Genomic DNA, 124,160 nt, shown 5'->3' with positions numbered 1-124,160 from the left:
AATAACCAATCCTAAATAAGTGAAATGATCACAAACAATTTTAAAAGGGAGGGACTCAAAAAAATTTGTTGAAAAATTATTTCCAAGGGGAACAAATATACTTTTATTCCAGTTGATAGAATACCCGGAAAAAGAACCGAAATTTTTTATTAAATCCATTATTGGAGGTAAAGAGTCAACAGCATCTTTTAAAAATATGAGTAAATCGTCTGCATATAGAGAGAGCCTGGTCTCTAATGGCCCAATTTTAATGCCACTAATAGAAGAATGGTGCCGAATACTTATAGCCAAAGGCTCCAAAGCCAAATCAAACAGTAAAGGACTAAGGCAACATCCCTGCCTAGTCCCACGGTAAAGTGGAACATAGTCAGATTTGTCTAAATTAGTGACTACTACAGATTTTGGGTTTGCGTAAAGCATCTCAATGTATGTACGAAAATTATTACCAAACCCAAACTTATCTAACACTGAATATAGATATTGCCACTCGATCTGATCGAAGGCCTTCTCGGCATCTAAAGAAATAATAGCTGCCTTAGTCCACTGAGAATCTACATTATACATAACATTTAACAAGCGACGAACATTTGAAAAAGAAAATCTACCTGAAATAAAACCAGTCTGATCATGGTGAATTAATGAAGCCATGTGTTTACTCAAACGAAAGGCCAACACTTTTGCAACAATCTTCTGGTCACAATTAAGCAAGCTTAATGGTCAATAACTAGAAGGATCAGTGTCATCCCTATCTTTTTTTAATAACAAGCAAATGTTTGCTTCATAGAGAGTACGAGGAAGTTGTTTATTTTCAAAAGAATGATTTATCATTCTCAGCAATAGCGGAGCAATGATATCTGAATGAGCCTTATATAGTTCAATACAGTACCCATCGGGCCCTGAAGCCTTACCATTCGGAAAGGACTTAATAGCCTTCAAAATTTCCTCTAATGTGAACTTTTTGTCTAGATCCCTTTTGGCATCTTCACTAAGCTTTGGAGTGTCTATTGTATCAAGAAAGTCAGTAATATCTGAAATGGGCACATTACATTTTGAAGTAAAAAGATGTTTATAAAATTCCAAAAAACGAGAATTAATTTCTTTTGGATTTGTTAATAATACACCAGAGTCTGATTTAATTTGAAAAATAGCTCTATTAGCCTGTATTCCTCTTAACTGCCGAGAGAGTAATCTTTCCGGTTTGTCACACAACTCAAATTGCTTACGTTTTATCTTAAGCATCATATTACGGACTTGTTCACTCAAAATATTATTATACTCGTACTTCAGTTTTAGCATTGCATTAAGATCTGACTGAGATTTAGATAGTCTATAGGCATGTTCCATAGTAGGAAGCAAGGTTTCAATTTCAGCAAGCCGTTTACGTTTCGCCTTCTTCCTGCTCGATTCATAAGCTATTATATTACCCCGCAACACTACCTTAAAAGTCTCCCAAAGAGTGGAATCAGACACATCGCCTTTATCATTAAAATCAAGAAACTGCTTGATGTGAGAAGAGATGTATGCATGAAAATTCTCCTGCAATAATAAACAAGGGTTTAAACGCCAATTGTACTTTGATTGAGACATAGAAAGGTTAAACACCATAGTAAGCGGACTATGATCAGAAATTATAATATTGTTATATTTGGTCTGTATTACGTTCGAAATAAGTTTAGAATCAATAAGAAAGTAATCTATTCTAGAATATGATTTGTGCACAGGAGAAAAGAAGGAATAGTCTCTGTCGGATGGGTGTTGAAGTCTCTAAATATCAACTATATTAAAAGACTTACATAAATGATTTAAAGTACTAACTGAACGTAAAATGTGAGGAACCTGAGTGGAGGAGCGGTCCAGATAAGCGTCAAGATAGCAGTTAAAATCACCACCAATTATTACATTAGTAGTACTGGGGTCAGGTAGCAAATCAAAAATCTTTTTAAAGAAATTAGGATCGTCAAAATTTGGACCGTAGATATTTACACATGAAATTGGGAATGAATTTATATGACCAGACACTAAAATATATCTTCCCGAAGGATCAGAGATGACAGTAGACAAACGAAATGGGACAGATTTTCTAAATAGGATAGCAACACCCCTGGCCTTTGAAGAAAATGAGGACTGATAAACTTGCGAGATCCAGTTAGATCTAAGGCGTCTCTGCTCTGTTGGTCTGATATGAGTCTCTTGCAAAAAGATAATATCGGCAGAGAGGGACTTAAGATGTGCAAATACTTTGCCTCTTTTAATCTGGTGTCCCATACCTCTAACATTCCATGATATAAAAGTGCATTGGTCCCCCCAAAAGCACTATATGCATCAACCTTCGTCATCGAACTTGAATATCACAAATAAAAGAACAAAGAAGGCAGTAAATACTGTACTATAATTAGCCCAGAACAGCCCATTGTAACTTACCCCCCACCTATAACTGTTTCCCCAACTGAAACAGTGAAACTCACCCATTACCAGGAAGGTAGCAGAGCAAAGGGAGAAAAACAACAACAAAAAAAACTTACTCGGTAAGCTGTAGAAAAAGTATCACTCGTTCTCCCCTACCGCTGACAAAATACCCAACATAGACAAAAGTGCCGTCAAAAAAAGAAAGAATCGAGGAAGAGCTTAAATGAACAATTTAACAATCCGCCCTAATCAAGCCAATGCACCAGCACAATAAATCAAAATCAGTAAAGAGAAGTCATTTGTTAGATAGAGAGTCCGCATATTTTCGTGCTTCTTCTGGTGAATCGAAAATCGATATGGAGTCTTTGTACTTAACTCGCAACTTTGCAGGAAAGCGAAGAGAACAGGACACCCCAGCTTCCTTCAAAGCTTTCAGCACCGATCCGAATGCGCGACGTTTGGAGGCCACCTCCGCCGTATAGTCCGGAAAGATATGCACCTGTTTCCCCATGTAATGCAGCGGCGCGTTGTCACGGCTCAGCCGGAGGATCAAGTCCTTGTCGCGGTCATGATGCAGCTTCGCAATAATCGGTCGCGGCCTCTCGTCTTCTGTAGGCTTAGGTTGCAGCGATCTATGGGCGCGATCCACTTTGACAGGTTTCGGGAACTTGTCTTGGCCGAACAGAGTAGAGATTAACCCAGAAACAAACTCCGTAGGATGACCTTGCTCCGCTCCTTCTTTTACTCCCACAAATTTCAAGTTTAGCCGACGAGAGCGGCCCTCCAGATCATTTACTTTAGTACGAAGAAATCTGTTGTCCGAACGCAGTTCGTCACAGATTTTCTCCACTTCGTCCAGACGTGAATCACAGCCGGTCATGGCTAATTCCAAATCTTCAACTTTTTTCTTAACACCCGACTGTTCGGACTGTAGATTGGCCAGCACGGTATCCAACGCGTCAAGACGAGTATTGATAGACAACTTTGTGTCCTCAATGAGCCGTTTTAAATCGTTGCCTTGCGTCTCAATGGCTGCAAGTATAGTGTTGGCGGTGGCTGAGGAGAGGGAATCGCACATGGCGTCGCCATCCTTACTCTGTTGCGAGGCCTTCGAAAGCTTCTTGGAAGTCATTACTAACTGTAGCAAGAAATTTAACTTTGGACACACTGCTGCAATCGGCAACAATTAAATAAAAGCTGTAACATAAAACTTAGGGCGAACAGGTATAATGACGGATATATTAAACAAAAACAGGAGTCAACTTGAGGAGACTTAAAAAGAACGTCTACTCCATTCGCCGCGTGCTAGCGCCCTTACCATTGAGTTTTTAAAACACTATTCATTGTTTCTAGTCTATAAGATTGAACCCCCCTTCTTCGTAATTGTGAACTAAATAATTTTTGTTAATATAGTGATGCTTATCTCGAGCAGAGGGAGAGAGCGCGGGAAGAGGGGCGAGTAGCCAGAGAGCGTCATCATGTTTTGCAGGCGTGCGTGTACTGTGTAACAGGCTCGTTTACTGCAGTATTGATATTTCCAGTAGCCTGAACTAGGAGGGGACTGAGAAATATGTGTGAATGGATGTGAAACACTCTTTTCTCCTTTCGCCGGGAGACGGGCGCGGGGGGCGGGGTAGCTTTCTTGTAACGTAAAGAAAAACTAGCCCCGTGACCGTACGCTTCTGCAATCCCTTGTGAGCGGCGCAGTTTGCGCGACTCGAACAGAGGGAGAGAGCGAGCCCCGTAATCGTCCGCATCTCTGACATCCCTTGTGAACGGCGCAGTTTGCGCGGCTCGAACAGAGGGAGAGAGAGAGAGAGCGGGGAGTGGTGGGAGGCATTTGAAACAACGCCTCGTAGGAAATTTCTCTTTTAGAAGCGAGAGTATGTGTCGCAGCGGCGAACATCAGAGGGTATCAGCCTCCGAGCCTTCCTTTTATACGCTAAGCCACTCCCATTCTGGCGGGCTGTGACGCGTGAGGGCGCGTGCGCCCTCATTGGGCGTGACGTCACGCCAGGCTCACTGGTAGGCTGCTGCAGTTGCCGCGGAGCAGCCAATGAGCGCGCTAGATAGCCTGCTCTAGGTCTGCTAGCTGCTGCACTGCGTTGACAATGAATAAAAATTAAGGATAATTTTTTGGCTTCATATCTCGAGAAAAGATGACTTTACCCGTAGCGTAAGCTAACTTACGCAATACTAGAGAACCTCTCGTAAGAGAACTAGCCTGGGGTGCGTTTCCCGAAAGCATCGTTAGCCAACTATGGTCGCAAGTTCCCTCGTTGCCAATAGAGTTCAATGGACATTGCGATGAACTTGCGACCATAGTTGGCCAACGATGCTTTCGGGAAACGCACCCCTGGTCCGGGGCAGGCTAACTGTCAGGCTAAGCCACAGCTGTTACACAGATCCTCTAACACTGACCGACAAGAACACAATGATATTTCCACTGACACTCTCTCATACCATTATTGGACTTTATTAACCACTATTAGTCCAAAAATAAATACACAGTATACAGAAAATCAACTTATATAAGGCTACAATGATAAATTGGACAATATAGACCTCTCTCTCTTCTCTCTCTCTCTCTCTCTCTCTCTCTCTCTCTCTCTCTCTCTCTCTCTCTCTCTATATATATATATATATATATATATATATAGATATAGATAGATATAGATAGATAGATATAGATATAGATATAGATAGATATATAGATATAGATAAATACAATATATATATACTACAGGTTTTCTTTTTTTTACTGGCTGAATGTTTTGTGCCCAAGATTTAATTAGATTGTTTTAAAGATTTATGAATACATTTCTCGCTGGTTTTGTTTGGCAGCTGTAGTACATGTTTATGATTATTAGAAGAACATTAGAACACAATCTGAAAAAAAAAGCTTTTTAAAGCAGAAGTTAAAATCACAAAATTAAAAATAAATAATTACAAAAGCACAGTATAAATTTTAACTGGTAATATTAATCTGAGCTTAGTAATTGACAGTATATTAGCCTACATTTGATTTACCCCATTACAATAGTCCCTTTACAGTTATTGCTATCATAAAAATACACTTGTAGGTTTAAAATTCTAAATAAGGCACATCTAATGTCCAAATAACAAATATTTTAGCATATATATATATATATATATATACACTGCTCAAAAAAATAAAGGGAACACTTTTTAATCAGAGAATATCATCAAGTCAGTTAAACTCCTGGGATATTGATCTGGTCAGTTAAGTAACAGAGGGGGTTGGTAATCAGTTTCAGCTGCTTTAGTGTTAATGACATTAACAGCAGGTCCACTAGATGGGCAACAGTGAGACAACCCCCAAAACAGGAATGGTTTTACAGGTGGAGGCCACTGAAATTTTTTTCCCTACTCATCTTTTCGGACTGTTTTTCACCAGTTTTGCATTTGGCTAGGGTCAGTGTCACTACTGGTAGCATGAGGCGATACCTGGACCCTACAGAGGTTGCGCAGGCAGTCCAGCTCCTTCAGGATGGCTCATCAATACGTGCCATTGCCAGAAGGTTTGCTGTGTCTCCCAGCACAGTCTCAAGAGCATGGAGGAGATTCCAGGAAGACAGACAGCTACTCTAGGAGAGCTGGACAGGGCCGTAGAAGGTCCTTAACCCATCATCAGGACTGGTATCTGCTCCTTTGTGCGAGGAGGAACATGATGAGCACTGCCAGAGCCCTACAAAATGACCTCCAGCAGGCCACTGGTGTGAATGTCTCTGACCAAACAATCAGAAACAGACTTCATGAGGGTGGCCTGAGGGCCCGACGTCCTCTAGTGGGCCCCGTGCTCACTGCCCAGCACCAGGGAGCTCGATTGGCATTTCCCATTGAACACCAGAATTGGCAGGTCCGCCACTGGTGCCCTGTGGTTTTCACAAATGAGAGCAGGTTCACCCTGAGCACGTGACAGACAGGAAAGGGTCTGGAGAAGCCGTGGAGAATGTTATGCTGCCTGTAACATCGTTCAGCATGACCGGTTTGGTGGTGGGTCAGTGATGGTCTAGGGAGGCATATCCATGGAGGGATGCATAGACCTCTGCAGGCTAGACAATGGCACCCTGACTGCCATTAGGTATCGGGATGAAATCCTTGGATCCATTGTCAGACCCTATGCTGGTGCAGTGGGTCCTGGGTTCCTCCTGGTGCACAACAATGCCCGGCCTCATGTGGCGAGAGCATGCAGGCAGTTCCTGGAAGATGAAGGAATGATACCATTGAAGGGCCACCACGCTCACCTGACCTACATCCAATAGAACACCTCTGGGACATTGTGTTTCGGTCCATCTGACATCACCTGGTTGCACCTCAGACTGTCCAGGAGCTCAGTGATGCGCTGGTCCAGATCTGGGAGGAAATACCCCAGGACACCATCCGTCGTCTCATTAGGAGTATGCCCCGACGTTGTCAGGCATGCATACAAGCACGTGGGGGCCATACAAACTACTGAGTACCATTTTGAGTTGCTGCAATGAAATTTCAGCAAAATTGACAAGCCTGCTACATCATTTTTTCACTTAGATTTCCGGGTGTCTTTGAATTCAATCCTCTGTAGGTTGATCATTTTCATTTCCATCAAACGATGTGGCATCCTTTCGTTCATAACACATTACCCAGTCCATATTAGTATAGATATCCAGCATGACATTTTTCCCCATTGAGATCTGATGTGTTTTCAAAGTGTTCCTTTAATTTTTTTGAGCAGTGTATATATATTATGTACTTTATTATGTCTTTCAATTCAAACACAATTATACAAATGGGCAGTTCCTTTAAAGACATCATTATTTCCCCCCAATAAATATTCCTTATTTTTCCTTCTACTTTTTTTCTTTTGTGATAATACCCACCAACACATAGCCTAAAAAAACACATAATTAGAACAATAAAAATAGAACAAAGTACATAGTTAGACACTTTTACATATGATTTAAGGGGAAAAAGACAAAAAAACTATAAATAAATATTAATAGAAATGTAACATTCACATATTTATATCAAACTCTTATAATGACACATAATTCCTAATAGTTATTCAAGTAATATTATTTAAATATCAAATATTCAATATTAAATAAGTAATTAATTTAAATAACAAATAACTAGAAATAAAAGGGAGGGAGGGTTATATAAAAATGTAGTTAATGTAGGCTATACATTCCTTTATTTTATGGAATATTCTTTGATTTTAGAGTTGCACATACCTTTTCAAAATGTATACATTTGCTCTTAATTTCATGTTATCCTCTCCATAGTGTACTTTAGAAACTAAATCTAACCACTCATTTAAAACTGGGGATTCTTGCTTTCTCCAAAAAATTATTGCATTAAAAGCTGTAATTCTCAGCATTCTAGTATACGTATACGTCATCTTTATTAAGTAGCATACCCAAAACTATATTATGTATCTTTATATATTTAGTTTCTTAAAAAAAATCTTCCCTGAATTAGGCAACTTCTGTTCAATTTTTTTTATTAGAAGTATAAAATATATGAGTGTAATGAGCTAGAAGTTCACTGCAACTTATCCAACATCCTAAAGATAAATTATTATAATTAGAAGATATTTCTGGTGCTATAAAATATCGCATATTAATTTTCCAAGCAAAATGTAGGCTATATTTTAGTCAGAATTATTGCGCTCCTATTTGGCGCGCATGCGCGCAGCAGCGCTCGTTCAATATGAAGATTAGCAGCAAAATGGATACATTTGCACGACTTTCTAACATTTGCAGATGGAGAAAATAACTGTAAAATGTAAGTTTTGCACTGAGGGGAAAAAAACATGTCACAAACGCATAAAACAGCACAAAATATACGCTGTTTGATGGTGTACGATTTGATCCACGATCGACCTCTAGGGCTGCTTCAGAAACGCGTGCACACGCAATTATCTAGACTATAAACCTGGATCAAATTAGTGAGACTGCGTGAACTTCAATTACCTTTTATGGAACCACTTTAGCCCCAATTTATTAGTTAGGCTCATTCAAGTCCGGTTTTGGAGTTTAATCCCCGCTTTTCTAAGCGTCATTTATGGAACAACCCTCAGGCCTGGGTTTCACAAACAGGATTAAGCCAGGAGTAGGCCTTAGATACATTTGGATATTTAAGAAGCTTTTATAAACGCGCCTTAGAAAAAATAACATTACTGGTGTGCATTTTGTGACAAAACATGGCACTGACATATTTTAAGAAATGTCACTGCAAGTTACTTTCAGATAAAACAGCTCAAACATGCATTTTAGTCCGGGACTAGGCTTAAAGGTGCAGTGTGTGATTTTTAGCGGCATCTTCAATTACCTTTTATGGAACCACTTTAGCCCCAATTTATTAGTTAGGCTCATTCAAGTCCGGTTTTGGAGTTTAATCCCCGCTTTTCTAAGCGTCATTTATGGAACAACCCTCAGGCCTGGGTTTCACAAACAGGATTAAGCCAGGAGTAGGCCTTAGATACATTTGGATATTTAAGAAGCTTTTATAAACGCGCCTTAGAAAAAATAACATTACTGGTGTGCATTTTGTGACAAAACATGGCACTGACATATTTTAAGAAATGTCACTGCAAGTTACTTTCAGATAAAACAGCTCAAACATGCATTTTAGTCCGGGACTAGGCTTAAAGGTGCAGTGTGTGATTTTTAGCGGCATCTAGTGGTGAGATTTGCGAATTGCAACCGATCAATAACTCGCGGCCTTTCCTTCAAATTGCAAACTCGAATGAGAAGCTACAGTGGCCGGGATCGGAAGATGTCGTCGTCTGAGTCAGCAGAAAGTAGTCTTTTTCTGCTGCTTCTCATTCAATTAGTGACGAAACGCGCTCTGTAGCGCTCTGTTCGCTGTCGGCTACGGTAGAAACATGACGTCACAGTATGTCGACCTTCATAGAAGGGGGTGGCCACGGTTATGTAGATACAAATGACTCATTCTAAGGTAATAAAAACATAACGGTTAATTAAGTGAGGTCTTTATACACCACTGAAAACATAGTTATGGATCTTATATTGCATTTCTGTCAATAGATCCTCAGAAATATCACACATTGCACCTTTAAGTTTTGTCTGTGAAACCGGGCACAAGTAACTTTGTTTTTGGCCCTCTAGCGGTTAAAAACAAAACTGCATGCATTTTGCAAAAGAACACTGGCTGAATCCGAAAGCGTCCACTATACCCTCAAATAGGGCGTTATTTGAGGGGACCGCCATTTGTAGTGGTGTCCGAAACCATAGTGGACGTTATTGAGTGCACTTATTCAATCCCACATTGCACTGCAATCGAGTGCCGATTTACACTCAACAGCTGTCCGAATTCACTCACTCGTTTTCATTAGATCCTTCAAGTGAACAGTATTAGTGGACTAACGTAGGGAATAGTGAATGAGGGTTTAGGGGGCGATTTCGGATTCAGCCACTGTTTTGGTTGTGCGTCGGCTTTGCATGACCGCGGATGAATGAACACATGAAAATCCAATGATGTCACCTACGCATTTAAATACAATATGTTATGCTGTTATTTTGACTAATTTGAAAAACGTATACTTTTATACGATTGCCAGTCTGATATGGTTAAAAAAAAACTAAAAAAAAAAAACTAACTGAAGACTGTAGCTAAATCCAGACACAGTACTTCCTTGAAAATAAATAAATTCCAGCACAGCACTACAACAACTCATAATGAAATGAACCTTCACAATAGATAATGCTTTAATTACAATGATTTGTTAGAGCTACCTATAGCAGTTTATCTGTTCAATAAAATAACTCACCTGTTGAGTAATAAAACGCCATCGGCGCATCGTTTTTACAACATTTGAAATCCATCAGCTGTCGCCATTACAGCCAAGTCAATGTTGATTCTCATTTTATTGTGAGCTCTGTCACATTCTCTTTTTGCCAGCAGACTCTCCTCTGTTCGTTTTTAAAACGGGTATGAGATTTAGTTGCATCGTGTCAACCTTCTTGCTCGTTGTGACATCTAAACTATGCCACTCCCACACCATTCACGCGTCAAAGTGGCCGCCTGGCCGGAGCAACTTTTCTCTATTTACGGATATGACGACACACACACGGGCGAGTGACGTATGTACGCAATTTTCTGCGAAACCATCCCGATCTTCTTTTAATGTCTATGATCCCGACGGGTCTATGATATTGCACTTATAATAGGCTTACCATAGTGAATCAGGGTAAGAAAAAAACACGTTTGGAAGAAGGATTGATGATGTATTGACTAAATGTTGTTGCTTTTGAACAAAACAAAGTTTCATAGTCTACCTTACAAAAAGTTGGGTTAACTCAAGTGCATTTTTCTCAACGGATTGTGGAAGAGTAAACGAAAATTGAATTTAATCTTGAAACCTTAATCTTAAATACAAGGATTTTGTAAAAACGGTTTGTGATGACCTGGCAAAAGCCCAGAAATGTATCCAACAGTACCAGAATGGAATCTTCACGTGTTGTTTGCTTTTAACACGTTTTATCATTCTAGTATCTGGAGGTAGAGCTTATCTCTCTGTGAAGAAGAAGAAATGCACCCAAACAAGTGGAGACAAAGAAGAGCAAAGAAAACATTTCCTCAGATGGGTCACCGGAGCATCAAGCCACAGCCACAGCCCCCTATTCAGGAAGAGGACTGGGAAAAGGAGTTAGAGGAGATTTCACAACGCATAGAAAATGAGAATCAGCCTCCTTATGGTAATTTCATGTACAAATAATGTTTTATAGAATCTCTGTTTCATAAATTTTGTAATAAGCTATGTATGTCTGTATGCCTACCACAGATCCTGGAGATGACTTGATTACAGAAGAAAAGGAGATGTTTCATTGTAACATCCAGAATGGCCCAAGCTCAAACCAGGGACACTACAGCCCAGCAGTTCACCACATTAAACCTGTCAAATGGGTCCGCATTGTTTATACCGTAGTGGCCGACCAGTTTGCTGATGCCGAAGTATAAGGATGTTAGCTCTTTGTTAAAAAAATATGTGAAAGTAGTTGGTTTATAAACTACTGAGCTCAGGCCAGTGTTGTTTTAAGTAATTTTGTTGTTTTGAATGACCTCTCAGTATTTAATGTTAATTTATATAGATACGTTGAACAAATCATTGCTGAGCATTACTTTTTGCCAATTTATTTCATTCATTCACTTCTGCCAGTTGAAGCATATTTATGTTTTAATCTTAGTCTAAGCACAATTTTGAATTTCATTACAGTACATCTATAAAATAATGCATTACAATGTTAAGGTTAAAACAAAGTAACCAGAAGGGATTGTGTTCTTGTTTAGTGTTAAAAACATTAAAGAATGATTTGAATTGAACTGAAAATTTGCTTTTTGTACAATTTGTGCAATAACATTTCACAGGAGTGTCCACTAGGTGGCAATATAGACTCAATCTTCAGGATAGATTTGTCCTTGAATTAAGCATCGGTACTTATGTATTCATAGTCTTAGTAGTTACAGCTCTTCTGATAAAATTATGAACTAAGATGTTGGCTATAGTAAGATTATTCATGGCTAAGATGCCAAAGGCTGTCTGTCTCGAAGCATTTGCATTGTGATGATGGGTTTGACTTTCTCAACTGTTCTCTGTAGGCTATAGGCTTTTTGTGTGTCCTCAAGCCCAGTCACCACATTGCTTTTCTAGTATGTGTTGTTCTTTGCAGATTTCAAATGTCTATATCAAAAAAAAAAAAAATGTTTTGCCTCAAAGTGTGATTTTCAAACATGATTTATGAATTCACTTGAATAATTGGTTGCCAGACATCTCAACACACATTTATTTGAGTTCAGAATCTAAGATAAGCTCCTTTGTACAAGTCAGATTTCTTTACTTCCATTGAATCGCATAATGCTCTTTGGAACATTCTCTAATCATTCTGGGATATAATTTTACAAAAGACATGCTGTGCATATTTTGTCTGAACTTTCTATTCATCGTTTCCACAAAATGATTTAGCAGCACAACTGATTCACAACTGAATTGATGATGAAAATTATGATTAATGAAAATCAGCATATTACTAGGATTTCTGAAGGATCATGTGACACTGAAGACTGGAGTAATGATGCTGAAAGTTCAGCTTTACCATCACATGAATTAATTACATTTTAAAATGGATTACAATATAAAATATTATTTTCAAAAGTAATTTCTTTTTTTAAATAAAAATGTCACAATATTACTGCTTTTACAATATGTTTGATTAAATAAATATTGCTTTGTTAAGCATTAAAGACTTCCGGCACCGATTAAAATCTAACAGGCACCAAACTTTTAATGGTATACACTCAAAAAAATGACTCTGGTTGTACATGATTTAATCATGGACAGTGGTTCTACGTGATTGATTTAAGTTATTTGGACACGACTGAATCAAGTTATTTGGACACGATTTAATCAAGTTATTTGGACATGATTGAATCAAGTTATTTGGACACGATTAAATCAGGTTATTTGGACGAGTTTAAAATTAATTCTCCAAATTAGAAATCATGGAGTAAGTTCAAACTTATTTTAAATATTTTGTGTAAGCTACTAGATAAAATTAATTTCTGAGTTACTTGATTGAAAAATGTTCTATCAAAATTAAAACAAAGTTAAGCCAAAGAGTTACGGTCAGTTTAACATGATGCAATTTGAACATGAAACCTGATACAATGGTGTTAAATCAAAATGAATGGTTTAAACAAAGTGAACAATATCAAAAAAATATTTTTTTTGAGTGTTCATGTAAAATAAACTTGACCAAATTAGGCAAATGCAATATATATATAACCTTGATTTTTAAAATATACTTGTAAAAAAAACCTGTATATATATATATACCTTTCTGGGATTTAACTTTCATCTGAAAACAGCCTCCTCATTATCTCAATTTTGATCCGTTATGGCAGTGAAGAAACTTCAAACTTCATAATCTTGACCAGTTTGATGTGCTTAAAATATGTTGCACACAGTCAGTTACACAAATGTTTAGATTGTATTTAATGTTTTGAACCCTCATATCTACTGGGGTTTAGTGCAGCTGGCTTTTTGGGCAAAAGTGCAACAGAGACTGTGATGTTTAGAAATACCTGGCAAGTGCAAAGGCATGTTTATTGGTACAATAGTTTATTTCCTAACAGAAATTAACTATAAAATGATGCAATGCTGTTCTTTTGTGAACAGTGCAGGCCTTCCAACTAGGCCAGACTTTTTGCACAGTCACGATGGTGCATGTTTCAGTTTAAATGCAATTTGAATCAATTATAAATGGGTTGTTTGAAGTACTTAAGGGCTTTTTTTCAGGAGTCATGTGTGACTTAGATGCATGCTTAAATGAACATGTCTCAAAGATCAAAGTGTCCATTTTTAAATCTAAGTTAAAACCCTATCTGTTCGATATGGCTTTTAATGGTTGAAGCACTCTTATTCTTGTCTTATGTTTACCGCATGTTTATTATGTTATGTTATGCTTTACTGCTTTGTATTTTTATCCTTGTGCTATTGGTGTTTTTGAGTGTTTTTTTTTTTTTTTTGTAAAGCACATTGGTCAACTCTGGTTGTAGTAAATAGTGCTATATAAATAAAATTGCCATTGCCATCAGTAGACTATCATAGCTGTTGGCAGGTTGACTGCAGTTCGCAGGCAGACCCGTCAGAGGGTGGTGTTCTACATGCCTGTGTCCCTGAGATGTTGAGATGCAGAGTTTGTGCGCATGGAGCCGTGACGCTTGTCTCCATCACTGTCTAGACCAGCACCAGGCAGCTGTCTGGGTCAAGCTATAGACTCCTGCTACCCCCACCGACTGCATAGAGTGTGAAAAGGATGCTGAAGGGGGGATATAAGAGAAGAGAATTTAGAATACACAATCCGATTCTTTGTGCTAGTTTCATTTATATCACTTTCATTAGAGTCAGGTTGTGTTTTGGGAGGCACATACTGTTTTTGATTTAGGGATGTCATATCGGTTACCAAAAGTATGAAAAAAAAGTTATCATCTTATCATATCTGTTAGAATTTTAAAGTGGGTATGAAATCAAAATTGACCGTTCTAATTTTTTAATAGAAGTCTTATTAATTATTTATATGTGCACACCATTATTATTATTATTATTATTATTATTTGAAATTTCACATGCCCTTAAAGGGATACTTCACCTCTGGAAAGATGAATGTGTATTTAAAATTGTGAAATTATTTTTGAATTTGGAGCTTTCTAGACTGAGAAAAGCCAGAAAATTTATTTTTTGGCTTATGTGGACAACAACTCCCAGAATGCACTTGTTTCGCTGCCCTAGAAGGCCACTCCCAAGCCACGCCTACCGGTAAGAGAGCGCAGTTTAAAACAACAAGGCTAGGTTACTAGTGAGACTCCGTGACAAGTCTGATTTCGAGATCGCCCAAAATGTCCGAGATTCGGCATTTGCGTTCTACAGTCGCCATTCATTATGTTTACTGTGGCGAGCAGGACGAGACTGAGGGGCGCGGGAGAACAGTGCGAGGCCGGTGGCGTGATTACTGAGACGCACCGGTCTCGTATCTCTCATGGAGGAGCGGGAATTTTCTTAGCAATGTTAAAACGCACATCAACCGATCACTTGTTTAGCGTTCATGTAAACACTACATTCAGATTCACCAATCGGAATGAATTCAGTAAGATTGAAACAAAAGGTGTGCATGTAATAATACAATGAATGGTCACTGCAGAAAGCAAAAGCCGAATCCCGGACATTTTGGATAATCTCAACGGCCGGACATGTCCGGGAAAAAGAGTATGGTAACCCCTACTACCAGCTTTCTCCTACTAGCTTTCTCCACAGAACAAGAGCCTGCTAGCTTAGCTTCCAAAAAAAGATGGCTGATACTATGTGTACATTCTGTGAGTGAGATCCCACCCTCTATGGGCGGGTTGAAAACATGCGGGACAGCCCCTCCTACTGGCTGTAGTCTTTAGCCTCTGGCCCAAAAATCCTCAGATGACGCAAAATGACGATTTTTGCGTCATCGGAGGATTTTTTCCAGACAAAAAATACATAAATCTCTCGTCTCAGGGAGATATGAGGGAGGGAAGCACTGTAATTCGAAAATACTACAGGTTTTCTACTAATACAAAGCTTAATGCTAAATCCTGAAGTATCCCTTTAATCTTTAATCAAAAACATTACCTTCCCCTCCCCCATAACAATATCTCTTCTCTGGTGCACCAGCGCGAAGCTGGGATGATAGTCCTTCACCAAACGACAATGATACAATAATTTCTTAATGGAGAAAATCAAGTCCTGTCCTGATAAAAAGAATTCTCATTTGAGAAGCCATTTCACTCTGATATACATCACAGTAAGGGAAGAAAGGACAATTTCCATTTCAACTGTGTTGTGCTGTCCAGAGCTCTTACTCTAGATGTTACAGGCCAACTTTAATCGGCAGGCATGAACCAACATCCTCATTTTCAGGATTACTTAGACTTTAGATAAAGGGCCTTTCTTGTACTTAGTTTTTTTTTTTTTTTGAAGACTGAGTATGTAAGAATGCCCTCTTGTTTTAAGAATATACTTCAGTCATAAATCTTCTAACTTGATGTGTCAGTCCTGAGGCTAACCATTTTTTCTTTTTTAATGACTATGTCATTAAATTCTTCTGGGAATATTATCTCGGTGATAGAGTGGAATAAATTTTTTGCTTGCAGGTAGTTCTAGTTCCCTTTGACCCTTTTTCTGACATCATCAGATCCTGTCTTTTTATGATTCCAAGCAGGGTTCCGTTCCATTGCTTCATGACATCATCTACTCTCTGGATTCGACAATAAATGTCCATAGTCTGTCTCTGGCACACTTTTTGGCCTGCTTTGCACAGCAGACATAGCAACAGGATTTGACCCAGAATCCAGGACAACTCATTGCAAGGTCACTCCTCTCGATGCAGTGCTGAAAGGTGTGGGCAACCTTCTAAATTCACAAAAGGCAAAAGATCTTTGGGTGTGTGTATGTATTAGAATGAAAAAAAAAAAAAAAATGAAAAAAAATAGGGAGGTGATAGAAACCAACATCAGATTGCTCCTTTCAGTTTATACCAATGTTAAAAAAAAAGAAATATAAATCGGTTCCTCTCTAATTTATCTCTGTCATTTTAGTTTTTAATAGAATTCAGTCTTATAGAGAATATTTCAAGATATAATTTATATAAAGGCATTTGCAGGTGATAGGAGGACGATGTCTGTCATGATATTGGAAAAAATTTGTTCAGGCAAGTTAAATATGCTATAAATAAACTATAGTGTGCTCATGTGTAAATGTGTTTCTTTAGATTAAGTGATATACTTTGGTGTTTTTCGAAGACAAAGCAATCATAGGTGAAAAGCATCAATGAGTTAACATCAAAGTAAACATTTCAATATTTGAAAGGAAAAAAAAAAAGGAAAAAAAAGTGGTCCAACCAACATGCAGGGATATATAACCCATAAAACAGGAAATTATATCTGAGGACCCTCATGACTGGTTGTCAAGTCAATAACTAAACTAATAATCATGTGGTGTGACAACCCAGATCCTATTTTTGAATTAATACTTTGTGATATTTGTAAAATAATAATAATAATATATACTTTAGGTAACACTATAATAAGGTTCATTAGTTAACATTAGTAAACTACCTTAGTTAACACGAGAATGAACAATACTTCTACAGCATTTATTAATCTTAGTTAATATTATTTTTTAACATTTACTAATACATTGTTAAAATCAAAGGTTGTATATGTTAAGATTAGTTAATACACTGTGAACTAACATGAACAAACAATGAACATATCTATTTTTATTAACATGAATAAAGATGAACTAATACAGTAACAAATGTATTGCTCATTGTTAGTTCATGTTAATTAACTAATGATAACTAATGAACCTTATTGTTAAGTGTTACCATACTTTATATAATTCTTAATCATGTTTGATAATAATTAATAAGGTGTAAGGACAATATCAAAATGTAAATTTCGATAGTGTTATAAAGGTAACCATAATGACCAAAACCATATGAAAAACCATATGAAAACAACATAAATACAAAGGACGCTCTCAGTTCATATCTCTGTGTATCCAAATGAGCAAACATTGCAACTTGAGGATGTTACCCAAATGGTAGAGATGACCTAACCCACTTACTGTACCCACTTGATGACAGGTGTTTTTTGCCCTAGAGAAATTATTCAGGGGTCCATTATATGGTTGCTACCGTCTTAATATCGATAAAAGTTCTTTCCAGAGTATACAAATTCCCTGAGAAACACAGTTTGGTTTAACTTAACTTTAAAGTGGGTGTAAGTGATCCTTGTGTCCAGGTCATGAGTCTGGCTTTCCATGGAAATGCCTCGGGACCCGGAGCAGCAGAGTGGTCCAGGCTTGAGTTTCTGTATCATTTATACAGGTGGAGAAAATAGAACCTGTGCCTCCTCTAAATCTGTCACCTCTGGCTCAGAGCCATGAGAGAGGGGAGCACAGGACAGAGAGAGAGAGAGAGAGAGAGAGAGAGAGAGAGAGAGAGAGAGAGAGAGAGAGAGAGAGAGAGAGAGAGAGAGAGAGGGGGAGAGAGAGAGAGGGGGAGAGAGAGAGAGAGAGAGAGAGAGAGAGAGAGAGAGAGAGAGAGAGAGAGAGAGAGAGAGAGAGAGAGAGAGAGAGGGGAGAGAGAGAGAGAGAGAGAGAGAGAGAGAGAGAGAGAGAGAGAGAGAGAGAGAGAGAGAGAGAGAGAATGGCAGCAACAAACAAGGGAAAAAAGAGATGGACTTAAAGACCTCAGTTGTAAACAAACTGATATTCTGTAAAAATGCCACAAAACTGTAGATCCAGGACATGTGATGTGTATTGAGAGATGCCGAACTGTATAGTCACTTGTGGTTGGTAACTTCTAATTTTACCCTGCCCTTCTTGACGGTTGAGTGGCAAACATATTCCTAAAGAAGGGATCGTGTGTTCACGTGAAACATTGTTAAAAGTCCAATCATACCAAGCTTTTGCTTAGGAAGGATTATAGGTAAACAGATGTCTCTTACCTTCTCCTGACCCCTAAAATTTCACCAGTTTGTCTGCTGGTTTCACTAAAAGTGTCTTGGGCAAGAACGTTTTGACAGTACTTTAAAGTATAGTGGCCACTTGAGAGTTGAGTGGGGAATGACAGATATGCGCTTCCTCTTTCACCTACATTTCTTAGACATCATTCACAAGACAGTCTGTTCCATTGTGCTGAAAATGACACTGTCGAATGAACCTTTGCCTGGATGAATCTATAAAATAGCTGACCAAACTGATGCACTACCCTATTTTGGGGGATTTTAGGATATTACAATAGGAAGTTAAAATGACCTTGACATGAATTCTACCCTCATAATCATATAAACACACTAATCAAGCGATAATGTACGGTCAGCAAAACATTATCAAAAAATAAACCCCATTAGGATGATCAGGACTCCAACTTGAAGAGAAATAAGTTATATTAGGGTTGTGTTGGGGATATATGAGTCACTACACAGCGTTCAATGCTCTTTAAATCAGGAGCTCCCTAAAGTTTACAATGACCAATTTTGGACATCTTTAACAGAGATATACAGTATATGGTACGGAAATAAAAGATAACAATGATGATCTCTGTTGGGATTCAATATGGGCCAATCTTAAATAAAAAAATTAAAATAAAAAATAGCAACCAATTAATTCACTACAAAATGATTAATATGATGTATTCACCCCTAGAAGGTGTTCTAACTTTAGTTAGTGTGTAATGTTGCTGTTTGAGCATAAACAACATCTGCAAAGTTACAACGCTCAAAGTTCGAAGCAAAGGAAGATATTTGCTTTTAAGAAATCATTTTTAAGGACTACAAAAAACGGCTGGTAGGAACTACATGACATTCCTCCCGGGTTAGTGACATCACTAACCCTAAAATTTACATAAACCCTGCCCCCGGGAACACTCAGTCCATGTTGAGAAGAGGAAGAGTTGTTGTAGTAGAGCACATTTGTGAGTCTGCTCCAGCTGTCGCATCCGCCTTTTCACATGCAATACAGTACATAACACAAATGCAATAGCATGTCACTCTGTAGGCATCTTACAACAATTCCCACATAAGCGATTTTATAAATTATCATTATCATTCATCAACTAACCATTCAGAAATGTCCTGTTGCATTCTACATGTTGTCACTTCTTCTTGAGTCTCTCCATCATTGTCCGACTCCAGTTTAAACATAAAAGGCAGAACAGTTTCTGACATTTTTGTGCTTGTCTGCTTAAGGTAATCGGACACACACACACACACACGCACGCACGCACGCACGCACGCACGCACGCACGCACGCACGCACACACACACACACACACACACACACACACACATACACACACACACACACACACACACACACACACACACACACACACACACACACACACACACACACACACACACACACACACACACACACACACACACACACACACACACACACACAAGCTCTTGTAGCTCCACTCTCTGTGCCGGGAGCAGCAACTCACTTTCATTTAAATGCTCACCCCCAAAAAGTGACAATTTTAACATGCTGTAAAAATAATCTGTGGGGTATTTTGAGCTAAAACTTCACATACACACTCTGGGGACATCAGAGACTTATTTTACATCTTGTGAAAAGGGGCATTATACCACCCATTTAAGGAAGCCTTCATCACCGTCCAATTGTAATTTCTGCTCAGGAGATTTGGAATACAAGCATATATTTTGGGATTGTCCTGAAGTTAATCATTTTTGGAGACAGGTATACTACTCTGAAGGACATTCTGGAAACTGACATATCATGGTGTCCTAAAATGTTGCTTTTAAATGATGACTTGAAAAAGTTGTTATTTTCTGGATTAACTGCAGCTAAGAAAATGCTTGCCTTACATTGGAAACCTCCACACTCTTTTGCTTGATCACACTGGATGTATTCTTTCCTAGACATTGCGAACATGGAGCTATCAGTGGCAAAGATGCACAGGGTCACTCAAAAAACTATATCAGCTCAAATTAAGAACTTGTTGTAAAAAAATAAGTTTTAAATGTCTTTACACTGTACTAGTATTGTGGAATTTTATTTATATATTTATTTTATGTTATAGATTGTCTATGATTGTGCCTAATGTGTTAGGGAGTGGGGAGGGAGAGAGTTTTTGTTTATATGGTCGCTGTGGGTGGGTGGGATGGCATTTTTAAAATCAAAAAGAGTTCAGTGTATTGCACTTTATTTCTATTGATGTATGTCTTAGAATACATGTAAATGCAATTCTTAATAAAACTTTTACTGAACATTCTGAACAAGTTCTGAACATTGATTCGGTTCCCAATGCGCATGTGGAGGTACAACTGATACGACAACTGCCCAATGTGTTTTGTTATGCAGCAAGCAGTTCAAATCTACTCAATGCGTGTCTGTGTTTTCTTTAATAATTTGCTAGAACATTACAATTTCCTTCTCTACTTCCTGAGAAGTTCTTTATCAATGTACACTTGTTCCTGTGCTGTTTGGAGTGGCTTTCAGACTAAATATATTTACATTTACATCAGAAAACATTTTTATCAAAACTAACTTTCAAATGAGGAACATTACAAACAATTTGTGAAAAACTTATCAAATAAATAAATGGACAGAGTAGTTTGAGTTAACAATTGTATAATTATGTGAGAAACAGTTTGATACTGGAGGGATGAAACTACAGCTATGCAATCAGTTGTCTGTGAAAATTGTTAATTTATACAGTTTAGTGGTTATTCTACAAAAATATTTGAATGCAGAATGCTGTGATCGACCAATCAGAATGAAGCATTCCAGTGTTATGAGTATGATTTGGCAAAACATAGCAGTAGTATGTTTTCAGCAGAAACCAATAGTGTGAGTTCGAATGTTATTATCTTGCAGATGTTGCAGATAAATACAAAAAAAAAGATAACAAAGGTGACCCTGGATCACAAAACCAGTCACAAGTCGCATAGTCACATTTGTGGCAATAGCCAAAAATACATTGTATGGGTCAAAATTATCGATTTTTCTTTTATGCCAAAAATCATTAGGATATTAAGTAAAGATCATGTTCCATGAAGATATTTTGTAAAAGTAAATATTTTTGTGAGTGAATGCAGCACAATCGTGAACATAAATGGACAACTTTAAAGGTGATTTTCTCAATGTTTCGATTTTTTTGCACCCGTTCCAGATGTTCAAATAGTTGTATTTCGGCCAAATATTGTCCTATCCTAACAAACCATGCATCAATGGAAAGCTTATTTATTCAGCTTTCAGGTGATGTATAAATCTCAATTTCAAATAATTGACCCTTGTGACTGGTTTTGCGGTCCAGGGTCACAAATGATAAAATCCTCTGATTTGGTATTTCATGTTCTGTGTTGTACTGCTGATGGCAGTGTTGTATCAAGTCACAAAATAGATGAATATATACCCTTTAACCAATACAAAAATAGTTTTACATATTAATGAAGAAGTTTTACGTTTTTAAGTCTCAACTAAAATCTGCATTAAACAGCCATGGTTTAATAGTTTAATGGTTGAGGATCTGTAACACAAAGATAGCATTTCAAATCTTTGTAGAAGTTAATTCCCCCTATCAAAAGTGTGTATATTTAAAAAAATGTATTAAACGTTTCTGATAAATAATTAAATAATAAACACAGGTCAAAATGTGTTTAACTGTTTGGAAAGGGGTAGCTTAAGCACTGGAAAACAAGTAGATAGCAGGGAAACTACAAATACCCTTGCCAACCATTGGCACACTTTTTTCCAATAATTTTGCCAAATTTTGAGTAAAGTTTTGGCCACCGCTTTATAATGAATAAATAATGTATTTGTCCATTTTAGGCAGTTTTTCAACCTCAATTTAATCTTTAAGTTTGGTCAGATCTTAAAATTTAGACTAGTAAATTAAGTTTTTTTTTTAAAAGCTACCAACAGATTTGCCAAGTTTATGTAGGTGTTTTGAGGTAGATCCCATTCTTGCCTGTAGGATCCCGCCACTGTGACAAGTTTGAACTGCCGCCCGTGTTTGATGTTGGCGACTTGTTGTAAGATGATGAGTCATCAAAGCTTGTCTTTGCTCATATCTTGCATGCAGACTCCTTGTCTCAGGTTCATACACTGCGCAAATCCGAGTGTGCTTTATAGTGTTGTTTTATCCGTTGTGGAATGCTACACCTACTGTAGATCAACTTATTTTCAATTCACAATCGCACAATTTTTAGGCAATGTTTTTCCTTTGTCAAGCATAGAGCAAGTCCACTATAGCTGCAGTGGTATATATAATATGCACATACTTTTGCAGAGAAAGCGTCTCTGGGTGCCATGGGATAACTTTAACTCAAAATTGTGTGCATCATGGATGAACACATACCTGTTCACAAAGTCCTTTCTGGGTCTTGATGTGATGTCATGTAAATATCTGCATCCCAAACTAAAATAATATCCCTCCAAAAAACTGACAATTATATTGAGGAATATACAATATATATAAGCCTTAAAATTGAACTGCTCAATGACAACTTCACAGAATTTATGACATATTGCTATAATGGCAAAATTCTTTGTGATTGACTCAAGTTGTAGGCCTATGTGTACTTAAAGGGATAGTTCACTTTGAAATTAATTTTTGGTATGTTTTAGCTTACCTCAAGGGCATCCAAGATGTAGGTGTCTTTTTTTCCGCAGTAGTTTCAATTTTTATATTTTTAGGTCAAACCGTTCTTGTCTGTCAGTCATATAATGCAGGTCTATGGTCACGGTCTCAAAACACAACACACACGTCAGATCAGATCACTCGGACATGTCTGCGTATAAGAGGTAAAAACGATATAAATACTGTTAGTTTTCTCACACAAACCGCTCGTTTCGTGTCTTAGGCCATCAATGTGTACTTACGATGGGGAATTGTTTAATTTGGACGACGGGGAATTGTTTTAATTTGGACTCTGTGCTTGTGTTTTGAGACCGTGACCATAGACCTGCATTATATGACTGACAGACAAGAACGGTTTGACCTAAAAATATCAAAATTGAAACTACTGTGGAAAAAAAGACACCTACATCTTGGATGCCCTTGAGGTAAGCTAAAACATACCAAAAATGAATTTCAAAGTGAACTATCCCTTTAAGTGAAAAGTTATGTGGATTTTTGTTGTTGTTGTTGTGTTATAGTCTGGAATGATTATACCTATGATCAATCAACAAACTAAAACTTAATTTCTCCATATATAATATACATAGATTTACTAAGAAATGAATTAATCAGATATGAGACCGTTGGGATTTGTTTTGCAGATGAGAATCTTGACAAACCACTAACTTACCACTAAATTACCTTGAGCAAAAAAAGAAAACAGCATAGATCCCACAATGAATAATTATTTTATATGATTGTAACAGTCAAGCACATGATTTGGACTCTGGGCTGCAGGGAGATGTTTGTATGGTGTGTTTGTTGTTATAGGTGGACAGTTGGCTTACTGTAACTCCACTGGGAGTACTAGACGTGGGAGGCCTGCGTAGGGAAGAAAATCCAATTGACCAACTCTTGATCTGTAATAGTTTTGGTATGTGTTCCTGACAAGCCTGTGATTCGGTGACCCACTGACGGCTCTGTGATGTGGTGGAGATCTGGTCTTAATAGGCAGTCTTCTGGTTTTTTGTGGTTTTCCAACCCCAGACAGGATGGCAAGAGACCCCAGCATTGACTCAGTTTTGGTTCGATGCTGGAAAGCGTGATTAGTTTCCCGCAATTGATCTGCTTTGTGTTGTTGTGGAGGGAACTGATCCTAAGTCATTTATTTATTTGAATAAGAGCTTTTGTTCTTGGATGACTCATGGAGGAGATGATGTGGTTAAATCATTAGGAATCTGCACACTGTTAAACCTGGCTCAGTTATTTTGGTTAGGTTACCCAAGTATGCATTCAACATGGAGGAAATATTCTTCGACTTAGTCATTAATCAGCAGACTATATTAAGTCTGTAACTTCTCTTATCCATATGATACTCCTCATCAGCGCTTGTTATATTATTAGATCTTAAGAGCCCTTTGTTTCATCTTAAAGTATAGGGCACAGGTGTTTTCCGATGTTTGAATAGTCAAGCACTTCTCTCTCAAGCACTCTTTCCCTTTCACTAATAATACATGACCACGCACACAACCCCATATATATATATATATATATATATATATATATATATATATATATATATATATATATGTGTGTGTATGTATATATATATATATATGTATATGTATATGTATATGTATATGTATATATATATATATATATATATATATATATTCTTCTTTGGCTGTCTTGTTCTCCCTCTCTCTCTCTCTCTCTCTCTCTCTCTCTCTCTCGTCTTCCTTGACCTTCTCTCCTGAATGTTGATTGTCAGATGAGTGTTAATGTGTTGGCCCACAGGCATTTGTCATTTCAAAACCATCTGACTGTTGTACACTATCTAGCTATTAGAGACTGGCAAAAACGGCTGCTCAATGCTCCCAGTCAGCGGAAAAACGAACTAGTAGAGAGGAGCTGAATGATCCTCAAGACCCATAGAGTCTTCAGGGAGGAACACTGCTAAACAGCACAGCAATAGTGGCAATTTCATGCTCTTATGAAACAGATTTTTGTAAGATGTTTTGCAAAGTAGTTCACGACATGCTCTTTGTGTGCGCTTCCAAGAGTCTGGTCATTTGATGAAAGGGAATCTCATATGGGATTCTTGGTACTAATGCTTAGTTGGCCCATGGAATTGCTGCTTCAAACACCCATAGCCTTGGTTTTGTGCTTGTGCAAACTTGTTTCATAAAAAAAACGTATTTAAGCCAGAACATAATTTTGACGTATTGTGTGTCCATGTTAGAAATGGGAAACTTGATCATATAGTTCAATGACATGATGCACACTTGCTTTTGGATCATTTTAATTTATTTAAAAATACATTCAAAATGCTAATCATACATAAAGTGACTGAAATATACCCCTTGATGGATGTAATTCATTTCTAAATTAAAATTAATTTTAAAAGAATTTTGTTGCAAAAATGACAGGGTGATACAACTGAGGAGAAAGAAAAGAAAGAAAGAATATATATATATATATATATATATATATATATATATATATATATATATATATATATACTTAAAAACAAAATAATTTGACCAACAAAGTCATGTAGTGATAAAAAAAATAAAATAAAAAAGTCGTTTGATTGGAATGTTTGTTTTGTTTGACTGTTTGATAGGAATGTCGTTCCAGGATCAACAAAGATGTTGATCCAGGAACATATTGGTGAAATCACGCTCACCAGATAATTTGATGTCAAAAGCAAGAATAGTTAATTTCATAGTCTAAATTCTGAAGTTTAAATTCAATATTAAACCATTATGAATAAGAATTTGTACGTGTCATAATTAACCCCTTTGCTCATAATAATTAACTAGCACATTTTCCTTATTAGAAAGTATATTCCTTAAAAAAGTATTTTTTTATCTTGTAATGTGCCCTGTTTGGAAAAATTAGACTGCATTATGTCTTTGTGTTTTAAATTTGGTTGCATGTTTAAGCTATATGAGAAATTTGAATAAGCTTCATTCATTTTCTTTATTAAGAACACAGCAGGAAATCCCTCCTCGACACAGAAGTGCTGAGAATGCACCTCTGATAATGCAGTATCTAAACGGAGGAATCCACAGACTTTAACCTGAAGAGAATCATGAGTGTGCTGACTGGGGAACGCAGCTTGCTGTAGCTGTTTGAGTTAACAGTCATTCTTTTTATTACATTTACATTTACATTTATTCATTTAGCTGACGCTTTTTATCCAAAGCGACTTACAATTGCTATATATGTCAGAGGTCGCACGCCTCTGGAGCAACTAGGGGTTAAGTGTCTTGCTCAGGGACACATTGGTGTCTCACAGTGGATTCGAACCCGGGTCTCTCACACCAGAGGCATGTGTCTTATCCACTGCGCCACTACCACCCCTATTATTACATAAAACAGTCATCATTTCCTACCAAAAAAAAGAAGCTTATAACAATCTGGTATAGTAAATTATACACAGTCAAAATAATAGTAAAGTGAAATGCTTTAGATGGGTGTGTTCATTGTTTCTAGCAGCCTTTCAATGGTCCTAAAATATGACAAACTAAAATACACTAAAAAGAAATGATTAATAAAAAAAAGTTGCTACAGTAGAACAATGAACCATTGTTGGACAGAATGAGCTGTCAGTTTAACTAATTGATTTAGTACAATTAAATATAAATAAAAAGAACACATTCAAAAATAGGAGCAATTCAACCATGAAGCATCTACTGACTTCTAAAGGCTTTTTTAAATGATTTTTTACAATGTCTATTCAATGATTTTCTCATTATTGGCGGTTTGTCTTAGCAAATGTTTATATATTAAATTAATTGAATTAATTATTTCAAATTTATTTTTAAGAGGAAAACCCCTTGAGATGTGACATCTCATTTTCGAGGGGACCTCAAGAAAAACATACTTCACGTACGTACGTACGTACGTACGTACGTACGTACATACTAACAGAACAAAGACAAAAGCTCTCCATCACTCCAAAACCACCCATATCTTCCCCAATCCAACCATTAGATATTAGACAATAAACAGTTAAGGTCATTCATATACACAATTGAGAAGAAAAAAAAAGAAGAAAAATAAAAACAAAAATCAAGCATGAGAAAAACCATTGCAGCTTGTATGCAAAATAATTAAGAAGAGACATCTTAAACTGGTGAAAACAGGAGATAGATCTAAAAGACCTAGGTAAACCATTCCAATCAGAAGGGGCTTTATATTTAAAGGCTCTCCTCCCACTTTCTTTGGATATATTTGGCACAGAAAAAAAAGTGTCTCTTAGGCTGTAGGATGGTTGATATGGAATCAAGTATTGTTTCAGATAGGATGGGTAGTTTGAGAAAATGCATTTGTGAACAAACTGCATCCAGTGAAACTGTCGTCTAGCATTTAGTGAAAGAAGATTCAGTGACTGATACATTTGACAGTGATGAGTTCTAAATGGACACCTCAGAACAAATCTGCAGATACTATTATAAATCACATTCAAAGGTTTAAGATTGGTTACGACTGTGTTCTGATAAACAACATCCGCATAATCAATTATAGGCAATAATAGTTGAGTAATCATTTTTAATCTAATCTGTTTTGTAAAACAATTAATTGAGCGGTATAACATTCTTAAGCTACAGTTTATTTTTTTCACAATAGATTCAATATAAGGTCTGAAGGTAAGTTGGGAGTCGAGCCAAAGGCCCAGATATTTAAACTCCTCAACATTCTCTAGAGGTGTACCATCCAGGAATTTAACCTCAAAATAATTATTTTGCTTATTGAGTGCAGATCTGTTTGTAAAAAGCATGCTATAAGACTTCTTTTTATTCAATAAAAGCAGATTAGCAGAGAACCATGTTTGAATAAGATTGAAATCAAATTGAAGTGAGGTTTGAATCTTAGATATATCGTGTTTAGATGTATGTGTTATCTGCATATAGATGAATCTGACGGTCTAAGCATATTTGTGGGAGACCATTTATAAAAATGGAAAATAAAAGGGGCCCTGAGGAAGAACCCTGAGGGACACCCGTTTCCATTATTCTAGGCTGGGAGAGAGCAGCATTAAAAGACACACTTTGACGTCTGTAATGAAGATATGAATTAAACCAGAGAACAGCTGATTTGGAAAGACCAATAGCATATAGTTTGTCAAGAAGAATATAGTGACTGACCATGTCAAATGCCTTAGTGAGGTCAATAAATTTTACAATAAAGACAACCCGTTGTTGTCTTGTGCAGACAAAATATCATTGGTAAATATTGTAAGGGCTGTTGTTGTAGAGTGATTAGGTCTAAATCCAGATTGATTTGGAGATTCAATAATTTAGTACATCATGTAATTAATTATATACGTTTTTTTTATATATATATATATATATAATTGATTGACAACCCAAGTTTGAATATATAAAAAAAAAAAAATGGAAAACAATTTCTGAAACTTTTTTTCTTGAAACTCTACACACAAAACACGCACATGCAAAACATCACACATCTCTTGCAAAAGCAAACATTTCATTCAAAACTATTTTAACTCTTCTAAAAATTGTGTTTTTGCATAACACTACACACAATGCATCAAGTGATTAGCCATACACACACCAAACTACACACAGTTGGAAAATGTAAAACACTTCTTTCTTGCTTGTTCAGCTTGCAGTGGTGCACAGGGGTTTGTCATAGCACTCACACATTTGTGCACAAATACAATACATGCACAATTGTTGCACAATGGATGAACTTTACAATTATTGAACTGAACTGAATCCTCACTGAACTGACTTGAGCTGAATAATGACACTGTTGTTGGCTTGTTAGAGCTTGAATTTGTTATACTATTGTGAAGCTGCTTTGAAAAAAATATGTATTGTATAAAGTGCAATAGAAATAAAGGTGACTTGACTTGTATGCATAATAAGTATGTACAAAATAAACAGAAATTCAAGGGTGAACGTTTTTTGATTTAAGTGATTATAAGCAATCAACTTATATTTACACTATAAACAGAAATGTGTAATTCTTATTGAAAACATTGAGAATTGATTTCTAAAGTGTTTTCACACTTGATCATTGGGTTTAGGAAATCAGTAAATGAATGTGCCATTTAAATGGCAGTGTTTCCCAAATGAAAACAAATTGCTGTTAGTTTTGAACGATGTCTCTAATGTAGAGAACTGTGTTTAGTGTTTTGCAAAAAGTATATTTTACAATCACAAAATTAGTGTAAAGCAAATAATGTGCTTGTAGTTTTGCAGACTTGGTCAGATGATTAGGAATGAGTGAATGTTTTCCCTGAGTGTGTAAGCAATAAAAAGTGTGTAAGCAATAAAAAAATATCAAAAAATGAATAGTAGATGCAGTCATTTCATTTCTAAAATATTTAATTCATAGTTTTATATATATGAATCTAAATCATATTTATATATATGAATCTAATGAATCTTATACTTCTAAAAATATATTAACTCCATTCTTTACAGATTAGTAATCTAAGAGCCCTGAACACACACATACAAAGACCGAACAAGGGTAATTTACACTCTCATTAGCATTCCTCATCGTCTTTGTCCGTTGTAGGGGGAAAACAAAATTTTTTAAGCTCGGAGAACTCAAGACATGTCTCCACTGATCAAGATCAGTCTGCAGTGTGTGATTAAATACAGGGACTGGAAAGATGAATGTATGTCCCATCATGTCATAACTTCCATTGTGCTTGAATTAAGTTATGGATCAAATATGAGGATGGACACTGAGTTTTTACTTTATTACGAACCCTAACCCATTTTCAATTATCTGCATACACTATCATTTTAAGGGAGTATTTTTAGGGAACCTGTTTTACCTTCACTCAACAACATTCCAAGCCATAATATCTTAATAATTCCATAAAAACATGGGGTTTGTTGTTATTTGAAAATAAACAAATAAATATAATTGAATTGAAAAACAGACACCTCTCAGCTATAGCGCATATTCCCTATAGCTTTGAAATCTCATTCACACTTCTGAATATTCAAACGTGCCAAGACTCGATCAATCATGAAATAAAGAAGCCAGTGGCATTCGGAATCATTGACTTCAAACCTGGTGCAATGCATCTGGCATATTTTAAAATACGTGATTTATATAAGTGAATTTTGAGAGCATTGGCCCAGGGAAATATTTTCAATGAATAAAGATGTTTCAGTCTGTTCCTTACACCAAGTTATCACATGCCCTCAGAATACTTGTAATATAAAAGTAAATCTACTTTTTTTCTTCAATAATTTTTTGAAGCTCGTTAGTATTCGTCACCATCATCTGTCTTTGAAAATAAAAAAGGCAGCATCAACAAAACAATGTAAAAAAAAATATATATAGTACAACATTTCTCTGTTTAAATTGTGTTTTTAATGTTACAAACTTTAACTCGTTTTGCTCAAAGGTATGCTTTTTAAGCATATATTATGTTTGCACTTTTGATACCATACAGGTAACTGAAAAAAATGTTTACCTAAAAAATGTGCTGTAACATTTTATTTTACAGTGTCCTTGTTACACGTATTGTTACTGTAGTAATAACTACAATTTATGCATAATTACATAAACCTAAACCAAACCCCATTTCTAACCCTAAGTACATGTAGGCAAGTTAATTATTATTACACAGTACTTAAATGCATAATTACACTGTAACATGGACACCTTCAAATAAAGTGTAATCAAATGTGCTTAGTGTGGCAACATCTAAATTAATTGATTTTATCCAAATACAAAATGTCATTTAACATTACTGAATCAAACTAAATATATTAGGTTACATCAACAAAACTAAGTGACTATAGTCATTTAAGTGTAAGATCAGGTAGAAATAGCTCTTTAACGTCACAATTGCAGGTGAACACTTTTTACAGTGTAAGATGACACCCCACCACCTTCATTTTTTTTCTCTTGATCATAGATGGAACAAAATTGGATCTCAACACATCTGATGAAAAGCTAGGCTTAATTTTGACAATTCTTCTGAATATCAACATTTGAAAGATTTTGTCAGTCAAAACTATTTTTAGGTTAATTGATCTAATTTTGTCTCCACTGATCAAGAACAGTGTGCAGTGTGTGTGATTAAACACAGGGGCTACAGAAATGAATGTATGTCCCATGCCATATCTTCCATTGCGCTTGAATTAAGTTTGTTTTTTTCAGTGTACCTTATTGGTAACAACAGTGTAAACATATTATATGCTTGAAAAAAGCATCACTTAGAGCAAAACGTGTTAAAACACTATTTAAACATTTTGCCTTAATGACACCATATATGTAAATGAATAAAAATGATTTCTAAAGTCTTTTATACATCCTGCAAAAGTTTAGCCCTATTCTTGCCCCATGGGTATAGGGGTCCATATTAATTTTACAATTTGTGCTATGACAAGTAAATTAGTTTCTATTTTATTCTCTTAATAACACATTAGGTAATGCATCATCATCCTGCACATGCTAAACTTATATTTAAATGTGTTCAAATTGAAAAGTAAATTCACAATGTTGTTAAGGGGGGCATCTGCCCCCATTTCTTACCCTACACACAAATGCACACAGATGCTGTTTGTACACAGACACTCTCATTCAAAATCATTCACACATCGTTGTAGATTAAGGGCGTTTTTCCACTGGGTTCGTTTGCTGCGGTCCGAACCCGAGTGCGCTCGTTCCCGGCGCCCCCCGCAGCGTTGGTCTGGTTTCACACTCAATTAGTTGTATCGAACCCAGGTGCGTTTGCAGTGATCTTACGTCATCGCAAACGCACACGGAAAATGCATGGATAATACAACTCGACTGAGCATAGCTGTAATTTGTCAGTTTTTTTGGTGCTATCATGCACAACATAGTGAGAGACATCACCTCTTCAGTGTCCCACAACGTTCCCCTGCCACTCATGGTTGTCGTGTGTGAGGAAACAATGATATCGACAGTGATACGCATGCGCGGGATACTATACTTCCTGAACAAGCGCGCACCCGAGTCCGTGTTGCTTGCACATTAACGCGAACCGCGCCACGGTTCGGGAGCAACCGAGCTCAGACCACCTCCTCCAGGTAGTCTCGGGTTCGGTACTCTAGTGCGCACCCGGGTCCGATGACAGCGTTCACATTAGCGATTTTTCATGCGAACCGTGCCCCGGTCCGCACTAAACTGCCAGTGTGAAAGCGCCCTTAAATACTTGCACTGGCGCACTCATGCACAGGGGAAATATGAAATACATTTAAACGATTCTGTAAAACAGTTGTGATTTCAGACTTGTATTACTGTATATTTTGTGCTTCACTATGTTTTATTTTGCTGTTAAATTCATGTTTACACACACACACATACCCATTTACATACGTTTCTAAATGGAGACATACCATAGACTTCTATTTATATATTGTCACAGAGTCAACAACTTCGACAGCACCAGACCTCTACACTCCACCCACTCGTTCCCAGTCACCAGAGTACTAATTACTAATCACCGTCACCTGTCACCAATCTTCACTGATCATCACCCAGCACTATATAACTCTTCCCATTGCAGTTCACCATTGTCGGTCTCGTTGTTCCCTCAAAGAACACTTACCCGACTCCTTACCTGCACGATACCTACCAGAACGATTTGTGTTCAGTCATCTGCTTCCTTCATCCGTCTTCAGTCATCTGCCTCAATCTCCATTTCCGAACCTGCAACAGAAGACCATTACTCATGCAGATATCCATCCTGATCACTATATTCATCAGTTACTCACCTGCTTCCATCGTTCCAATCACATACTTCTACAAATAAACCTGTTGATTACTTTACCTGTGTGAATCCTTCTGTTTCATGACATATATAAAGCCAATTATAAATACTATAGACTAGTCCACATTTTTTACACTAATGCTTACACACTGAATAACTACAACTGAGCCAAGCACATGTTCTGTGCTTTTAGAATATCAGTATTGTTGGTTTAGAATAATTTGGGAAATGTTATTTCCCTTTATGACCAGTTATGTGAATTTTTATGCAACTATGATTTTGACCCATATTTTAAACATTAGGACATGATGAAATATGCATATTTTTGTATTGTTTTTATTAAATTGTTCATTTAATTTTGACAGACATTACAGGAACACAAGCAACTTCGGATACATTTTATGACAAAATACATGTATGTAGAAAATAGGCCTACTACAAGCTGTGCTTTATATATAATTCAAGTCCATTAAAGAAAATATTAGCAACCCAAATAGTTCAAACTGTACAAAAGGCAACAGACACCATTTTTTTTATCTCTGCACTCTCAACAGAAAGGCTCGATTTTAAATTGCATGGTTTGGCAGTTTTTCAAGTACCAGGGGCAATATCTGAGAATTGAAAAATCTTGTGATGTCAGGTGACGTCAATGTGTCTTCAATTCAATTTCACATGCTTTACAGAGTTTAGTCCTAGAACAGCATTTCACAGATCTTTACCCTGGTACATTACAGATAGATCAAATATTGATTCTAATACTGCTTTATTAGCATCTAGGACCTACTGTAAATTGGGTATTTCATTAATATATAAAAGGTCAAAGCCACTGGTATATGGTTAATACTACTCAGAAACGAACAGTCCGTTCATCTGAGTTGTGCTGCTGTCTGATAAGAGATTTCGCCTCAGGCTTCATGTCATGTGCATGCCCTCTTTAAGACAGAAGATGTCTGTATGTTTGTTAATGTGTTAAGAAGACACGCGCACACACAAATTTGGGGTTTTCATGTTTTATGGAGACATTCCATTGAAATAATGATTTTCAAACTGTACAAGCTGCATTTTCTATCCCCTAACCCTAAACCTACCCATCACAGAAGACAGAGAGAGAAAGAATGTGTGAGAACATTAGCAACATCAACAACTGAATAAACAAGATAATTCCTATGCAGCATCAAATAAGAAAATGTTAAAGATGTGAAAATAACTTCCTTTTGATCAGCTTTAGAGTCACAGTATACAACAAATATTTTGTTAAGTTCCTAGTCTACTTATCAAACGAGGCCCTAGTTTGTTCATAATCGGAAGATTCAACGTTTTTTTTTTATATATATTTTTTTTTTTACATGTACTAAGATACTCCTTTGGGTGTCGTAGTCTTTGGTACACATAATAAGGGTGTGCCGGAGGAGAGAGGGGGAGAGGCATTGCATGCATTTTTGTAAAATTCCTTTAAATTAGAGTGTGTGTGTGTGTGTGTGTGTGTGTGTGTGTGTGTGTGTGTGTGTGTGTCTGTCTGTGTGTGTGTGTGTGCGTGAACATATGCATGTGACTGGTCTAAACGAGTGGGTGAAAGGGTTATGGGTCAAGGATTCTTAGTTTTCAGGAAATCTTCCACTCACCTCCCAGAAACGATCAATCCTCACCCACGCCAATCTCATCAAACCTTTATGGTTTCGACTGTGAATTTATAACAAAGCCTAACAGGCCTGGATATTCAAATAGCAACATTTTGTTTTGTTTGGCATGAAAATTAAGGTTTGTATAACTTGCCTTGTTTGGCTGGTTCATTTACGTCAGTAAAATGTTCCCCCATATTTAAGTGGAGGTTCCCCTCACACAGCTTTGTGGCGGGGCCCATATTTCAGTGCTATTGACTATTTGTAGGTTCACTGCATGGGACAGTCATGGTAAACTCACTCTTTGCTTCTCAAGTTGGTGACTCTGGCACAGAACGCTCACACCTTCTGGCTCACCTGGGGCTCACGGGCCCCATCTGTTCTGCAGAAAAACATAATGGTTACAGATCACAAAAAAATTATACAAAGTCACGCAGGTCCCTCTGAAAATGCCATTATTAGTTCTTCAAGGTTCTCCATTTACATTTATAATAAGAATTGTATCTGCTTATGTTATAAGATGTATGATTTTAAAACCTAAGTTATCATTCAACTTGGGTGAGGTCTATTAACGCTCTTTGGTATGCAATATATCTAATTATGAAATATTATTTTAGATTTTTAGACATAAAATATCAGACATTTTAGAGCACATTTTTGTGGTAAATGTTGGGAAATTAGGTACTACAACTGAATAGGTTTTCTTAAATAGACTAGTTTTGTAAGTATAAATGCCTCCTTCTAATTCATGATTCTTTTAAGAATTCACACAATTCATTTAAACACAAATTAAGTAATTTATTTTATCCTTCAATATTTTCATAAAAGCCTGCCAATCTCACTGAGCCAATGTTGCTGTTCTCTTGCCCTTCTACAGAACATTGTAGATTTTTCTGGTAAACATGAAACATAAATAAAAACACATAATTGTGTTGGCCTGCCATTTATGCAGAGATGTAATTATCATGTATTATTATTATAAACACTTCAACGTACCTAAATAATTAAATAAATGTGTATTAAAATGTATAACTGAAAAACCTTCAATGAGGAAATACATTACTGCAGTTATTGTGTTACAGATATATCATCTCGCAAAATTCATATGTTCAATTCATTAGCTAAACAAAAATGTAGAAGACAAGTGCTTAATTGCACAATTCGAGAGGTTCTGCATGTTAATTCCAAATTGTATGCACTTTCCCCCCCCTGAATAACAGGAATGAAAAGTTATGTTGCTATATGCTACACAGTATACACAGAAACATAAAGTGTTAATATATGGACACTTAGTAATTTCGATTATATTATATTCATTTAATACTTGTCTGTGGATTTATTAGAAACATTAATTAGCAGCCTCTCCACAGTACAACTGCAAGCTTCAGGATGAAACCCCTGTGTCTATCAAGTAATTCATTTATATATCAGTGATATTACACATAAGTGAATTGATCTCCTGCGAAATAAGCTTTTCAGGATACAGGTTAATCCTGATTTCATCATGCAAAAAGCCGTGGCAATTAACCATGAATCACTGTGCGTAAACAAGACAACATTTGAGCTCTCATTTTGAGAATATTATGCATATATCCCATATAATAATCCTCATGCTGACCATAAATCAAATATACAATCATGCCAATTCAAAAAAGTTGTATTTGCCAAGAGCCAAGACGGGGATTTCGGTGAGCTGTTTATTTAACCTTCCCTCCTCCCTTCCATTCAGTCACACTGAGAAACGCTAATGCACAAGACTTGTTCTAATAGTAGTGCACAGCCATATTAGTTCATGCTAAGTTTACTGTTGGAGAGGATAAACACCAATGACACTAAATCAAGTTTAGAATGAAAGAGAATGCACATATTATTTATATTAATACCTTCCCACCCTTTACAAGGATACAACAAGCATTGACATATTTGCTCTGGAGGGTGTTCAACTATGCGTTTCCCAACTTTTATATTGGAAGGTGGCTGCAGAAATCAGGTCGGGTAAGTTTAGCCTGGAGGGGACCGAGGAGTGTTGGGGGTGGGGGTGGTTGCTGCTGCCTTTATACATTTTGTGTGGATCCCACACCCATAACTGCAGAACCCAAGGAGATGTTTGGAGTTGACACTTGTTAATAGGGTGTGTCCTATTCCAGTAGTGACTCATCAAACTCCCTCAGATTCACCTGTGCACTGAAAGTGTGCAGTTACCTTTACAAACGTGAGAACCGAAACGCAGTTTTAATCAGGGCAATCTTTTGAGTTTTGACACAGATGACTGCATAGTATAAATATATATACACTACGGGTCAAAGGTTTGGAACTATTAATATTTTTTTTGTAATGGTTTTGAAGTCTCTTATGTTCACCAAGGCTGCATTTATTTTGATTAAAAAAAAATACAGTATCAGTAATCTTATGAAATATTACTACAATTTAAAATGTTTAATGTATTTTAAGATATAATTAATTTATTATCAGTTATTATTGGTCCTCAATTATTAATAATGGTTCTGGTATATTCAATGTTGAAAACTGTTTTGCTGATTAATATTTTTGTGGAAACCATGATACATTTTGTTCAAGATTCTTTGATGAATCAAAAGGTCAAAACAGCATTTATTTGAAATAGAAATCTTTTGTCACATTACAAGTGCCTTTTCGGTCACTTTTGATCAATTGAATGCATCCTTGCTGCAAAAAAGTACTCTTTCATTTCAGTATTCAAAAGTCATTAAATTTCTTTCTTAAAAATAAATAAAATAAATAAAATAAAAATTACTTACCCCAAACATTTAAATAGTAGTGTATGTTTTTCACAGAAAAGGCAGCAAAAATAGGTTTCAACATTGATAATAAAAAAAAATGTTTCTTTAGCACCAAAACAGCACGTTAGAATGATTTCTGAAGGGCCATATGACACTGATGACTGGAGTACAAGCTGCTGAAAATTCTAATTCTAATAAAAATTTATAATTCATAATATTACTGTTTTCACTGGATATCTGAACAAATAGTGAAATAGTGAGTGACATGATGTGAAGGCCAAGTATGGTAACCCATACTCGCAATTTGTCCTGTATGATTTAACCCATCCAACCTAGTGCACACATTAGGAGTATATAGTGAACACACACACACACACACACACGCACACACACACACACACACACACACACACACACACACACACACACACACACACACACACACACACACACACACACACACACACACACACACACACACACACACACACACACACACACACACACACACACACAGCAAACCGTGGACACACATCTGGAGCAGTATAAATTAATTCAGCCCTTCTACAGAAATGCATAAGTATTTCAGACTTTTTCTAAAAACATTAACAAATCTTATTCCAAATTATTCCAAACTTTTGACCAGTAGTGCACACTTCTGGGCGAAAAAAAGAAAATGGCAAAATGGCAAAAAACTTAGTGGTCTTGTAGTGGTCTTTACCATTTTAATCACAAATCACTGGTCAGAAAATGAGCAAGAATTGCACAAATACTGTAGGTAACTCAATAGCCTTGCCTATTGTTTTCTTTAAATGTTTAAGCCTTTTGGGTAAACTTGCGGACAGCTTTTTACAGGAAGAAGACTCAGTGTTGTTCCACTCATTGTTGATGGCTTCAAACAGTTCATGAGTCGTTGAAAAATGTCTCCCAGTTCGTTTGAGTTTAATGTGAGACCAAATATTCACTATAGTCTTCAAATCTGGACTCTGACCTGGCCAAAACATGAGCCTGATGGACTTGTTCTTAACTCATTTCTTGCTTGTCTTTGCAATATGGGCAATTTGCATGAACTTTTCATGTGTGGGAAGCAAGCCATTGTGCAATATTTTCCCGTACTTTTCACAGTGAAGTAGCTCACCAATACCAGCAGCTAAAAAGGCTCCCACAATGACACCTCTTCTTTCATGCTTTGCTGTGATAGAGAATAGAGATGCATTTATTATTACACTTATCACCAGATCATCGAAGACACCCTCTGGATCATCACTATGCAACTCGTGTTTCATTGTGATTCATTACTCCACACAACTCTGCTGATTCACACTGAATCAAACTTCCCATATTCTGCCAAAATCTTCATTCTGTCTTTGATGTTTTTCTAAAACATCCATCCGTTAAGTGGTCCATTTGCTTAAAGCTGCAGTCTGTAACTTTTTTGGGTAAAAAATTATCCCAAATAAATTTTTGAGCAAGTACATAACCAGCCAGTGTTCAAAACTCTCTGCTTGCCTTATAGCTCGATTCTAAATGGTAAGCTTGTAATAATGTTTTTAATTCCAGTGGGACTGGTGGATTTCCGTGGGAAATTCAAGCATGTCTTTGTGTCATTACGTCACATCTGTACACATAAAGCAGGTGTCCAGGTGGCTAGTAGGCTATATTGCGTGTGAGGATGTTGGAGGTGGAGATTTATAGCCTTTTCTCGCAGCACTTTGATATAATTAAACTTATCAATTTGATGGCGGATCCAGAAAGGTTCAAACGACAATCAACAGTGACAACTGGAGATTCACCCATTGTAAAATGCAAAAGACTTCGGACTTCGGAGTGGCTACTAAAAAAGAGACTGCAACCGGGCCCATGTGAAAACAAGGATAAATATCAGAAGGGCATTAAATGTAGTCACGCAATGCTGATGTTGTTAACATTAACAAGAACAAAGTATAATTTGCACGGTTTGACGTGATATAAGCGATCATTAGATTTAATCAGCGTGATTTATTGCAATGCTTTTTCCCTTAGTTGGTCAGAACAAAAGTGGATGTTACTAACTTTTATTTTATTTTTTATTTTCCGGTGAAAATTCTTATGTTGGTCATACTTCCAAAAAGTAGAATCTGTGATTGCGAATGCCAGTATCCACACCGGCGCGGTGACTGACAGCCGCACATTCTCCTCAAAACATTGGATTGATCCGCGCTGTGCCGTGCCGAGGCACAACCCACGTAAAGTTGATAATTCCGCGAATAACTGCAATTGCAGAGATGGCGACAAAGAGGAAAAACTACGGACTGCAGCTTTAAATGCTACATTTCTTGACCAATAATTTGTGGTTAAGACAATTAAAAGCTTAGTGTTCAGCCATTTTGGGCGTGGCCTTTTTTTTTTTGCCCTGGAGTTTTTTGCACACACACACACACACACACACACACACACACACACACACACACACACACACACACACACACACACACACACACACACACACACACACACACACTATTATAGTAATTAAATATTTGCTTAGTTATCGCCAAAGCTCCTTTCAACTTTTTTTGTAAGAGCTTAGAGTAAATGCAAGTAAATGGGGTCTAAAAAGCTTTGTTCTGGTCCACTTTCCAGTTGGAAACGCATTTAACCAGACTGCTTTCTTAGTGTAGATACTAATGTGGTCAAATGAATTTTTTAACAGCCACAAAAGAATGTAATGGGATGCGTTTTGAAAGTGCACCAAAACAACTGATTCAAACTTCGCTATGTTGTGGGAAAACGCATGGATTACGTATAAAATCGGTGTTACCATTTGTATCCTTTCCATTCGCTTCCTTTACTGCTTGCTCATAAGCAGTGTAATGGCTTCATTCATTCAATAATTTTTGTGTGCCGCACTTGGCACTAATGTGAAAATGATGTAAAGTGTGATGAAATAAGAGGGGAGGGTCTAGACAAAAACCAAACACAAGTGGCCACAGGAGATGCATTTAAAACACATGTTAAGACCAGGTGTGAACTGTAATGTGTTTAGGCTGACCACTTGTGATCGGACCACTGAAAACACAGTCTAATACTAGGTGGAAACAGGGCCTCAGAAACCTGTCTAAAATTGGAAGGTACTTTCATGTGCAAACACCGCAAAGTCCTTGCCTGATAGAGCAGCGAGTCAGCTGTATAAACTTTCAGAAGCAGCCAATCACTTTGATACCAGTTGCTTATTAGTCATTGCAAAAATGGTTCAGAAAAGTGAAATTCATTCATTAGCTATTTCCATTGACCAATTTTTATGCACATTTTGGGATATCGCATGGATGGAAACTTCAAGACGAGTATAAATTCTAAAAATGTGCATAAAAAAAACATATGTGCTTAATTGAGGCAGATATATATTTTATCCAATAAGAAGGCATGCGCAAAAACTACGATGGAAACACATTTACCGAATAAATGTGACAAAAAACTCATGTGACTTGGATGTGATTGGATAACTGGACTAACCAACGGTCCAATTTCATTGCACAGATTCTCAAATGTTGGTTTGATCATTCTGAAATGCCAACGCCAATGTCTGTCATCAGAATAATTTGGTATTATGATTTATTTATGATGTAGGAAATAAGAGCCAGAGTGGCTTCCCTGATTGCAGCAACTTCCATTTTTAGTACAGATATTTTGCGCCAATTTCCCAGGAAGTGAAGTGACAAATTGGTTCTCTTGAAAAGATGGGATGGAAACGCTGCTTTATTCGCAAATGTTCTATGTGATATTCCAGTTTTGTTAAGATAAAGTTAAATTAGCAACTTTGGAAACATAGCTATCGTCACATTCTGAAGTGTCCAAACTATTTTTGGGACCACTGACTGTATGTGTATTTAGGGGGGCCTTGCACTACATTTTGTAGATGCAGTTTTATAATGACTAAACATCTACTTGAGCCCATTCAATATGGTCTAATTCTAAGGTGTGTTTTTTTTCTGCCAGACTCTCCAAAAGGCCAGCAGCTATGGAGGATTGTGCATTGCAATTGGCTGTTCCCTGTGGATACAGACTGTTGCTGGAGACAGACAGAGTGGGCAGTCTTCACTTACCTCAGACAGAGTCATGAACAGGCAGGCAGCATTGAGGAGAAAGAGAGAACCTCGATCCTGTGATAGCCATATGAGATTCCACATGCTCTGATGAGTCATTTCTCCCTCCCTCCCTTCCTCATCCCCCACTACATCCCTCCCTCCTCCCTACATACGAAGCGTATGAGCCTGAGTCATCAGCTAGCTTTATTTCTCTTGCTCCAAGCATGCTGTCTGTCTCTTTTCTCTCTTTCCCACCCTTTATTTCTCTCACTAATTATTTTTCAGTTACTCTTCTGCCACTTTCTACCCGTCACTCTCGCTCTCGCTCTCTCTCTCTCTTTTCCTGTATGGATCAAACAGCAGAAGAACAATCGGTTAGAAATGCGCGTACGTTCTAAGCAACACCACTGGTTTTCCCCGTTCACATTAAAAATTCCCCTCACTGCTTGCCTAGGAGAAAACGGATGGCCCTATGCCAAGGTGTCAAAGTGTGACGTGAATGAGAGAAGCAGATATATTTGACATAAGAGTTGCTGATTTGAATGCGCAACAGATCTAAAGCACTGGGATCTGGTTTTTATTGCACATGGGAAACATTTTTAGTAGCTGAAGCATAACCAATTGTAGTAACAAACCTCAGATTCTCTAAACACTCTTCTCTAAAGGAAGATGTCCATAAGGAAAGCACATTTTGAGGCTAATGACTATATTACAGATCCTGAGGGAGCGGTTGTGTTATGACTGATTTAAGAGCAGTTCATCGCTGAGCATTGCAAGAGTAATAAGGATTTTTAGGGGCATTATGACTGGGTCAGTATAACACAGCTGCCCCTAAAAGTCCCTCACTTTTCTTGCTGACTTATTCACAGTTTTTTTGTCCGGGAACTGCCTGCTGTTCAAGAACGTTTAAGGTTTATACCATGGTTCTAAAGACTCTGAGGAAACCAAACTAAAGGTCAGTCTTGACTATAATATCCCTCCTCTCCCTGAACGAAGGCCAACCGTAATGTCATACCCTTATTATTAGAATGCATTAAATGACCAAACTATTTCAAATGACGAACTGTGTCCAATTTCCAACTGAGGCAAAAATGTTTAACCTGAACATTAGAAAACATTAATTTACAAATTACAATTATCTCTTGAACATTCAGGCAGATTTTTCACAGTACAGAACTTTGCGTGACATGCTTGTTCTGTTTAAATTATGCAAATAAAATAGAGCTCTAACTTTAAAGCTGGATTGTAAGAATTCAAAGCAGTTGCTTAATACAAACTCCAGTGTGTTTCAGTGAAACGGCAATCATTGGTGAATGGGAAAATAACTAAATATGTAAATTGATTGTAAAATGTTTTAACTAGCATATTATGACATTAAGGGTGTTTTTAATTCCTACATTAGATAGTGAGGTGAGAGAGAGCAAATTAGATATTTTAATGTGTTTAAATAGGAAACAAATAGCATTGCATCTAATAAAATAACTTTCAATAAACTATTCTATAAATTATTATTCTTGTAGCTTTTCATGTGCTGCATTGGAAGAGGTTAGTTTACAATGAGTACAGGCCTTTGCAACTGTCAAGATGTGTGACTGAGCCAGAACAATATCCTTTGGGAAACTATTGGCAAGTAGCTTTGAGAACTGCTTAATATGAAAACCTATTTCAGACATGCATGGAAGCTATTGCAGAATTCATACACACTAACAAAGCTTCTTTTAACCTGCCTCTGCCACTCCCTATAGTGAAATCTGACATACTTTTATCTTCTCAGAAACCAATGAAGTTTATGATTTTTAATGTATTTTAATTGTCCTTGAACTCAGTATTTTTTCATGTGAAAGTTAAAAAACAGAATTTTATTCAGTGTTTTCAAAGATTGTACATAATTTATTTTAGTAAACAAAAAGGCTCAACTTCTAAAAACTTTTGAAGATAATAATTTGTTTGTATTTTTAAATTTTCTAAATGTTTTGATTGTAAAGCTTGTAACACTTCAATGTTCACTAACATTTTGAAATGATAAAAATAACAAAAGAAAAAATATTACGTAATATGACTCTAAGTTACTAGTTATTAACAAAAGTATATCAAATATTTAATTTTAATATTCATAATGCATAATACAAGTTCACAAATACAAACCCGCAGAGTAAAATATCTTCTGTATCAATCATCCTTTTTATTTTATTATATATATATATATATATATATATATATATATATATATATTTATTTATTTATTTATTTATTTATTTTTTGCTATATTTTAGTACTCCGTACTGTCAAATGTTTTCAAAGCGCTTTACTACACATAGTACTTTTATAAGATAGTTAACAGATAGGCTACTGTAAAACTGCTTAAGATAATTTTAGATTATTCTACTATATTTATATTTTAAAATTATATTCGTTTTCAATTCTATGTATAAATAGTCCGATTTTAAATGTTTAAATGTAGGCTATAAATAATTATACATTTAAATCAAAAATGAAAATAAAAGGTTTAAGAAAGTTTGAAAAGGGTTTGTGAAGAACAGAAATTTTTACATTTGTATGACGTCAGCGATCCCATAATGACAAAAAAAGAAATAACAGAATATCGAAGAGAATTACCTGAACAAGAACTTGAACTAATCTATTATATTTCATCACTTTGTTATTATCAGTAGCCTACTGGAGATAAACTCCACTATATATAGCCTACACACACATATATATTCAGCACGGTCAATTGACAGAGATGGTCACATGGGCCGAAAACTGGGACTTTGTAGGCCAGTTGAATAAAAGGAAAACTCACCTTGCCCGCAAAGACCCAGCCTCTGACACACTATCAATTGTTGCTGAATTCTGCTGCAGGTTGCGTGATCATGCGTTAAAAGTGTATTAGTCTGTGTTAATCTATGGCATTTGCAGTTGATAATCTCGGAAACGCGATCATCCCATCGCACATGACATGAGAAACAACGACACGGAACGCGTTCAGTGAAGAGCGAGTCTATCCAAATACCAGGGTCTCACTTTTTTACCTGTCATTTTCACCATGTCCACCACCAGCCTTCCTCCACGGAGCTTCTTTAGAAAGAAGAGGCATGTCGCCTGAAGAAGAACGAAAAATGTTGCCGTGCAGTGAGAAGTTGCTGCCACTCTTCACACATTATCATCACCCGCCCCCTTATTTGCGCTCAACTCCTCATGAAGACACAGTATATCCACAGGGACCGCTTACAACATTCTCCCTTTGCGCAAAAGTGGACGAAGGGAAAAAGTCAATATTACGCGGTGGAACAGTGAGCCTCGTTTACTGCGCAAGCCTTTTGAAATTCTCCATGTATGCTGTTTCTGCCAGAGCGACCCCATGTGCTCGATATTAATGAATTATCCATCTGGCTGCACACACATAGCCTATCATATTTGTACATGTTGCGCTGAAGCGCCACCGACTGGTTCCTTCGACAACATGCGGGATGAATTGTGTCTGGGTCTAGAATCAGTGAGTCCTACTATGGTGAAGGCTTAGCTCATGAATATTAATTTAAGCCAGGCTGACGTTGCTTAGTAACCCCCCTGGAGTGTCCATTCACGTACCCCAATTAATCCTCGTATTTTGGTTAAACCGCCTGCTGTTTTGGCCTACTAGATTAACGTCACTCAACCTAATTAATATTCAAAAGCCAGTACTTCATCGTAGTAGGTTGTGTGTATCCGCGCCCGGGACCTCCCAGAATTGGATCGTTGATGTGACTGCATCAGCCTGGTGCGGAACTGTTGATGAATGCAATAGATCTGTCATAATAAATGATGATGTCCTTTATGTTGATCAAATGACTGATAGGAGTAAAATCACTAAAATCACTAACCCTGCATGCATCAACATCAAAACACATTGCAATAATAGTAATGTAAATGATAAATTATCCAGGATAATTGTTTTTGTTCGGTTCATTCTCATTCAAACCCAGTTCCATTAAAAATGATGGTTAATTTCTCACTTTGAACTACGACTTTTGCCTCAATAAACTCTTAATTAGTGCTCATTAATAGTTAGGTAGGCTAGTTGTTAATTTTATCGGGTAAGGGATGTAGGTTTGATTATGCAGAATAATTAAGGCATTAATATGTGCTTTATAAGTAGACCTACTATATCATGCATGCTAATGTGTATAACTAGTCGAGAATTGGACCCTAAACTAAAGTGTTAATTAATTGTTCTAATTCTTATTTTTCTTAAAAACCGGCTCATAATCATTTTGGTAAAATAATAATTAGAACAATTGATACATTCCATTATACCGACTCTATGTGAAAAGTTATTTAATGTCTGTGTATCCTATAATTTGGCAACAGACTGTAAAGATGATGATACACGGGGCAACTTTTTTGAGCAATGTTCCTTGGGCACTTTCCCATTGAGAATGGGCAAAATCGGGATTCTTCGGTGGGCCCTCCCCTGTGTCTCACCTGTTTGCCCGTTGACGGCAACACTGCCCAGCAACAATACTCAAAAAGTTACCCAGTATATCATCACCTTAAATGTATGTTTTTTTCTTTAGTTGCGAGGCATTACGGTTTGATGAAGAGACTGTGGTTTATTGTCTATTATTGTCAATTATTGTCTATTGTCAATCTATTATTTGGATAGATTGGACTATTGCAGTGTGGAGCGGCTCCCTGTGGTGACACATTAATATACACCCTAAACATTCGAATTGTCCTACTTTTTAACGACTGTAGTTGTGTAAGAAATTATAACAAGCATTGTTTTTATCCTCTTATTTGTAATAAGTTTACAGTATAGTAAAAAGAACATACATGCGTAAAAAATATTTTAAAATGCTAAAATACCAATATTCTGCTTGCAAGATTTTTTTTTTTTTTTTTTTGATCTTTCTGTAGTTGACGTATTTTTCCCCCCACATAATATTTAAAGAGACATGGTTTTGTCCTCAACAGTTGATTTGATACATTGAACAATCCTCAATAGAAGACACGCCCTTCACGTATGTCGTCATCACGGGAGCCGCTTCGGGCTCGCGGTATCGAGAGCGTCATACGATACGGCCCGTGATATTTTCACAAAATATTCAACTGTACGAATGATCATTCACATTGCATTTGTTATTCAGCTAACTTCGGCGATCCATCGGTGAGTCTTTATCATTGTTCATCACGCTGTTTGTCAGAGCAGGGATGTCAGCTGATGATCATGTTTTCATCGCCTCTCATCGCCTCTCATCATTTCCTAAAGTCTTTAATCCGGATGCTTCAGAAACTCTCTGACACTAAACCACACATAGTGCATTTTATTCAGCAGGGATGATTATTTTGCCCATAAGGAGATATATGATCGGCCTAGTGAGTTGAGCAATAATGGCCTGTAGTATTACATCAGTGCAAGTTAGATACAGTTCCTCGTAGCTTTTTTAATTGATGTTGAGTCGGCAGAGGTACTAGCTTTTGAATTGGGCTCAAACTTGTGTTACACTGTTGCTATTGTTGTGAAGGATGTCATGCCATGCTTATATTGCATATGTAAACATGAGGGGCTGTGAGATGAATCTTGGCTCATTCAGTCAGTGGCCAGACTGGACTGGACAATACAGTAGCAAATGATTTCACTATTACAAGCAAACACATAATAATGAAACGTCATCTCATTGAATTTGAAAGTGCATTGTTTTGATTATTTTCCATTGAATAGTAAAGGTATTACTGTATAAACCAGGGGTGAGTGAAGACACTGCACACTTGTTCTGTTTCATAATAATAGCAACTGCATATGGCATATGCAAATTCACAGAAAATAAGAGTGAAACAGCATCTTGTTGTTGGCAGTTGCCCTTCAATGGTATTTTACAAAAGGGTCTCGTTCCAGAGAGACCAAATGAAAGTGTACATAGATAGGTTTTAAAGTGCTTTAGTTTGGTGTGGAGAAGTTGTGTTCATTTGTGGATACATATGTGTACAACAACCAAAACTTTATTTTAAGTTTTTTGGTCACATGCTCAATGTGATTGAAGTTAAAGGAATAGTTCAAGTTCACCCAAATGAAAATTCTGTCATTGTTCCAAACCTGTATGACTTTCTTTTGTGGAACACAACATTTTATTTTGATGAATGTTGTTAACCAAACCGGTTGGTGACCATTGTCTTCCACTGTATGAAAAAAAAAAAAAAAAAAAAAATGAAACAAAAGAATACCTTTCTAAATTTGCTCATTTTATGTTCTACAGATGAAAGAAAATGGTTTGGAATGACTTGTAGGTGAGTAAATTATGACAAATTTAATTTTGATTGATGCAATAAAGAAGTATTACAATAGAAGCTGCATACAACATTAAATGTGTACAGTATATAGATTATACACAATGTTGCTACTTTAGTCTGAGTGTATGTTTTCATTTTACCATGCACCCAGGTGTTTTTCTAAAATAATAAAAAAGTGGTCAAGCATACTGTCTTGTGTAAATACTCTTTGCTGTTCAGGCTTTGCCATGCTGTACCAATTCTTGTCTCTGTTTATCCCTCAGGGGGGGCGGGGTGAGTGAGTGCTGCTGTGAGGATTCCCAAACTGAGGGGCAGTCACACACTCAATGGTGTCTCCCACAATGAGGGCGTTGGTGGATGCAGTTTGGGCGGTGTGGAGCATCGGGGCTTCAATCTATGACTACATCCACACCAGTGCCATGGAAGAGCGCATTCACTCTTTGGAGAGTGTTATAACCATCCACCAGTGTGTCATCGGCCTTCTGTCGGCTGCACTTGTGGCTCTTTTCACCTACATTCTGCTAAGGAAGAACTGACTCAGGACTAGTCAAGCCAGATACACTACAGCAGTGAATGTTGGTGTCAAGCTGTTCTGCTCACCTTAAAGGGATTTTAACATGTCTGACTTTTACCCAATTAATAACCTACTAAACTTTAGTTACTCCTAACTCATTAAAATGTTGCTGCTTTATCAGTTGATGCGATTCTGAGTAATCTGGTAAAGCAAAACAAGCATGTTTCTTGATAAAAAAAAAATAGGCTTCCACCATGGATTCCCATTATGGATTTTATAGGTTGTTCATGGCTACCACAGAGGAAAGGATTCAGAGATGCTACCTGACCATGGTTTCTCTACACAAGCTTGGTGAAAGCTGAACAAACACAACAACCTAGTGGATTAGCAGGCTTATCAACCTGTTTGCTGCCATCTTCAATGGAGTCAGCTTTTGTGTCTAGCTTACTTTTAAACAACACATTCAACTTTTGCCAATGGCAAATTATAACTGTTAACCTATAATGTCAAACAGTTTATTTCTCAGCTCCATGGTAATTTATTAGTAAAAATCAGTGACATCGATTAAACTCTTGATTTCACAACTTGAAGTGTCCTTAATCACTAAAGAAAGGCTGATGTAGTTAACTTGACAATTTTATCAGTGTATTAACTACTATTACTTGTCATGCTTAAGGAGTTTTTACTTTATTTTAAATGTGAAATCAGTTAATGCTCCGCCATTGTGTTTTATAGATTTAACTTTTTTTTCCTGAAGTGGTACTTGTTACACTAGCTCTGTAATAGCAAAATGAATGTCTAGCTTTATAATGCAAAAAATGTCAAGCGTATTCTGAATTGATGCTACCTACAGGCTACAACATTTCACCACAGTAATGTTTTTTGTATAGAACTTTTGTTTTATTTGGTGTGCTGGTGTAAGCTAGGGTTTGCCAAAATACAACAAAGAATTTATTTAACATTTAAAGACAATAACATTGTCATAATAAAATGTTTATTTCTGGAACAACATGGAAAGATCAAATGCCAGCATGTTTAAAAAAATATCAAAAAGATAAATGGAACTTCAATGTTTTCAACAATTAGGCTTTTCAAAGGGAAACTCCTGAGGCTATCAGTCAATGTGTGCTCCAAATATGATCAACACAGACACGTTAAAGATTCATGCTGGTTTTAAATGTTCCCGGTCTGCAGCAGTGTGTATTTTGTGGTAAAACGCTCAACACTTTCACCCTCCAGGGTTTTAACAGCCCTCCAGTGGAGCTTCCCACAGTTCTCTGGGTTTCCATGCCTAGCTAACTCTTCCTTGATGTAGTCCATCCACAGATCTAAAACATCAAATAGTTGTTGTTACTCAGTGTAATATATTAAAGTATGAAAGAGAGTTGCCTCTTAAAAGGATAAAAAGCACCGACTCACACTCACCTTCATCAGAGGAGCCGAACTCACGAAGAGCTCGCTCATAGTAATCTCTCAGATTACTCATCTTTGGTGTCACCTGAGAGAATAATACAGATCAGCAATACACTGTATGTGTTTAAATACAAGTCTACTGGTTAATAGGAATTTTCGACACCCCGTCACTGGGTGCTACATCACTTTTACCTGCTCTTTCTCGATCTGAATCATCATCAGGAAGAATGCCTTAGTGAAGGGTCTGTGTTCATGTAAACTGAAACCCAAGAAGTAAAAGAAGGGGTTGTTTTCAAATGGCTTATTTCTCATTTGTAGATATACAGTGGGTTCCAAAAGCCTAAAACCGTACTGAAAATAATGTTTCAGGATTTGATTATTCTTTTCCTCATTTCTAAGTTGCTTTTTTATATAGAGGTATGGTATCTGCTAAATTAATTTAAAACAAAGGAGTAAAAGCAATAAAGGGAATACGGCATGTCAATAGAAAATAGAAATATTTAAAATGCCAATGAAAATAATTCTATTGAATTTAAAATTCCATTAAAACAATGTAAAGTATAAGCATTTTTACTTACGGCCTTAGCCTTTAGTGTCCCACTGTATATACAGAAAGAAATAACCTTAGAGCACATTTGATGTGTACCTTGTGAATGTTTTTCTAGCCCTTTTGTAACTACCAGTTTTGTATGACCAATCAAGGTATTTTTCCTTCATAGCAGCTGACACTGCAGGTACTGGGGACAGTAGGCCTTTCTGCAAGTATAGAATCAGGAGCAATTTAATTACATTTGATATATTAACACTGTGGACTGCATTAGAACTCAAATTCAACATGTAATCTGGACAAAAATTACAAAAATTAAAAAATCAAATGATCAGAATGCCTTTATATTCACCATCATCGACCGATCTTGGATGAGTTTTAGTGTTAAATTGTTTTTTTATGTCATGTCCCACCTGAAAAAAGGTCTCAGTTTCCTCTGGTGTCTGTGAGGTCATGCTCCAATCTGCCTGCAGCTGCCATAATGCCAGACTTTCCTGTAGAACACATTATACAATAATTAAATATAAAAAGAGATATCATTGGGTACACAGTTAAAATATTTGTAGGTTTAAATGAAAAACACTGAAGATTTTAGGATTTTGAAAAAAGGCGTAAAATGATTTATTTAGTCAAATACAAATTTACAATTACTTATTTAGCAGACACTTATCCAAAGTGACTTACAAATGAGACACCAAGCAATTCATCTAAAAGGAGAACTCCGGTGAATTTTTAAGTTAATCTTGATCGTTTTACCTTTGTGAGTACGGTCTATAGAAAAAAAAAACTAACCGGATTGGTGCTTGCAACGCGGAGCTGTTACAGTTAATGCCCAGAGCTCCCGTTCAGCTAAAACGGCAGTTATGGGGGCATAAACCTAAAGAGTGTCTTTGTGCCTCTTAACAGACACAAAATGCAATTAAAATGTCTGTCCAACATGAACAGGGCCCTTACATGACAACAAGATGCGTTTAGCAACTTAGCCATTGTTTAAACTCACCTAAATAGTGTTTTAGACGGCTAGCTGTAGTCTTCGCGCTGAAGTCCCGTGGGAACTCAGTTGTAGCCAGAAAAAGGTAAATAGTACGTGCGCGTGATTTTTTTTCCCCAAACCACTTGAGCGGAAATCCCGCCCTGCAGCTGATTCTAAGCTTTTCATTAGTCATGTTAATTACAGATTGCCTACACCAAACACTGATCCCTAAACCTACCCGTCACTGTAACCTAAGCCAATGAAATCAGCTGCAGTGTCGTGTTCCGGCTACAACTGAGTTCCCACGGGACTTCAGCGCGAGACTACAGCTAGCCGTCTAAAACACTATTTAGGTGAGTTTAAACAATGGCTAAGTTGCTAAACGCATCTTGTTGTCATGTAAGGGCCCTGTTCATGTTGGACAGACATTTTAATTGCATTTTGTGTCTGTTAAGAGGCACAAAGACACTCTTTAGGTTTATGCCCCCATAACTGCCGTTTTAGCTGAACGGGAGCTCTGGGCATTAACTGTAACAGCTCCGCGTTGCAAGCACCAATCCGGTTCGTTTTTTTTTCTATAGACAGTACTCACAAAGGTAAAACGATCAAGATTAACTTAAAAATTCACCGGAGTTCTCCTTTAAGGAGGCAATAACACAAGTACCACCAACAATAAACAAAGCCTTCTGCTTACAGAAGAGGCACGTTTTTAAATGCTTTTTGAATATTGCAAGGGATTTGACTTAATAAATATAAGAAATTTTGTGACACTGACCCATTTGTACAAAAATTCTGTTTCCTCAATGTTCCAATGTACAATGGTGATAATATAATTCATGCAAATAAGAGCATTTGCACTACTGCAACAAGTCTTTTGGACCCCCACCGTATTATATTACATTACACAATAGTGATGACTTCCCTCACTACTTTCCACCTTAAAACCTCTAATTCTGTAAGAAACTGATACAATCATTTTGTTTGGACAAAACAAACACCAAGACATGAAGGAATGAGAAATGAAACTGGGTAATTGTGCATGCTGATATTACTCTATAGCCTCATGTTCCCATGTGGTTGGATAACGGCCTCTTTGTGGGGTTATGTAACTAAAGGCTTCATAATCCTGCACACACGCTACTTCTCACTAGCTGGTTGACGAAAGAATGCCAAGGACAAATTAATGTGCAAACCCGAGTTATCCTAGAAGAGGATGACTCTCATCACTTGACTAAAGTTATATATAGGCATTACTGTAGCTCAAACAGAGCATGGTAATAGTCACACCAAGTTTAAGAGTTCAATTCCCAGGGAATGCATTAACTGATAAAATGCATGCATTAAATATAATTTAAGTCAATTTGAATAAAATCCAAATGGATAAATGTAACGTATTGTATAGTAAATGTATAGTATTGTTATCCAATTATAATTAAAATATATTAAAGAAAAAGTGCACTAATTAGGGCAAATCTGCTGTTGCAGGAAGATGTCCCACTTAGAGGCAGCTGTGGCACAACTGCTACCTTGGGATTCACGTGTTTCAAGGCCTCCTGGAATAGATGTCCCGCCTCTGCGCTCTCCAGATGGACCAATGTCTGGAGGCTGAAGCTCCACATCTCTACTGATTGGCTGAAGCGCTGAGTGGCTGTGATGGCGATCTGGGTAGCAGATACTGTATCCCCTGATGACAGCAGGACCTGTAGCTGTTTTTTGAGGGGATGGAAGTGGCCTATATTATTACAGCAGCACCATTTGAACAAACTGCTGCATGCTGCGTAAGGCATGTAAGGTGAATGTGTTTCAGTGAGATGCCAATGTTAAGTGTACATTACCCAGTTCTTGTAGTAAGTCTCTTGCAAAAGCGTGGCATCATGAGCACTCTGTAAGACTTGGAGTAATCGTTCCTTTCTCTGAAAAGTTGAAGTCACACAATTGAGTAAGGCACTTAAACAGAAAACAATAAATCAACAAATACCAAGACCACTGTTGTCTAAGAACGCAAAAAGAAGGTTAGTATTAGTAACAGGAGACCAATAACAACATTTCTTACTGTTTTTTTATTGCTTACTGGTTGTTGGTGTATTATAAAGTATTAACATGCAATTTAATCAAAAACAAGATTAAAAATAAACTTCTATAATAAATTATTCAAAAGCACTGTTTACACCTGGTGTTAAGATGTTTTGGTCGATCGGATCACAATTGGACGACGCTAAATACAAGTATAAATGGGGTCTAAAACGTTTTGAGCTTGGCCACTTTCGACCACTTCCAGAGGTTGCGGATTGCTTTTGTAGTGGAGACGCTTGAATAGTACCGTGGCCGAATGTGTTCGAACAGCTTACTGACCAAATGTGCAAACATTATGGGAGGGACAGGATTTAAAATTTGGCTGGAGACCCAAGTTTGGTTTGAAGATGAAAACGTAGCAGTAGCTATAAACGTACCAACCACCGCGTTCGGCAAGGTCTTGTGGCTGCCAGAGCAGAAACAAAAGCTACTGCTCTCCATATGGTCTTCTGTTTTCTCTGGTCATGTTCATATGTAAATTGAGTGAGCTTATTTTTTCCATTAGATTGAAAGATCTGAAAAAAAACCATACATTTACCCAGCCATAGACCCTCCCCTCGAAGAAATCAGGACAGAAGTGGTTGAAGGTGGACAAAAGGGACAGATTAAAATACCAGATGTAAATGGGTATGTCTCCCTCGTCTACTTGTGATCCGATCAACCAAAACGCATCTTGATACCAGGTGTAAACAGGGTGTAAACAGTGGCTCATATTCATTCACCTCAAACTGAGCTTATCATAAGAACCCCTGTAAAGGTTTTGGCCATTTTCCTGAGACACAGGAATGCACAAATTTCAAGAATGATAGGTAAGAATTTATAGTATTGGTTATTGTTTAGCCTGATATACCCAATTGTTAAAGTTCTCGATGTGAACCTGTAAAGGGGGAATGACTTCATGTTCACATTGTAGATGTCATTTTGTAAATCTGATTAAGCATAATAGTAACACTTTATTTTACAGTGTCCTTGTTACAAATTACATGTAGTTACTGTAGAAATAACTGTATACATTATGCATAATAACATGCAACTGACCCTAATCCAACCCCTAAGTACATGCAGTTAATTATTATTACTCAGTACTTAATTGTATAATTACACTGTAACACGGACACCTTAAAATAAAGTGTAACCAACATCAAACTTCAATCAAACAGCCCAAATCAAGAAAATCCATGCTATTCTAATCAACATTATATATAAATCTCACACTGCGACACCCCAATAAAATACCAGGATCATTACCTTTTCATTGAGTTCAGTGACATTTGTCTTCCTCTTATATCTCTCAAGACAGAACTTGACATAGCATGTCCACATGGCCTCTACAAAAAGAAATTGCACATCAGTAGGCAAATTACATACAGCTAGAACCATGAGAATCCACTCATTTCCACCAATGAATTCTAACTTAATATTTTTAGATGCAAACACTGAACATGTGTCTGAAGTAAGTGTTACATCATGATACCTGTATTAAGGCTCTTCAGAGCCTCCTCATAAACGGCACAGCAGCGATCTTCTCTGCGGTCTGTATCGGAAGCTCTTCCTTTCGCAGACTGGAGCTCCGGGGCTCCAGCAGCATGCAGCTCACGCTTAGCCATGAAATCCCACATCAGGCAGTCATCATTATACTTACTCTGTAGACTGAAATCAAACAGTATTCAAACATCACCTTTTCTGACTTGAACTTACTGTAAATGGACTTTGCCAAAACAGTTCCTATAGCGTTAATTGTTGCGGATTAATCAGCAAAAACAATAAATTAGTCAACCTCCAATTAAGATGATCATGTAAAAACTAAGACATGAAAGAGAAAAAAAGTAAGAAATGAATCTACGTAAAATAGCAGAAAAAAAGGGAATAGGACTCTACTCTTGCAGAATGGTGTCATGTAACTCCTTTGTGAAGTCAAAGATGGCAGCGATCTGTAGCAGGGACAAGATGAATTCAGCCCCTGACGAGACAAGACAGATAACCTTACAGCACTCAACTAATACAACAGTTGAGTTGAACAGCTCAGTGGAAATTCATCTGACCTTTAATTTTTTGTGTAGAATCTCTGTATACCACCTCAGCCAGTTTTCCACTCAAGATTTCCGGAGAAAATGTATATTCCCCCTAAATTGAGAAAATAAAGGTTTTGTTATTTATTTTTAAAATTGTATTTTACCCAAAGGCTCAGATCTTCACCTATTAACCCACCACATCTATTTTAGCTTGTTCCAACTCCTGCTGCTGTTTCCTCAATTTCTCAGCATGCATGAGCTCCATCCGAAAATACTGCGCACACACACACATTAATACTGATTATTGCATGAACAGCTTATAGTGTGGACCTTTTATAACTCAATGTTTTATTAGTTTACCCAGGCTAATTCAAAGAGAAATGCTAGTGTCTCCTCACCTCCTGATAGACTTTCTTATTCTCTGGATGAAAGCGCAGGGCACGGAGGAAGAGATGTCGAGCGCTCTCTGAAGAGTTCCTGTCCTCCATCTCACACTTAGCAGCCATTATCCACAGAGCTGCAATAATTATGAAATTACATTATTCCTGGCCATCTGTTTTAAATTGTATACACCTCTAAAGTAAATGAATATTAGGGCTGTGCAACGATTAATCGGGATTAATCGCATCCAAAATAAAAGTTTGAGTTTACATAATATATGTGTGTACTGTGCATAATTATTTTGTATATATAAATACACACATGCATGTAAATATTTAATAAATATTTGCATGTATATACTTGTATAAATATTTGATATATAAATAACACATTTTAATAACACATGCATGTGTGTGAATTTAGTATATACAAAATAATTATACACCGTACACACATATATTATGTAAACACAAACCTCTATTTTGGATGCGATTCATTGTTGCACAGCCCTAATGAATATGTATACTTGACACACAGACAGCCTCACATAAAAATACATACGAGTACGGTTCCGTAGAGCAGTCGGAGTAATATAATTTTCTATAGCAATGAAAATAAATCCACTAAAGGTTTACCTGGTTTGTCTGGATGGATAGCTAACATAGATGACAAAACCTTGCTGAGCTGAGTCTTTGTGCCCTGTTTGAAAGATGAGGAGCAAGATTATGATTTTTTTTAAACCTAATGACAAACCTAATATAACATCATCATATCCCATTAACATAGATTTGTTTGTTTTTATTAGTTTAATAACAAAATCACATACCCATTTCTTATTAAAAGCAACCTGAGAAAGCCAGAGCTGCACGTCTTCCTACAGGAAAAGCATTTATTCAATCAAAAATTGAACATCACTTTACAGCACCTAAAGTGAGGTTATCGTTTTAAATTGTCCAACCTGCCATTTTGTGGTAGCCCTTCTGAAAACATTGTTTATGCGATGAATGATGGGATACTCAATTTCTTCACGTTTAAAATGGTAACCAATTCTCTGTAAACACAACGGTACAGTTCAGTTAAAGTACAGTGTAGGGCAGGGGTTATTAACTTTGGCCCTCGAGGTCCACTTTCCTGCAGAGTTTAGTTCCAACCTTGATCAAACTCATCTACCTGTAACGTTCTACTAATCCTGAAGATCTTGATAAGTTTGATCAGATGTGTTTGATTAGGGTTGGAGCTAAAATCTACAGGAAAGTGGACCACGAGGGCCAGAGTTGAGAACCCCTGGTTTAGTGTAACATAGATCTATTACAAAAAAATATATATATTTTACAATTAATGGAAACCAAAGCTCTACTCACCGCCCGCCTCTTCTTGATGAGCTCTAGGACGTTTATTTCATACTGATGAAGAACAAAAATCAAACCAGCCAATTATAAATCATTGTCATATATCAAGTTATTTGGACCCTGCTGCAGCTTAGAATGGTTATTTGCAAAGTCCAACCCACCCTGATGTAGATAACTAATATGTATACTGATTATTTGTGTGATTCACAAAATAAATCAAACAGCTTTTTGATAATACAGACCTGTATGTATGTAATAAAGTCATCTTTACTCTGAACTGCCCGGTGCAGCTTGTATTCAAGAGCAGTAGATCTTTTCAACATAGACCTGAAACAAAGGTCTTGTTTGAGGAAACTGTTTGTTTCAGAGAAGAACCACTTTTTTTCTGTTAGTGTGTTTACTGTGATACTCACTTGACTTCTTTATTCGTGAACAAACCGACTCTCTCCAGCTGTTCAAGCGCAGGTATTTTGTCCTCTAATCGTTGTTGTACAATGTCAGCCATTTCTAAAGGTTGTGAGGGAAATCTACACAGAATGTGTAAGATATTAAGAGTTTTAGTAAAATAACGAAAACTGACCAACTTCACATCACATCACATCACATCACATCACGACACATGTGTGGATGGGAAGTTGTATGCGCTACATCCGGTTGCTCATCAGAAAAAAAACTCCGACGAGAATTCTGCACACGAATGATGGATCCTCCGTTTTATTTTTTAAAAGCGCGGCGTTTTAGGGAAACATTATAATTTAGAGCGTTAATAATTAGATCTATTTTCCGTCTTTGCGCTGGTTCGTGGAGTGGCGAGGGACAAAAGCTGTCAATAGTTTTTCACTCTATCATTTGATTCAAATGTTGCACACAATCATTATGTTGGTACATATTTTTGTTATTTTTATTTGAAATGATAATGTACAATATATGATTAACTAAAGCTCTCGATATGTTTGATTCTGCCCCGAGTCGTGTCTCTTCGCAAAACCAAAACATTCTTGGCGGCAATTTGTCCCCTCTACCAATCTTAATCCCGCGTCTGTCAAGATCAGTCAGCCCAATAGAAAACCTCGAATTCACTAGACGACGTCTCTGATTGGCTGCCACATTGCAGTAGGCCGGTTCTCGCGGCTCTTTCCTCAAGGGCTCGGGCGATACAGTAGTACCGATGTCCATCAGCTGGTAGGATTTTCACATCCAAAATAAATGCAATTTCGGTCGTAAATAACAAATATTTAATAAACCATAACGTTTATCTAAAACGGAAAGTGACCGGCTGTCTATATGGCTGGATAACCTGGTGTTATTTAACTGTGTTTTTGTCGCCGTGAAGGACCGCAAGCTAACGTGCTAATTTTCATCTGTTGAGGATCAGTGACCAGACTGAGGACGCACATCAATAACATATTTACAAGTCATATGTTTTACTCATACGAGTCATATTAAAACACGTAACTTAGTAGTCAGAGAGACTGGTAACCACCGGTATCTGATGTTTAGGTGATGGTAGAGAGCTGGTTAAAGGAGCTAGGGCGGCTGTCTGTCATTAATGTGCAGATATTAATTTCGCCTGGTGCTGTTTTTGTGTAACGTTCCGGTTAGTTGTTAGTTTTTGATGGCTCCTCAGAAATACTCGGCTCAGGTGATGAACTGTAAAGCCAATGGTGCTGTATACACGTCCTCTGGCGTGAGCTCACTCAAGAAGCCCAAGATGGAGCAACTGCAGGCCGACCATGAGCTCTTCCTGCAGGCCTTTGAGAGTGAGTCCACGTCCGTCTCATTTACCACACAAAGTTCAACTATTAGCTATTCATGAAGGCTTCTGAGAAAATACATTAACAGACTCGCATCTGTCAAAACACTTAATCATGACAAATTGCTCTGTTATTAGATACGTGGATGAGCCCTTAGGTTTATCTTTGTGATGTCTTAAGGGTTTGTACATGAGGAAACATTTTATAACCATCTCTAATAACAAGTAATAACTGATTTTTGATAGCAGCTACTTAAACCCCTCCAGTTTATTGTAGATGAAGGTTGGAAAATCAACAGACACAATATGTCACTTTACAGAATAAACTTTAAAATAAAACAATTTAAATAATTGTTAATACTTTTGCATTTTCCCTTCAGAGCCTACTCAAATTTACAGATTCCTTAGAACAAGGAACTTAATAGCTGTAAGTATACCTTTATAAGTTAATCAAAAGCCTTAAAGGGATAGTTCACCCAAAAATGAAAATTCTGTCATCATTTACTCACCCTCAAGTTGTTTCAAACCTGTATGAATTTCTTTTTTCTGCTGAACACAAAAGAAGATATTTTGAAAAATGTCGGTAACCAAACAGTTGATGGACCCCACTGACTTCCATAGTAGGAAAAAAAATACTATGGAAGTCAGTGGGGTCCATCAACTGTTTGGTTACAGACATTTTTCAAAATATCTTCTTTTGTGTTCAGCAGAAAAAAGAAATTCATACAGGTTTGAAACAACTTGAGGGTGAGTAAATGATGACAGTATTTTCATTTTTGGGTGAACTATCCCTTTAACACTGAATTTACATTAACAGTAAAGTTGATTCTGGTTGTACTTGGTTTTATTTATTTTTTCTTGCTCTTTCACAGCCAATATTACTTCACAGGACCCTTTCCTTTATGTCTCATAGAAACTCACGAACAAATGCCAAAAGGTGGGTCCTCTCAATGTTTTAATAATGGTTATCCAAATATCTGCTTTGCTTAGCTCTCTTAAAGTGTGTTTATTGAATTAACTGGTCTTTTTTTCTTCAGGAAAGCATTTAAAGTGGATGACTTACTGTCCAGTGTGGAGAGAATGAAAGGGGAGCCAGAGTCTCAGAGGTATTGGTTTTCTACTGATGTTTTGCAAGCTGTCTACAAAAGTGTAAGAAATCCTAAAGGCTGGAATACACTAGACAACTTTTAAAACTTTTTGTAAATGGTTACAGAGAAAAACTGTCACTAAACTTTTTTTCACTAAACAACTGAGGATCACACACCACCAGTCGTTCCGAACACAACAAAGTAATGCGGAAACGTGTACCTCATTGCTACGAGACACATGACAAATGTAAACAATTTGTTTTTCAAAACTGGCTCAAAATATCAAACATGTTTGATTTCCTCTGACTGGATGGAATCATAAGCCGCTTTTCCACCCTCTGGCCGAACAGAGGCACTGGCAGCCAACCCTGCCGAGAATTTCAGGCTGAGAACGGTTTGTAATCGTGCCGTACTAGGCTCAAGTGGAAACACAACTTGAACCGTTCCTTACCGTTCTTAGAACCATTCGGCCCGACAGCTGTAAAAGCAGCTATAGTCTGAATATATAAAAAAATGCCCATAATACATTTAGCAATTTTCTGCTAAATCTGTCAACACCAACTGCCCAAATTTGCCGACTGGTTCTGACTTTAGTTCACCCAAAAATGAAAATTCTGTCATTAATTACTCACCCTCATGTTGTTCCAAACCCGTAAGACCTTCTTTCATCTTCGGAACACAAATTAAGATATTTTTGATGAAATCCGATGGCTAAGGGGGGGCTCCATTGACAGCTATTTAATGAACACTTTTAAGGCCCAGAAAGGTTGGAAAGACATTGTTAAAATAGTCCATGTGACTACAGTGGTTCAAACCTTAATTTTATGAAGCGACGAGAATAAATGTTTTGTGCCAAAATAACGACTTTGAACAATTTCTTCTCTTCCATATCAGTCTCCGTGGTCACGAGAGTACCACGACGCATGCGTGTGTGTGACGACGCAGAAGCTGGCGTTCTGACATATGACTAGGAAATGCAGGGCTGTGTTTACTAGCAGAGGAAGACACATGCTCAACATAAAACCACAGCCACAAGCCTCTGAAAGACAGAGAGCAATGGAGAGCTTTTGGTGTAGATGTCATCAGTGCCAAGCGATGCCTACTGAACAGGAGTGTGTGTGCTGCATCCATTGTGATATTGTCATGCCACATTGGGGTGGGCGATATGGCAAAAATATATCACGATTTTTTTATCACTGTTCTTTTTCAAGTTGGTTTTACTATTTTGCAAGTGACTGAGCATTACAGCCAAACTAATGCCCCCATTTTAAAAACAAAGCCTTAGGTAACAAAATATAAAATAAAAAAGAATGGCAGACATTTAGGCCAAAGTGGCGAAGATAAAAATCTTTGTCATTATTTTCTTTGTTATAAAAAAGATACACATTACACAACTTATTATACAAATGAAATAAACAGTGCTTTATTTTTTCAGATACAGCACTGCCCCGATCACACAGAAAGAGCAGCGCTGTGTTTTTTAGTTGCTAGGCAACCACTGAAACAGCTGTCCTGTCAGTCAAGTAAATGTCAAATCAGCCTTTTATTAACTTTATTTACTTTCTGTTAACATTGTGGTAGTTACGGTTCGTGAAGTCATTAAGCTCCTGGTAATGGAGCAAGAGCACCACAAGTTTATCCTCCATCATCGCACTCTCCGGGCGTTCAAGCAACTGTAACTTTCATCACTAAAAAGGAAGGCCCGCCTCTCCATTCATTCGATTGGACACTCAGTGGAAAAAAAAATGCGATGATGTCGGGCGCTTTTTCCGCTCTGAGTTTTTTGTTTTTTTTTTGACAAAAAGGGCTTTGTATAATAAATAAACCCAAATACTTTAGAAATGAAAAGTACTTACTTTGTTTGAATTTTCTTTTTCTTTTATTTGGTAAATTATTTCTTTGGTAAACTATTTTTAATAGCTAAATATAGTAAACAAAACACTCTCATCAACTTTTAGATGAGCTGCCCCCAACTGATTGATATTAAATACAACTCAGAGGTGCAATTCAACTTTAAATAGTGTTGCTGAATAATTTTTCAATCTCATGTTATTTCTTTACTTCATCAATCAGTTTATAATATCTGAATATTTTATATTGAACTATTCTATTCATAATAAATTAATTACTTCCTTTTAATTTGGTAGGATATAGATACTAGTTATGTTTAAATGTTTTCCCGGTACATTTGAGTGAATTACGCATTGTAATCAAAGCAAGATTTTATCAGCTGGTTCAGTGGCTAATTGTTTGGAGTTAGAAATATATAACTCACGCTGCATATTTAGCAATTTTGCCTCAGATACAGGATTATACATTCGCTTTAACAAGCAGGTTGTTCATTACCACGGCAACCGCTCGCGTGTCATACTGAATGCGAGTTTCATGTTTAAAAAGTAACTATACATAAGAGACAGAAAGATGCAGACAACTATACATTATTTAAGGTTATTTCTATTCGTTATGATATTGATATATGAACTGTTGTTGTCAAGTAAGCTTCATGCTTTCCCTGTTGCGATCGTGCACTCCTCTAAACTGTAGCCTACGGGTGCCGCACTGCTCTAGTTGACTGCTGTGCCTTTCCCCCCGAAAATATCACGTTAACAACAACCCTTTAGAAAACGTAATTCCTTTGTGGATCCTCTTGATCTGCTTTCTCCATGTTTCTTTTACAAATCTCAGTGTCTCAGTCTCACGCACGTTGCATGTGAGTTAACCACGCCCACTTATTTACATGTCGCGGTATACACGGAATGAAAAAATCTGTTACGGTTGATATTTTATACCGCGGTAACGATATATACCGTCATACCGCCCAGCCCTACTTCACATTATAAATTATACATTGATTCTTATTAAAGCTACTATTAAAGTTTTCAGTCAGTGAGTGATTTTCTCTGTGTTTTGTTGTTTTATTAACGTTAAAGGGATATTTCCCCCTAAAATGAAAATTGTCGTAATTTACTCTCTCAAGTTGTTTTAAACCCAAATAAGTTTCTTTCTTCTGTTGAAAATAAGTTATTTAGAAGAATGTGGGTAACCAAACAGTTGCTGGTCCCAAGTGTATAGTTTTTTTTTCTCGTATTGAAGTCGTATTCAAAATATCTTTTGTGTTCAGCACAAGAAATAATACAGGTTTGGAACAACATTAGAGTGAGTAAATAATGACAGAATTTTCTTTTTTTGGTGAACTATCCCTTTAAGGCAGGGGTGTCAAACTCATTTTCACTGAGGGCCACTTCAGCATTATGGCTGCCCTCAAAGGGCCGTTTGTAACTGTAAGACTTTTAAAATGTTAATATATTGTCTCTTTATTTGATTATTACTTATTTAAGTTACAAATATTATATATGCATTTGCCGGGGTGTTTCTAGGTTTTAAAAACATCAGGGGATGAGCCCGAAACATCAGGGGATGGGTAATAATGATTTGATACAGAGAATAATGTATATTGTATATATGCAGGGGCAAACTGGCTAAAAAATTCAGCCTTGGCACTGTAGCCACACCAGCACACATTACCACACAGTCATGCGTATTCAAATGTAGTTAGGGGGGTTCGGGGGTATGCTCCCCAGATAAAATTTGGATTTCTCGGACCTACATATGTGCATTAAGGTGTTTAAAGGCCAAAAAAATTGGATAACAATAGCTTTAAAAGCATGTCAGTGGGCAGTAGCATACATTATTTGTCAAGATAACAGATTCTTAAAAATGAGAAGGAGGATAAATGTTGCAATGTATGATCCACACTACAAAATGGAAATGCAGAATGTTTCTGCTTGTTGACAATACACAATCACATATACCAAACAGGAATGGCCTTAAATGAGAAATCTTTCAAGGATTATTTTGCATAGATGTTACAATCAAATCAAAAACCAGTGCAATCTTTTTGTGTCCAGAGGCAAATGAGCAATTTATATTAGCATTAAAGATTGGTTTCAGCAACTTGTTTCTTTCCTGAGTTAATCAATGTTTTTGTGTTAATGTTAATCAGTTTAAAGTTCAATTGTTCACTCATAAAGAGTCACCACATCACTTGTCGCCACCTACTGGCTTAATCATGAGAGTGGCGCAAACACAGACAAGTGGAGTGATACAAATGGTGAAAAGGCTAATACTGGTACCTATATTAAAATAATATAAAATATCAATATATTATTCTTCAATCAGTTCTATGCAGCAGAATCAGATTTAACAGATTTATTTTTTGACCAATTATCAAAATAAAGTATAGTCCTACAAAGCTATTTTTATCAGAGCATGAGCAGAGCAGGGAGAGGACCAGTGAACGAGAGGATCGTGATTCGTGTAATTTTACCAGTGTTGCCCAGCACGGTTATACACACCATGTTACAGCACAGTAGTGCCATTGCAAAAAGAAACAAGTCCAGAGAAATTTCATGTCGGCACGTTTTTTTTTTTGCGGACTTTGCCTTTCCGGTGAGCGTGAGCAGAGCTCGCAACACAAACACACACACACACACACATGGAGGTTGCTTGCGGAACATTGAGCAGAACGCGTGCTCGGTGAACACGGAGCGGAGAGCACAGAGCGCGCACACACAGCGGAACGCGCTTCGAAGTTATGCATCTTCGGAAGCGGACTCGCACGCAAAGTCATAAAACACGCTGAGCCAGAGTCAAACCATCGCCGAACACGGAGGGGCGCGGCGGCTTTTTAGTATCTTTCAGCCCAAAACCGAAAATGTTATTTTCGGCAGCCTAAATTTCGTTGCATCCCTAATTTTAAGACACCCATTATGCTCTCGCGGGCCATATAAAATAATGTGGCGGGCCTTGAGTTTGACACATGTGCTTTAAGGACAATCGGCAGCATGTTTACTATTAGGCTACTGTCACTTTAAGACTGCACGTGACGCATTTATTATACACGCATATAACACACGCACCAGATTTTCTCTCAAATGTTTGTCACTTTATACATAACCAACTCTGTTTATGTAAACCTAGTGTGTATGTGACAGTATTAGCGCAATGAGACTCTAAAGATAACTTAGTCCAGTAATCAGGTGCTGTTTGACTGGCTGTTAGTTCCTGCACTTCGGGTGTACACGCTCAGAAAAGCGCACGTTAGAACAGCGCATCAGCACTAGGGCTGGGTATCGATTCAGATGTTACAATTCGATTCGATTTCGATTTGCAAGCTCTAAATCGATTCGATTTCGATTCTCGATTCGATTTTCGATTTCGATTCTCGATTCGATTTTTCCCATTTCGATACTAAATTAATTTCGATTCAACTCACTCAATGAATATTAAATACAAATCCTATATTTATTAAAAAAAGAAAAAGAAAAGAAAAAAAAGTGAACAAGTTTTCAAGTGTTTAATTAATAAAAAGAAATTAAGAGCTACAAACCTGTATATTAAACTCTTTTTATTTTAGGTACACTTGGGTACATTAAAACAGAACCCAACTCTATATTTCAAATGCATACAATGAATAGACAGGATTTTGATGCAAGATGAAAAATTGATGCTGAAAATTGGACAAGTCAGAACAGTCGCATGTCTTGATCAAACAGGTTAACAATCCTCACATAAACCCACATATAAAAACGTTGCATATAATATAATATGTGCCCTTCCTGTCTAACAGCTAGGCCATACAGAAATTGAATAAAATTATCAAACAGTCTGTGTTGCATTAATTATAAATTATATATTGACTAATCAAAGTTACAAAAGTTCTTTATTCAAGAGCAGTGAGTGTTTTTCTCTGTTCTCTTTGTTCTTTGATTAACTTAAATGACAGAGATAATTAGTGGCTACAGTGTACTGTCCCTTTAAGACCAGCCGCTGTTGACAGAGACGCGGAACTCACACGCGGACTCATTCTCTCACGAGGCACAACTCTTCACGTTCGTCATAAGACTGCTCTTATGTTATAAAGATACTCGACAAAAATACATTTTGGCATAATTGTGTGTGTTCTTCGTTCAAGCGCGAAAGATAATTCTATTCTGTGCTGTCTTGTGCGAACGCACGATATCATCGCAAGTTTTTCTGTCACAGTCACGACAGCATTTTGGCAGCATTTTGGTCATATAGCCTAATTGCGTATAGGCTTGTCATAGCGATTGCGATATGATTAAACGTGCAGCACTAATTGAGGTTATTTTATGATTTAGATAAAACTACCATAAAATCTCACAGCATTAGCTATAAAATTGAGTTTGCAAGCCTATGAACAGTGGAGGAAAACTAATACATAAAGATGGAAAAAAATCGATTCTTGGCGTTTGAGAATCGTTTTTGAATCGACCACATTTTAAAAAACGATTAATCGAAAAATCGATTTTTTTGCCCAGCCCTAATCAGCACGCGAATGAAATGTTTCCTACGGGTGCCGCACTGCTCTAGTTGACTGCTGCGCCTTTTCCCCCGAAAATATCACGTTAACAACTACCCTGGATCCTCTTGATCTGCTTTCTCCATGTTTCTTTGACAAATCTCAGTGTCTCAGTCTCACGCACGCTGCATGTGAGTTGTGTGTGTGTATGTATGTATTTCATCATGAATGTTAATCACGTTGTCAGCATTCGCTTGAACTGATTTGCTGAAATTAAAACAGGGATGAGTGCCATCCAATGAGATTGCCGTTTGCGCATTAGTTCTGCCCACTACCGGAGAAACCGGCATATCTTCTGCTTGTTCTTAAAAGCTGAATTATTCTAGATTGAACTGAAGGAAAATACAAACAAGAATATCGTTTACATGTTGCACGTTAATTTTGTGTGGTATGTTAGACTCTCGCTCTCTCTCTCTCTCTTTGCGTGTGTGAGAGAAACGCGATGGCGAGTCGTGCACCTTCACACTAGAGTTTACGGTACGTCAAATACAGACACGCTGAGCTGAATTTGAAAAACTAGTACAGATCGCTTGACGAAGAGCGAAACTCTCAAGCGCTCAGTCAGTGTTCAGCGAGTGAAAATATATCTGAGCTAAACTTATACTTGGCATCTAACACACTTACTGGCGAGTAAAATCTAAGAATTTATTAGCCAATGACTAATGATAGACATTATTTAGTCGCCCAGTGTGAAATTTACTCGCATATGTGAGTGATTTACTCGCATTGTAGAGGGTTGCTTTAAAGCACATGCAAATAATGAACTTTTGTGAATTGCAGTGTCCCGAACCTCAGCATTAACGTGTGATGTGTATGTACGTCGATGTTGTATGTTGAGACGGAGGCGCCAGAACTGCAACTGATAGAATGCTCTGTAACACGATACTACGATATTTATTCAAAAGCAGATCGTGGAGACATTTTAATCGTCCACGATCAAAAATCGTGATATCGCATACCCCTATGCCACATCTTGAAAGTTTGGATAATTCAGACGATGAGACGACACTTGTATCTTGCTGTATAACAAAGGATCCTGGCTTTCAACGCGCATGCGTCGTAGTGCTCTCGTGAACACGCGTCGAAGACTGATACGGAAGAGAAGAAATTGTTGTCTTAAAGTCTTTTTGTTTTTTTGGCGCAAAAAAAGTATTCTTGTCGCTTCATAAAATTAAGGTTTAACCACTGTAGTCAAATGGACTATTTTAACGATGTCTTTCCTACCTTTCTGGGCCTTCAAAGTGTTAATTAAATAGCTGTCAATGGAGCCCCCCGAGCCATCGGATTTCATAAAAAATATCTTAATTTATGTTTCGAAGAAAAAACGAAGGTATTACAGGTTTGGAACAACATGAGGGTGAGGATTGACAGAATTTTAATTTTTGGGTGAACTAGGCTATCCCTTTAAGCTAATCGTGTTGACTTGGGACAAACATCTGGGCAAAAGTTATGATGAAAGATAGAGACAGCAGTTGAGCTTTGGAATGGCGCTTAATAAATACAACTACTTGTTGTTTTCAGAATGACTGTGCTTTTAGAGCGGCTAAATAGTTTTCATGGAAAACTGTTTTAGGAAAACGTTATAGGATCATTTGGTTCCAAATGGTGATTTTTAGTTTTTTTATTTGTGATTTCAGTGTGACTTCACATCTGCAACTGACATTCACTGGATTTTTTCACAAGAATGGTTAGTCTAAATCTGTCAAAAGTGTACCAATGTGTCTGAATTATCATCTTTTATTTTACATCAATTACCATTTTAGGGTTCTATTATAATTATTTTTGTTTTACCAGATAAGCCATGTCAAAACTCAGAAAATGATCAAAACTCAGTTTCACTTGAGGTGCTACTTGTCAAAGTCTGTCATAAAAAGCGCAAGGTGAGCTTCTCTTTACTTAAATGTGTTATTACATTAAAATATACATGTGATGAAAACAGTAGTTAAAGTATGCCAATTTTAAGATCATAACCTTTTTTTGTTATGATTGTCTTTTTCTCCCTCAGGATGTCAGCTGCCCTATAAAGCAAGTGCCTACCGGGAAAAAGCAGGTGCTTTTGAACCCGGATCTCAGTCAAACCAAGCCTGGTGCCTTCCCTTCCCTGCTGGTGTCCAGCAATGAGTTTGAGCCCAGTAACAGTCACATGGTCAAATCATATTCTCTTCTATTCAGGGTGTCTCGCACAGGCAAAAGAGACCCCAATGGCTTCATCAACTGTGAGGTGGATGAGAATATTGGTGAGTGGCAGTGCAGGAAAAAAAAGTGTAGAATGCTGTGGAAAAGCTCTGCGACCATCCTAATCTGTTTCGTGGCTTGAGTGTAAGTTAAAGGGATAGTTCATCCAAAAAAAAAATGGAAATGCTGTCGTTTACTTGCATGTTCCGAACCTATACGACTTTCTTCTGTGGAATGCAAAATAATTTATTTTGAAAAATGTCTTTTGTCCATAAAAAGTCAGTCACTGAGGTCCAGTGCTATTTGGACCCCATTGACTTTCATTATGTGCACAAAACAGTTTTTCAAAATATTGTGTTCCACAGAATCAAGAACATCTTTTGGACAGGTTTGGAATAACATGAGGGTGAGGAAAAAATTTAGTTTTTGGATGAACTTTTGCTTTACTGTCCATGAATCAAGGAGAGGGATGAAAATTTAAGTAGTATCATTTTTTTCAGAAAATCTGATGGTGAGTGACTGACTGAAATCGAACCTTTTCTGTCATCTGTCCATGATGATGCATGAATTGGTGCGAAGATCAGTTAAAGTTATAGCACCCTACATTTTCAAACATAGCCAATACACTTAACTGCGCACTGCCCACTGCAGTTTTTGTAGCCTCAGCCTCACAAATGCAAGGCCGGAACAAAACAGTCTTAATGCTTTTATCTGTAGATGTAAAAGAGGAACTCCCATCCAGAAAGAAGAGATCCTTATCCCACAGGGGTGACGGAGAGACCACAGAAACATTTGTTGCTCAGATGACTGTTTTCGATAAAAACCGGTTAGTAATTTCAGTGCTTTTGAAAGCTTCATATCACTTAGAAATGGCAAAAAAAAAAAAAAAAAAAAATGCTGTTCCCTATGTGACATGCATGATAACACAATTGCCCTTCAGACGGTTGCAGCTGCTGGATGGAGAGTATGAGGTTTCCATGCAACAGATTGAAGACTGTCCAGTCAGCAAGAAGCGGGCCACATGGGAGACCATCCTGGATGGAAAGGTTGGTTATATCTGCTAAAAATAAGCTGTTAACTTTCCTGTCAAGCATTTGAACTTCTGAACAAAACAAGTGTGAAGTTATTTGCCAGTCAAACATAAATGCGTTACAGAGCATTATAAATATGCATTATTTTATTATTATTTTTATATAATTTAAAATTTTGTTCCTGGTTTAAATCCCTTATTTTAACAGCTGTATAGATTTCATTCAGTGGCGATGTAGATTGCAATTGTTGATTCTTGTATTTTGAAGAGGTTGCCCCCATTTGAGACCTTCTCTCAGGGACCCACTTTGCAGTTCACCCTTCGTTGGACAGGTGACCCCAGTGACCCTTCAACGGCCCCTGTGGCCAAACCTCTCTCCACCCGCAATTCTGACACCAGCACCACAGAGAGCAGACCCAGCACTCTCCGACCTGCACCTGTTGGTAAGGAAGCAAAGATCTGCCTGATCTTACAAGGCTCGACTGCCTGATGGCCCTGGGCTAGTGTAAATGAGGCTCAGGACAGTTGACGGAACTGTCTGTTGCCCGATCTAGTCAATGCTGCATCGTCATGAAAGTTTATCATTTGCACTTGTTTTTAAGCCTCACTGCTCTTGACTGAATAACTTTTGTAACTTTAAAAAGTAATATGTATTTAATTTATACAGTGAAGAGTATGCAGTTATTTTACATTAGATTATTCAATTTCTCTACCTGAAAACTACTGTTGGACATTCCTGAAAAACCTGAAAAGCAAAGTTTATTTGTTCTATTGTAATTATTTGTTCTATTGCTTTGTTCTAATTTAATGACAGACCATTTACTTGTCTATAACAATGTTTGAAATTTATGAGTAAAGTCGGTTGCACACTGTACGATTTATAATGGTCCTTTACGATTGTTGCTTGTCAGACTCAGGGCTCAACGCTAAGGATTTTTTTCTACTGACCCGGTCAGGCCAGTGGTTAATTTTTACTTGCCCTGCCAAAATTTTCACTGGCCCCACAACAAAAAATGTATTAAGTAAAAGAAAATGGGCCTATAAAATAGAATTTCAATCTATTTTTGTTGGCGAAATAGATTGAAACAGGCGATTTGATGTCTAAAATGTAACTCACTTAATATTAACTTGTTTATTAAACTACGTTGAATAAAATCAATGTCACGTGTGTAATCATGCTGATATTTGAAGAAAAACAGCACTCTGTGTAATATTGGTTAACTATATTAAATTATATAAATATATAAGACATACAGGGGCATTTTTACCCCTTTTTCTTGAATCTGGGGGCATTCTAAATGCATTTTAATAGACTAAATCACGCAGTATAATCGTACGCTCTGTGCACACGCGCTAGTCTAATCTACTAGACTACATCACGCAGTGTATGCGTGCACTCAATGGGTGAGTTTTTGTTTGGTTTTTGTAAAGTGAGGGACATTATCGACGATATCATAGATTAAACTATATCGCACACCCCTACAGCACTGGCCTGATCGGGCAAGTGACAGTTCCGTCAACTGTCCCGACTCCCGAGCATCGTTCACACTGGCCCTGGGCCATCGGGCAGTCCTTATTGTCGAGCCCTACAGACTCTACGAACATGATCCTCGCTGTAAGCCATGTCACACTGTAAGATCTCAGTTGTCATTAATGTCTGATTATACGACAGTCAAGACGCATTAAAAATGGACGCACACAAGAACTTGTCCTGAGTTTTACGTCATCAATCAATGACACGTTCAGTGACAGTGAGTTGAATTACACTCGGGATTGAAATGGTGGCTACAAAGAAATCTCTAGCGTAAATTTTGGCCATGGCTTGTCTTGGAAAATGAAGACAATTTGACGGTCATCGTAGGAGAAGTCACACTGCAGGACTGTAAGTCAGTTCTTCTGACACTGCCAGAATTTCGTCAGAGGTCAAATTTGATCGCAACGGTCATTAATCAGCTATCGGTGAACATGTCAAACTAATGATCATAGGCTTCAGATTTTAGCCTAGGATCTGAGGAATCTTTTAGAATTTGCAAAATTAGTCTCAGACGGCCAAATTGTGGCCAAAACCGTACAGTGTGAACCCGGCTTTAGGCTAGTAGTTTTTGGTGTCATGATTGAGGTTATAGTTAAAAAAAAAAAAAAAAAAAAATTTATTTATTTTTTATATTACTTTCTGTGGTGGGGCCAGTGAACGTTTTGGCAGGGCAAGTCAAAATTTGAATCAAGAAAAAATCCTTAGCGTTGAGCCCTGTATTGTATAAGTTTGTTAGCAATCATGGCCTGCTTGGTCTGAAAACATTCTAAATTCTTACTATAATCAAACATAATGAATGATCTGCCTTTTTCTTATATGTAATATAATGGTGAATATAGTTGTTTAATGTTTTATTCTCTCAGCGGTGAAGGATTCAGTGAGCACCAGCATACAGACCAGAAGAGAGCTGTCCCCCTGTGAACCCAGACAGAAACTACGCATCTTTTACCAGGTAGAAATTTTGTACTCTTTATTTATTGTAAACAGCTTGTAATGAAACTTAATTTATATATATTTGTATTTAATTTAATTTAGTATTTTTGAATTGTGAATCGTTTATTTCGGTCAATAATCGATTTAAAATGCTAAGAATCGAATGAATCACGATTTGATAGCGATTCAGTGCTTTAAAATATATAAACATTAAATTACTACATGCTCAAATTAATGGAGATGTTGTGATGCGTCATTCACGCCCTCACAGCTCTCCTTCCCATATATGCGCTGCACTTTTTACCGTCTTTCACTGGATTTCGCTGGTGCCCGCTCCCTATAGCTCTCATCTACACATTTTTGAGAAGTCCATGTTTGAGCTCTCCTCAGGACAGCCACTGCTGTTCACATGAGCAGATGACAGCTCTCTATCGAGACAGCAATAGTCCTGAGTCAAACTGCTCAAGCCATTGATAAAGCTTCCAAGTCATTGCGTGGACACTAATAAAACGGTTTCATTGCTTGAAAACGTCACCGTTATTTTCTTTAAAATAAAATACTGAAGTTGTACGGAAATGGGTCATATCATTGACATTACTCGCCCTGAGCAGTTGAAGTAAAACCCCACTTCAAGGGCGTGAATTTATTGCATGGAAAGAGCAAACACATAATAGGTGTCAAAAATGCATACGCACAGTCAATTTTACTTAATGTTGTTAAACTGAATGTACGAAGGAAACTGCTGAAATAATTACAACATTAATAACACTGAAAAAAGCGCATTGTTTATCTATCAATCAGATGCGCATTACAGTCGCGTTCGTTACTATAGCAAAAGTAGACACCCGTCGCGTTTTCTTTCAGAATCATAAGGAAAATGTTCCGTATAAAGAGAACAAAGAGGGCTTTTCTTACTATTGCATGAGGAAAAGATAGTTTAGTTTTAGTTGGGAAAGTGCATATGTTTAGGTAGTCTCTCCATGGAAGCATGTTTAATGTACCAGGAACACTTTAATATGGTTGTGTATCCATTAACACTATCCTACACAATAGTTAGCATGAACTAACAATACTTTCAAAGCCTTTTTAAATCTTGGCTTATGTAAATTTCTACAAATGCCAATTGATAGGCTATTAAAATAAATGTAATAATAATAGCATCATTAAAAACTAACATGAACTAACATTAACAATGGACAAAAAGTTTTTTTTTTTTTTTTTTTTTTTAAATCCCCACTCTCTGACCCCCCCGAAGGCCGCTGTGTAATTCACACCTGGACTAAGACACATTGGGGGAAGCATTTCAATATTGTTACAACCGTCTAGGGCCAGGTGTAACATAAATGTATGTGTGCTCACTCACAAAGATAATGTCCAACAAATATACATTTATTTTAAAAAATATAGTGAAAACTAGGAATGGGCATTTCAAGCAAAAATAATATTCAAAGATCGCTGGGGGGTATTCGATTATTATTCGAAAATCACACCCCTTCCCCACATGCACACACATGCATGTATAGGCTACACACCGGAGCGGTGTGTATATAACTTAAAAAACTTAAACATATGTTTCATATTTATGTTTAAATAATATAATGTTATTTTTTAATTTCATCCATGTTGATTTTATGAAAAGGGAACAGCATGAGATGAGTAAGATAGGATCATAAGATGCCCAATATATCGGGAGACATTTGGAATGGGTCAGACATGATTTTGACCACTTCATTAAGTTTTGTTTTGTAGAAAGCCTTTCTTTAAAGTGAATTTTGTTTTGTATAAATTGTTTCTTAATTTTAATCAATGTTTCATCAACCAATTGCCTCGATTTAATAAACAAGAAGAAAATATAGCAGACAATATAATCAGGACACGGAGGCACCGGCGCTTGAACTGGAGCGCATCTCATAAATGAACCGAAACTCAGCGTATAAGCTACTTGCCTCGGACAGACCTGAGAAATATATCTATAGAAAGCTTGAAATGTCTCATTTTAAACAAAACAATTCAAAACGAAAGAAATGGGCTACTCTCTGCTTATGTAGGCTTATTTGTATGAAGTTTGCATTTCTCTCTCTCTATAGGTGCGTTCACTACTGAGAAGATGGCGAGTTAACATCGTCAACTTTATCTATGCAGCCGACGCTAACACAGTAAACACTAGTTTATTAATAAACAAAATAAAATGTCTCATGCATAATCATTACTTTTGCCGGTTCTTTGTGGCAAGCCTTTATGCGTGCTCTTGAGATGCGGAATAGGCAATATATTACGAAAAGGCTCATTATGGTTTAGTATTCTCTCCCACATATATTTAAGTAATTAAATTAATATAAATATGCGATTAGACTAATGGCTTAAGTTTTTTTCTAGTCGACTAGTAGTTGTTTTTAAGTCGTGCACGGGCAGCCCTACTTATTTCACACATTTTCGAACCAGCTTGTCACAAAGGGCATTCTGGGTTGAGCGAGCGGCCCTGAGTGGACTCAGCGAACAGAGCGCAATCTTCAGAAATGCGCTCTCTGCTCTGGAGGAAATATTACCACTCCACTCACATGCTCTGGTATGAGACAATGTGTTGTTCTACTGTTGACTGAGAGTTGATTGACAGCTTTTAGATGCGTTATTGGCAGTGTCACCCTCTGGTTACATGAACGTGTCACCACCGCATCAGAACCGAAACCATGGGGATTTTTTTTAAAGACAATAATCGCACAACCTATTCGATATTCTATAATAAAATCAACTAATCAAATATTCGAAAATCGTGACTCATCCCTAGTGAAAACCAGAAACAAAGGGATTAAATTCAGGAGTGGACAAGGCCAAAATAATATATAAAAAAATGCAGAATCGAATTAATCGCATCAAATTGTAATGTGAATCGTCTTGAATCCAATCGTTCTGAATTTGCAAAAATTGTTCTTGAATCAAATCGAAAACCCATGAATCGAATCGATTCCCTGTCTACCCAAAGATTCACAGCCCTACTGTAGACTGGGTTCGGGACGTTTTTGCCAGGAATATCTAAAGTTTTATGCATGCTCCTGAGAGCCTCTCTTTCATTCTGTCACATGAAACAAATGCTTATACTATACTGTGAAGTCAATCTGTCATGCAAAGAAAAAGGATTAACTCAACATAGCCAGGTCTATAGTAGGGGTGTGCATGAATATTCAAATATTTGAATATTCAATCTGGAATTATTATTCGAAAAATAAAATACTATAAAAATTTTACTACGGTGCTTTGCTGGCCGTAAATGCAGTGAATCCATGATAAATCCCAAGTGCAACTCGCAGTTATAATTAAATGCACTGGGTGGCGCTGTGGAGCGTGTTAACAAGTTGTCTGTATCTGATCACATAATGTTGTCATCTGCCTCGCGAAGTTTGGAATTACTTAAATTATTTAAAGGATCTTACAAAATAGAATTACTTTTGAGAATTAATGAATCTGAGTTCTAATATCATTAGCAGTTGAATGAGGAAAGACAGCTGTCCATCACTGCATTCACGACTGCAGGTAAGCGTAGCAGTAGCTGTGATCCGATAGCAGATAGCAAACTTATCAGATAGCAAAATGATTTTGAGACATACACTTCCTTGAAGTTTCGTTGAGGGAGACATGTTTTAGAACAGAAAAGGTATTTCAAACTTCTTTTTACTCTAAGCAAAGAATGAAAAAGAACTTCACAGTGAGTATATCGGGGCCTTGAATCACGTTCAGTTTCTTACATTACGCGCACATGAGTGAGTTTAGTTGCCGGCTGCAGTTCACGTAAAGGCTACCAGTGTCGCTAATAACAAGACTTTCTGAATTCTACATATAGCTATTTAAAGTCCAGTATATTATCAAATAGTAAGAAAACAAAATTTACACTGAGGGTTTAGTGGAGCACCATCTAATTAAAAAAATAATTGAGAACTTTATGCAATATGCTGTTATTTTTGTTTGTCCACAGTTTCTGTACAACAATAACAGTCGTCAGCAAACAGAGGCCAGAGACGACCTGCACTGTCCCTGGTGCACGCTCAACTGCCGTAAACTCTACAGTCTGCTTAAACACCTCAAAGTCTCCCACAATAGATTCATCTTTAACTATGTGGTGAGAACAGAAGAACACACTATCATGAATCTCTGCCTGGTTCGTTTCAAATATGAATACAATAGTTTTTTAATTAGTTTTATGCTTGGTGTAACAGATCCTTATATTCATTTTATAATTTCTTATATAGTTAGTGTATGTATGAAAACTTTTATTGGCACAAGAACTAGGGATCATGCTATAATCATTGGTTGTGTCTTTTAAATTTCGTAGACAATTTCAAGAATTCAGTCTCACAACTAAAATTTTCCCTTTTTTCCAGCCTCATCCTAAAGGTGCTCGGATAGACGTTTCCATAAATGAGTGCTATGATGGCTCATATGTCGGCAATCCTCAAGACATCCACAGTCAGCCTGGCTTTGCCTTCAGCCGCAACGGCCCTGTTAAAAGGACAGCTGTCACCCACATACTTGTTTGTCGGTATGAAATGGATCTGAATGTTTTTTTGAATTTTTTTTTTGTTTTTTCACTGTAGGGTTTTATATATATATATATATATATATATATATATATATATATATATATATATATATATACATACATACATACATACATACAGTTGTAATTGAAATTATTCAACCCCCATTGCAAATCAGGTTTATAGGCAAAATTTACAGACTTTCAGCTGTTTGCAATAAACAAGTCAAACAAAAGTAATTGAAACAGCTTAACACAACAAAAGTTTCAAGTGGTTTCCCCAAATTCAACTGAAAATGCAACTTTTAATGACTTCTGCAGTCTCAAAATTATTTAAGCCCTTCATGGCAAGCTTATTTAGTACTTAGTATCGATGATTTAGTACTTAACACCCTTTTGCTGTTATGACCTGCTGCAAATGAGATGTATAACCAGACACCAGCTTCTGGCAGCATTTCTAAGGAATCTTAGCCTATTCCTCATGAGCAATAGCCTCCAGTTCAGTAATATTCTTGGGTTTGCGTGCTGCAACCGCCGCCTTCAAATCCTCCCAGAAATGTTCTATGGGGTTCAAATCAGTGATGGCCACTGTAGAATCTTCCAGGACTTCTACTGCAACCAAGCCTTGGTGGAATTTGAGAAATGCTTGGGATCATTGTCCTGTAGGAAGGTCCAATAACACCCTCACTGACAGCATGGCGTTTTCTCCTAGGATTTCCTGATACTTCAATGAATCCATCTTGCCTTCCACACGCTGCAGGTTTCCAGTGCCAGAGGATGCAACGCAGCTCCAGAGCATCACGAGCCATCACTATGCTTAACTGTAGGCAGAGTGCTCTTTTCGGCATATGCTTCATTCCTCTTTCTCCCAACACATCGGTAGCTAATATATATGATTTTGAGCACTTTTCTTGTGCTTTTGGGTCAGTTGTGGTTACGTCTTGGAGTTCTGGAATGGAAACCGCATGCGTTTAGTACGCGCCTTTCTGTGCAAGCTGAAACCTAAGTGCCTGTTGCAACTAAGTCTTGCTGCAGGTCTTTTGCAGTCACTTGAGGGTTTTTCTGAAAATGCTTTCTCAGAAATCTGGTTGCAGCAGTTGATGGCCTCTTTTTTCTGCCCCGTCCAGATAGTGTAACCACTGTTCCTTTAACTTTGAACTTGCTTCCAACGGTTTCTCTATGAAAATGTAGTGCCTTCGCTATCTTTTTGTATCCTGTTCCTTGTTTGTGAAGGGCGATGATATCTTCTCTCAATTTTTTGGACCATTCTTTTGACTTAGCTATATTTCTAACATGCAATCAAACGTGACAATTTTGCTTATAAACCTGATTTGTGATGGGGTTTGAATAATTTTGATTACAACTGTGTGTGTGTAATACAAAATAATGTAAATTATATATATATATATATATATATATATAGGTTTTGTTTAAAGTCACCATGAAAGCAGAATTGACAATTCTTAATTGTTTATTGAAAGTTGCATCATAAATTAATAATAAAAAAATGGCACAAGGGCCAGGCATTACACTTGTCCAATACCAGATTAGGAGAATCCTTCCCCTTCCAGCTAATTGTCAATCACATGAACCGATTGTAGCAATTCGCAAATTACAGCGATCAGTTCCATTAACAAATCAAGCCCCACCTACGTTTTTGTTTCTTTGTTTGAAAAATTGTTTTACTAGGATATGTCACAATAGTTAAGAAAAGACTGTCACAATTTCCGTTTAATTTCTACCTTAAATCAATGTTATAATCAATAAGTGTTTTTCAATCTCTGACAGCTTTTTAAAATCAGCTCATTTGATTTCTAAATTGTTTGGGTTTTGAATTGTCTTCAGTTTTGATGTCAAAATATATACAGGATGTGCACATTAAATAAGCCAGAATGCTGTAAAGGTTTTTACATAGAACAAAATCGGGGTAAGTCGAGTCAACTTTATTTACATAGCGCTTTATTCAATGCATATTGTTTAAAAGCAGCTTTACAGTGATGAATAGGAAAATAATGACGTGTTGTGCCAAAGTCTTCCACTCTGGTTTGGCTTAAACCTTTATCCCCAGTTTCACAGACAAGGCTCAATCTAGTCCCAGACTAAAGTGCATGTTTGAGCTGTTTTAACTGATATCAACTTGCACTAATCCTGGTTTAGTCTTAGTCCTGTCTGTGAAACCAGGCCTATGACTTTACTTGCAAAAAAAAAAAAAAAAAGCACAAAAAAAAACACTGCTTAGGGCATTTACATCACCTTACATATTTTTGTCATTATGCATGTATTGTCACTCTTGTTCTTTTTGTTGATAAAATCAATGGTGCTGCAAGCTCTTAAAATTTAATATAGATAAATGCAGAACATCCCTGTTTTATTTATACCCATGGTTGTTTAATCTCCCACTTTCACGTAGGCCGAAGCGAACCAAGCCAAGCCTGTCTGAGTTTTTGGAGTCAGAGGACGGTGAGCCCGAGCAGCAGCGGACTTATGTGAGCGGACACAATCGTCTGTATTTCCACAGTGACAGCTGCATGCCCCTCCGTCCACAAGAGATGGAGGTGGACAGCGAGGATGAAAGGGACCCAGAGTGGCTCAGAGAAAAGACCACCACGGTTAGTCGACTGGTCAATCAAGTTCCTCTCTCTGCACAATTTTTGCATTTGAATGGAACAGTTAATTCTCTTTTATGTATAAGTATAGATAATATATGATAATCATTCTTTCACTCACTGAAACGGTTCAGTTCTTGCACTACGTACTTGCACTGATATTATGTTTTGTTTTGCATGAAGCAAATTGAAGAATTCACAGATGTGAATGAAGGAGAAAAAGAAGTAATGAAGTTATGGAATCTTCACGTTATGAAGAATGGGTAAAAGAATACATTCATATTGTCTTTTCTTTTCCTTATATTAACTGTTTAAGTAGCTTTAAAACCTTGATCATAGACGTACAAAAACGCTGTTGCATCTTATTTTCTAACTGTCCATTCTCCAGATTCATTGCTGATAATCAGATGAGTCAGGCAAGTATGCTGTTTGTGGAGAACTGCGGGCCACACATAATTCGCAGGAATTTGTGTCGGAACTTTCTCCTTCACCTGGTCAACCTGCATGACTTCAACCTGGTCACCATAGCAACCATTGACCGGGCCATGGCCCGTATGAAAGAGATAGAGGAGTCACTTCCTGAACTAGAGGAAGGGCAGGAGTCGCCAGATGCCACTTGCAATGGTCACGCAGTGTCCTCGGGTGTTTCACTACATGGCAAACGCACCAAAAGTGGAGTCTCAGACTGACAACAGCTGGTTTTACAAGAAAAATTATGAACAGAATCAATGAGCTCTGTTTTGAACCATTTGAAATCATTTTATTGTTTTGAGGTCTAGAACACTCAGCCAGCAGTGCTTCTGTGGCTTAGAACATGAGTTCTATTTCTGATCTGCCCATATGCTCATTTATAAATAAGGAGCCCATTTGAGACTCGATTGTGAGTTAGCTGCTGGTATTAAGAACTGACGCAAGTGCTTTTGAATGAATTCATGCAATTTTTCAATGTTTTCCAGTGCAGTGTCTTGTCATAAACCATTATCATTTCAGCAGTCATGTGTAGAATAGTCTTTAGTTTTTTCTGAAAAGAAGTGAGTTACTGTAGAATTGGGAGTACTGTTAATCAATATTTTCCGTACACATTTTGACTTTTTTTAACCACTGTGCGTTCAGTGACTATTTAGCACATTGTAGCACTTGTGTTTCTCCTTATTCAGTGGCTGTAGACTCAGAATTGTTGACATGGACCCTAAGTTGTGATGTTCAGGTTTCTCAAGTGGGATTTGAAAGCTAAACAGCTTTGCATTTCCTTTTTCTTTTATAACATACAGATGCTCTTTTATCGGTTTTAGATTGGACCAATCAATATATACATTGCATTATGTCAACAGCTTCTTGTCTCACATGTGAGGTGTTAAGATCCTTCCATCTTAGAATGGCTTCTTCTGTATATATATTTTTTTCTTTCCCCAGTTCTCTTCTTCTTAATCAGCAATATAATGCACACCCTGTGAAAGGAGAGCTGTCTGTGTTTGGGCAACAAGAAGTCCTTGTTTCATAAATCTTTGTAAACAAACCTCATTATGCCATTTAGAATGAGGATCAGGAATAATTTGTAGGTCATGTCAAACCGATGTTACTACTGGTAATGTGGTTATATAATAGTTTGTTGCTATTATAATGTTCAGATGTTGTACATGCCAAAGTATATCAGATACAGCATCCTTTCTCCTTCAATTTGTTTTCTTTGCAAAATGCACAAGTTTGGTGTACACGAAAATTATTTACAAATTAAAGATGTGTAAATGCTCGGTTTAAATGTACTTTAACTAGATGTGTTCAATTCAAAAATTCAATGGGACCACCTATTTTGGAAGTTATTGTCATTCTATACACCATGATTTCACGCGAAAACATTATTTACAATATTAGAGCAACAATTAATTTACAAGTAAATACTCGTTTTCATTTCTCTTATATTTATACGTTGAACTGGAAGTAGTTTTTGCACCCGTGAATCCACGCCTCCGTGGCAATCGTATCCAATGGGCGGACTCGGGGAGCGAACGTCATGAGAAGGCGTCGATGACGCAGTCCAGACCATTTTTCCTGGGCGCGAGATTTATTATTTGACCGGATCCATACGAGAAATCTATAAGAATTCCGTGATTTTAGGCACAAAATACGCACTGGAATCTTCATTAATGTAGCGCTATGACTTTTTATCCAAAGCAAGAAATGGGAACTGTTAGGTTAGGCTAACTATGATATGAAGATACAACGGCTGACTGCTGCTTGTTGCAGTTAAAAGTGTTTACTGTATGAATGCATTATATCTGTGGCAACATGGAAACACCGTTCTTTCTACCTCAGCCTACTCGAATCAGGAACTCTTCCAGAAGTCTCTCCGACAGAAGGACTTTTCAGTGCGGAGAACCTGGAGACGGACAGCAAATGCAAAACCCAGGTGCACCCCAAACTAATCAAAACAGGCTGAAACGAACAAAAACACACAAAGGATTGGAAGATTTTACTGACTGCGGAAACAGTCGCACTCTCATGACTGAGACCTCGGAGTCCAATGCATCTTGTGACGTTATTTTTATTAACTGTAAAGAAAAATTATTTGCAGATACTGCTATAACTGACGTTACTGACGGTAAAGACCATTCAGTTTATCTTCCTACATCACCAGATCTTCTCACAGAAAGCATAAGAAAAGAAGGACACCATTCTCAAACAGTGCAAAAATGTTCTCAAATGCAAAACGAGGTATCTACAAAGGGATCTCTAAAACGCAATAGACTGACATTAAAGAGGATAAGCAGCAACATGGGTGTGCGGTTTGTCTCCATTCCTGCTGGTTCAAATGACAGGAACTTAAAGCCATTAACCATTGACCATTTTGCAGCTGATAAAGAGGTGTTGTCCAGCTGTTTACCAGTGAGGGGGGACCGTTTGGTGGATCAGCCAGAAGTCAACATTGGACAAATCCCAGAGAGCACAAAACATCATGAAAGTGGCCCAACCCTGACTCCCATCACGCCTCGGACTCAGCACATCTGTAGAGAACCAACAAATGTTAAAATCCTCAGGGAAATGGTGAGTCTGCTTAAAGCTGTTTCACTGACATAAGAGTAGCGCTCTCTCTCTCTCTCTCTCTCTCTCTCTCTCTCTCTCTCTCTCTCTCTCTCTCTCTCTCTCTCTCCATTGCATTTATCACGATTTCAGCAAAAATACAGAGTTTGAATTGTGTTGGAAAACGGGGTCCTCTAAAAGGTTTGACCACCTTGACATTTAATTAAACCGTTAACAACCGGCACAATTAAACCGTATTCGCAAAACAACAAATATTTATGTATGATAATATCTGATTATTGTTGTTGATTATTTAGTGTAGTAGAATAATTTGCTCAGTCTTTGTGTTTATTTTTGTTCTCAGGTGTCTGGCTGGAGAAATGAATTTCTCAATGAAATCGGCAGTGAGTTTCTGGAAGAGATTCAGATACTCAATTTGGAGTTTCCCATTCATAGGTTTCTCCCTCTTCTCCTGAGGAAGAGAACTGCACCTGAGTTTGAGAGTTCTGCTTTGGGTAGGAAAATAGATGTTTTTACCAACAATATCAATATCCATATCAATATAACAATATCCTGGTTGCACAATTGTGCACACATGTCAACTAATACTTGGTTGAAACACCTTTTGCTTTTAATACAGCTGCCTTAAGAGTATATCAACTCAATTTGTCCCACTCTTCCTTCCAAAAGAGCCTCATATTGATCATATTGCAGGGGGGGTCTACTGTCTACATCCCTGTTTAAGTCATTTCATACAGGTTTTTTTTTTCCTTTCTCCATTAGATTTAGGACTGGGCCATTTGAAAATGATATTTTTCTTATTCTGAAGCCATTCCTTTGACTTAGAATTGTGTTTGAAATTATTGTCGTGCTGAAAGATGAAATTCCTCTTCATCTTCAGATTTTTAATGGAGGCCTGTGAGTTTCGTGCCAAAAAATGGTCTGGTATTTTATGATTCCTTATATCTTGACTACTGCCCTAGTCTCAGCTGAAGTGAAGCAGCCCTACAGCATGATGCTTGATGATGCTTCAGCATGGGTATAGTGTTGTTTGGGTGATGAGCAGTCTTGTTTTTGTGCCAAATGTACCTTTTAAAATTAGGGTGCAAAAGTTCAGTTAGGTTTCATCAGACCATAAAACATTTTGCCATATGGTTTTGGCAAAAAGTGTGTGTGTGTGTGTGTGTGTGTGTGTGTGTGTGTGTGTGTGTGTGTGTGTGTGTGTGTGTGTGTGTGTGTGTGTGTGTGTGTGTGTGTGTGTGTGTGTGTGTGTGTGTGTGTGTGTGTGTGTGTGTGTGTGTGTGTGTGTGTGTGTGTGTGTGTGTGTGTGTGTGTGTGTGTGTGTGTTGTCTGGCCACCCTACCCCATGCCCATATGAAGAAAACAGGACATTTTTGTCATGCAGCGAGTGATCAATACTTGCCAGATATTCTTGCAGCTCCTTTAATGTTACTGTAAGTCTCTTGGCAGCCTCATTGCTAAGTTTTCATTGTTGTTTTACATCAATTTTTGACAGGTGAACTGTTCTTTGGAATTTCATTGTGGTGCCCATTGTCTCCGCTTGTTAATGATGGCCTTGACGTTATTCCATGGCACATCTAATGTTTTAGAAATACTTTTGTACCCTTCTCCTTATTGGTGCCTCTTCACAATGAGATCCAGCACATCTTTTGTAAGTTCTGTGCAGGCCATGGCTTCACCAATAATATGCGACCAAGAAGATTAAATTAAATTATAATTTCTACTACTACTATAGTAATCAAGACTAATCATCAGGACAAATTACTGATTTACTGTTAATCTGTTTGGATGTGGGATGTGCCTTTTTGCAAAGTGTTTTGTGACAGGTTTTTGTTTTTTTACTTTTATTGATCCAAGTTTTTCTATGTTGTATTGCCACACATTTTCAGGCGCAGAAAAAACGGACGATTCCAAGCATCCTTCAGCTTCCTCTGTCCAGAGAAAGAGAAAACGAGAGGTTCAAGAACAAACGTGTGACATGACATACAAAAGTCACAGGACAAACAAAGGCAGTATTTCTGCTGCTAAGTTGGATTGTGAGCAATTTTCAGATAGTTTGACGAACTCTCACACAAAATGCAGAAACCGACTGAGCCGAACAAAACGCAGACAGCAACAAACTGCATTCTGTGCTGTTGTCACTGAACCAATGCAGAATAAGTCTGTTCATCAGGACCTGTGGCCCAGTTGTCTACGACAGGAGGATGTCCTCTGGACAGATAAATATAACCCTCAACAGTCTTGTGAAGTCATTGGCAACTCTGCATCAGTACGGCAACTACACAGGTGAAATGTCACTGCATTAATTTTAGACGGTAGCCTAGTTATTAACCCAAAAATATGTTGTCATTTAATTACCATGTCTCAAGCTTTTTTTCATGGACCACAAAAGGAGCAGAATGTCCAAGCTACTTTTTTTTTTTTTTTCTATACAAAAATTACACTCCAAAGTGTCAAGTTCAACAAAACTAAAAGTACTGTTAAATTAGTCAAGTCACCTTCATTTATAGCGCTTTTAACAATATAGATTGTTTCAAAGCAGCTTTACAGTGATAATAGGAAATTCATAGATAAAAGGAATTATTCCTTTCACAATTAGGGTTTATTACCCAAAAGGCACATTTATAAAGGGATGACCTGAATCAGAGGGCCTCAGCAAATTTTTTTATTTTTTTTTATTGTTCCTAAAAAAAATTGTTAATTGCAGATAACTGGAATAATCATGTAAAGTCATTGGTTAAAAATAGTGGGAAACCTGAAGAATATTCAGATTTTTAAATTTTTGGAATTTAGAAATGTTATTTAAATTTTAAAATAGTTAAAAACTAAAATAGTTACTTATTTTATTCTCTGAAAACTCCTTTAGCCTTAAAAAATATTACTTAACAAAATGTATTGGCCTACATGGGGGTGGGGGAATATGTATTTTGTTGTGGGCAATAATGAAGTCAAAAAGGTTGAGAACCACTGTTCTAGGGGAATTTCAACAATAGAAATGTCTGATAAGTATTTTACTACTCACAATAATAATGGTTAAAATGATTAATATACAAGAATACTTTTATACATACTTTTGTTCATTCTTCTAATGACAGCTGGTTAAAAGAATGGAAAATAAGAGCAGACATTGAGGAGAGGAGAAGACGACAAGAAGAAAGGAGGATGAAAAAAGAAAACAGTAATGGTATGTAACTGCCAGAGAACTTGCAGTTATTGCAACAAGATATATATTAAATTTGTGAAGCCTGTTTTGTTTTTTTCTGTAACAGAAATATGTGTAAAAACTTCTATTCCAATAGAGTCGTGGGACTGTGGTGATTTTGAGGGTGATACTGTATCCATGGACCATGAGAAAGAGCTGTGTAACACAGTGCTCATGATCGGTCCATCAGGAGTGGGCAAAACGGCTGCTGTTTATGCCTGTGCACAGGAGCTGGGATTCAAGGTCTCGGTGCAATATGTTTTCATTTTATCAGTGCATTTATCACAGTAAGCATAATCCTGAATGTCTGTTAAACCAGCCATAATGACGTCTTCCTCTGTTCCATGGTCACACAGGTGTTTGAGGTGAATAGCTCAGTCCTGCGCTGTGGTCGTCTCATTCTATCACAGCTGACAGAAGCGACTCAGTCTCATCAGGTGGACATACAGAGAATTAAAACCCTCAAACCTGAAATCATTAACCAAAGCAAAATGAATCCTGCTCCACCTTGTGAGTGAACGTTTTAGTTCATACAGTATGAATTCTTGGTTCATCAGTTAATGTTGTCTTGCACAAAGTGTCTCATGGATTCTCACATGCCCGACCTATATGAGTGAAAGGGGATAATTATAATTTTGTTTATTCAATCCGAATATTTTGTTAACATTGACTACATCTCCCCTTTTTCCACAGGCGATGAAGCCAATAGAAAGGTTACTTCATCTAAGAAGACTTCAAGTTCTCCTAGTGTTTCCTGTCTAAGTGGTAAACCACAACCAGTAAAACTCACTCACTTCTTCAAGTTGAGTAGCAAAAAATCTGTAGGTAAAACATCTGATGGACCTGAAAGCTGTATTCATGGTAAGTGTACTGGACTAATTTAGCCATGTTTTATAAGCACTTGAAAAATAGGCCTGTTTCACTAAAGCATTTAATAGATGTATATGCTCTGTCTGGGTAAAATAAGTAAGCATTGTATAAGACATTGTATAATGTCTGAGTGAAGAATAATAAGTATAGATAAACAATTGTCATTATTATTTTGATTATTCATTACAAATCTGATTACAACAGCTGTCGAACTGAAACCGGGTAGACTTCAAAGTACAAGGTCTGGTTTTAAGGACAAGAGACAAGGAGATAAGGAGTTGACATGTTCTTCTAAAGATTCTACACCAGTTGGGCAGAGCCAATCAATCCCCATGTCACTCATTCTATTTGAGGAGGTAGAGTGAAATTGTATCTTTGCTTTGCAGACTGAGTATGAAAGCATCATCAAAGTTTTTAAATTAATTGTTTATTAATAAATAATTTATTTGATTAATAACTAACTAAATTTGCTGATTAGAATAGGAATAGAACTCCTTTCTATTTGTTCACACTTTTTTTTAAGTGTGCTTCCAATGTTAAATGTGTCCACCCAGGTTGATGTCATTTTTCCTGAAGATGTTGGATTTCTTGCAGCTATTAGGACTTTCATGAGCAAAACCAAAAGACCCATAATTCTGACAACCAATGGTGAGCAACAGTTTAAGGCATAAGATGCAGTTAAGCATATTTGTTTTTTTAAAATGTTGCTTCCTTACAGACCCATTTTTTGGTAAAAGACTTAAGGGGCATTTTGATGAAATCCATTTCCAAACTCCTTCATTGGTGAGAAAAACCAACATAAATTACTCAGTAGCAAATTTAGCAATTATCTCATATATGGCATTATTATTACTTTCGATTAATTGCATAATTATTTGAAGTAATAATGATATGTATAATTTTGAACTCAGCAAACCATCAGGAGCTATCTGCAGTGCCTGTGTGTGGTGGAGAACATGAGGACTGATCCAGAAGACTTGGCTTTTCTGTTGTGTCAGAATAAGGGGGATATCAGACAGAGTATTCTCCAGCTTCAGCTCTGGGTCTGTAGTGGTGGAGGGAGAACAGAGCTACAAATTCTCAAGAATACACTCAAAGTAAGCCAGATTGACATTTATTTATCAGAACCTTTACTACTTTTCTACTTCCTTTTTCTCATAAATAACATTGTCTCTCCACCATCACCTACTGTCCACATTTTTTCAGTTGATGAGTGCAACAGTTTACTCTCTTTTTTGGGGGGGTAAGATAAATAATATTTGAGAGCATTATTCCTCAATCCTCCTCCTTCCTCTCAAATACCTTGTATCTTTAGGCCAATAACCCTGGATCATTTTTCTCTGATAACATTAGAAAATCTCACTAAACTAAACTATTTCTCATTAAACAGCCTCTAGTCCTCTGGATGTGGTACCCACTGCTTTATTTAAAAATGTAATTTCAAATTCCATCCCTGCCCCAAAATCATAGACCTATTTCTAAATTACCTGCCATCTGCATTATACTGAAACTGCTCTACTTAGAGTTTTTAATTGATTTGTTAATGCAAAGTGATGCAGGTCAATGCTCTGTACTGGTTCTTTTAGATCTTACTGCTGCTTTTGATACTGTTGACCACTGCATAGTTGTTGAGAAGCTCAGACAGTGTGTTGGTATCTCTGGAACAGCCTTGAAGTGGTTATTGTCATATTTATCAGATGAAAAATGAAAGAAAATCTATATAAATCAAATATAAATTTCTAACATTAAAGATAAGTAAACAAATAAATTCAGTATCCGCGTAGCGTGTAACCACATTTCTTCCTTGAAGATGATGGTTCACCTCTATCCTTCCATGTTTTAAAGGGGTCATGGATTGCATTTTTTTCATTTTATTTTATAATGTTCTAATTCTGAAGGATTTTAGTGAGATTACGGTGAACTTGTAGAGCCTTTGGTTATCAACACAAGAATAACACCGTTGCAATATGATGAATTTATTAAACAAAAAGATATACAAGAGTTAAATTACCACACTTACTAGATACTACTAAAAAGAATGACTAAACTACTAAGATATTAAAGAATCAATAATCAAAACAGAAAATACGAACTACTACGTAAACAAACATAAATGGCATGAATGCCAAGCAGACGAATAACAGATTGGACAAAGCAATGAATGGGTAATAAGCAGTGTTATGGGGAAGTCTATTGTGGTTAGTCTAGAAGATCGTATGAATAGTAAATAGGCATTTACTTTGAATACAGATAACATTTCTAACGTTTCTATCTGTTATAAGCTGGCCCTAGATAAAGCAGTCTTTACACAAACAGCAATCTCATCTATAAACAACAACCTAATGCCAAGGCCTTTGGAAAGAGGTAAAGAGGCACAGTTCCCTGGATGAAAAAGGGGGTGTATAGGACATGTTCCTTTCAGTTTTCTGACCATTTTTGTGGCTTCAAGCCTATGTGTGTAGAGATTTTCTTTGTTTTGGGACCTTTCTTTGTTCTGCCACATGACGAGGTCAACTAGCCAAAACAAGTTTAATGGCCTTGAGAGAATCCATGGTCATTCACACCTTGGTCTCAGGGATGAAGGACTGGAGTGAACAAAGGGCAATTGGTGACGGGATTAGTCTGTGATCAATGGGACGCTGGTGTACTCATTCTGGCCCTTCACAGATGGTATTCCTGGCTCAGATGGTCATTTGTTTGTGGTATTTCTATGTTGAGGGTCCTATCAAACTTTTGTCTTTTCATCACAGCAGATGAATGGGGCTCCTGTTCACTACATTACGTTCATTAGGAAATCTATTTTGTGTTAGTTTAGTTACCTTTCAGCAGTGTGCAGTAGACACCCATCTTAACGATTTCTATATATCGCTTATCCTGGCCGAAAAGTCCATAAACATTACAGATAATGTCTGAAGTAACAATTATTTATATACATATCCTAAAAACAAATCCTGTCCCTCTGATCTACTGCAAATCGGTTGATTTTAGGTCAGTGTTTGGGCTGCAAGTCAATGAATGCCCTCTTTTGGTAGGGAATACGAATATGGCCACTTGAACACTTCCTGTTGCTTCACTGTTTGCTGGCAGTTTAGAATGCAATGAGCAATCCAGTTATTTATATAGATCAGTGGAAGCATGGGGACTCGTGTCACTGTGGGGACCTACATTGAGGTACACAAGCTTATAAATCATACAGAATTTGTTTTTTTGAAAATGTAAAAATGCAGAAAGTTTTGTGTGATGGGTAGAGTTAGTGTAAGGGGACAGAATATACAGTTTGGACAGTATAAAAACCATTATGTCTATGGAGAGCCCCAACAAAGATGGCGAACCAGACGCGTGTGTGTGTGTGTGTGTGTGTGTGTGTGTGTGTGTATATCGAAGCCCGCACAGAGCGGGGTAAGTAGGACCTAAGGGATTACATTGGTGCCATGACCTGGATGGGAGTAAGGTTTAGGGGGCTGAGTGTAACGGAGGCCAGCTAGTAAGAGCTGTGCGAGTAAACCTCACTCATTATATCTGTATCATCATATATCATTTACTCACCCTCATGCTATCCCAGATGTGTCACTTTCTTTCACAAACAAATCTTTTTTTGAGCTTCTCAACACATTTACATTTTTCAAGCATAAAAAAGTTTAAAATATGAGTTTTTATCCCTTTCTACAAATCAATGTTTTGTGTTCATCTGAGGAAAGAAAGTCTTATATCTGAGATAGTATGAAGGCAAGTAAATGATGAGAGAGTTTTCATTTTTAGCTGAACTATCCCTTTTGGTTCTTGACAGGGGCATCACTGGGCCATTTTTAGTTGGGCTTCTACCCAGCTCCCCTAAAAAAATTGTGATTGGCTCTGTAATCTGTACACAAATTTGTGATTGCCTCAGTCCCCTTTAAATTTTTATATGGAAATGACGGCAGGCTTCAAGTTCTCCCCATCTTTTAGTCTACGTTATTCATCGTGTTTTTCTCCAGCAAAAATAGAGCGCTTCACCTATGAAGACATCATTTAGAAAAATGTAATTTTCAAATGAAAATATTTTTTTTTAATTAAAACGTATTATTGTGGCTCTGGCATTAGATTAACATGCAGTAATGCACAGAAATTATTAAAGACACAATCAGTGACAGACAGCACTCAGTCACTAGATTTTTATTTAAACTGCTTATCAGAGTGAACGACATAACATCATGTGGAGTTAATGACCCTTCAGTTGATTGTGGCATACATTTATTAGCCTTAGATTTGTGTTTTTTTCACGTCACTTTGAATTATAGAAGCGGCAAATTGATAGATCAATGTGCTGTTATTTTTTTTAAATGGAAAACAAAAGGAATGGTTTAACACAGGGCAAATTGCTAATCTAGCTAATAAGCATATTGCTAATCTAGACAATTACAGTAATATAAGGTTTGTCCATATTAAAAATGAATATTAATGAATATGATATGGTTAGTTAAAATTATTTGAAATTAATTCAATTTTCAGGGGGTTGACTTGATGGGTAGTGTAGAACCTACTGTATGTATTGTTCCTGCCTACCTAGTATGCAAACAATATACTAAATGTAAAAATTGTGGGCTGAGCCCCCCCCCCCCTAATATTGAAATCCTAGAATTGGCCCTGGTTCTTGACATTAATAAGCATTAAAGTGGACCACACTTTATGCTGATAGTCTCAGAGCTTTTAGGCCTCATAGTATTTGACCTAATGTGTGTATTCGGTCTTAAATTACACAGTGTGGATCATGGACTGAGCTGGAAAACAGCAGATGTCTGGAGATCCTGGCAGAGGAAACGGGAGGAGGTCTACTCTACTCCAACATCGAAAGACTATTTTCTCCACATTTTACATCTCAATCCTTGCATCAGCAAGAGTCAATAAAGCCCAAGACTAAAGGAGAAAAGCCAGTCAAAGGCTTGATGTTACAGACCTCTGCAAATGTACAAGAGGTTAAGTCAGACAGTCTCTCTACATGCAGAAGAAAAAAACGTTTGTCATCTTGTGAGGCAACAAATATTTCTTACCCACATTCAGACCATACACTTTTCTCAGTTCCTTCAAAGCAAACTAATCATTTGTCTTCAGAAACAGATGTCCATGGACAAGACAAGTCACTCATGCTGGTTTTTCAGCATCTGGTGTGCATTGCAAAGTTTTTTGACAACATGTCTTTTCTGGATGCTTATTTACAAAGACCATCTCTCAGTGGAACTGGACATAGCAAACCGGAACCTCTTGGTTGGATGGGTGGAACACTGAAGGATAGCTTATTGGACTTACCAAGAGAGGAGCAGATTGGACAATGTTTTGAGAATTCCTCAGAGATATTGGCCATTGTGGAAGGTTTGGGTTTTCTTCAGTGCCGGACTGAACTCTCTGGGATCTGGACGGAAGCTGCTAGGCTGAGGGAGAAGTTGTGTTCAGAGAGATGGAAAAAAATTATTTGTGCCCTTTCTCTGCCATCTGACAAAAAAACCCTCAAATTGTGTCTCTGCAAATTCTGTGCACCTAGGTGTGTGTTGTATTAAATGTTTACATGAAGCTTTGACTTCATCCGTGTGTGGCAGTGTGCTAATATCATGTGGTTTGTGATTTTGACTTCTTTTACAGTGGTGTCCAGAAGCGCAAGGAAATTGTATCCATACTGATCTCCAGCAAAAAGGTCTTTTGTCACAGTAATAAACCTGCTCTTTCCATGGACTACCTGCCCACTCTGCGCTCAATCTGTAGATCAGAGAGAGTTAAAAAACAGCACTCGTTCAGGTATTTGAATTTGGTCTATGTACAGCTTGGAGTCTCAAGATTCATGAATGTGCCATTCTAAAGTTGTACTTTGAAAGGAAATTTCTGTTTTATAATAAGAATTTTTTTACTGTGATCTTTTTTTTAATGATTAAGATTTGGTCTTTTTTTTGTCTCTCACTGTCAGACATTCACACTACCTCTCAAGCCTTCAGCTTCCCAGAAGCACGCTGGAGCTTATGGCCTTGGATTTCCCTTGATGTGTGACTGATGTGCTGCTCTAGAAAACCTCCATGACTTCTAAACTGTTTACTGTTTTGTGATAGGAATGTGACTTGTGTTTGTACATGGTTAAATAAATATATGTAAAGTCTGATATAAGATAATTTACTCTTGTCAAATAAAAAAAAAAAAAAAAAAAATATATATATATATATGACTTTAAAAAATGTATTTTACTAATTAGCAGTGGGGAATTTTCACTCAAATGAACATAATGGCTGTCATTATGCACAATAGTACCATTCATATTACATACAGTAAATTATTTGGACACTTAGTAAGTCACATTTAAAAATGTCTGAATTTCATTGAAAATATTAAACATCAAACCAAGTGCCATATGCAAACAAATAATTTAAAACAAAGAGCTTTTCTCAGAAATAACTAGTTGAGGCAACTTCTTTATATTTAACCAACTGGTCTCAAGGTTATTTGTGAATGTATAGTCAGTTCCCCTTAAATCCATACAAGCGTTTCAGCAGAATAACCACTGTTGTAGTAATCAAATTAACTATAAACATTTTACACAAAATTGTATGTGTCCAACAATCTTGCTTCATATTTGAAACATTGTGTTTTGATATTTTGTGTATATATATATATATTACATTTAACAAATTAAATACAATACATTTGTCCATTTTTATTTGTGGCCACTATGTATACTACTACACTACCATTCAATAGTTTGTGGTCAGTTTTTATTCAACAAGGAAGCATTAAATTAATCTAAAGTGACGGTAAACACTTTTACATTGTTACAAAAAATTCTACTTCAAAAAATTAATACTGCTCTTTTGAACTTTATTCATCAAAAAAAATTATATTAAAAAGCATAACCTTTTTAATTTTATTAAGAAATATTACTTTGCCACCTTAAATATTCAAATATTTTAAATTGTGTTTCACAGTATTCACTGTTTTTACTGTATCAAATAAATGCAGCATTGGTGAGCATAAGAAACTTAATTTAAAAATATAAAAAAATAACCTGCTTCTACAAAACGTATGCCTTGTCTAATCGTCATGTGTTGGGCTTGAAAAGGCTCTGAGCTCTTAAATGTTTCCACACTGGCTCAGGGGACACTATATTTCTATATTATTAATTATCATGTGAAAAATGACAACAAACCACCTTGACTCTTTTTAATACATTCTTTAATCCCAAAACAACTATCCCACAGTACAGTTCACATTTCCCCTCGAGCAGCAACCTGGGGTTTAGTGCCTTGCTCAAGAGCTCAGCTCATTCTTTGTCTGGATTAAACCGACATCATTATGATTACAAGCCTTGGGCTTTAACTCAGGCCAAGGGCCTCTTAGTGGATATAGAGGTGGAGCAATGACCAGCCGAGTGTTGCATTTAAATTTATAAGACTTCTCCTGGTACAGTTAAAAAGTTGGGGAAACAAAAGTACTTAATTAAATCCTTTGTCATGTTCAAAAGACTTGCTTAATCACTCAGCTAATTAAGTCCAATAAATAAGAGAGTCATCCATTAGCGATTTATTCCTGCAGGAGTTCGAAAAACGCAACAGCTTGCAAAAGAGCATCACACAGCTCCTCCCCTCTATTCCTACTGCTCATCTGAAAGGAGTTCCTGTGCTTTAACACCAAGTCGTGAGGGAAAAGAACACGTGGGTCTCGCTTCATCACCGACTCCGTCATCATTTTCCTCACTGTCTCAGCTCCACTTGTCCGACAATCTCCCACTATTAGGTCGAAATGGCGGCCAATGGCTGTGCGCAACATGTTAAGGACTTTGGGAGGGCTTCCTGGTTCCCTCGCTGAAGTGAGTAAAGCAAATAGCATGGCCTCTACTGTCCGGAGATGGACCATGACTGGATAAAGAGAAGTATTCTGGGGAGAGATGCTTGGCTTCTCCACCACAAAAAAGTCGGCAGCAGGAAAGCTTGAAAGAACAGTAGAGATCTGGGGTTGACAAAGAAAATACACTGTAATTCAAAGTGGTTATTCCAGTGCAAAACTACGATCAAATAATGTGCATGAAAGTACTATACAGAATTTAAACCAGCAACTCTTGTTGACAGAAGAACTTAAACCGACATGTTTTGGCAGACAAATGATTTGAGGTGTATTCTGTCAGGCCCAGTGAGGAACATACCAAATCATTTTTTTAAATTAATTAAATAAAGACCTTAACAGTACAAAAAAAATTTGTTAAAATTGCCCATTTTGGATGCCAATTAACCTTCATTATACATTATGTACAAACACGGCTGAATTCTTTCAAATAAGCATACTTACTTAACCTATCATACAAATAACATTAGTATCACATTTTTATAATTCAAATTGTTAGGCTGCATGAATTAGGTCAACCTGAATGACAAAAACTTCCAATAACCTCCAATGTACTTGTTACATCATAAGAAGAATGGTATCTTTTACACTAATATTAGTCTTTCATTTTCATCCTTATCCCGAGGTTACCACAGTCAAAAGGATCCGGTCTGTATCAAGACCGGATTGTGGACCTGCACCCTGAGATAACCACAACTCAGCCATGAATGTCAGCAAAGAACACAACAACTAGTCGAGCCCAAGAAACCTCATTGACAAGACAGCCCTCAGCACAGATCCTCAGCAAAGACCACAACAACTAGACAATCCCTCCGACATAATGCCAGCTACAACTCCTCCACCATATTCCAGCATGTTGTATCCCAAATTAATTTTCAATTCAAATGATTCAATGAGAAATACATGTTTTCAACAGTCGATTGTCGCCACAAACTGGTGTAGCGATGTAATCGATACAATCTTTATTTAAAGCATCAAGTTACTTTCAAAAGGTGATTTACTCTATTTTGATCGCAAGTGTAGACATCAGTGTTTATATCCAAATTATACACTTTTATCCCAGTAATGTGACACATAATGATACTGTGTGGTTGAAAAGACTTTGTGAAACGGTTTCATACTGTACTGTTCATGACGACTGCTCTCTCTGGATCAGCAGCAACACAGATCTGAATGTTTGCTGTGATCGTACTAGTCAAAGGTTTAATAGATATAGACGAATCATGATCATTTAGTGGGGTGTTTGAATCGAGATTGTGATCTTTTAACGATTAATCGTGCAGTTCTATCTTATTGTAAACTATTTATCCATGCATGCATTAAATTTTTTTATTCATTTGTTGACCTTGTAATTTGTAAAATAAATAAATAATAATAATTATCCAACTGCATCTTCCGGGTAAAGGACAGACATCTCCAATTATTTCTCCAATCATTTCATCCGGATAAACCCCGCCCCCTTCTTACTATCAACTGCAAGCTATGCATTCAAATCTGCCTCCATCCAATCAACAATCGATGCATAGAACCTAGTCCCTAGAACCCTACATTTTCTTCAATCCACAAGGGTTGCTGGTTTACCTTCTCAAAAGAATATGCAAACATTTTAATATTAATATTAAACCTCAATACTGTTAAATCTCAAAAAAATTTACAAAAAACAAAATTTAGAAACTCACATCGTTCAAATAATCTGATGCCATGTACGTTCCTTTCATAAAGCTCTTGCACTCTGCTTGCTGCCAGTCTAAGACAGTTTTCGCCCGATCCATGTGTGTCCATGCAATTTTATTAGTGCCGCAAACAATGGACACGATAGAGCTTGCATCCTGCAAGACATTCAAGAACAAAACATAGCACAAAATTCTTCATTCACAAAAGTTATTAAATATAGTGATTTAGAAAAACTGCTTCACCTCCAAGAAAGCTCGGTCAACCTCAGGTCTTATAAATTTAGCCAGATGGACTTTTCCCTTTTTTCTCTCCTTCCTCTCAGCTGGTTTGAGGATAGAGTCAAAGACTATGACAGCACTCTTGTGTTTCAGTAAGGGTACATTAATGACACTCTCCAGACTGTTGAATGGTCCATGTCTGGTTCTGTAGTCGATGATGTTGACAGCTTTCCGTCCTCGCAGCAGTTTGACCTGTGCCAGTTCTGACTCTGTGGCTGTATTGAGGAGCTGGAGGATGACAGTACGCTGCTCTGTCGTATAACATGAGTCCAGGGGTTTGTCGTTTTCTTGGCACAATTCAGAGGAAATGGATGCACTGAGGGTGTCGAACCCAGACACCATTATTCTGCTCCTTCTGCAAAAGGTGCAGTGCAAGAATCTGAGCTCATATTCAGGCAAGGGGCTAGGAGGACGACAGAACAGACTGTAATGCCCTGCAATCAATGAATGGTTTAGTCAGAAAATAATCAAACAAACAGGAAAATAACAAAGACAATGCTGCAAAGTTCATCATTTATTTAGGGACTTCAATTTCAGCTATAAAGCCAGTCTACAGAGGGATATTGTGTCATAACCAGTTCAATTCCGTGCAAGTTTTTGTGTTCTCAAACGAATCAGTAGTTAAATCAATATTTTCTGAATTAGTAATTGTATTGTAAGCCCCAACTGAAAAATGTATTCAACAAATACAAATAAATTCAAGTAAAATACTTAACGATGTATATAACTCTACACTTCAAATTAAATGAGTGCAACTGATAATCCAAAAAGATATGTGATGATCTGCAAGACACTTTATAGTCCTTGTGATTAGCATCACAATGTATAGGTCTTATTGAATTTCATACCTAATGTTTTTACATGTGTTATTATTACCTTTGAGGACGATAGAGGACAGAAGGCGTTTCGCGACCCACATGTTTGATCGCCACAGCTAAGAGTTTATATTACATATGTGCCCAATGCGTTGCCCTTAGAGGTCCGAAGTTAAGGGTTCGTGCGGAAACATGGCACGTGTGATTTTGGTTCCGACTACGAATTAACTCTTGCCAAGAAAACAGAGCTATGCGTGGAGTTTTAGTTTCGATTCCAAAGAAAATTGTTGGCAAGATGTCGGCATCATATGAGGATATTGTGAAGTTCGTCGCGAATAATCTTAAATGTTTGATATGTTTTAATATTTTCACTAAGCCAGTTACACTAGTTTGTGGGCATAACCATTGTCTGAAATGCATCAATGAATATTGGTCACGTAACGTTAGCGGCGCAAAGAGAGATTGCCCACAGTGCCGGAGAGATATAAGCAGCAGTAAACCAGAAATTAACTTTACTCTGTGTGACATACTGGAATTACAGGAGCTTGGTGGTCGCGAGAGGTGGGAGCAGATTCTGACAGAAACAGATCAAGACTATAAACCTCAACACGCTGGGAGAACTAGGCCTAGTACAAAAGTGGCAAGTTCATGGTCTTAATTTGATCAAGTTCATAGTTTATCTTATCAAACAGTATAATGAAATAATATAATATTGAATATAGAGGTAAAGCGGTATAACATGGCTTGCCTGTTGCCTGGTTTTGGGCACTTTTCACCTGGCCATGCAGGCTGGAAGAAAACCTTAACCAGGAAACCGGCTGGTTTAAGCAGGCACTTTTCAGTAGGAAACTATTTGATTTTAACCTAAATTCCTGGTTGAATAAAAAAACATTATTGGGTTATTTGTGTTATTGGCCATTAACAAACAACTGATGTTGCTCACACTCATGCACACACACCTCAGGGCAAGTGTATCTGGTGTGCTAAATTTGAATCGATTCTAACTTTTACTTCAACTGCTTGCTCTATAGGATAGTTTAATGAAACACCTGGATTGGTTAAATACTGAGATAAAAAAGACAGAGGATTCACTTTCAGCTGAACTAAACTCAAATCAGGCTTGTGAGGTAATGTGTAGCATCTTAGTAGCCTACTTTCAAATTTGCACATGTACTATTTGAAAAATGAATCTTAAGAAATAATGAATACATTTTGTATGACTCAGGATGGGTTTTATGATTCCTTGGCTGTTCCGATGGATGTTTCCAGCTCATCTATTGACAGTGATGCTTCAAGTTATGCTGACAGAAGTTTTAGTCTGGCATCAGGGGATCATCAGGAACAACCTTCTCAGTACAGTACAGAGGTACAGCACCTTTGGTATCTTAAGATATGCCATTGTAACTGTAGCAATAAGTTCGCGCTTTACATGAGGACTCTGAGGATGGCCCACAAAGAACATTATGTTTGTATACATGTGTACCATGTGGGAAAACGCTACATAACATTTAAATGTAAATAATTATTAAAGGTGTTGTTTGCGATGTTAGCCGTTCTAGAGCTTCCGCGACTCTAGAAAAGTCACAGCCCCTTTTCTACATCCCGCAAAGCAAGATCGGCATGTACTTTGTGGATCTCATCTCCCTTCATCAAAAGCTTTACCTATGTTCACATACATCTTCCTTCTTTTGCATTCACTTTTTAAGATGTATTTAAGCTGTTGTTGACAGATTGGCACATCTCAAATAATTTAAACTTTCAAAAGTAACTTTCATCATACCATTGAATGGATGAACGAATGAACGAATCATATAGTGCTTCTGGTTTTAGATACTATTGTATACTCCAAGTGCTTTACAATGGGATCAGGGGTCTCTCCTCAACCAGCGTGCAGCATCTACTGGATTATGTGATGGCAGCCACAGCCATTACATTAATATCACTTACAGCACCTTTAAAGCAACAACCTATTGGGACTCATTCAGTAATAATTCACTAATAATTCTATACAAGTGTAATTAATTGCTTTCTCAAAATTTCAGTTTATATATAACGGGTGTAAAAGCTACATTTTGATATCATAGATACTTTGATCTTCGAATAAATCTTTGAGAAAAGCCAAGTGTGTAATTTTCAAAACTAGTTGAAACACACACACAAAAAAACTGTTTATGTACCCAATACTGCACATTTTTATTTACTACACTTTTTATGTCTCTTTTATCTTACACACATATTTGAGATTTTGGAAAAATCCGCTTTAAGGAAAGCCCTCCAAGGTTAGCAAAAAAAAAGAAGAAGAAGAAAACCCCTTTTTTTAAAATGGATGTCAATGGAGGAAAAGCTAATCATACATTATCATGAATGCTTATGCATGAACATGCTTATCATTTATTGAATCTACAGCCTACATCGGCTATAATTTTCAACATGTTTGCCATTAAACATTAGTTTCGGATAGATCTTTTTAGAGTTTACACCCGTGTAACAATTTATTTCATTGTTTTAGTTTAGTTCTGTTCTGTTCCTGTTTGCCTGTGTTACCTTTGCTTGTTTGTCTCCATGGTTTCAGATTGAGTTACGCACATGTTTCTTGTTATGTTAATTACACCTGTGTGTATTTAAGCCTTCTTTTTCGTTTTCTTTTCATTGTTCGTTGACGTTTATGTGGTTTGCTAGTTTCCTACGTTCTCCCTTATTGCTCCAGAGTGTTAAGAATCTTGAATAAAGACTATTTTGCTTTATAGTTTGTCTCGTTGTGCGTGCTGCAGACCTTGTGTAACAACTGAAAAAAAAATGCTGTTTTATAAGAGTAGTCACAGACAATTTTGCAGCAGATAGGATTCAGTTTACAGCATTTCTCATTCATTTCTATGGTACAGCTTTGCCATGACAGGAGGAAAAAAACTATTAAATATATTAGTATATAAACATACTAAATATATTCAAATAGAAAACATTTATTTTAAACTGTATTAATATTTCAGTAATACAACTGTTTTTACTTTATTTTTTATCAAATAAATGCAGCCTGGTTGAGCATAAGAGACTTGTTTCAGAAACTTCGTACTCGCCCAAACTCATAAATGGTAGTGAATGTACAAATGTATAGATTATTCATGATGAATTCTGTGTGCACGCATGTGAATGAGACCCATTATGTTTTTACAAGAGATTTTTTGGAACCAAAGTATTTTCATCAAATTACATCAGCCCAGCAAGTGCTTGTACTGGCTAGTGATTTAGGGGTCTTGTTAAATTTGATGTGGAAAGAAGCTGATTGTCAAAAATCTAATCTCTCTCAGGAGAGTTCTCAGGAGTTTGTAGAAGAGGATCCAGTCTATCTGTCTGAAGATGCTGATCTAACTCTCAGTGCAGGAGCACAGCAGCATAACAGCGACGGTGCTGAGGGTAATATTTTTATGCTAACAGTGATTTTCAGGCATGTTTGACTAAAAAATGTGTCTTGGTGATATTCATGTCCTCACTTAAATGTCTCTCCCTCCCTCCCAGCTGCTCTTCATGCAAAGTTTGTTGAGCTTTCCTTCTCTCCCCAGCTGGGAAACCGAAGGCTGGTTTTTCATACACAGAGCCGTACAATGGCAACACAACAAGGGCACCAAGTTAGAAATTCACATGGGCGCTTTGATGCCTGTCAATGGATGGCTATGCAGGAATTCACAGAAGGGTGGTTTTACTGGGACGTGGACACCACACGTAGCACTGGATGGGCTGTTGGGGTGGCGTATCCCACTCTGATGCGTAATGAGATTTTGGGAAGAACTTCCTCATCTTGGTGTTTGGAGTGGAGCTGTGGGCAACTGAGTGCTTGTCACAATAATATAAAGACCCCTGTTAAGCATAGTGTCCCTAACGGGATCAGAGTTATTCTGGACATGGCAAAAGGACAGCTGTGCTTTAATAGTCTGGATGATAGCCTGCTTGAATTACACAGTTTCCACATTAATTTCACTGGCCCTCTCAGACCTGTCTTCTGGCTTTATGGGTTGTCGAAATGTCAAAATGCTTTAACATTTCCTTTACAATAGCTTATACACTCCATTTTGCTTACAGAGTATCCTATTTATATATCCTTTATATATAAAAAAGGAATCTTGAATTGTATTTTTTTTTTTTCTTTACATACCTGTGTAATCTCATTTGGTTTCTGGGTTTTAACCGCTTAGCTACACAACCATAAATATTCTAGGACCAGCCAGCTTCATTTCTCTTCCATCGTCCCTGATTAAAAATAAATAAATAAATAAATAAATAGGCTTAAACCTGATTAAAATAAGTAAATGGATGAATGTTCGTGACATTTACTGTTCAACAATGTGATTTGACTGCATTGACACTATTGGATAAAAACTGAACTGAGCTGGACATCACTGTTTTCTGCAGAACTGCTTTATAGATAAAATTAACTCATTTAATAACTGATGATATTTATAACGGAACTGAATCAACACTGAACTGACTTCAGTTGAACAATGACACTATTTTCTTTTAGAGCTGCTGTACAGCCGAAATTAACTTTGTTTTCATCATTGAATCATTATCATTGTAAAGCTGCTTTGAAACAATCTGTATTGTATAAAGTGTTATATAAATAAAGGTGACCTGAAAATAAATAAATAGGTTGCTACATATACATACATACATACACACACACACACTTAAATACATAAGCAAGCAAGCTTCAATCAGCTCCGACTAGACCAATCTAAAACCCCTCAAAAACAATTTGGTGCTTTCCTGGTTATTTCTATTCTTTTTATTTGACATATTGGTACGTTTATCAGATTTTCTTTTTCTTTTTTTTTTTGTAAAGGAAGCTGAGGGGAAGCTTCTGCGTAGTAAATATAGTGTCATCCTAGATCCTGAAAAAAAAATTGTATATATAATAATAAATATGCTATGTCTAAACCTAAACAAGTCAATATTGATGACATATTGTATAAGCTTTTATTTTGGCAGAATACTGGTGTATGTATTAAATGCTGTAAACTTGTAAAGTATAGCTCTCCACAGAAATGTTGGAGATTGTGCGAATGGGTGAAATGAAGTGAACCTAGTGCACATTGCTTTGCAGAAATGCAAACGTAATGCTTTAAACTCAATGCACATACAGAGATGGAGTTTGTGAGAAGCAACATTTGGGACATTCTACCAGAAACGTACATTTCCACTTTAAAAAATCTTGGGGAAAAAAATATATTTTTCTTAAATCTGAACGTTGAGACATATGGAGGACATGTTAAACTATGAGAAACACATATCATCCCATCTCAGCATGTTTTTATGATTAAATAAAATAAATTTTTATACGCATTTCACCCCTAAAATGTCAGGCCCTGTCACAGACAAATTTGTATATGTTAGAATGGTTTCCTAATGAATTTCTTTGATACAGATAGCATTTTCTTATTGATCACATGTCCCTGATTGTATCTAACATGGTTTTATAATTCCTTTAAGAAATATAAGTAACTTTTCGGTCAACTGTAGTACACAAAATCACAGAATACCCGCAGGCACTCATATAGTTGTAAAATAACTACCTTTACATAGGAGATTTTTATAAAAACATAGTAGTGGATATATACCCCCACCTTCATCTACACAGTTAAAGAGATTAATTAATATTTCCTCAAATAGTACACTTTTATCATAATTTCCTGTGTGACAGGACTGACCATGGCGTGACAGGACTGACGGTACTGTGACAGGACTGACTTTATGGATTTTGATGATGCAGAAAAAGTTATGTTTTGTGTTCTTTATTTAAGTTTTGATTGGCATTTCTTTTTTAAATTATTATTATAATTTTAATGTTAAAGTAATATTAGACTATGGTAAAATTCAGCCAAGGACATACATAATATTGCCAAAAGTATTGGGACAGCCCTCCAAATAATTGAATTTAGGTGTTTAAATCACTTCCATGGCCACAGTTGTATAAAAATCAAGCACCTTGGCCTTCATTTTACTATTGCATGCGTTAAATACATAACATATGCAATAAATGTAATAAAAAAGAACAATAACATTAATTTGTAAGGCCGTGTCACACAGGAATGTGACAGGGCCTGATGTGACAGGGCCTGACGGTTGGCCATTGTAAACTGCCATTACTCAGCCTGCTAGCATGCTAGCATAAAAACTGTTAACATGCAAGCAAGGAATTTCAATAACCTTTTTAGACATGTTTTGGATTTAAAACATTTTCATTATTTTCTGGAATGTTTAACCGTGACAGGGCCTGACCCTTTAGCTCGTCTTCCTTAAAAAAACATACAAAAACAAGCTTAAAATCATACAATTCAATGAAACAATTCAGCCTTAATCAATGTAAGCTTCACCTGGGTCAAATGATGTCACTTCCTCTGAGTGATTCCCTTAAAGGTGTATTTCACACATTTTATGTCGAGTTTTATGTAAACGTGACAGGACTGACCAAAACATGGGGACAGTTGTAAAATAGAATTTATTTGTAGAATTTATATATAATTTTATGTTTTTGATCAGTTGATGTGAATGATAACAGCTTAAACTTGTTATTGATGAGTTTTTTTTTTTTAAATAACAGTTTGTAGCATAACAAAACTATGAAAGCTGTAGCTCCAATTTGGCTGAGGACAAGGGCATGGACAGGATTTGTCATTTTCAAAAGTGTTTTTAATAAAGAAAAAAATATCTGAGAACCTAATGAATGACATATTCCTTTACAGAACAACTCACAGAAATCAACTATGAGCCAGTTTTAGAAATTTTTGGATGAAATACTTTTTTCTTCACTGTAACAATTCAAGGACAGATAATGTACGTTTCTGGTAGAATGTCCCATTTACTGTGAACCGAAGAGCTCTGATGCTGCACACCGTGCCGCACTTCACTCTGATAATCACACTATTAACCTATACTGCGATTTCAGTTTATTTAAATTAGTTGTGCAGTCACTTTTTTTTTTTTTTTTTTTTTTACTTTGCATTAAATTTAATTATTAGCTTTTCTTCAACTTACAAACCTGCTTCGGCTCTCTCACAAACCCTAATTTGGGAAATCCTACGGTGGCCGAGAGAGCTCAACGCGCTGCAACTGCAGAAAACACATGCAAATAGAAAAAACACCCGCAAATTAAGAAAACATCTTCATCACAACACAACCAAATACAGAAACGCGCTGCAAAAGTTCACAACACAACCAAATACAGAAACGCGCTGCAAATAGGACAGAACACAACGGAAATGTTTCCGGGGAACCCAATAAGTGACGGACGGACGGACGACTGGGACGTGCTTATTGCTCGTGAGCTTTACCTATGCCCTACTCTCTTAAAAGGGCAGACGGCAGAGCCCTTGAATTGGGCACTTTGGAGGGAGCGGGGCACTTGTGTGCCATTATGTTGATGAAGGGAGCAACGAAAGACAACAGCTGTGTCTGAAACCGCTCACTCGTTCACTAATCCCTACATAGTGAATGGCAGTTGAGTGCACTACATCAGCAAAGAGTGAACGAAAATGAGTGAGCGAATTCGGACGCTGACATAATTATCACGCGCCAGAGAGCTCGGACAATTTCGTCATAAACATTTCTTACCCATCTTTGATATTTCCTTTTTTGACTGTATGAATTGTATGTAACAATTGTATGTATGTATTTTTCACGTTCATTGCGTTATTTGATTTAAAAAAATACTTGCTTGTCATATTTATTTACTTTTTACATTTATATGTGAAAATAAAAGAGAACAAAATACTACACAACACATTTGTTTATTCAAATATAGATACAACGGTATATAAATAAATACATACATAAAACTGTCAAAAAAAAAAACCCTCCGTTATTTAAACATTACTTTCGCGGGGTTTCCAGTCAGTCAAATGATTGTTAAGTGTCCTTCAAATGATTGTTTTCTATCTCGCGTGCGCCGTTGCCATGGTGACATTGTTGACGTCCGTCATATTTATTTTTCATTCGCGCTCTATCGCCTTATCGTGTTGGATTGTGGGAAATAGTGTCTCAGCAAGTGTACATCGGATGTACACTCGAATTCAGAGAGGATTGTGGGTAAAAGTAGTGAACGAATGTAGGGAATGATGTCGTTCACTCAGAATTCGGACACCACTACAAAATGGCCGACACCCTAAATAGTGCACTATAGTGGATAGGGAGCGATTTCAGACACAGCTAACGTAATTTCCTCATTATTTTCACCTGGGATGTTCCCATGACAACACAGCGCGTGTCCATCAGCTGAATAGCCATTCTTACCAGAAATATAGTATTATTGCTGTTAACATAACTGTTGCAAATAAATATACATTTTATACAACAAAGTTTTTAAAATATGCGTTAACGTTATATCTGTGTGTGAGTGTCTCAACTTTAAAACTTGCCGTCTCATATTTGGACCCTAGTTGCATTCTAACATTTCTTATGAAACTTATTTTAACAATACATGACAAAATGTGTACAATGTAACTGATGTATAGATTAATGTCTTTCCCTCATGTTCTTTTTCTCTATCTTTATTTATTTATTTATTTTAGTCTTCAGCTCATTGTTCTTTTTAGTATTCTTATGACATTGAACATATTGTAAATACATTTTCAATCATCATCATCGTCATCACTCACCGTGTTCAGCTGTTGTCACCTTGTCTTCCCTAATTCATCTGTGTATTTAAGTTCCCCTCTGTTCATTGTCGGTTATTGTTTGTTTATGTGCACACTGTATTATATGTTGGCTAGTAAATGTGTTCAGAATAAATCCTCTTATTATTTGTATCTTCATTGTCCTTTGAGAACCTAAATGTTACAACCCCACTAATATAGTCCACTTGAAGGAGTAAATGAAAATGAGTCAGTGAATTTGGACACTGAGTGTTGAAGGACTTCTGCTTTTGCATAGTTTGTGCTTGCTATTTTATAATAATTTGCAAACTAGCAGATCCAGCAGGAATGAAAATATTGGTCTTGAACTCTGTCATGGAAAATAGTTTGTATAAACCTTAATTAAACAATTTAATAATCAGTTAAGAATGAATTTATGCCTGTATGATGTTGTATGTTGTAAGCCTGCACTCAATCGGCCCAAAGTCCGGCATCCGACCAGCGGGGAAGGTCTCTACGTTTTACTGTCTTTTCTCGTGGCAAAGTATTTTTTATTAAATGTAATACATTTTCTCATATGTATATTTCATCTGACTCCATAAATGAAAAGGTTTAATGATATCCGTGCATCATTAAAAGTGAGCGAATGTTTGACAATTCTTTTGAATTTTTTAATGAAAATAATGTCAAAGTCAGTTAGAATAATCAAATGTAACAATTTATTATGTCAGGTAAATGTATCATGAGTGCACATGTAACAAGAGTGGAACTGCAACCCGAAGTTTATTGAGTGGCATTTCTCCCCTCATTAGACTTTCTCTGGCAATACGCTGATTTCACGCAGCCGCCATTTTGAAATCGAAAGTGAGGCTCCGGTGGGAACATAGACAGTATAAGAAGTGGACAGAGCCATCTCATTGGAACTCAATTGAGGCAAGTGAAGCCCGTTTTCAGCGATTTTTTAGGACTTCCGTTCCTGACGCGCAGACTCAAACTGAGCTTGACGACGTAGATGTGACGTGAGCAACCCGTCTGTCTTCTAGTGGCTGTGGCATGAGAAATCTGAATCATTCCCTTCCGAATCTTGCAGAGACGGAGAGCGTGAGTAGGAGGTATCCATGAGCTAGGAGCAGGAGAAACTTTTGCTAGGTATTCTGATTAATTGTTTTGTCATTTTGCCTCCACGTCTCCCCGATTGCCCGCGAGCTTCTCCTCCCGTCAATACGGTAATCTCTCTACTGTGCGACAGAGAGTCGCGTGGTTATGACGCAATCGTTAGCCTACTTTTACAAAAACAGTTTTTACGTGGCCATAACGTAAGCTACAAGGTAATGGAGCATTTTATACATTGTCGTGTTTCTTTAGAAATAAATAATGGACAAATGGAGTCTTTAAACGCCTCAGATGTAAAGTTATTCGCTGTCAAAGTGACGCCAAAATGAATGGGAGTCAATGGGATGCTAACAGCAGGTGAAGTTCTGCTACAAGATGGTGGCACGCGGCCGGCTTCAACTTCCGGTCGACTTCCTTCCCGCTTGGGTGGGAAGAACCCCGGAAGTAAAGATAAACAACAATGCCTTGGATTACCAACCTGAAGCTGCTGCCGCGATTTACACTATTGGATGTTAATATCCAATATAGGATATGTATATAGTTCATTCCTGCTTCTTTTTTTACATCCTGAATTAGATAAAATATTTTATTTATAAATGATTTTCACTGTATATAGTCTAAAGCAGTGGTTCTCAACTCCAGTCCCCGGGACCCGCTGCTCTGCACATTTTGTATGTCTCTCTTATCTGACACACTCAGGGGTGCGTTTCCCGAAAGCATCGTTGGCCAACTATGGTCGCAAGTTCATCGCAATGTCCATTGAACTCTATTGGTAACGACGGAACTTGCGACCATAGTTGGCCAACGATGCTTTCGGGAAACGCACCCCAGATCAGTTCATGGAGTCTCTCCTGACGAGCTGATGATCTGGTTCAGGTGTGTTAAATAAGGGAGACATACAAAATGTGCAGGGCAGCGGGTCCCGAGGACTGGAGTTGAGAACCACTGGTCTAAAGTATGAAAGAAATGTATGTACATTTTTAGAATTGACACAACATCATTAAACACAACAATACGCCATCGCATTCACGACTCTCCTGTGATTAAAGGCGACACTTCCGGTTTTCTTCCCACCGGAGCCTCGCTTTCGATTTCAAAATAACGGCTGCGTGAAATCAGCGTATTAGGAAATCCTACGAAGGCTATATGGTGCGTCCTTCGGAGGACGTATAGGCTGCATCATTTGAAGTCCGCGGCCTTCGAAGGATGCAGCCTTCACATTGGGACACAGCTAATGTCATCTTTATCTTCTTACGATGTGTAGTGTTCAGACTTCAGCCTGGCTAGATTTGATCTATTCCAGGTGATGATGCTGTGAGGGTATAGTGATGGAGGTGTGTGTGTTCAGTGTTCATGTCTAGGAGATGGGTGGAATCTAATCTATAACAATTGTGTTGCAAATTGAATTCCAGTTCTATACTGGGAGGCCATATTTATGGAGTGATGTACTATTGTGAGATGTGAACAGCCTCTAGAAGTGTCTTTTCACCCATCTCCTCAGGTTATGTTCTAACAATTCCGCTGTCCTGGCTTTGATCCAGGTGGGGTCCGGCCCGTCCTGGCATCCATCCTCCAAGGAATTTGCGGTAAACCTGAGACAGAAACAAATGCAGAGAGAACCACAGTTACTTCTGATATTTTCAACAACTTCAAATTCAGACATGTGGAATTATTTTACTTACTCCATTATCATATCCATTGCAATTTTAATTCCAGTTGTCACATGAAACCGAATTTCATTGACCAAGTCTGAATTATTGCTGTAGTTTCAGTGCATTGTGTGACACCTGAATCTGCTCTTGCAGTTCAGCCTTCACAGTCTGCTGTGTCATATGAGCATTAGAGATTAATCAGAGTTTTTATCACTTGTAGTGTCATGAGTTCCAATGGGTCGATGGTCATGGCTTTACTTAAGTTGCTCTCATTACAGCCAGATCTGTGGGGAGAAATTCTTTCACCTGTTTCGGTGTTGCCTGCTTAGCATTTGCTGTTTTATGGTGTCGTTCACACATTTAGTTAGTGCAGATCTCTTGTGTCCTGCAAAAGGCTGTGGTACTTCTGTCTGATGTTTAGCATTTCACACCCTCCTTGTAAATTTACTTCTCTGATCAGGTTCAATTTTTGTTGGTGCACCCCAGCAGGGCTGGACTGGGACAGAAAATCGGCCCTGGCATTTTGGGCCAGACTGGCCCACTATATATGATCATAAACACCACCCATCTTTGCATGCCCTTGAATATGTTTTTGTTCAACTCCTATTCATTAAAACCACTAATGCCATGTAATGAGTGAGTATAAACGAGTGAGAGTTAACAGATGAAAAAAGTACAAAATTGTAATTTATTGCATTGGCATAGCAATACCAGTGTTTTTCACAGGAATTTTGGTAAAACTGTGGTGGGTGGACCTCAGTCTTTCTAGGGGGGTTTGGGGGCATGCTCCCCCTAAGAAAATTGTGCATTTTAATGTTAAATTCATCAGTCTGGTGCAGTTTGAGGGTTCAAAATTAAAAGCTCCAACCCATATTCAGTGTGCAAATATAACAAAGAAAAAATCAAACCTCTTTTAGTAACAGTGTCTGTCTATATTACACTACTACATAATAATAGTTATAATATTAATCTCATGACAGTAGCCTAATAGCCATATATTGTAAAACAAATGCACTGAAAAATAAAGAAAACTTTCATAATTAGTTTTATACTAATTTCTAAACTTGAAAGAGATAAGCACATGATCTTTTATTTTGACGGAAACTGTATCAAGCTTTTATTTTGGCGGAAAACATGGATAAAAACGCGTCTCTTTAAACTTCTAGTAAATTTAAGTAATCGTCAACTATGCAGATGTGGAAATAATGCGTAACTGGGTAATGGGTTCCTACACTCATAGCCAAAGTGTTTTGAAAGTAGTTCTGCTTACCGCGCGCAGACTCTACACTTTCTCATCTCTCTCCTGATCCTCCTCACTATCCGCATCAGCCACTGGAGCTGATGAAGGTCTTGCTGCTGCAGAAAACATATATATTTTGACACATTTTACAGCGTCTGCTATTTCTATTACACGCTATTTATCTGCACATTCCTTGCGTTTCTTCTCCATCTCTCAGACTATTTTGACAGATACACACTTGACACTGCACGCTCACTCAAAGCCCAAAAGGGGGAGGTTTTTAAAGCTGTGATTGGGCCAGCCAAGTGTCAATCAAGAAAACAACCAATGGGGCGCTGATCTACGCGTTTCATGGGCCGGTCTGTCAGTGGAAAAAAAACTAACGCTTACTTTTTTTTTTACCAATGCATTACACTGGCACTAACCCAGCGCCGTCAATTAAACAAAACAAAACGAATGGGCCGCCGATGTACGAATTTTATGGGCCGTAAAAAAAAAAAAAAAAAAAAAAAAAAAAAAATGTATGAGATGTATCAGCCCAAAAAGCACGTCGGCCCACCGGGCATTTGCCCGGTATGCCAGATTACCAGTCCAGCCCTGCACCCCAGTCAAGGATAGTTTGGTTTGCTATTACCCGTGCCACACTTCTAGCCGTGTTTTTTAAAGGCAAAAAAAAAGCACACTCCCTTTTGGCACTGGGTAGCAAACCAATTAAATTAAATTTTAAGGATTAATGTCACACCTCTCCAATTAATGCCCTGCTTGGCCATTATAATATAATGTATATTATAATTTGAGTTATAATACAATTGTTATATTTAAGAATATAAATTAAATAATATTGTTTCTGGTCTCTGAAGAGTCTCTGGAACAACTTATTTGTCAAAGTGTTCATTTTCCAAAAGATGATTTATTTTAGATTTGGCCCTGTAGTCGCAGCTGTACTGGCCAGTGCAATGTATGTACAAAAAAGGTACACGTACACAATCAAAGATACTTTAATAGCTTCATGGAATTGCATCTACCTGAATTTAATTTAATCGTTTTACTTCAGTAGAGGTTTTGGCCACCATTAAAGACGTTAGTCGACCAACTTTACTTCTCTTATAATAGCTTTGGATTGGCCAAGCCTGTGGTGTCCCACGTACACTTATCTGAAGTAACACTAAATTAAAACAGAGGTAAAACAGACGCACTCAGATTTAGGTTGGTCAAGCAGCATTTTTGCTCTTCTAAACGGAAATAACTCGTCTTTGCAAACCAAGTACACTTGAATCCGTGCCGAATATTAGTCGTCACTAATCTGATGCAGAAATTGCGGTAACATGAATCCGTTTCTACTTGGGAAAATAATTGCAGAGTAATCCAGAATGAATTCAAATTGAACAATTTATACATTTTGTTCAAAGTTACTGCATTCTCTTATGAGAAAACTTTGAATATGACACGTTCGCTGTTTCTCTTTTTAGATTTCAAATGTCTTGTGAATCACATTGTAGCCACGTGGCAATTCTATGCTCCTGTACATGGTTTTACTGCAGCTGTATCGAAAATAGCAGAGTTTTCCACTAAGGAGACAAACAAATTCAACATAGACACACGTGACAATTAATTCAGTTTACACAAGATACGTGGCCTAGAATGCATAGCATCTACAACCTTTAAACCTAAGTGTTTCATACAACACTTACAGTAAACCAATCATGTGTTTTAAAGAATAAACTTAACTAGCCTTTGTGCACATGTAGTGGCAGAAACAACTATAAAGTGTGTTCTATGAGCACAATGTGTTAAGCACAATTACAAATTTGAAAATACAAACAGAATCATTGCAAACATGCTTTTTAGTCCCATTGCTGTTAAGCGTTTTTGGAGACATGGACTTATTTAGCTTAGCCTTCAGATCTGCAATGGTTTCCTTGTGATTTTTAACCTGTGCATCATATACAGTCTTACAATATTAAGCTGTAGCCTCATTGGACCAGCGGTATGGATATTGGATGGATAGACGATTCAGCTGTGGGTGCCATCTTCTGGCGAGAGTACCCATAATGCACCCTCACAATGCATTATCAGTATTATCTAGCCATTGAGTGTTCATCAGTTGTACACTCGTTATTGCGGTGCATTATGGGATGGAATGAGTGCACTGGATAACGTCCAGTATGGTTTTGGGCACCATACTGGAGTATATTGGGCATATAATCAAGGTGAGAGTAGCTTTATGTGGCTGCATATATATTCCTGAAAGAATAATAAAAAAAAAAAGTTGTATTGATAATAATCAGAAATGTTTCTTGAGCTGCAAATCATCATATTGATTATATACATATACATTATTTCTGGGAGTTTGGGAACCACTGACCTACATGTTATTTTATTTAGTTATTATTTTTGTTATTTTATTAGCTTTTACACGCAATACAATAGTAATATACATTGATGAGCCAAAATATTATGACTAGTCACAGTTGAAGCAAATATTGTTGATCATTTTCTAACAAGGCCACATATTTAGGGATGGGTAGATTAGATGGTAAGCAAACAATCATATTCAATGTATTGAATGCAGGAGAAATGGGCAGGAATAAAGATCTGAGCAACTTTGACAACGGCCAAATTGTTAGCAAGGCGTACAAGATTGTCAGAGTATCTCTGAAACGGCAAGGCTTGTGTGTTGCTTCCGTTCAACAGTGTTGTGAATTGATTTATTGTGAAATAAATAAATTATGGAAAAAGTATATTTCATGGTGGCTCTTCTGATATAAAAGTTAAAAATCCTTAATTACATTTTTGCTTGCAAAACAAAATGAACAGAAAACTAAGAGTCTTTCTCAATCAGTATCAAGGTAATGAGTCAGTAACCCTGATATACTCTCAGAAAGACTGCTGAAATGTATTGATATTTCACTTTAGCATTTGGCAAGACAAAATTAAACAAAAGGTTAGAGCTTTAGGATATCATAGGCTATCTTTTCTATATGGTTCAACTATTTATTTTCACTCCGGTTCTCAACTCCGTTCCTTGGGACCCACTGCTGTGCACATTTAGTATGTCTCCTTTATCTGATGCACTCAGTTCAGTTCACGTTCTTTCCTAATGAGCTGATGATCTGAATTATGTGTGTTAAATAAAGAAGACATACAAAATGTGAAGAGTGGTGGGTCCCCAGGCCCAGAGTTGAGAACCAATGGTGCATAGTGGATAAATGCACATTTAAAATCATCCCAGAGCTTAAAAATCAGAAAAGAATTACACATCAGAAGATTTTCAACATCAAACCAAAAAAAGCATCAGTGAAAAGTCACTTGACAGCATACCTCAGTAATGCACTTCAGATATACGTATAAGGTTGTCCATAAGTTTTGTTTTTACTTTTGAACAACATATGTCGCAATTTTATGCTTACCTTCATAATCATACAGCAGATACCACTGATGAACACTAGTAGCATGACAGCACACACAATGAGGATGATCTTCACAATATAGGAAGAGCATCTTCTGGGCAGTCTTTTTCTTTTTCTTTTTCTTTTTCAATGACAGAATAAAAAAAATTAAAAAATCAGGGCCAGAGAATTATAGAATTATACTTTTTATACTCTATGCATTTTTCCATTTAATATCAATCAGAAAGTGATTTTACTTCTAAATCTCTCCATCAAAATGTTCCCATTCACACCATTTACATACTAAACACATGCGGTACATTAATATAATAAACTCATCATGTTTTAGAATACAATTATTTACATGCAATAAGATACACTTACCTATCCATAACCAAGTGAACTTGCCAACAGTAGTTCTTTCATCCAAATTAAATTCACACCAGTAAAGCCCAATGTCTTCGGCAGTTACATGTAAGAGGGTGACACTGAGGTTGGGAAGAGTTCCATTTACACGGACTTTGGATTTGTTCGCTGTTTTGAAGGTAAGATCGTTTTCTTTGTAAAAGTAGAAGAGTGCCTGCTGTTTACTTTCTCCTTGTTTGTACATGTACACTCCATCTTGAGGACTTTTATCAGTAGCGCACTCGATGGTGACATCATGCCCAGAAGGTTTGATTACTGTTTGAAGAAAAGCAACTATTAAGACTTTTTTTTCCTGCAAACACTTAAATACACGAATTAATTTGCAAAGCTATCTTGTGTGTGCTTGATATTTTCTTAAAGGGTAACTCTCGCCAAAACTGAACCTAGGCTCTTTTTGTTAATCTAACCGAGTCAAACTTTCGTGTAAAAGCATAATTAGAATGGAAACGACACTTTTAATATTGACCGTATTTTCGTTTTAGGTCAAAATGAATTTTGAATGGGAGTGCATGGGGCACTTCTATGATAGCATCAAAATTGCTATTTTTAAAACACTAAGGAGGCTTGACACAACATAAAACTGTGCTCGAAGTATCACCAGGGGCTCTACACATGAACTTGAGCACTGACTACATTGTTTGTGTACACAAAGTTTACTATAACTGTCACCACCTTTCACCCCACTATTATTAATGTTTAATTTGTTAAGATTAGTTCATGTATTAACTAACATAAATGAACCATGAGAAATATATTTGTTACTGTATTTTTTTTTTTTATATTTGTTAACGTTATACAGCTGTTCAATGTTTGTTCCTGTTACTTCACAGTGCATTAACTAATGTTAACAAATACAAAAAAAATTTATATACTTACACATATTCATACCTTGCACCACTGTGGCTGCCCATGACATGCTTCTTATACAAATACTGATCAATAGAAAACTGTATCTCACGACGTACAACATCTTTGCAGCTCTTTGTGACAATGACTATAGTTTCTGTTCAACAAAATCAGGTGGAAGTGGTCACGCAGTGACTTTTTTTTTTTTTTTTGTAAAGGAAGCTGAGGGGAAGCCTCTGCATAGTAAATATAGTGTCATCCTAGATCCTGAAAATATATATATTATATATATGTATATAACAATAAATATTCTCAAATTGCCTAAACCTAAGCTTTTATTTTGGCAGAATACCGGTAAAAATGCTGTAAAAGCTCTCCACAGAAATGTTGGAGATTGTGCGAATGGGTGAAATGAAGTGAACCTAGTGTACATTGCTTTGCAGAAATGCAAACGTAATGCTTTAAACTCAATGCACATACAGAGATGGACTTTGTGAGAAGCAACATTTACTGTGAACCGAAGAGCTCTGATGCTGATGCTGCACACCGTGCCGCACTTCACTCTGATAATCACACTACTAACCTATACTGCGATTTCAGTTTATTTAAATTAAATTAAAATTTGTGCAGTCACTTTTTTTTTTTTTTTACTTTGCATTAAATTTAATTATTAGCTTTTCATCAACTTACAAACCTGCTTCGGTTCTCTCACAAACCCTCATTTGGGAAATCCTGATCGAATAAGTCACATTTATGGAGTGTTGACACATTTTAATCTGTTTATTTTGTAAAATGATTGAATATGTATAGCCAGTTTTTGTCAAAATGAACAAGAAATCATCATTATTATTAAATAAAATATATTATTCATACATATGCTTACTCTAAAGCAGGGGTTCTCAACTCTGGCCCTCGAGATCCACTTTCCTACAGAGTTTAGCTCCAACATTGACCAAAATCACCTGCCTGTAACGTTATAGGCTATGTTTGAAACTGCACCCTATACTATTCACTATTCCCTACATTACCCCTGTCACTGTCACTGTCATCTGTTAGTCACCGTCTGCACTACATGTCCCATCATCCTCTCCGGCTCACACCTGCACTCACTCCACCATTACCCGCACCTGTCACCCGCATCGTCATCACTCACCGTGTTCAGCTGTTGTCACCTTGTCTTCCCTAATTCATCTGTGTATTTAAGTTCCCCTCTGTTCAGTGTTCATTGTTGGTTATTGTTTGTGTTATGTGCACACTGTATCGCATGTTGGCTAGTAGTTGTGTTCAGAATAAATCCTCTTATTATTTGTATCTTCATTGTCTTAATCGTCCTTTGAGAACCTAAACGTTACAGAATAACTGACCGTAAAACTAGTGGTGGGCAGATCGAGGCTTCGTGAAACAATGAAACAGTTGAAGCAAATGTGCCATATTGTGTCGAGGCTTCGAAACAATCCGACACCCGTCTCAATGATGACACCTAGTGGTCTAGGTGACCTAGACATATTAATTTCTCTGCTGTGGAAGGACTTATCCTACTTCTTTTTTTACAGATAATTTCTCCAGCCTTTGAAAAAAAATCCTCTCACAAGGGACACTTGTTGCTGGCATGCAAATATATTTTTTAGCAAGGACATACAAATAATTATATTTCAAACAATGCATACCTTGCTTAGATGGCCCAGCAGTGTCAGTAGCAGGCCTAGGTACAGGGGGAATGCTACCATCCTCTGCACCCTGCAAAACGGCAGGATGAGTGCTCCTCAAATGGCGCATCATGGATGATGTTGTTGCAGTAGGCTAGCTGCTGATCACAATACATACATCTCACTTTATTTGGGGTTTCCAAATGGAAATGCTCCCACACCACAGATGTACGGAATCTCTTCTGTGGAGCCTCCATTTTTATTTATCTATCTATCTCTTAATCTATATATGTATCTATCTATTAATCTATCTGTCTATATATATTTCTATCTATGCATCTATTAATGTGTCACTATATGTATACTCTGTCTGTCTCTATAGCCTATCAGTCAATGTGTAAATTCAAATGTAAGCCTAAATATAACTAAACAAAATCGCACTATAAATGTCACTATATCACCAAAAATCCACTATCTCAAAATCAAACTCCTCTCACAAAAACCCATGAGGTCAAGATGCGTTGACTTCACTTTTATACAGATGTGCAATTGTGTGGTCTGTTCCCGATCATGTCAATCAAACGCTGATTCGGCGGACCATGCCACCTGTCGAAACACTTGTGAAACACTCCAAAGCTTCATTTAGCCATAGTCACATGACATGGGTGTTTTGAATCACGCTTCGGATCAGTGTTTCGAAACATCTGCGCTTCGGGATCTCGAAAAGCTTCGGAACGTCAGTTTCGCGTCAGCCATCCCTACGTAAAATTAAATATGGGCATTTCCCCCACCCATCTAACTTCTACCAGTCGTCTACTGACCTGTTTCCACGATGGCCGTCTGATCGAGGAATACATGCAAGATTTCCTGGAGATTTCAAACCAGGTCAACTGGACAGATGACGTCCTAGCGAAAGTGTTCAGGCTTGGACTGGACGATCCTCTGCACCAGCCAGCTTCAGCCCGAATCAGCCGTAAGACCAGAATCATTCGCTCAATACCTGGATTGTGTGCTCTTGTTGAGTGGATCAGCCTTCACTGTGGGTGAGGCTGAAGATAATATCTCCACTCAACAACCATCTCCAGCCATCTTTCTCGCCACACCACCTGCAAATCTTTCCATCCCCTCTACCCTTCCAGAGTCTCGTCCCGCCGAGACCACCCTTCTTGAGTCCCCTGTTCCTATCCTCATCCGAAGTCCTGAGGAAATAAACTTAATTGATTTTGAATAAGAGTCAGTACTGTAACAGTTGTGTTCCTGTTTAGTCTTATTAGTCACATGTCTTTTGTTTTCCCGCCACTTATCCGTTGCCCTGTCTACCATCATTAGTTCATCATCATCACCTGTGTCTTGTCAATCACCTTCATCTGTGTCACCTAGTTTATGTTCATCAGTGTCTGTATTTAGTTCCCTCTGTTCAGTCAGTCTTTGTCTGTTCTCGTCTATGTAATATCACAACCTGTGTGTATATCCTGCCATTTTGTATCGCTTGAGTTATATTTGTAAGTAAACACTTTGTATTGGAGCCTTCTGCCTTCCTCGTCTTCTTCTGCTTGCACACACCCTGACAAGTACAAGAGTGGCACTGACAAATGCACTTTAATAAAATAATGTCTGAAACCACCACTCACTGTTAACTACGCACAATATTTGAAGCAGAAATATGTCACGTAATTTGTGCTGCTGCGACTTGCAAGCGACCCCAATAATGTGAGTCACAGTATAGCCTATGACAGATTATTTTTAGCATGATGTATTTCCCATTGATAAATACAGTGCAAATAGTTCTGTCTCTTTGGATAAAAGGGAAGTGGAAATAAAAATCAATAATAGGCTGAACTGTACCATGATAATATGTCCGTAACATTAGATATCCGTAGATGACCTACCCATAACTGTTACATTAGAGTTAGGGGATCACACAGTTTGTACAGTATAAAAATCATTATGTCTAAAGTTCCCATTAAACATGAAAACCCAACAACCCAATGGGAATATATCCTTGTTTTCAACCACAGTACAACGTCTGTCCAATGTTGGAGATTAATGTCAATCTGGCATTGGATTCTGACATCAACCTGATTTTCATTTTCAACATTGGGTTTGGTCTTCTAAATGCGAATTTTGTCATTGTTTTGGTGCACACTAGCTTATAGATAACAGTAAGGCTAACATATTCATACTAAAAGCCAAAAAACTTTAAATAGGGCACTATTTGAGGGAACAGCCATTTGGGTGTCCGAAACCATTGTGGACGTTATTGAGTGCACTTATTCAATCTCACATTCAATCCCTCTACTGGAACTGTGTTCATGTGATATTGATATGAGGGTAGGCAGACATAGATTCAGAGGCATAAGGTACTGTAAGTATTACACACAACAATGCAACAATAATAAAACATTGCATTTTACTTTTGATACTTAAAGGTGCATTGTGCAACTTTTCATGTTAAAAATACCCGTTTTCTAACCCATACATGCTTAAACAATTGCCTGATGGGCTGAATGAGCCCTTCTCTGATCACTGCGATTGTCTCTATAATCCTGTACAGTAAAATAAATAAGAGGGATTCGGGTCGGAATTTGAGACTGGGCGTGACGTCATGCGCGTTCACGGCACGCTCACCTGGCTATGTCTGGCAGGTTTGTGTATTCGCCGCCATTCTCCGTAGAAGATGGATTCTAAGAGACCGGCTTGTAGTTCATTTCAAACACCAACGCAAACTCTGCAAAAACTCAGAGACTTGCGCAATGCACCTTTAAGTAGGCTACTTTTAAAAACAAGTGCCTCTGTACTTTTACTTAAGTAAAAATCGGTCTTTACAACTTTTACTTGTAACGGAGTAATATTTGACCAGTAGTATCTGTACTTTCACTCAAGTAAGGAAGTTGTGTACTTTGTCCACCTCTGAAAACATCTGTTCCTAATCTGTGATTACACAATTCCAATACGAATAGCATCGGGAGGTGTCTGGAATAACTCTGCACTGATCAATCTGCATTTTTAAGCCAGCTAATTTTACAGTAGACTCATATTCAGAATGTCCTTCTCATATAATACAAAAAAAAAATGTAGGCATATATACTTACACATATTCATACCTTGCACCACTGTGGCAGCCCATGACATGCTTCTTATACAAATACTGATCAATAGAAAAATGTATTTCACGACGTACAACATCTTCGCAGTTCTTTGTGACTCTAGTTTCTGTTCAACTAAGTAAGTCCAATAGGAAGAGAATTGGCACTCTCTGGTTACTTCCGGTTTCTGGACTGGCTGCAAGTAACAAGTCTCTGTCCATGCGGGGGCGCTCGCAGGCGAGTGCAGAATGAATGGAGGTCTATGGCGCTATATCCATCAAAATCCACTTTTCTCAGGATATAATTTTTTGTCTAGTAATTTGAATGTTGTATTCGAAAGGAGATGCAAAGAACTTACACATTGCTGGGTGTTAGATTTTTTAGAGTCACTTATTTGCTTTAAAAAGTATTTTAAAGTGTCAATGACGTCATACACATCGTACGACCAGAGATACTGCTTAACGGCAATCCTTCAGTCACTCTGGTGCGTTCGCGCTCTGCACTTCCTTTTCTCTCGAGGCATCGACAACACAACTGACACAGGTAAACACACGTGCTAGAAGAGTTTTTGTTTTGTTTGTTTCTGGTCCCGCTTCGGATGACACGATGCCATCAAGCGGCATCTCTGGTCGTAATCAGTCCTTCACTGACCAATCAGCGTTCATTAGCAGAATGCTAGCGTGTTATGGGCAACAACAACTCAACTTGTAAGAAATCGAAAGGACATAAGTACTATTTCATTCAATTTTAGACCTATAACCCATGTTGAACTTTCAAAACCTACAATAAAATCTGAGATTTCTCAACGGCAATCGGGTGAAAGAGACACATTTAGCCGTATAGCCCCATTGACTCCCATTCAGTCTGCACTCGCCCGCGATCACCTCCAGTGGAATTCTAATGGAACTGCAACCAACCATCTATAGTACAATGGGGCTAATAGGAAGTGCCAAGGCTCTCCGTAGACGGGCTCTGGTAAGTCTTCTTCTTCTTCTTCTTCTTCTTCTAATGGAGTTTTATGGCGGTTGGCAAACCAACTTTCGGTGCATTACCGCCACCAACTGGACTGGAGTGTGAAGCACTAATAATCGTATGAGATTAGAAGAAAAAAAAAAAAAGGAAAAAGAATATATATATATATATATATATATATAAATGTCATATTATTTTAAACCCATTACTTTAAATTCTCCAATATACTCCTATTGCTTTACAATATTTCATAATAACACTATATATTTGATCTTGTTCTGCATGCATTTTCAATAGGCTTTCCATATTACATAATACAACCCCCAATTTTCTTACTTCTTTCATAAGTTCTAACCTTTCTTTTACATATTTTATTGATTTTATTTACACATTTTCAATTGTTTCTGCCTGATCACAATAATTACATTTACCCGTTTTGTTTTCCTATTTTGAACAACGAATGATTTAGTCTAGTATGCCCTATTCGAATGCGAGAAATAATTGCATCTTCTTTTCTATTCCTAAAAACACTTCTTCCATTTCCTACTTGTTTCTGTATACTATACATATGTCTACCCTTGTTATCACTATTCCATTCTTCTTGCCATTTGTTGTTTATGAATTCTTTAATTTTACTTTTAACCTCTTTTTTGCTCAGAGTCACTTGAATATTTATCTTGTTATGTTTTACAGCTTGCTTAGCTAGTTTATCAACCACTTCATTGGCCTCCACTCCCACATGAGCAGGAACCCACAAGAACACTATTAAGCTTACACTACTTATTCTTAACAAACTTGCAAGAATCTCATATATAATGTCTTGCCTTGATGATTTATTTCCACTTACGAGGTTTGTGATTGCTGCATAAGAAATCTTGGTTTTACATCCTCTACCCACTGGAGTGCTACCATCATGGCAACTAATTCTGCTGCAAACACAGATATATGATCAGTTGTTCTTTTCTTAATACTTGTTTGAAACTTAGGAATACAGGAGCTGCTGTTCTTCCAGAGATTGGATCCTTAGAACCATCAGTATATATATGCAACCATGATGAATAAATCTGATCTAAATACTGCTGTGCAATAATGTTCTTTGGGGTATCTCTCTCATTCTTAATTTTCATTTGAATTTGTAAGTCAATTATTGGCATTGTAAATATCCACGGTGGTATACTGGATATTATCACAGTAGGGCAAGTCTCACCCTCAGACGGAACGTTGGCTAAACGTCTGGGGCCGTATTCATAAAGATTCTAAGAAAACTCTTAATTTAGCTTAAAAACTTTTACGTAGGAGTCTTAGCTTAAAAGCGATTCGGGACCGATCTGAGAGCAACTCTGAGTAAGGAAAAGACAAAAACTTTCATCTTAGTAAGGAGGCGGGGTTGACCCCGTTGCTATGTATGACACAATCTTTTGAAGACTGTGATTGGTTGGTTGTCCAAGAAGAAAAAAAAAAAGTGATTTTAAGTATAGGGTCTATTCTAAGCCTTCACTTTGAAATTACATGCGTCATTTTTTTCCTATTTGACCGTTCTCACACACACACACACAGACACAGACACACACACACACACACACACACACACACACACATTATATATGTGTATATAAATCCTTTTTTTTTATTTACCATGCAGTTAATTTCCTATAAGGTATTTGATTGGAAAGAGTGGACATTTTTTTATCATTCTAAGCCAATTACACTGATTGCTGGCATGTCTATTTAAGTGGTGGTTTGAATGTTGGTTTGAATGTTGGTTTTAATGTTGGTTTTAATGTATCAAACATGGAATTTTCCCAGTTGCCAAATATCGTAATGTAAGGCCCGCTATATTGGCCCAATCTGCCGGTTCGCCAATACACGGGGAAGGTTGTCACGTGTTCTGTCCTCACTCATGCAAAGTATTTGTTGGTTAAATTTGCAATACATTAATCATGTACTCACTCGTTAATTCATCTGACTCCATAAATGAAAGGTTTTAATAATATCTGTGCCTCACTAAAAGTGAGTGAATGTTTGACTATTCCTTTTAACCATTAAATAAACAATGTCAAACCCAGTTGGAATAATCACATTGTAGCAATTTAATATTTCAGATATCAGAGATCAATTCCACAATCAATTCAAATATCTAGAACATGGTTATACATTGGTTACACCAAAGAATCTTACCCAGCTTGTACCTGAGATAGAGAGAGAGAAAGGGAAAGAAAGAGGGAGAGAGAGAGAGAGAGAGAGAGAGAGAGAGAGAGAGAGAGAGAAACCACCTATCCAATTCCACGTCCAGCCAGAAAGAAGAGACAGAGAGAGCCAGAACACCTTCCTTTATCCTCTGACCAGGTGAGAAGGGGGATGGGGTGAGACCACCCTCAAATGGCTTCTATCCCACAGAAGGGGGGTTGCCTTATCTGGCATTATCTCTAAACCAGTTTCCTATGAACTTCTATAAACCTTATTTCCTTTTATTTTATCTATCTGGATATGAGATATCTGTACCACTCACTTTGAGACATTTCAAATGACACCAAAAGCATAACAGTCAATGATAAACATTCGCATTAAACCATGCTCTTGTGTGGGTTCTTAGTTTCTGAGAGGAAGAAAGGCTGTATTGGGGGAGGTCAAATGTTAATCAGCCAGCAGGGCCCTTTTGTCCCATAAATCAGGCCTCAACCAGTATTTTCAGTCTTACAGTTTCCCTCCTTGATCCCGTGGGTCACATTCCGATGAACACTTACGGGGTCACAGTAAGACGTTTGTTATAGTCCTTGAAGATGTAGCACAAAAGTTGTCTTTGCAATGTTGGCATCTGTAGAAGCTCAGTGGGCGGTGTTCACCTGCAGAACACCTGTTCTCACCAGGTGTATAGCTTGAGTCCAGCAGGTGGATGAATGCGTTCAGGTTCTCTTCCTGTAATCCTGTGACGTGAGTAAAGTTCATAGAGTCAATCTGGACCTTTTGTGACTTGTTCAGTTGACGTGTCATTCCTTCATGGAGAAACTTCCGCTTCCCTGGCACCTTCTCCACGATGATGATCTGACCCTTCTTGACCAACCCTGTCACCTCCAGCAGTACGGTTGTCTGGGCAGACCTCAGTGGATGAAGGGCTGCTCCTTTGGTCCTCACGGCTTTGTGTGCGACACCTGAAAAGCATCTTCAATGTCCGCTTCACGATTGAGCACATATGAACTTACAGTCGTAAGGAAATGCATAGCAATGCATAATGCAATAAGGAAAAATCATGTCATGTTCAATGTAAAATACCATGTTCATGTCAGCAATTGTGAGTGGTACGTTTGGTCTCATTAATTACCTGATTTTAAATTACCACGTCAATAGTACTCCTATAGAGGGTCAAGGAAGGACAAAGGAAGATCTTACAAGCTCTTACCCTGTTTCTAGAAACATTTAAATAAATGGCATTCTAACAAAACAACCAGTGCTATTTTGGTGTAACCAAACAGAGATTCAATTGAATTGATGTCCAAATACATTGTTGCAAGTAAAATGGACAATATGCAGATAAGTTTCAGAAATGTTTTTCTGAATTACTCAAAGGAAATCAAAATAAGTTTCAGAAATTAAAATCAAAATAAGTTTCAGAAATGTTTTTCTGAATTACTCAAAGGAAATCAATGCAGAAATCAAAATAGGTTTCAGAAATGCAGCAAGAGGTCAGTGTAAACCAATCAATGGTTTTGTGTGTTTGTGTGAGAATTTTTTAGAATGTCAGAGTGTGTTTTTGTCTGTGAGTGTTTTTGTGTGTGTGTGTGTGTGTGTCTGTGTGTGTGTGTGTGTGTGTGTGTGTGTGTCTGTGAGAGAGTGTGTTTGAGAGTGTGTGTATTGATCTGGCTAAGTCACAGTCGATGACAGAGTTGATTTGTAAATTTTTGTACTTGATTGAATTGGTCTCACTTCAGATTTATCCATTTTAATTATGTTTCTGTTATTAGTGGTAAGTTGAGAAATCAGGGGCCCTCTGATCTTCCAACTCCCACCAACAATCATAGAGTTTGAAATTTAATGGCAGGTCTGCCTTAGAATTTGTCTTGATTTGTGACTGTAGCCATTCAGTTGTCCATGTGTGTTACATTAGTTAGCAGTTTGTTGTGAATAGCGTATGCTATTCTCTGTGTCTCTGTTAGACCATGATCATGAGATCAGCTCCACCCTGTGTGTGTGAAGCTATCTGGATCTGTTAGTGTGAAGATGACACATCTTCGTCTGATGTGTAGTGTTCAGCCTGGATAGACCATCTACCCCAGGTGATGTTGCTGTGAGGGTATAGTGATGGAGGGGTGTTTTCAGTGTTCATGTCTAGGAGATGGGTGGAATCTAATCTATAACAATTGTGTTGCAAATTTCGATCCAGTTCTAAACTGGGAGGCCATATTTATGCAGTAATGTGATAGTGTGACGTGTGAAAAGGCCTTTTATAATGTCTTTTCACCCATCTCCCGAGTCTCAGGTTATGTTCGAACAATTCCGCTGTCCTGGATTTGCTCCAGGTGGGCTCCACCATTTTGCAGAAGTAGCCTAAGCCTGAGACAGAAAACAGAGGAGAGCGAACCACAG

General features: G+C 37.3%; 5 protein-coding genes and 2 long non-coding RNA genes across 16 annotated transcripts; 3 read left to right on the top strand and 4 right to left on the bottom strand.

The window, feature by feature from the left end:
* Window positions 1–23,376: 23,376 nt before the first annotated feature.
* Window positions 23,377–101,226, top strand: rnf135 (ring finger protein 135; the record flags this gene model as incomplete). Of its 2 annotated transcripts, none has more annotated exons than XM_082137320.1 (6): window positions 23,377–23,557; window positions 97,620–97,715; window positions 97,814–97,853; window positions 97,887–97,954; window positions 99,894–99,999; window positions 100,102–101,226. In XM_082137320.1, 5 exons carry the CDS (start codon window positions 97,629–97,631, stop codon window positions 100,635–100,637), a joined length of 837 nt encoding a protein of 278 aa, XP_081993446.1. In that variant the 3' UTR covers window positions 100,638–101,226. The 2 variants fall into 2 exon arrangements, with proteins under 2 accessions (XP_081993446.1, XP_081993445.1); XM_082137319.1 differs by lacking the exon at window positions 23,377–23,557 and adding an exon at window positions 96,839–97,228.
* Window positions 26,483–36,020, bottom strand: LOC309514176. The gene is made up of 2 exons (XR_014211618.1): window positions 32,313–36,020; window positions 26,483–31,747 (listed from the first exon to the last, which is right to left on the bottom strand). It is a non-coding gene; the product is annotated as an uncharacterized lncRNA (long non-coding RNA).
* utp6 (UTP6 small subunit processome component) lies at window positions 49,021–64,495 on the bottom strand. 2 transcript variants are annotated; one of them, XM_082137318.1, is made up of 20 exons: window positions 64,486–64,495; window positions 57,244–57,429; window positions 57,073–57,157; window positions 56,843–56,884; window positions 56,440–56,532; window positions 56,308–56,355; window positions 56,117–56,180; window positions 55,499–55,617; window positions 55,297–55,374; window positions 55,131–55,212; window positions 54,967–55,048; window positions 54,563–54,738; window positions 54,337–54,416; window positions 52,851–52,928; window positions 52,542–52,721; window positions 50,456–50,536; window positions 50,142–50,251; window positions 49,688–49,754; window positions 49,508–49,580; window positions 49,021–49,410 (listed from the first exon to the last, which is right to left on the bottom strand). In XM_082137318.1, the coding sequence occupies exons 2-20, from the start codon at window positions 57,333–57,335 to the stop codon at window positions 49,256–49,258; spliced, it is 1,785 nt and encodes a 594-aa protein (XP_081993444.1). In that variant the 5' UTR covers window positions 57,336–57,429; window positions 64,486–64,495; the 3' UTR covers window positions 49,021–49,255. The 2 variants fall into 2 exon arrangements, with proteins under 2 accessions (XP_081993444.1, XP_081993443.1); XM_082137317.1 differs by lacking the exon at window positions 64,486–64,495 and having other exon boundaries at window positions 57,244–57,469.
* suz12b (SUZ12 polycomb repressive complex 2 subunit b) lies at window positions 57,948–80,622 on the top strand. Of its 2 annotated transcripts, XM_082137316.1 has the most exons (16): window positions 57,949–58,590; window positions 58,964–59,010; window positions 59,456–59,520; window positions 59,621–59,689; window positions 67,691–67,740; window positions 67,848–67,933; window positions 68,059–68,290; window positions 68,946–69,054; window positions 69,169–69,274; window positions 69,527–69,701; window positions 71,656–71,744; window positions 75,693–75,836; window positions 76,099–76,256; window positions 78,664–78,862; window positions 79,043–79,122; window positions 79,248–80,622. In XM_082137316.1, the coding sequence occupies exons 1-16, from the start codon at window positions 58,446–58,448 to the stop codon at window positions 79,546–79,548; spliced, it is 2,055 nt and encodes a 684-aa protein (XP_081993442.1). In that variant the 5' UTR covers window positions 57,949–58,445; the 3' UTR covers window positions 79,549–80,622. The 2 variants fall into 2 exon arrangements, with proteins under 2 accessions (XP_081993441.1, XP_081993442.1); XM_082137315.1 differs by having other exon boundaries at window positions 57,948–58,590; window positions 68,946–69,274.
* Window positions 80,773–93,001, top strand: atad5b (ATPase family AAA domain containing 5b). 4 transcript variants are annotated; one of them, XM_082137313.1, is made up of 15 exons: window positions 80,773–81,635; window positions 81,711–81,901; window positions 82,242–82,392; window positions 83,788–84,184; window positions 84,994–85,082; window positions 85,198–85,343; window positions 85,457–85,610; window positions 85,794–85,961; window positions 86,175–86,326; window positions 86,525–86,618; window positions 86,689–86,753; window positions 86,882–87,067; window positions 90,710–91,485; window positions 91,584–91,736; window positions 91,903–93,001. In XM_082137313.1, the coding sequence occupies exons 1-15, from the start codon at window positions 81,125–81,127 to the stop codon at window positions 91,973–91,975; spliced, it is 3,306 nt and encodes a 1,101-aa protein (XP_081993439.1). In that variant the 5' UTR covers window positions 80,773–81,124; the 3' UTR covers window positions 91,976–93,001. The 4 variants fall into 4 exon arrangements, 3 of the variants coding, with proteins under 3 accessions (XP_081993439.1, XP_081993438.1, XP_081993440.1); XM_082137312.1 differs by having other exon boundaries at window positions 80,773–81,901; XR_014197408.1 differs by lacking the exon at window positions 90,710–91,485 and having other exon boundaries at window positions 80,773–81,901.
* On the bottom strand, window positions 93,139–96,790 carry tefm (transcription elongation factor, mitochondrial). 2 transcript variants are annotated; one of them, XM_082137321.1, is made up of 4 exons: window positions 96,650–96,790; window positions 95,738–96,207; window positions 95,501–95,650; window positions 93,139–93,929 (listed from the first exon to the last, which is right to left on the bottom strand). In XM_082137321.1, exons 1-4 carry the CDS (start codon window positions 96,690–96,692, stop codon window positions 93,504–93,506), a joined length of 1,089 nt encoding a protein of 362 aa, XP_081993447.1. In that variant the 5' UTR covers window positions 96,693–96,790; the 3' UTR covers window positions 93,139–93,503. The 2 variants fall into 2 exon arrangements, with proteins under 2 accessions (XP_081993447.1, XP_081993448.1); XM_082137322.1 differs by having other exon boundaries at window positions 95,738–96,176; window positions 96,650–96,751.
* Window positions 101,227–105,905: 4,679 nt separating the features above from the next.
* Window positions 105,906–114,630, bottom strand: LOC309474464. Of its 3 annotated transcripts, none has more exons than XR_014197289.1 (5): window positions 113,906–114,630; window positions 112,988–113,284; window positions 112,625–112,745; window positions 107,149–107,914; window positions 105,906–107,016 (listed from the first exon to the last, which is right to left on the bottom strand). It is a non-coding gene; the product is annotated as an uncharacterized lncRNA (long non-coding RNA). The 3 variants fall into 3 exon arrangements; XR_014197290.1 differs by having other exon boundaries at window positions 112,625–112,739; window positions 113,906–114,627; XR_014197291.1 differs by having other exon boundaries at window positions 112,625–112,733; window positions 113,906–114,623.
* Between the last annotated feature and the right edge of the window lie 9,530 nt (window positions 114,631–124,160).

This window comes from Leuciscus leuciscus, assembly GCF_965113295.1.
Source record: "Leuciscus leuciscus genome assembly, chromosome: 14".
NCBI lineage: Eukaryota > Metazoa > Chordata > Actinopteri > Cypriniformes > Leuciscidae > Leuciscus > Leuciscus leuciscus.
The sequence above is the reverse complement of the archived record's forward strand: the minus strand, read 5'-3'. Positions and strand labels throughout refer to the sequence as shown.

Bases quoted from the DNA above. Each gene is read 5' to 3' on its own strand.
- suz12b (XM_082137315.1), top strand. From the start codon at position 58,446: ATGGCTCCTCAGAAATACTCGGCTCAGGTGATGAACTGTAAAGCCAAT. The intron at 67,934-68,058 runs GTGAGCTTCTCT...TTTCTCCCTCAG, and splicing joins TCTGTCATAAAAAGCGCAAG to GATGTCAGCTGCCCTATAAA. The intron at 78,863-79,042 runs GTTAGTCGACTG...TTTTGCATGAAG, and splicing joins TCAGAGAAAAGACCACCACG to CAAATTGAAGAATTCACAGA.
- utp6 (XM_082137318.1), bottom strand. From the start codon at position 57,335: ATGGCTGACATTGTACAACAACGATTAGAGGACAAAATACCTGCGCTT. The intron at 56,885-57,072 runs GTCTGTATTATC...GTTCTTCATCAG, and splicing joins ACTTTATTACATACATACAG to TATGAAATAAACGTCCTAGA. The intron at 50,252-50,455 runs GTGGGACATGAC...CTATACTTGCAG, and splicing joins AAACTGAGACCTTTTTTCAG to AAAGGCCTACTGTCCCCAGT.
- tefm (XM_082137321.1), bottom strand. From the start codon at position 96,692: ATGTGGGTCGCGAAACGCCTTCTGTCCTCTATCGTCCTCAAAG. The intron at 96,208-96,649 runs GTAATAATAACA...CATTGATTGCAG, and splicing joins GTCCTCTATCGTCCTCAAAG to GGCATTACAGTCTGTTCTGT. The intron at 93,930-95,500 runs GTGAGTTTCTAA...TGTCAACCCCAG, and splicing joins CATCAGATTATTTGAACGAT to ATCTCTACTGTTCTTTCAAG.
- atad5b (XM_082137312.1), top strand. From the start codon at position 81,125: ATGCATTATATCTGTGGCAACATGGAAACACCGTTCTTTCTACCTCAG. The intron at 82,393-83,787 runs GTAGGAAAATAG...ACACATTTTCAG, and splicing joins GTTTGAGAGTTCTGCTTTGG to GCGCAGAAAAAACGGACGAT. The intron at 86,619-86,688 runs GTGAGCAACAGT...GCTTCCTTACAG, and splicing joins CATAATTCTGACAACCAATG to ACCCATTTTTTGGTAAAAGA.